This window comes from Leucopleurus acutus, assembly GCF_964270905.1.
Source record: "Leucopleurus acutus genome assembly, chromosome: 1".
Classification (NCBI taxonomy): domain Eukaryota; kingdom Metazoa; phylum Chordata; class Mammalia; order Artiodactyla; family Delphinidae; genus Leucopleurus; species Leucopleurus acutus.
In genome coordinates, this window is record NC_139142.1 from 105,699,636 (window position 1) to 105,843,814 (window position 144,179).

A 144,179-nucleotide genomic window follows, 5' to 3' on the forward strand; every position below is an offset into this window, starting at 1 on the left:
GAAGGCTGCCAAGAGGACTTGAAAGCGGGGCAGAATTGCAGGAAACCGATTTCAGGAGGTAGATTGGAATTGCATGTAAAGCATAGGAAAAGAGGCAGAACGTCCACAATGATGCACTTGGCCAAAAAGTGCATATGCGTTTTTTCCTGAATATATACAGGAAAAAACGCATACGCCCGTTTTGGCCAACCAAGCAAGTTTGCAAAGGAAATCTGCACTACAATGAAGTCTCACTGCCCCCCCGGTCAAAAGGGCTATCTGAAAAAAGTGTAAAATCCAGAAAGGCAGGACAGGCCATGGAGAACTGGGAACCTTGTTATGCTGATGGGCGGGATGTAAATTGCCAACAGCCACTCTGGAGAAGTGTATTGTGTTTCCTGAAACATCTAAAAAACAAAGCAACAGAGCCTACGGCACTTCCACTTATGGTCCTATAGCTTAGGGAAATTAAAATCAAAAAGACACAGCCACCCCAAAGTTTGGGCCGGCTCTGTTTACAAGAACCTCGTTTACGGTACAAGTTCAATATCACAGAAAGCGAAAAATGGATAAGGAAGTTGTGGGAATTACGTACAATGCAATATCACTCAGCAATGAAATCTATGTCATCAGGCCCGTAGCAGCATAATGAGTGGATTCAGGTAGGATGATTCTAAGTGAAATCAGTCACACAGAAAAAGAAACATCATAAGGTATCACTACTACACGGAATGTAAACTTGGCTACACAGGAACTGAATTACAAAACAGAACAGGGTCTCAAATGTAGAAAACCAACTTATGCTTGCTTAAGGGGAAAGGTGAGTTGGGGTGCGGCATAAAACCAGTGATTGAAATTAGCACAGATACCGTTCCATAAGCCAAATATGTAATAGACAAGAGCTACTCCTTGCTCAACGAAGTGGACTCAACACCCCATATTAAACGCCTAACAATATACCTGACTAGTAAGAATCTTAAAACCTATGGATTTATATGTCTCCGAAAGAGAATCTAGCGTGTGTACAGTGGCATAAACGCAGCAGTGATAGGATTGGTGAGGTTCGGTGAGCAAATGCAGACTCTTTGAAGTCATATTGCATGGTACCCATTCCATGGGTCTCAACTCTCCAGGTTTAAGGGATTCTTCCTTCAGCTAAAACATGCATGTGGAACCCAGAGTATGATCCACCGTGTGATCGGGAAACGTTTTCAAATGTGTCTCAGTTTTCGTTCCCTGGTACTCGGGTGCAACATTCCAGACGCTTTACTAACACTCTCCCCACTTGGAGAGTCAGTGCCTTTAACCTCCTGTTTGGCCCAGTTTGCAATTTCTGCGTAAGATGAACAGGAATAGGGAGAACCAATGAGAGACTAGCTGGAGCTGTGAGGACGGGCAAATTTAACTCTCATTTCCCACCAGGAAGAGGAATTAACGAAAGGCTCAGCATGCGATGCCGGAACCAAACTAGGGCCTGAAGCCATCCTGCGGTGTTGCGGCCAGCTCACAAGAAAGCGAGTTGAAGAAAGGAGCTCAGGGGCACTGTAATTCACAATCCTGCAGAGTTATAAATGACAGCTATCGTCCAAAAATATATTGAAGTAAGGCTGCCAAGAGGACATGAAAGCGGGGCAGAATTGCAGAAAACCGATTTCAGGAGGTAGACTGGAATTGCATGTAAAGCATAGGAAAAGAGGCAGAACGTCCACAATGATGCACTTGGCCAAAAAGGGCGTATGCGTTTTTTCCTATTCAGGAAAAAACGCATACGCCCTTTTTGGCCAACCAAGCAAGCTTGCAAAGGAAATCTGCACTACAATGAAGTCTCACTGCCCCCCGGTCAAAAGGGCCATCTGAAAAAAGTGTAAAATCCAGAAAGGCAGGACAGGCCATGGAGAACTGGGAGCCTTGTTATGCTGATGGGCGGGATGTAAATTGCCAACAGCCACTCTGGAGAAGTGTATGGTGTTTCCTGAAACATCTAAAAAACAAAGCAACAGAGCCTAGGGCACTTCCACTTATGGTCCTATAGCTTAGGGAAATTAAAATCAAAAAGACACAGTCACCCCAAAGTTTGGGACGGCTCTGTTTACAAGAACCTCGTTTACGGTACAAGTTCAATATCACAGAAAGCGAAAAATGGATAAAGAAGTTGTGGTACTTACGTACAATGCAATATCACTCAGCAATGAAATCTATGTCATCAGGCCCGTAGCAGCATAATGAGTGGATTCAGGTATGATGATTCTAAGTGAAATAAGTCACACAGGAAAAGAAACACCATAAGATATCACTACTACACGGAAGGTAAACTTGGCTACACAAGAACTGAATTACAAAACAGAACAGGGTCTCAAAAGTAGAAAACCAACTTATGCTTGCTTAAGGGGAAAGGTGAGTTGGGGTGCTGCATGAAACCAGAGATTGAAATTAGCACAGTTACCGTTCCATAAGCCAAATATGCAATAGACAAGAGCTACTCCTTGCTCAACGAAGTGGACTCAACACCCCATATTAAACGCCTAAGAATATACCTGACTAGAAATAATCTTAAAACCTACAGATTTATATGTCTCCGAAAGAGAATCAAGCGTGTGTACAGCGGCATAAACGCAGCAGTGATAGGATTGGTGAGGTTCGGTGAGCAAATGCAGACCCTTTGAAGTCATATTGCATGGTACCCATTCCATGGGTCTCAACTCTCCAGGTTTAAGGGATTCTTCCTTCAGCTAAAACATGCATGTGGAACCCAGAGTATGATCCACCGTGTGATCGGGAAACGTGTTCAAATGTGTCTCGTTTTCGTCCCTGGTACTCGGGTGCAACATTCCAGATGCTTTACTAACACTCTCCCCACTTGGAGAGTCAGTGCCTTTAACCTCCTGTTTGGCCCAGTTTGTAATTTCTGTGGAAAATGAACAGGAATAGGGAGAACGAAAGAGAGACTATCTGGAGGTGTCTGGACGGGCAAATTTAACTCTCATTTCCCACCAGGAAGAGGAATTAACCAAAGGCTCAGCGTGCCGTGCCGGAACTACACTAGGGCCTGAAGCAATCCTGCGGTGTTGCGGCCAGCTCACAAGAAAACGAGTTGAAGAAACGAGCTCAGGGGCACTGTAATTCACAAACCTGCAGAGTTATAAATGACAGCTATCGTCCAAAAATATATTGAAGTAAGGCTGCCAAGAGGACTTGAAAGCGGGGCAGAATTGCAGGAAATCGATTTCAGGGGGTACACTGGAATTGCATGTAAAGCATAGGAAAAGAGGCAGAACGTCCACAATGATGCACTTGGCCAAAAAGGGCGTATGCGTTTCTTCCTGAATATATTCAGGAAAAAACGCATACGCCCTTTTTGGCCAACCAAGCAAGCTTGCAAAGGAAATCTGCACTACAATGAAGTCTCACTGCCCCCCGGTCAAAAGGGCCATCTGAAAAAAGTGTAAAATCCAGAAAGGCAGGACAGGCCATGGAGAACTGGGAGCCTTGTTATGCTGGTGGGCGGGATGTAAATTGCCAACAGCCACTCTGGACAAGTGTATGGTGTTTCCTGAAACATCTAAAAAACAAAGCAACAGAGCCTAGGGCACTTCCACTTATGGTCCTATAGCTTAGGGAAATTAAAATCAAAAAGACACAGCCACCCCAAAGTTTGGGACGGCTCTGTTTACAAGAACCTCGTTTACGGTACAAGTTCAATATCACAGAAAGCGAAAAATGGATAAAGAAGTTGTGGTACTTACGTACAATGCAATATCACTCAGCAATGAAATCTATGTCATCAGGCCCGTAGCAGCATAATGAGTGGATTCAGGTATGATGATTCTAAGTGAAATAAGTCACACAGGAAAAGAAACACCATAAGATATCACTACTACACGGAAGGTAAACTTGGCTACACAAGAACTGAATTACAAAACAGAACAGGGTCTCAAATGTAGAAAACCAACTTATGCTTGCTTAAGGGGAAAGGTGAGTTGGGGTGCTGCATGAAACCAGAGATTGAAATTAGCACAGATACCGTTCCATAAGCCAAATATGTAATAGACAAGAGCTACTCCTTGCTCAACGAAGTGGACTCAACACCCCATATTAAACGCTTAAGAATACACCTGACTAGAAATAATCTTAAAAACTACGGATTTATATGTCTCCGAAAGAGAATCAAGCGTGTGTACAGCGGCATAAACGCAGCAGTGATAGGATTGGTGAGGTTCGGTGAGCAAATGCAGACCCTTTGAAGTCATATTGCATGGTACCCATTCCATGGGTCTAAACTCTCCAGGTTTAAGGGATTCTTCCTTCAGCTAAAACATGCATGTGGAACACAGATTATGATCCACCGTGTGATCAGGAAACGTGTTCAAATGTGTCTCAGTTTTCGTCCCCTGGTACTCGGGTGCAACACTCCAGACGCTTTACTAACACTCTCCCCACTTGGAGAGTCAGTGCCTTTAACCTCCTGTATGGCCCAGTTTGCAATTTCTGCGGAAAATGTACAGGAATAGGGAGAACCAATGAGAAACTAGCTGGAGGTGTCTGGACGGGCAAATTTAACTCTCATTTCCCACCAAGAAGAAGAATTAACCAAAGGCTCAGCATGCCATGCCGGAAGCACACTAGGGCCTGAAGCAATCCTGCGGTGTTGCGGCCAGCTCACAAGAAAGCGAGTTGAAGAAAGGAGCTCAGGGGCACTGTAATTCACAAACCTGCAGAGTTATAAATGACAGCTATCGTCCAAAAATATATTGAAGTAAGGCTGCCAAGAGGACTTGAAAGCGGGGCAGAATTGCAGGAAACCGATTTCAGGAGGTAGACGGGAATTGCATGTAAAGCATAGGAAAAGAGGCAGAACGTCCACAATGATGCACTTGGCCAAAAAGGGCGTATGCGTTTTTTCCTGAATATATTCAGGAAAAAACGCATACGCCCTTTTTGGCCAACCAAGAAAGCTTGCAAAGGAAATCTGCACTACAATGAAGTCTCACTGCCCCCCGGTCAAAAGGGCCATCTGAAAAAAGTGTAAAATCCAGAAAGGCAGGACAGGCCATGGAGAACTGGGAGCCTTGTTATGCTGGTGGGCGGGATGTAAATTGCCAACAGCCACTCTGGAGAAGTGTATGGTGTTTCCTGAAACATCTAAAAAACAAAGCAACAGAGCCTAGGGCACTTCCACTTATGGTCCTATAGCTTAGGGAAATTAAAATCAAAAAGACACAGCCACCCCAAAGTTTGGGACGGCTCTGTTTACAAGAACCTCGTTTACGGTACAAGTTCAATATCACAGAAAGCGAAAAATGGATAAAGAAGTTGTGGTACTTACGTACAATGCAATATCACTCAGCAATGAAATCTATGTCATCAGGCCCGTAGCAGCATAATGAGTGGATTCAGGTATGATGATTCTAAGTGAAATAAGTCAAACAGGAAAAGAAACACCATAAGATATCACTACTACACGGAAGGTAAACTTGGCTACACAAGAACTGAATTACAAAACAGAACAGGGTCTCAAATGTAGAAAACCAACTTATGCTTGCTTAAGGGGAAAGGTGAGTTGGGGTGCTGCATGAAACCAGAGATTGAAATTAGCACAGATACCGTTCCATAAGCCAAATATGTAATAGACAAGAGCTACTCCTTGCTCAACGAAGTGGACTCAACACCCCATATTAAACGCTTAAGAATACACCTGACTAGAAATAATCTTAAAAACTACGGATTTATATGTCTCCGAAAGAGAATCAAGCGTGTGTACAGCGGCATAAACGCAGCAGTGATAGGATTGGTGAGGTTCGGTGAGCAAATGCAGACCCTTTGAAGTCATATTGCATGGTACCCATTCCATGGGTCTCAACTCTCCAGGTTTAAGGGATTCTTCCTTCAGCTAAAACATGCATGTGGAACACAGATTATGATCCACCGTGTGATCAGGAAACGTGTTCAAATGTGTCTCAGTTTTCGTCCCCTGGTACTCGGGTGCAACACTCCAGACGCTTTACTAACACTCTCCCCACTTGGAGAGTCAGTGCCTTTAACCTCCTGTATGGCCCAGTTTGCAATTTCTGCGGAAAATGTACAGGAATAGGGAGAACCAATGAGAAACTAGCTGGAGGTGTCTGGACGGGCAAATTTAACTCTCATTTCCCACCAAGAAGAAGCATTAACCAAAGGCTCAGCATGCCATGCCGGAAGCACACTAGGGCCTGAAGCAATCCTGCGGTGTTGCGGCCAGCTCACAAGAAAGCGAGTTGAAGAAAGGAGCTCAGGGGCACTGTAATTCACAAACCTGCAGAGTTATAAATGACAGCTATCGTCCAAAAATATATTGAAGTAAGGCTGCCAAGAGGACTTGAAAGCGGGGCAGAATTGCAGGAAACCGATTTCAGGAGGTAGACGGGAATTGCATGTAAAGCATAGGAAAAGAGGCAGAACGTCCACAATGATGCACTTGGCCAAAAAGGGCGTATGCGTTTTTTCCTGAATATATTCAGGAAAAAACGCATACGCCCTTTTTGGCCAACCAAGCAAGCTTGCAAAGGAAATCTGCACTACAATGAAGTCTCACTGCCCCCCGGTCAAAAGGGCCATTTGAAAAAAGTGTAAAATCCAGAAAGGCAGGACAGGCCATGGAGAACTGGGAGCCTTGTTATGCTGGTGGGCGGGATGTAAATTGCCAACAGCCACTCTGGAGAAGTGTATGGTGTTTCCTGAAACATCTAAAACACAAAGCAACAGAGCCTAGGGCACTTCCACTTATGGTCCTATAGCTTAGGGAAATTAAAATCAAAAAGACACAGCCACCCCAAAGTTTGGGACGGCTCTGTTTACAAGAACCTCGTTTACGGTACAAGTTCAATATCACAGAAAGCGAAAAATGGATAAAGAAGTTGTGGTACTTACGTACAATGCAATATCACTCAGCAATGAAATCTATGTCATCAGGCCCGTAGCAGCATAATGAGTGGATTCAGGTATGATGATTCTAAGTGAAATAAGTCACACAGAAAAAGAAACACCATAAGATATCACTACTACACGGAAGGTAAACTTGGCTACACAAGAACTGAATTACAAAACAGAACAGGGTCTCAAATGTAGAAAACCAACTTATGCTTGCTTAAGGGGAAAGGTGAGTTGGGGTGCTGCATGAAACCAGAGATTGAAATTAGCACAGATACCGTTCCATAAGCCAAATATGTAATAGACAAGAGCTACTCCTTGCTCAACGAAGTGGACTCAACACCCCATATTAAACGCCTAAGAATATACCTGACTAGAAATAATCTTAAAACCTACGGATTTATATGTCTCCGAAAGAGAATCAAGCGTGTGTACGGCTGCATAAACGCAGCTGTGATAGGATTGGTGAGGTTCGGTGAGCAAATGCAGACCCTTTGAAGTCATACTGCATGGTCCCCATTCCATGGGTCTCAACTCTCCAGGTTTAAGGGATTCTTCCTTCAGCTGAAACATGCATGTGGAACACAGATTATGATCCACCGTGTGATCGGGAAACGTGTTCAAATGTGTCTCAGTTTTGGTCCCCTGGTACTCGGGTGCAACATTCAAGACGCTTTACTAACACTCTCCCCACTTGGAGAGTCAGTGTCTTTAAACTCCTGTTTGGCCCAGTTTGCAATTTCTGCGGAAAATGTACAGGAATAGGGAGAACCAAAGAGAGACTAGCTGGAGGTGTCTGGACGGGCAAATTTAACTCTCATTTCCCACCAGGAAGAGGAATTAACCAAAGGCTCAGCGTGCCATGCCGGAACCACACTAGGGCCTGAAGCAATCCTGCAGTGTTGCGGCCAGCTCACAAGAAAGCGAGTTGAAGAAAGGAGCTCAGGGGCACTGTAATTCACAAACCTGCAGAGTTATAAAGGACAGCTATCGTCCAAAAATATATTGAAGTAAGGCTGCCAAGAGGACTTGAAAGCGGGGCAGAATTGCAGGAAACCGATTTCAGGAGGTAGACGGGAATTGCATGTACAGCATAGGAAAAGAGGCAGAACGTCCACAATGATGCACTTGGCCAAAAAGGGCGTATGCGTTTTTTCCTGAATATATTCAGGAAAAAACGCATACGCCCTTTTTGGCCAACCAAGCAAGCTTGCAAAGGAAATCTGCACTACAATGAAGTCTCACTGCCCCACGGTCAAAAAGGCCATCTGAAAAAAGTGTAAAATCAAGAAAGGCAGGACAGGCCATGGAGAACTGGGAGCCTTGTTATGCCGGTGGGCGGGATGTAAATTGCCAACAGCCACTCTGGAGAAGTGTATGGTGTTTCCTGAAACATTTAAAAAACAAAGCAACAGAGCCTAGGGCACTTCCACTTATGGTCCTATAGCTTAGGGAAATTAAAATCAGAAAGACACAGCCACCCCAAAGTTTGGGCCGGCTCTGTTTACAAGAACCTCGTTTACGGTACAAGTTCAATATCACAGAAAGCGAAAAATGGATAAAGAAGTTGTGGTACTTACGTACAATGCAATATCACTCAGCAATGAAATCTATGTCATCAGGCCCGTCGCAGCATAATGAGTGGATTTAGGTACGATGATTCTAAGTGAAATAAGTCACACAGAAAAAGAAAGATCATAAGATATCACTACTACACGGAATGTAAACTTGGCTACACAGGAACTGAATTACAAAACAGAACAGGGTCTCAAATGTAGAAAACCAACTTATGCTTGCTTAAGGGGAAAGGTGAGTTGGGGTGCTGCATGAAACCAGAGATTGAAATTAGCACAGATACCGTGCCATAAGCCAAATATGTAATAGACAAGAGCTACTCCTTGCTAAACGAAGTGTACTCAACACCCCATATTAAACGCCTAAGAATACACCTGACTAGTAAGAATCTTAAAACCTGTGGATTTATATGTCTCCGAAAGAGAATCAAACGTGTGTACGGCGGCATAAACGCAGCAGTGATAGGATTGGTGAGGTTCGGTGAGCAAATGCAGACCCTTTGAAGTCATATTGCATGGTACCCATTCCATGGGTCTCAACTCTCCAGGTTTAAGGGATTCTTCCTTCAGCTAAAACATGCATGTGGAACCCAGAGTATGATCCACCGTGTGATCGGGAAACGTGTTCAAATGTGTCTCAGTTTTCGTCCCCTGGTAATCGGGTGCAACATTCAAGACGCTTTACTAACACTCTCCCCACTTGGAGAGTCAGTGCCTTTAAACTCCTGTTTGGCCCAGTTTGCAATTTCTGCGGAAAATGTACAGGAATAGGGAGAACCAATGAGAGACTAGCTGGAGGTTTCTGGACGGGCAAATTTAACTCTCATTTCCCACCAGGAAGAGGAATTAACCAAAGGTTCAGCGTGCCGTGCCGGAACCACACTAGGGCCTGAAGCAATCCTGCGGTGTTGCGGCCAGCTCACAAGAAAGCGAGTTGAAGAAAGGAGCTCAGGGGCACTGTAATTCACAAACCTGCAGAGTTATAAATGACAGCTATCGTCCAAAAATATATTGAAGTAAGGCTGCCAAGAGAACTTGAAAGCGGGGCAGAATTGCAGGAAACCGATTTCAGGAGGTAGACGGGAATTGCATGTAAAGCATAGGAAAAGAGGCAGAACGTCCACAATGATGCACTTGGCCAAAAAGGGCGTATGCGTTTTTTCCTGAATATTCAGGAAAAAACGCATACGCCCTTTTTGGCCAACCAAGCAAGCTTGCAAAGGAAATCTGCACTACAATGAAGTCTCACTGCCCCCCGGTCAAAAGGGCCATCTGAAAAAAGTGTAAAATCCAGAAAGGCAGGACAGGCCATGGAGAACTGGGAGTCTTGTTATGCTGGTGGGCGGGATGTAAATTGCCAACAGCCACTCTGGAGAAGTGTATGGTGTTTCCTGAAACATCTAAAAAACTAAGCAACAGAGCCTAGGGCACTTCCACTTATGGTCCTATAGCTTAGGGAAATTAAAATCAAAAAGACAAAGCCACCCCAAAGTTTGGGACGGCTCTGTTTACAAGAACCTCGTTTACGGTACAAGTTCAATATCACAGAAAGCAAAAAATGGATAAAGAAGTTGTGGTACTTACGTACAATGCAATATCACTCAGCAATGAAATCTATGTCATCAGGCCCGTAGCAGATAATGAGTGAATTCAGGTATGATGATTCTAAGTGAAATAAGTCACACAGAAAAAGAAACACCAGAAGATATCACTACTACACGGAAGGTAAACTTGGCTACACAAGAACTGAATTACAAAACAGAACAGGGTCTCAAATGTAGAAAACCAACTTATGCTTGATTGAGGGGAAAGGTGAGTTGGGGTGCTGCATGAAACCAGAGATTGAAATTAGCACAGATACCGTTCCATAAGCCAAATATGTAATAGACAAGAGCTACTCCTTGCTCAACGCAGTGGACTCAACACCCCATATTAAACGCCTAAGAATATACCTGACTAGAAATAATCTTAAAACCTACGGATTTATGTCTCCGAAAGAGAATCAAGCCTGTGTACGGCTGCTTAAACGCAGCAGTGATAGGATTGGTGAGGTTCGGTGAGCAAATGCAGACCCTTTGAAGTCATACTGCATGGTACCCATTCCATGGGTCTCAACTCTCCAGGTTTAAGGGATTCTTCCTTCAGCTGAAACATGCATGTGGAACACAGAGTATGATCCACCGTGTGATCAGGAAACGTGTTCAAATGTGTCTCAGTTTTCGTCCCCTGGTACTCGGGTGCAACATTCAAGACGCTTTACTAACACTCTCCCCACTTGGAGAGTCAGTGCCTTTAAACTCCTGTTTGGCCCAGTTTGCAATTTCTGCGGAAAATGTACAGGAATAGGGAGAACCAATGAGAGACTAGCTGGAGGTGTGTGGACGGGCAAATTTAACTCTCATTTCCCACCAGGAAGAGGAATTAACCAAAGGCTCAGCGTGCCGTGCCAGAACCACACTAGGGCCTGAAGCAATCCTGCGGTGTTGCGGCCAGCTCACAAGAAAGCGAGTTGAAGAAAGGAGCTCAGGGGCACTGTAATTCACAAACCAGCAGAGTTATAAATGACAGCTATCGTCCAAAAATATATTGAAGTAAGGCTGCCAAGAGGACTTGAAAGCGGGGCAGAATTGCAGGAAACCGATTTCAGGAGGTAGACGGGAATTGCATGTAAAGCATAGGAAAAGAGGCAGAACGTCCACAATGATGCACTTGGCCAAAAAGGGCGTATGCGTTTTTTCCTGAATATATTCAGGAAAAAACGCATACGCCCTTTTTGGCCAACCAAGCAAGCTTGCAAAGAAATCTGCACTACAATGAAGTCTCACTGCCCCCCGGTCAAAAGGGCCATCTGAAAAAAGTGTAAAATCCAGAAAGGCAGGACAGGCCATGGAGAACTGGGAGCCTTGTTATGCTGGTGGGCGGGATGTAAACTGCCAACAGCCACTCTGGAGAAGTGTATGGTGTTTCCTGAAACATCTAAAAAACAAAGCAACAGAGCCTAGGGCACTTCCACTTATGGTCCTATAGCTTAGGGAAATTAAAATCTAAAAGACACAGCCACCCCAAAGTTTGGGCCGGCTCTGTTTACAAGAACCTCGTTTACGGTACAAGTTCAATATCACAGAAAGCGAAAAATGGATAAAGAAGTTGTGGTACTTACGTACAATGCAATATCACTCAGCAATGAAATCTATGTCATCAGGCCCGTAGCAGCATAATGAGTGGATGCAGGTACGATGATTCTAAGTGAAATAAGTCACACAGAAAAAGAAACATCATAAGGTATCACTACTACACGGAATGTAAACTTGGCTACACAGGAACTGAATTACAAAACAGAACAGGGTCTCAAATGTAGAAAACCAACTTATGCTTGCTTAAGGGGAAAGGTGAGTTGGGGTGCTGCATAAAACCAGAGATTGAAATTAGCACAGATACCGTTCCATAAGCCAAATATGTAAGAGACAAGAGCTACTCCTTGCTCAACGCAGTGGACTCAACACCCCATATTAAACGCCTAAGAATATACCTGACTAGAAATAATCTTAAAACCTATGGATTTATATGTCTCCGAAAGAGAATCAAGCGTGTGTACGGCGGCATAAACGCAGCAGTGATAGGATTGGTGAGGTTCGGTGAGCAAATGCAGACCCTTTGAAGTCATACTGCATGGTACGCATTCCATGGGTCTCAACTCTCCAGGTTTAAGGGATTCTTCCTTCAGCTGAAACATGCATGTGGAACACAGTGTATGATCCACCGTGTGATCAGGAAACGTGTTCAAATGTGTCTCAGTTTTCGTCCCCTGGTACTCGGGTGCAACATTCAAGACGCTTTACTAACACTCTCCCCACTTGGAGAGTCAGTGCCTTTAAACTCCTGTTTGGCCCAGTTTGCAATTTCTGCGGAAAATGTACAGGAATAGGGAGAACCAATGAGAGACTAGCTGGAGGTGTGTGGACGGGCAAATTTAACTCTCATTTCCCACCAGGAAGAGGAATTAACCAAAGGCTCAGCGTGCCGTGCCAGAACCACACTAGGGCCTGAAGCAATCCTGCGGTGTTGCGGCCAGCTCACAAGAAAGCGAGTTGAAGAAAGGAGCTCAGGGGCACTGTAATTCACAAACCTGCAGAGTTATAAATGACAGCTATCGTCCAAAAATATATTGAAGTAAGGCTGCCAAGAGGACTTGAAAGCGGGGCAGAATTGCAGGAAACCGATTTCAGGAGGTAGACGGGAATTGCATGTAAAGCATAGGAAAAGAGGCAGAACGTCCACAATGATGCACTTGGCCAAAAAGGGCGTATGCGTTTTTTCCTGAATATATTCAGGAAAAAACGCATACGCCCTTTTTGGCCAACCAAGCAAGCTTGCAAAGGAAATCTGCACTACAATGAAGTCTCACTGCCCCCCGGTCAAAAGGGCCATCTGAAAAAAGTGTAAAATCCAGAAAGGCAGGACAGGCCATGGAGAACTGGGAGCCTTGTTATGCTGATGGGCGGGATGTAAATTGCCAACAGCCACTCTGGAGAAGTGTATGGTGTTTCCTGAAACATCTAAAAAACAAGCAACAGAGCCTAGGGCACATCCACTTATGGTCCTATAGCTTAGGGAAATTAAAATCAAAAAGACACAGCCACCCCAAAGTTTGGGACGGCTCTGTTTACAAGAATCTTGTTTACGGTACAAGTTCAATATCACAAAACCGAAAAATGGATAAAGAAGTTGTGGTACTTACGTACAATGCAATATCACTCAGCAATGAAATCTTGTCATCAGGCCCGTCGCAGCATAATGAGTGGATTCAGGTACGATGATTCTAAGTGAAATAAGTCACACAGAAAAAGAAACATCATAAGATATCACTACTACACGGAATATAAACTTGGCTACACAGGAACTGAATTACAAAACAGAACAGGTTCTCAAATGTAGAACACCAACTTATGCTTGCTTAAGGGGAAAGGTGAGTTGGGGTGCTGCATGAAACCAGAGATTGAAAATAGCACAGATACCGTTCCATAAGCCAAATATGCAATAGACAAGAGCTACTCCTTGCTGAACGAAGTGGACTCAACACCCCATATTAAACGCCTAAGAATATACCTGACTAGAAATAATCTTAAAACCTACGGATTTATATGTCTCCGAAAGAGAATCAAGCGTGTGTACGGTGGCATAAACGCAGCAGTGATAGGATTGGTGAGGTTCGGTGAGCAAATGCAGACCCTTTGAAGTCATATTGCATGGTACCCATTCCATGGGTCTCAACTCTCCAGGTTTAAGGGATTCTTCCTTCAGCTGAAACATGCATGTGGAACACAGAGTATGATCCACCGTGTGATCAGGAAACGTGTTCAAATGTGTCTCAGTTTTCGTCCCCTGGTACTCGGGTGCAACATTCAAGACGCTTTACTAACACTCTCCCCACTTGGAGAGTCAGTGCCTTTAAACTCCTGTTTGGCCCAGTTTGCAATTTCTGCGCAAAATGTACAGGAATAGGGAGAACCAATGAGAGACTAGCTGGAGGTGTGTGGACGGGCAAATTTAACTCTCATTTCCCACCAGGAAGAGGAATTAACCAAAGGCTCAGCGTGCCGTGCCGGAACCACACTAGGGCCTGAAGCAATCCTGCGGTGTTGCGGCCAGCTCACAAGAAAGCGAGTTGAAGAAAGGAGCTCAGGGGCACTGTAATTCACAAACCTGCAGAGTTATAAATGACAGCTATCGTCCAAAAATATATTGAAGTAAGGCTGCCAAGAGGACTTGAAAGCGGGGCAGAATTGCAGGAAACCGATTTCAGGAGGTAGACGGGAATTGCATGTAAAGCATAGGAAAAGAGGCAGAACGTCCACAATGATGCACTTGGCCAAAAAGGGCGTATGCGTTTTTCCCTGAATATATTCAGGGAAAAACGCATACGCCCTTTTTGGCCAACCAAGAAAGCTTGCAAAGGAAATCTGCACTACAATGAAGTCTCACTGCCCCCCGTCAAAAGGGCCATCTGAAAAAAGTGTAAAATCCAGAAAGGCAGGACAGGCCAGGGAGAACTGGGAGCTTTGTTATGCTGATGGGCGGGATGTAAATTGCCAACAGCCACTCTGGAGAAGTGTATGGTGTTTCCTGAAACATCTAAAAAACAAAGCAACAGAGCCTAGGGCACTTCCACTTATGGTCCTATAGCTTAGGGAAATTAAAATCAAAAAGACACAGCCACCCCAAAGTTTGGGACGGCTCTGTTTACAAGAACCTCGTTTACGGTACAAGTTCAATATCACAGAAAGCGAAAAATGGATAAAGAAGTTTTGGTACTTACGTACAATGCAATATCACTCAGCAATGAAATCTATGTCATCAGGCCCGTCGCAGCATAATGAGTGGATTTAGGTACGATGATTCTAAGTGAAATAAGTCACACAGAAAAAGAAAGATCATAAGATATCACTACTACACGGAATGTAAACTTGGCTACACAGGAACTGAATTACAAAACAGAACAGGGTCTCAAATGTAGAAAACCAACTTATGCTTGTTTAAGGGGAAAGGTGAGTTGGGGTGCTGCATGAAACCAGAGATTGAAATTAGCACAGATACCGTGCCATAAGCCAAATATGTAATAGACAAGAGCTACTCCTTGCTCAACGAAGTGGACTCAACACCCCATATTAAACGCCTAAGAATACACCTGACTAGTAAGAATCTTAAAACCTGTGGATTTATATGTCTCCGAAAGAGAATCAAGCGTGTGTACAGCGGCATAAACGCAGCAGTGATAGGATTTGTGAGATTCGGTGAGCAAATGCAGACCCTTTGAAGTCATACTGCATGGTACCCATTCCATGGGTCTCAACTCTCCAGGTTTAAGGGATTCTTCCTTCAGCTGAAACATGCATGTGGAACACAGAGTATGATCCACCGTGTGATCAGGAAACGTGTTCAAATGTGTCTCAGTTTTCATCCCCTGGTACTCGGGTGCAACATTCAAGACGCTTTACTAACTCTCTCCCCTCTTGGAGAGTCAGTGTCTTTAAACTCCTGTTTGGCCCAGTTTGCAATTTCTGCGGAAAATGTACAGGAATAGGGAGAACCAATGAGAAACTAGCTGGAGGTGTCTGGACGGGCAAATTTAACTCTCATTTCCCACCAGAAAGAGGAATTAACCAAAGGCTCAGCATGCCGTGCCGGAACCACACTAGGGCCTGAAGCAATCCTGCGGTGTTGCGGCCAGCTCACAAGAAAGCGAGTTGAAGAAAGGACCTCAGGGGCACTGTAATTCACAAACCAGCAGAGTTATAAATGACAGCTATCGTCCAAAAATATATTGAAGTAAGGCTGCCAAGAGGACATGAAAGCGGGGCAGGATTGCAGGAAACCGATTTCAGGAGGTAGACAGGAATTGCATGTAAAGCATAGGAAAAGAGGCAGAACGTCCACAATGATGCACTTGGCCAAAAAGGGCGTATGCGTTTTTTCCTGAATATATTCAGGAAAAAACGCATACGCCCTTTTTGGCCAACCAAGCAAGCTTGCAAAGGAAATCTGCACTACAATGAAGTCTCACTGCCCCACGGTCAAAAGGGCCATCTGAAAAAAGTGTAAAATCCAGAAAGGCAGGACAGGCCATGCAGAACTGGGAGCCTTGATATGCTGATGGGCGGGATGTAAATTGCCAACAGCCACTCTGGGGAAGTGTATGGTGTTTCCTGAAACATCTAAAAAACTAAGCAACAGAGCCTAGGGCACTTCCACTTATGGTCCTATAGCTTAGGGAAATTAAAATCAAAAAGACACAGCCACCCCAAAGTTTGGGACGGCTCTGTTTACAAGAACCTCGTTTACGGTACAAGTTCAATATCACAGAAAGCGAAAAATGGATAAAGAAGTTGTGGTACTTACGTACAATGCAATATCACTCAGCAATGAAATCTATGTCATCAGGCCCGTAGCAGCATAATGAGTGGATTCAGGTATGATGATTCTAAGTGAAATAAGTCACACAGAAAAAGAAACACCATAAGATATCACTACTACAAGGAAGGTAAACTTGGCTACACAAGAACTGAATTACAAAACAGAACAGGGTCTCAAATGTAGAAAACCAACTTATGCTTGCTTGAGGGGAAAGGTGAGTTGGGGTGCTGCATGAAACCAGAGATTGAAATTAGCACAGATACCGTTCCATAAGCCAAATATGTAATAGACAAGAGCTACTCCTTGCTCAACGAAGTGGACTCAACACCCCATATTAAATGCCTAAGAATATACCTGACTAGTAAGAATATTAAAACCTACCGATTTATATGTCTCCGAAAGAGAATCAAGCGTGTGTACGGCGGCATAAACGCAGCAGTGATAGGATTGGTGTAGTTCGGTGAGCAAATGCAGACCCTTTGAAGTCATATTGCATGGTACCCATTCCATGGGTCTCAACTCTCCAGGTTTAAGGGATTCTTCCTTCAGTTGAAACATGCATGTGGAACACAGAGTATGATCCACCGTGTGATCAGGAAACGTGTTCAAATGTGTCTCAGTTTTCATCCCCTGGTACTCGGGTGCAACATTCAAGACGCTTTACTAACTCTCTCCCCACTTGGAGAGTCAGTGTCTTTAAACTCCTGTTTGGCCCAGTTTGAAATTTCTGCGGAAAATATACAGGAATAGGGAGAACCAATGAGAAACTAGCTGGAGGTGTCTGGACGGGCAAATTTAACTCTCATTTCCCACCACGAAGAGGAATTAACCAAAGGCTCAGCGTGCCGTGCCGGAACCACACTAGGGCCTGAAGCAATCCTGCGGTGTTGCGGCCAGCTCACAAGAAAGCGAGTTGAAGAAAGGAGCTCAGGGGCACTGTAATTCACAAACCTGCAGAGTTATAAAGGACAGCTATCGTCCAAAAATATATTGAAGTAAGGCTGCCAAGAGGACTTGAAAGCGGGGCAGAATTGCAGGAAACCGATTTCAGGAGGTAGACGGGAAGTGCATGTACAGCATAGGAAAAGAGGCAGAACGTCCACAATGATGCACTTGGCCAAAAAGGGCGTATGCGTTTTTTCCTGAATATATTCAGGAAAAAACGCATACGCCCTTTTTGGCCAACCAAGCAAGCTTGCAAAGGAAATCTGCACTACAATGAAGTCTCACTGCCCCACGGTCAAAAGGGCCATCTGAAAAAAGTGTAAAATCCAGAAAGGCAGGACAGGCCATGGAGAACTGGGAGCCTTGTTATGCTGGTGGGCGGGATGTAAATTGCCAACAGCCACTCTGGAGAAGTGTACGGTGTTTCCTGAAACATCTAAAAAACAAAGCAACAGAGCCTAGGGCACTTCCACTTATGGTCCTATAGCTTAGGGAAATTAAAATCAGAAAGACACAGCCACCCCAAAGTTTGGGCCGGCTCTGTTGACAAGAACCTCGTTTACGGTACAAGTTCAATATCACAGAAAGCGAAAAATGGATAAAGAAGTTGTGGTACTTACGTACAATGCAATATCACTCAGCAATGAAATCAATGTCATCAGGCCCGTAGCAGCATAATGAGTGGATGCAGGTACGATGATTCTAAGTGAAATAAATCACACAGAAAAAGAAACATCATAAGGTATCACTACTACACGGAATGTAAACTTGGCTACACAGGAACTGAATTACAAAACAGAACAGGGTCTCAAATGTAGAAAACCAACTTATGCTTGCTTAAGGGGAAAGGTGAGTTGGGGTGCTGCCTAAAACCAGAGATTGAAATTAGCACAGATACCGTTCCATAAGCCAAATATGTAATAGACAAGAGCTACTCCTTGCTCAACGCAGTGGACTCAACACCCCATATTAAACGCCTAAGAATATACCTGACTAGAAATAATCTTAAAACCTATGGATTTATATGTCTCCGAAAGAGAATCAAGCGTGTGTACGGCGGCATAAACGCAGCAGTGATAGGATTGGTGAGGTTCGGTGAGCAAATGTAGACCCTTTGAAGTCATACTGCATGGTACCCATTCCATGGGTCTCAACTCTCCAGGTTTAAGGGATTCTTCCTTCAGCTGAAACATGCATGTGGAACACAGAGTATGATCCACCGTGTGATCAGGAAACGTGTTCAAATGTGTCTCAGTTTTCGTCCCCTGGTACTCGGGTGCAACATTCAAGACGCTTTACTAACACTCTCCCCACTTGGAGAGTCAGTGCCTTTAACCTCCTGTTTGGCCCAGTTTGCAATTTCTGCGTAGGATTAACAGGAATAGGGAGAACCAATGAGAGACTAGCTGGAGCTGTGAGGACGGGCAAATTTAACTCTCATTTCCAACCAGGAAGAGGAATTAACCAAAGGCTCAGCATGCAATGCCGGAACTACACTAGGGCCTGAAGCAATCCTGCGGTGTTGCGGCCAGCTCACAAGAAAGCGAGTTGAAGAAAGTAGCTCAGGGGCACTGTAATTCACAATCCTGCAGAGTTATAAATGACAGCTATCTTCCAAAAATATATTGAAGGAAGGCTGCCAAGAGGACTTGAAAGCGGGGCAGAATTGCAGGAAACCGATTTCAGGAGGTAGATTGGAATTGCATGTAAAGCATAGGAAAAGAGGCAGAACGTCCACAATGATGCACTTGGCCAAAAAGTGCATATGCGTTTTTTCCTGAATATATACAGGAAAAAACGCATACGCCCGTTTTGGCCAACCAAGCAAGTTTGCAAAGGAAATCTGCACTACAATGAAGTCTCACTGCCCCCCCGGTCAAAAGGGCTATCTGAAAAAAGTGTAAAATCCAGAAAGGCAGGACAGGCCATGGAGAACTGGGAACCTTGTTATGCTGATGGGCGGGATGTAAATTGCCAACAGCCACTCTGGAGAAGTGTATTGTGTTTCCTGAAACATCTAAAAAACAAAGCAACAGAGCCTACGGCACTTCCACTTATGGTCCTATAGCTTAGGGAAATTAAAATCAAAAAGACACAGCCACCCCAAAGTTTGGGCCGGCTCTGTTTACAAGAACCTCGTTTACGGTACAAGTTCAATATCACAGAAAGCGAAAAATGGATAAGGAAGTTGTGGGAATTACGTACAATGCAATATCACTCAGCAATGAAATCTATGTCATCAGGCCCGTAGCAGCATAATGAGTGGATTCAGGTAGGATGATTCTAAGTGAAATCAGTCACACAGAAAAAGAAACATCATAAGGTATCACTACTACACGGAATGTAAACTTGGCTACACAGGAACTGAATTACAAAACAGAACAGGGTCTCAAATGTAGAAAACCAACTTATGCTTGCTTAAGGGGAAAGGTGAGTTGGGGTGCGGCATAAAACCAGTGATTGAAATTAGCACAGATACCGTTCCATAAGCCAAATATGTAATAGACAAGAGCTACTCCTTGCTCAACGAAGTGGACTCAACACCCCATATTAAACGCCTAACAATATACCTGACTAGTAAGAATCTTAAAACCTATGGATTTATATGTCTCCGAAAGAGAATCTAGCGTGTGTATAGTGGCATAAACGCAGCAGTGATAGGATTGGTGAGGTTCGGTGAGCAAATGCAGACTCTTTGAAGTCATATTGCATGGTACCCATTCCATGGGTCTCAACTCTCCAGGTTTAAGGGATTCTTCCTTCAGCTAAAACATGCATGTGGAACCCAGAGTATGATCCACCGTGTGATCGGGAAACGTTTTCAAATGTGTCTCAGTTTTCGTTCCCTGGTACTCGGGTGCAACATTCCAGACGCTTTACTAACACTCTCCCCACTTGGAGAGTCAGTGCCTTTAACCTCCTGTTTGGCCCAGTTTGCAATTTCTGCGTAAGATGAACAGGAATAGGGAGAACCAATGAGAGACTAGCTGGAGGTTTCTGGACGGGCAAATTTAACTCTCATTTCCCACCAGGAAGAGGAATTAACCAAAGGTTCAGCGTGCCGTGCCGGAACCACACTAGGGCCTGAAGCAATCCTGCGGTGTTGCGGCCAGCTCACAAGAAAGCGAGTTGAAGAAAGGAGCTCAGGGGCACTGTAATTCACAAACCTGCAGAGTTATAAATGACAGCTATCGTCCAAAAATATATTGAAGTAAGGCTGCCAAGAGAACTTGAAAGCGGGGCAGAATTGCAGGAAACCGATTTCAGGAGGTAGACGGGAATTGCATGTAAAGCATAGGAAAAGAGGCAGAACGTCCACAATGATGCACTTGGCCAAAAAGGGCGTATGCGTTTTTTCCTGAATATATTCAGGAAAAAACGCATACGCCCTTTTTGGCCAACCAAGCAAGCTTGCAAAGGAAATCTGCACTACAATGAAGTCTCACTGCCCCCCGGTCAAAAGGGCCATCTGAAAAAAGTGTAAAATCCAGAAAGGCAGGACAGGCCATGGAGAACTGGGAGTCTTGTTATGCTGGTGGGCGGGATGTAAATTGCCAACAGCCACTCTGGAGAAGTGTATGGTGTTTCCTGAAACATCTAAAAAACTAAGCAACAGAGCCTAGGGCACTTCCACTTATGGTCCTATAGCTTAGGGAAATTAAAATCAAAAAGACAAAGCCACCCCAAAGTTTGGGACGGCTCTGTTTACAAGAACCTCGTTTACGGTACAAGTTCAATATCACAGAAAGCAAAAAATGGATAAAGAAGTTGTGGTACTTACGTACAATGCAATATCACTCAGCAATGAAATCTATGTCATCAGGCCCGTAGCAGATAATGAGTGGATTCAGGTATGATGATTCTAAGTGAAATAAGTCACACAGAAAAAGAAACACCAGAAGATATCACTACTACACGGAAGGTAAACTTGGCTACACAAGAACTGAATTACAAAACAGAACAGGGTCTCAAATGTAGAAAACCAACTTATGCTTGATTGAGGGGAAAGGTGAGTTGGGGTGCTGCATGAAACCAGAGATTGAAATTAGCACAGATACCGTTCCATAAGCCAAATATGTAATAGACAAGAGCTACTCCTTGCTCAACGCAGTGGACTCAACACCCCATATTAAACGCCTAAGAATATACCTGACTAGAAATAATCTTAAAACCTACGGATTTATGTCTCCGAAAGAGAATCAAGCCTGTGTACGGCTGCTTAAACGCAGCAGTGATAGGATTGGTGAGGTTCGGGGAGCAAATGCAGACCCTTTGAAGTCATACTGCATGGTACCCATTCCATGGGTCTCAACTCTCCAGGTTTAAGGGATTCTTCCTTCAGCTGAAACATGCATGTGGAACACAGAGTATGATCCACCGTGTGATCAGGAAACGTGTTCAAATGTGTCTCAGTTTTCGTCCCCTGGTACTCGGGTGCAACATTCAAGACGCTTTACTAACACTCTCCCCACTTGGAGAGTCAGTGCCTTTAAACTCCTGTTTGGCCCAGTTTGCAATTTCTGCGGAAAATGTACAGGAATAGGGAGAACCAATGAGAGACTAGCTGGAGGTGTGTGGACGGGCAAATTTAACTCTCATTTCCCACCAGGAAGAGGAATTAACCAAAGGCTCAGCGTGCCGTGCCAGAACCACACTAGGGCCTGAAGCAATCCTGCGGTGTTGCGGCCAGCTCACAAGAAAGCGAGTTGAAGAAAGGAGCTCAGGGGCACTGTAATTCACAAACCTGCAGAGTTATAAATGACAGCTATCGTCCAAAAATATATTGAAGTAAGGCTGCCAAGAGGACTTGAAAGCGGGGCAGAATTGCAGGAAACCGATTTCAGGAGGTAGACGGGAATTGCATGTAAAGCATAGGAAAAGAGACAGAACGTCCACAATGATGCACTTGGCCAAAAAGGGCGTATGCGTTTTTTCCTGAATATATTCAGGAAAAAACGCATACGCCCTTTTTGGCCAACCAAGCAAGCTTGCAAAGGAAATCTGCACTACAATGAAGTCTCACTGCCCCCCGGTCAAAAGGGCCATCTGAAAAAAGTGTAAAATCCAGAAAGGCAGGACAGGCCATGGAGAACTGGGAGCCTTGTTATGCTGGTGGGCGGGATGTAAACTGCCAACAGCCACTCTGGAGAAGTGTATGGTGTTTCCTGAAACATCTAAAAAACAAAGCAACAGAGCCTAGGGCACTTCCACTTATGGTCCTATAGCTTAGGGAAATTAAAATCTAAAAGACACAGCCACCCCAAAGTTTGGGCTGGCTCTGTTTACAAGAACCTCGTTTACGGTACAAGTTCAATATCACAGAAAGCGAAAAATGGATAAAGAAGTTGTGGTACTTACGTACAATGCAATATCACTCAGCAATGAAATCTATGTCATCAGGCGCGTAGCAGCATAATGAGTGGATGCAGGTACGATGATTCTAAGTGAAATAAGTCACACAGAAAAAGAAACATCATAAGGTATCACTACTACACGGAATGTAAACTTGGCTACACAGGAACTGAATTACAAAACAGAACAGGGTCTCAAATGTAGAAAACCAACTTATGCTTGCTTAAGGGGAAAGGTGAGTTGGGGTGCTGCATAAAACCAGAGATTGAAATTAGCACAGATACCGTTCCATAAGCCAAATATGTAAGAGACAAGAGCTACTCCTTGCTCAACGCAGTGGACTCAACACCCCATATTAAACGCCTAAGAATATACCTGACTAGAAATAATCTTAAAACCTATGGATTTATATGTCTCCGAAAGAGAATCAAGCGTGTGTACGGCGGCATAAACGCAGCAGTGATAGGATTGGTGAGGTTCGGTGAGCAAATGCAGACCCTTTGAAGTCATACTGCATGGTACGCATTCCATGGGTCTCAACTCTCCAGGTTTAAGGGATTCTTCCTTCAGCTGAAACATGCATGTGGAACACAGTGTAGGATCCACCGTGTGATCAGGAAACGTGTTCAAATGTGTCTCAGTTTTCGTCCCCTGGTACTCGGGTGCAACATTCAAGACGCTTTACTAACACTCTCCCCACTTGGAGAGTCAGTGCCTTTAAACTCCTGTTTGGCCCAGTTTGCAATTTCTGCGGAAAATGTACAGGAATAGGGAGAACCAATGAGAGACTAGCTGGAGGTGTGTGGACGGGCAAATTTAACTCTCATTTCCCACCAGGAAGAGGAATTAACCAAAGGCTCAGCGTGCCGTGCCAGAACCACACTAGGGCCTGAAGCAATCCTGCGGTGTTGCGGCCAGCTCACAAGAAAGCGAGTTGAAGAAAGGAGCTCAGGGGCACTGTAATTCACAAACCTGCAGAGTTATAAATGACAGCTATCGTCCAAAAATATATTGAAGTAAGGCTGCCAAGAGGACTTGAAAGCGGGGCAGAATTGGAGGAAACCGATTTCAGGAGGTAGACGGGAATTGCATGTAAAGCATAGGAAAAGAGGCAGAACGTCCACAATGATGCACTTGGCCAAAAAGGGCGTATGCGTTTTTTCCTGAATATATTCAGGAAAAAACGCATACGCCCTTTTTGGCCAACCAAGCAAGCTTGCAAAGGAAATCTGCACTACAATGAAGTCTCACTGCCCCCCGGTCAAAAGGGCCATCTGAAAAAAGTGTAAAATCCAGAAAGGCAGGACAGGCCATGGAGAACTGGGAGCCTTGTTATGCTGATGGGCGGGATGTAAATTGCCAACAGCCACTCTGGAGAAGTGTATGGTGTTTCCTGAAACATCTAAAAAACAAGCAACAGAGCCTAGGGCACATCCACTTATGGTCCTATAGCTTAGGGAAATTAAAATCAAAAAGACACAGCCACCCCAAAGTTTGGGACGGCTCTGTTTACAAGAATCTTGTTTACGGTACAAGTTCAATATCACAAAACCGAAAAATGGATAAAGAAGTTGTGGTACTTACGTACAATGCAATATCACTCAGCAATGAAATCTTGTCATCAGGCCCGTCGCAGCATAATGAGTGGATTCAGGTACGATGATTCTAAGTGAAATAAGTCACACAGAAAAAGAAACATCATAAGATATCACTACTACACGGAATATAAACTTGGCTACACAGGAACTGAATTACAAAACAGAACAGGTTCTCAAATGTAGAACACCAACTTATGCTTGCTTAAGGGGAAAGGTGAGTTGGGGTGCTGCATGAAACCAGAGATTGAAAATAGCACAGATACCGTTCCATAAGCCAAATATGCAATAGACAAGAGCTACTCCTTGCTGAACGAAGTGGACTCAACACCCCATATTAAACGCCTAAGAATATACCTGACTAGAAATAATCTTAAAACCTACGGATTTATATGTCTCCGAAAGAGAATCAAGCGTGTGTACGGTGGCATAAACGCAGCAGTGATAGGATTGGTGAGGTTCGGTGAGCAAATGCAGACCCTTTGAAGTCATATTGCATGGTACCCATTCCATGGGTCTCAACTCTCCAGGTTTAAGGGATTCTTCCTTCAGCTGAAACATGCATGTGGAACACAGAGTATGATCCACCGTGTGATCAGGAAACGTGTTCAAATGTGTCTCAGTTTTCGTCCCCTGGTACTCGGGTGCAACATTCAAGACGCTTTACTAACACTCTCCCCACTTGGAGAGTCAGTGCCTTTAAACTCCTGTTTGGCCCAGTTTGCAATTTCTGCGCAAAATGTACAGGAATAGGGAGAACCAATGAGAGACTAGCTGGAGGTGTGTGGACGGGCAAATTTAACTCTCATTTCCCACCAGGAAGAGGAATTAACCAAAGGCTCAGCGTGCCGTGCCGGAACCACACTAGGGCCTGAAGCAATCCTGCGGTGTTGCGGCCAGCTCACAAGAAAGCGAGTTGAAGAAAGGAGCTCAGGGGCACTGTAATTCACAAACCTGCAGAGTTATAAATGACAGCTATCGTCCAAAAATATATTGAAGTAAGGCTGCCAAGAGGACTGGAAAGCGGGGCAGAATTGCAGGAAACCGATTTCAGGAGGTAGACGGGAATTGCATGTAAAGCATAGGAAAAGAGGCAGAACGTCCACAATGATGCACTTGGCCAAAAAGGGCGTATGCGTTTTTCCCTGAATATATTCAGGGAAAAACGCATACGCCCTTTTTGGCCAACCAAGCAAGCTTGCAAAGGAAATCTGCACTACAATGAAGTCTCACTGCCCCCCGGTCAAAAGGGCCATCTGAAAAAAGTGTAAAATCCAGAAAGGCAGGACAGGCCATGCAGAACTGGGAGCCTTGATATGCTGATGGGCGGGATGTAAATTGCCAACAGCCACTCTGGGGAAGTGTATGGTGTTTCCTGAAACATCTAAAAAACTAAGCAACAGAGCCTAGGGCACTTCCACTTATGGTCCTATAGCTTAGGGAAATTAAAATCAAAAAGACACAGCCACCCCAAAGTTTGGGACGGCTCTGTTTACAAGAACCTCGTTTACGGTACAAGTTCAATATCACAGAAAGCGAAAAATGGATAAAGAAGTTGTGGTACTTACGTACAATGCAATATCACTCAGCAATGAAATCTATGTCATCAGGCCCGTAGCAGCATAATGAGTGGATTCAGGTATGATGATTCTAAGTGAAATAAGTCACACAGAAAAAGAAACACCATAAGATATCACTACTACAAGGAAGGTAAACTTGGCTACACAAGAACTGAATTACAAAACAGAACAGGGTCTCAAATGTAGAAAACCAACTTATGCTTGCTTGAGGGGAAAGGTGAGTTGGGGTGCTGCATGAAACCAGAGATTGAAATTAGCACACATACCGTTCCATAAGCCAAATATGTAATAGACAAGAGCTACTCCTTGCTCAACGAAGTGGACTCAACACCCCATATTAAATGCCTAAGAATATACCTGACTAGTAAGAATATTAAAACCTACCGATTTATATGTCTCCGAAAGAGAATCAAGCGTGTGTACGGCGGCATAAACGCAGCAGTGATAGGATTGGTGAAGTTCGGTGAGCAAATGCAGACCCTTTGAAGTCATATTGCATGGTACCCATTCCATGGGTCTCAACTCTCCAGGTTTAAGGGATTCTTCCTTCAGTTGAAACATGCATGTGGAACACAGAGTATGATCCACCGTGTGATCAGGAAACGTGTTCAAATGTGTCTCAGTTTTCATCCCCTGGTACTCGGGTGCAACATTCAAGACGCTTTACTAACTCTCTCCCCACTTGGAGAGTCAGTGTCTTTAAACTCCTGTTTGGCCCAGTTTGAAATTTCTGCGGAAAATATACAGGAATAGGGAGAACCAATGAGAAACTAGCTGGAGGTGTCTGGACGGGCAAATTTAACTCTCATTTCCCACCACGAAGAGGAATTAACCAAAGGCTCAGCGTGCCGTGCCGGAACCACACTAGGGCCTGAAGCAATCCTGCGGTGTTGCGGCCAGCTCACAAGAAAGCGAGTTGAAGAAAGGAGCTCAGGGGCACTGTAATTCACAAACCTGCAGAGTTATAAAGGACAGCTATCGTCCAAAAATATATTGAAGTAAGGCTGCCAAGAGGACTTGAAAGCGGGGCAGAATTGCAGGAAACCGATTTCAGGAGGTAGACGGGAAGTGCATGTACAGCATAGGAAAAGAGGCAGAACGTCCACAATGATGCACTTGGCCAAAAAGGGCGTATGCGTTTTTTCCTGAATATATTCAGGAAAAAACGCATACGCCCTTTTTGGCCAACCAAGCAAGCTTGCAAAGGAAATCTGCACTACAATGAAGTCTCACTGCCCCACGGTCAAAAGGGCCATCTGAAAAAAGTGTAAAATCCAGAAAGGCAGGACAGGCCATGCAGAACTGGGAGCCTTGATATGCTGATGGGCGGGATGTAAATTGCCAACAGCCACTCTGGGGAAGTGTATGGTGTTTCCTGAAACATCTAAAAAACTAAGCAACAGAGCCTAGGGCACTTCCACTTATGGTCCTATAGCTTAGGGAAATTAAAATCAAAAAGACACAGCCACCCCAAAGTTTGGGACGGCTCTGTTTACAAGAACCTCGTTTACGGTACAAGTTCAATATCACAGAAAGCGAAAAATGGATAAAGAAGTTGTGGTACTTACGTACAATGCAATATCACTCAGCAATGAAATCTATGTCATCAGGCCCGTAGCAGCATAATGAGTGGATTCAGGTATGATGATTCTAAGTGAAATAAGTCACACAGAAAAAGAAACACCATAAGATATCACTACTACAAGGAAGGTAAACTTGGCTACACAAGAACTGAATTACAAAACAGAACAGGGTCTCAAATGTAGAAAACCAACTTATGCTTGCTTGAGGGGAAAGGTGAGTTGGGGTGCTGCATGAAACCAGAGATTGAAATTAGCACACATACCGTTCCATAAGCCAAATATGTAATAGACAAGAGCTACTCCTTGCTCAACGAAGTGGACTCAACACCCCATATTAAATGCCTAAGAATATACCTGACTAGTAAGAATATTAAAACCTACCGATTTATATGTCTCCGAAAGAGAATCAAGCGTGTGTACGGCGGCATAAACGCAGCAGTGATAGGATTGGTGAAGTTCGGTGAGCAAATGCAGACCCTTTGAAGTCATATTGCATGGTACCCATTCCATGGGTCTCAACTCTCCAGGTTTAAGGGATTCTTCCTTCAGTTGAAACATGCATGTGGAACACAGAGTATGATCCACCGTGTGATCAGGAAACGTGTTCAAATGTGTCTCAGTTTTCATCCCCTGGTACTCGGGTGCAACATTCAAGACGCTTTACTAACTCTCTCCCCACTTGGAGAGTCAGTGTCTTTAAACTCCTGTTTGGCCCAGTTTGAAATTTCTGCGGAAAATATACAGGAATAGGGAGAACCAATGAGAAACTAGCTGGAGGTGTCTGGACGGGCAAATTTAACTCTCATTTCCCACCACGAAGAGGAATTAACCAAAGGCTCAGCGTGCCGTGCCGGAACCACACTAGGGCCTGAAGCAATCCTGCGGTGTTGCGGCCAGCTCACAAGAAAGCGAGTTGAAGAAAGGAGCTCAGGGGCACTGTAATTCACAAACCTGCAGAGTTATAAAGGACAGCTATCGTCCAAAAATATATTGAAGTAAGGCTGCCAAGAGGACTTGAAAGCGGGGCAGAATTGCAGGAAACCGATTTCAGGAGGTAGACGGGAAGTGCATGTACAGCATAGGAAAAGAGGCAGAACGTCCACAATGATGCACTTGGCCAAAAAGGGCGTATGCGTTTTTTCCTGAATATATTCAGGAAAAAACGCATACGCCCTTTTTGGCCAACCAAGCAAGCTTGCAAAGGAAATCTGCACTACAATGAAGTCTCACTGCCCCACGGTCAAAAGGGCCATCTGAAAAAAGTGTAAAATCCAGAAAGGCAGGACAGGCCATGCAGAACTGGGAGCCTTGATATGCTGATGGGCGGGATGTAAATTGCCAACAGCCACTCTGGGGAAGTGTATGGTGTTTCCTGAAACATCTAAAAAACTAAGCAACAGAGCCTAGGGCACTTCCACTTATGGTCCTATAGCTTAGGGAAATTAAAATCAAAAAGACACAGCCACCCCAAAGTTTGGGACGGCTCTGTTTACAAGAACCTCGTTTACGGTACAAGTTCAATATCACAGAAAGCAAAAAATGGATAAAGAAGTTGTGGTACTTACGTACAATGCAATATCACTCAGCAATGAAATCTATGTCATCAGGCCCGTAGCAGCATAATGAGTGGATTCAGGTATGATGATTCTAAGTGAAATAAGTCACACAGAAAAAGAAACACCATAAGATATCACTACTACAAGGAAGGTAAACTTGGCTACACAAGAACTGAATTACAAAACAGAACAGGGTCTCAAATGTAGAAAACCAACTTATGCTTGCTTGAGGGGAAAGGTGAGTTGGGGTGCTGCATGAAACCAGAGATTGAAATTAGCACAGATACCGTTCCATAAGCCAAATATGTAATAGACAAGAGCTACTCCTTGCTCAACGAAGTGGACTCAACACCCCATATTAAATGCCTAAGAATATACCTGACTAGTAAGAATATTAAAACCTACCGATTTATATGTCTCCGAAAGAGAATCAAGCGTGTGTACGGCGGCATAAACGCAGCAGTGATAGGATTGGTGAAGTTCGGTGAGCAAATGCAGACCCTTTGAAGTCATATTGCATGGTACCCATTCCATGGGTCTCAACTCTCCAGGTTTAAGGGATTCTTCCTTCAGTTGAAACATGCATGTGGAACACAGAGTATGATCCACCGTGTGATCAGGAAACGTGTTCAAATGTGTCTCAGTTTTCATCCCCTGGTACTCGGGTGCAACATTCAAGACGCTTTACTAACTCTCTCCCCACTTGGAGAGTCAGTGTCTTTAAACTCCTGTTTGGCCCAGTTTGAAATTTCTGCGGAAAATATACAGGAATAGGGAGAACCAATGAGAAACTAGCTGGAGGTGTCTGGACGGGCAAATTTAACTCTCATTTCCCACCAGGAAGAGGAATTAACCAAAGGCTCAGCGTGCCGTGCCGGAACCACACTAGGGCCTGAAGCAATCCTGCGGTGTTGCGGCCAGCTCACAAGAAAGCGAGTTGAAGAAAGGAGCTCAGGGGCACTGTAATTCAAAAACCTGCAGAGTTATAAAGGACAGCTATCGTCCAAAAATATATTGAAGTAAGGCTGCCAAGAGGACTTGAAAGCGGGGCAGAATTGCAGGAAACCGATTTCAGGAGGTAGACGGGAATTGCATGTACAGCATAGGAAAAGAGGCAGAACGTCCACAATGATGCACTTGGCCAAAAAGGGCGTATGCGTTTTTTCCTGAATATATTCAGGAAAAAACGCATACGCCCTTTTTGGCCAACCAAGCAAGCTTGCAAAGGAAATCTGCACTACAATGAAGTCTCACTGCCCCACGGTCAAAAGGGCCATCTGAAAAAAGTGTAAAATCCAGAAAGGCAGGACAGGCCATGGAGAACTGGGAGCCTTGTTATGCTGGTGGGCGGGATGTAAATTGCCAACAGCCACTCTGGAGAAGTGTACGGTGTTTCCTGAAACATCTAAAAAACAAAGCAACAGAGCCTAGGGCACTTCCACTTATGGTCCTATAGCTTAGGGAAATTAAAATCAGAAAGACACAGCCACCCCAAAGTTTGGGCCGGCTCTGTTGACAAGAACCTCGTTTACGGTACAAGTTCAATATCACAGAAAGCGAAAAATGGATAAAGAAGTTGTGGTACTTACGTACAATGCAATATCACTCAGCAATGAAATCAATGTCATCAGGCCCGTAGCAGCATAATGAGTGGATGCAGGTACGATGATTCTAAGTGAAATAAATCACACAGAAAAAGAAACATCATAAGGTATCACTACTACACGGAATGTAAACTTGGCTACACAGGAACTGAATTACAAAACAGAACAGGGTCTCAAATGTAGAAAACCAACTTATGCTTGCTTAAGGGGAAAGGTGAGTTGGGGTGCTGCCTAAAACCAGAGATTGAAATTAGCACAGATACCGTTCCATAAGCCAAATATGTAATAGACAAGAGCTACTCCTTGCTCAACGCAGTGGACTCAACACCCCATATTAAACGCCTAAGAATATACCTGACTAGAAATAATCTTAAAACCTATGGATTTATATGTCTCCGAAAGAGAATCAAGCGTGTGTACGGCGGCATAAACGCAGCAGTGATAGGATTGGTGAGGTTCGGTGAGCAAATGTAGACCCTTTGAAGTCATACTGCATGGTACCCATTCCATGGGTCTCAACTCTCCAGGTTTAAGGGATTCTTCCTTCAGCTGAAACATGCATGTGGAACACAGAGTATGATCCACCGTGTGATCAGGAAACGTGTTCAAATGTGTCTCAGTTTTCGTCCCCTGGTACTCGGGTGCAACATTCAAGACGCTTTACTAACACTCTCCCCACTTGGAGAGTCAGTGCCTTTAACCTCCTGTTTGGCCCAGTTTGCAATTTCTGCGTAGGATTAACAGGAATAGGGAGAACCAATGAGAGACTAGCTGGAGCTGTGAGGACGGGCAAATTTAACTCTCATTTCCAACCAGGAAGAGGAATTAACCAAAGGCTCAGCATGCAATGCCGGAACTACACTAGGGCCTGAAGCAATCCTGCGGTGTTGCGGCCAGCTCACAAGAAAGCGAGTTGAAGAAAGTAGCTCAGGGGCACTGTAATTCACAATCCTGCAGAGTTATAAATGACAGCTATCTTCCAAAAATATATTGAAGTAAGGCTGCCAAGAGGACTTGAAAGCGGGGCAGAATTGCAGGAAACCGATTTCAGGAGGTAGATTGGAATTGCATGTAAAGCATAGGAAAAGAGGCAGAACGTCCACAATGATGCACTTGGCCAAAAAGTGCATATGCGTTTTTTCCTGAATATATACAGGAAAAAACGCATACGCCCGTTTTGGCCAACCAAGCAAGTTTGCAAAGGAAATCTGCACTACAATGAAGTCTCACTGCCCCCCCGGTCAAAAGGGCTATCTGAAAAAAGTGTAAAATCCAGAAAGGCAGGACAGGCCATGGAGAACTGGGAACCTTGTTATGCTGATGGGCGGGATGTAAATTGCCAACAGCCACCCTGGAGAAGTGTATTGTGTTTCCTGAAACATCTAAAAAACAAAGCAACAGAGCCTACGGCACTTCCACTTATGGTCCTATAGCTTAGGGAAATTAAAATCTAAAAGACACAGCCACCCCAAAGTTTGGGCCGGCTCTGTTTACAAGAACCTCGTTTACGGTACAAGTTCAATATCACAGAAAGCGAAAAATGGATAAGGAAGTTGTGGGAATTACGTACAATGCAATATCACTCAGCAATGAAATCTATGTCATCAGGCCCGTAGCAGCATAATGAGTGGATTCAGGTAGGATGATTCTAAGTGAAATCAGTCACACAGAAAAAGAAACATCATAAGGTATCACTACTACACGGAATGTAAACTTGGCTACACAGGAACTGAATTACAAAACAGAACAGGGTCTCAAATGTAGAAAACCAACTTATGCTTGCTTAAGGGGAAAGGTGAGTTGGGGTGCGGCATAAAACCAGTGATTGAAATTAGCACAGATACCGTTCCATAAGCCAAATATGTAATAGACAAGAGCTACTCCTTGCTCAACGAAGTGGACTCAACACCCCATATTAAACGCCTAACAATATACCTGACTAGTAAGAATCTTAAAACCTATGGATTTATATGTCTCCGAAAGAGAATCTAGCGTGTGTACAGTGGCATAAACGCAGCAGTGATAGGATTGGTGAGGTTCGGTGAGCAAATGCAGACTCTTTGAAGTCATATTGCATGGTACCCATTCCATGGGTCTCAACTCTCCAGGTTTAAGGGATTCTTCCTTCAGCTAAAACATGCATGTGGAACCCAGAGTATGATCCACCGTGTGATCGGGAAACGTTTTCAAATGTGTCTCAGTTTTCGTTCCCTGGTACTCGGGTGCAACATTCCAGACGCTTTACTAACACTCTCCCCACTTGGAGAGTCAGTGCCTTTAACCTCCTGTTTGGCCCAGTTTGCAATTTCTGCGTAAGATGAACAGGAATAGGGAGAACCAATGAGAGACTAGCTGGAGCTGTGAGGACGGGCAAATTTAACTCTCATTTCCCACCAGGAAGAGGAATTAACGAAAGGCTCAGCATGCGATGCCGGAACCAAACTAGGGCCTGAAGCCATCCTGCGGTGTTGCGGCCAGCTCACAAGAAAGCGAGTTGAAGAAAGGAGCTCAGGGGCACTGTAATTCACAATCCTGCAGAGTTATAAATGACAGCTATCGTCCAAAAATATATTGAAGGAAGGCTACCAAGAGGAGTTGAAAGCGGGGCAGAATTGCAGAAAACCGATTTCAGGAGGTAGACTGGAATTGCATGTAAAGCATAGGAAAAGAGGCAGAACGTCCACAATGATGCACTTGGCCAAAAAGGGCGTATGCGTTTTTTCCTATTCAGGAAAAAACGCATACGCCCTTTTTGGCCAACCAAGCAAGCTTGCAAAGGAAATCTGCACTACAATGAAGTCTCACTGCCCCCCGGTCAAAAGGGCCATCTGAAAAAAGTGTAAAATCCAGAAAGGCAGGACAGGCCATGGAGAACTGGGAGCCTTGTTATGCTGATGGGCGGGATGTAAATTGCCAACAGCCACTCTGGAGAAGTGTATGGTGTTTCCTGAAACATCTAAAAAACAAAGCAACAGAGCCTAGGGCACTTCCACTTATGGTCCTATAGCTTAGGGAAATTAAAATCAAAAAGACACAGTCACCCCAAAGTTTGGGACGGCTCTGTTTACAAGAACCTCGTTTACGGTACAAGTTCAATATCACAGAAAGCGAAAAATGGATAAAGAAGTTGTGGTACTTACGTACAATGCAATATCACTCAGCAATGAAATCTATGTCATCAGGCCCGTAGCAGCATAATGAGTGGATTCAGGTATGATGATTCTAAGTGAAATAAGTCACACAGGAAAAGAAACACCATAAGATATCACTACTACACGGAAGGTAAACTTGGCTACACAAGAACTGAATTACAAAACAGAACAGGGTCTCAAAAGTAGAAAACCAACTTATGCTTGCTTAAGGGGAAAGGTGAGTTGGGGTGCTGCATGAAACCAGAGATTGAAATTAGCACAGATACCGTTCCATAAGCCAAATATGCAATAGACAAGAGCTACTCCTTGCTCAACGAAGTGGACTCAACACCCCATATTAAACGCCTAAGAATATACCTGACTAGAAATAATCTTAAAACCTACAGATTTATATGTCTCCGAAAGAGAATCAAGCGTGTGTACAGCGGCATAAACGCAGCAGTGATAGGATTGGTGAGGTTCGGTGAGCAAATGCAGACCCTTTGAAGTCATATTGCATGGTACCCATTCCATGGGTCTCAACTCTCCAGGTTTAAGGGATTCTTCCTTCAGCTAAAACATGCATGTGGAACCCAGAGTATGATCCACCGTGTGATCGGGAAACGTGTTCAAATGTGTCTCGTTTTCGTCCCTGGTACTCGGGTGCAACATTCCAGATGCTTTACTAACACTCTCCCCACTTGGAGAGTCAGTGCCTTTAACCTCCTGTTTGGCCCAGTTTGTAATTTCTGTGGAAAATGAACAGGAATAGGGAGAACGAAAGAGAGACTATCTGGAGGTGTCTGGACGGGCAAATTTAACTCTCATTTCCCACCAGGAAGAGGAATTAACCAAAGGCTCAGCGTGCCGTGCCGGAACTACACTAGGGCCTGAAGCAATCCTGCGGTGTTGCGGCCAGCTCACAAGAAAACGAGTTGAAGAAACGAGCTCAGGGGCACTGTAATTCACAAACCTGCAGAGTTATAAATGACAGCTATCGTCCAAAAATATATTGAAGTAAGGCTGCCAAGAGGACTTGAAAGCGGGGCAGAATTGCAGGAAATCGATTTCAGGGGGTACACTGGAATTGCATGTAAAGCATAGGAAAAGAGGCAGAACGTCCACAATGATGCACTTGGCCAAAAAGGGCGTATGCGTTTCTTCCTGAATATATTCAGGAAAAAACGCATACGCCCTTTTTGGCCAACCAAGCAAGCTTGCAAAGGAAATCTGCACTACAATGAAGTCTCACTGCCCCCCGGTCAAAAGGGCCATCTGAAAAAAGTGTAAAATCCAGAAAGGCAGGACAGGCCATGGAGAACTGGGAGCCTTGTTATGCTGGTGGGCGGGATGTAAATTGCCAACAGCCACTCTGGACAAGTGTATGGTGTTTCCTGAAACATCTAAAAAACAAAGCAACAGAGCCTAGGGCACTTCCACTTATGGTCCTATAGCTTAGGGAAATTAAAATCAAAAAGACACAGCCACCCCAAAGGTTGGGACGGCTCTGTTTACAAGAACCTCGTTTACGGTACAAGTTCAATATCACAGAAAGCGAAAAATGGATAAAGAAGTTGTGGTACTTACGTACAATGCAATATCACTCAGCAATGAAATCTATGTCATCAGGCCCGTAGCAGCATAATGAGTGGATTCAGGTATGATGATTCTAAGTGAAATAAGTCACACAGGAAAAGAAACACCATAAGATATCACTACTACACGGAAGGTAAACTTGGCTACACAAGAACTGAATTACAAAACAGAACAGGGTGTCAAATGTAGAAAACCAACTTATGCTTGCTTAAGGGGAAAGGTGAGTTGGGGTGCTGCATGAAACCAGAGATTGAAATTAGCACAGATACCGTTCCATAAGCCAAATATGTAATAGACAAGAGCTACTCCTTGCTCAACGAAGTGGACTCAACACCCCATATTAAACGCTTAAGAATACACCTGACTAGAAATAATCTTAAAAACTACGGATTTATATGTCTCCGAAAGAGAATCAAGCGTGTGTACAGCGGCATAAACGCAGTGATAGGATTGGTGAGGTTCGGTGAGCAAATGCAGACCCTTTGAAGTCATATTGCATGGTACCCATTCCATGGGTCTCAACTCTCCAGGTTTAAGGGATTCTTCCTTCAGCTAAAACATGCATGTGGAACACAGATTATGATCCACCGTGTGATCAGGAAACGTGTTCAAATGTGTCTCAGTTTTCGTCCCCTGGTACTCGGGTGCAACACTCCAGACGCTTTACTAACACTCTCCCCACTTGGAGAGTCAGTGCCTTTAACCTCCTGTATGGCCCAGTTTGCAATTTCTGCGGAAAATGTACAGGAATAGGGAGAACCAATGAGAAACTAGCTGGAGGTGTCTGGACGGGCAAATTTAACTCTCATTTCCCACCAAGAAGAACAATTAACCAAAGGCTCAGCATGCCATGCCGGAAGCACACTAGGGCCTGAAGCAATCCTGCGGTGTTGCGGCCAGCTCACAAGAAAGCGAGTTGAAGAAAGGAGCTCAGGGGCACTGTAATTCACAAACCTGCAGAGTTATAAATGACAGCTATCGTCCAAAAATATATTGAAGTAAGGCTGCCAAGAGGACTTGAAAGCGGGGCAGAATTGCAGGAAACCGATTTCAGGAGGTAGACGGGAATTGCATGTAAAGCATAGGAAAAGAGGCAGAACGTCCACAATGATGCACTTGGCCAAAAAGGGCGTATGCGTTTTTTCCTGAATATATTCAGGAAAAAACGCATACGCCCTTTTTGGCCAACCAAGCAAGCTTGCAAAGGAAATCTGCACTACAATGAAGTCTCACTGCCCCCCGGTCAAAAGGGCCATTTGAAAAAAGTGTAAAATCCAGAAAGGCAGGACAGGCCATGGAGAACTGGGAGCCTTGTTATGCTGGTGGGCGGGATGTAAATTGCCAACAGCCACTCTGGAGAAGTGTATGGTGTTTCCTGAAACATCTAAAACACAAAGCAACAGAGCCTAGGGCACTTCCACTTATGGTCCTATAGCTTAGGGAAATTAAAATCAAAAAGACACAGCCACCCCAAAGTTTGGGACGGCTCTGTTTACAAGAACCACGTTTACGGTACAAGTTCAATATCACAGAAAGCGAAAAATGGATAAAGAAGTTGTGGTACTTACGTACAATGCAATATCACTCAGCAATGAAATCTATGTCATCAGGCCCGTAGCAGCATAATGAGTGGATTCAGGTATGATGATTCTAAGTGAAATAAGTCACACAGAAAAAGAAACACCATAAGATATCACTACTACACGGAAGGTAAACTTGGCTACACAAGAACTGAATTACAAAACAGAACAGGGTCTCAAATGTAGAAAACCAACTTATGCTTGCTTGAGGGGAAAGGTGAGTTGGGGTGCTGCATGAAACCAGAGATTGAAATTAGCACAGATACCGTTCCATAAGCCAAATATGTAATAGACAAGAGCTACTCCTTGCTCAACGAAGTGGACTCAACACCCCATATTAAACGCCTAAGAATATACCTGACTAGAAATAATCTTAAAACCTACGGATTTATATGTCTCCGAAAGAGAATCAAGCGTGTGTACGGCTGCATAAACGCAGCAGTGATAGGATTGGTGAGGTTCGGTGAGCAAATGCAGACCCTTTGAAGTCATACTGCATGGTCCCCATTCCATGGGTCTCAACTCTCCAGGTTTAAGGGATTCTTCCTTCAGCTGAAACATGCATGTGGAACACAGATTATGATCCACCGTGTGATCGGGAAACGTGTTCAAATGTGTCTCAGTTTTCGTCCCCTGGTACTCGGGTGCAACATTCAAGACGCTTTACTAACACTCTCCCCACTTGGAGAGTCAGTGTCTTTAAACTCCTGTTTGGCCCAGTTTGCAATTTCTGCGGAAAATGTACAGGAATAGGGAGAACCAAAGAGAGACTAGCTGGAGGTGTCTGGACGGGCAAATTTAACTCTCATTTCCCACCAGGAAGAGGAATTAACCAAAGGCTCAGCGTGCCATGCCGGAACCACACTAGGGCCTGAAACAATCCTGCGGTGTTGCGGCCAGCTCACAAGAAAGCAAGTTGAAGAAAGGAGCTCAGGGGCACTGTAATTCACAAACCTGCAGAGTTATAAAGGACAGCTATCGTCCAAAAATATATTGAAGTAAGGCTGCCAAGAGGACTTGAAAGCGGGGCAGAATTGCAGGAAACCGATTTCAGGAGGTAGACGGGAATTGCATGTACAGCATAGGAAAAGAGGCAGAACGTCCACAATGATGCACTTGGCCAAAAAGGGCGTATGCGTTTTTTCCTGAATATATTCAGGAAAAAACGCATACGCCCTTTTTGGCCAACCAAGCAAGCTTGCAAAGGAAATCTGCACTACAATGAAGTCTCACTGCCCCACGGTCAAAAAGGCCATCTGAAAAAAGTGTAAAATCAAGAAAGGCAGGACAGGCCATGGAGAACTGGGAGCATTGTTATGCCGGTGGGCGGGATGTAAATTGCCAACAGCCACTCTGGAGAAGTGTATGGTGTTTCCTGAAACATCTAAAAAACAAAGCAACAGAGCCTAGGGCACTTCCACTTATGGTCCTATAGCTTAGGGAAATTAAAATCAGAAAGACACAGCCACCCCAAAGTTTGGGCCGGCTCTGTTTACAAGAACCTCGTTTACGGTACAAGTTCAATATCACAGAAAGCGAAAAATGGATAAAGAAGTTGTGGTACTTACGTACAATGCAATATCACTCAGCAATGAAATCTATGTCATCAGGCCTGTCGCAGCATAATGAGTGGATTTAGGTACGATGATTCTAAGTGAAATAAGTCACACAGAAAAAGAAAGATCATAAGATATCACTACTACACGGAATGTAAACTTGGCTACACAGGAACTGAATTACAAAACAGAACAGGGTCTCAAATGTAGAAAACCAACTTATGCTTGCTTAAGGGGAAAGGTGAGTTGGGGTGCTGCATGAAACCAGAGATTGAAATTAGCACAGATACCGTGCCATAAGCCAAATATGTAATAGACAAGAGCTACTCCTTGCTAAACGAAGTGTACTCAACACCCCATATTAAACGCCTAAGAATACACCTGACTAGTAAGAATCTTAAAACCTGTGGATTTATATGTCTCCGAAAGAGAATCAAACGTGTGTACGGCGGCATAAACGCAGCAGTGATAGGATTGGTGAGGTTCGGTGAGCAAATGCAGACCCTTTGAAGTCATATTGCATGGTACCCATTCCATGGGTCTCAACTCTCCAGGTTTAAGGGATTCTTCCTTCAGCTAAAACATGCATGTGGAACCCAGAGTATGATCCACCGTGTGATCGGGAAACGTGTTCAAATGTGTCTCAGTTTTCGTCCCCTGGTAATCGGGTGCAACATTCAAGACGCTTTACTAACACTCTCCCCACTTGGAGAGTCAGTGCCTTTAAACTCCTGTTTGGCCCAGTTTGCAATTTCTGCGGAAAATGTACAGGAATAGGGAGAACCAATGAGAGACTAGCTGGAGGTTTCTGGACGGGCAAATTTAACTCTCATTTCCCACCAGGAAGAGGAATTAACCAAAGGTTCAGCGTGCCGTGCCGGAACCACACTAGGGCCTGAAGCAATCCTGCGGTGTTGCGGCCAGCTCACAAGAAAGCGAGTTGAAGAAAGGAGCTCAGGGGCACTGTAATTCACAAACCTGCAGAGTTATAAATGACAGCTATCGTCCAAAAATATATTGAAGTAAGGCTGCCAAGAGAACTTGAAAGCGGGGCAGAATTGCAGGAAACCGATTTCAGGAGGTAGACGGGAATTGCATGTAAAGCATAGGAAAAGAGGCAGAACGTCCACAATGATGCACTTGGCCAAAAAGGGCGTATGCGTTTTTTCCTGAATATATTCAGGAAAAAACGCATACGCCCTTTTTGGCCAACCAAGCAAGCTTGCAAAGGAAATCTGCACTACAATGAAGTCTCACTGCCCCCCGGTCAAAAGGGCCATCTGAAAAAAGTGTAAAATCCAGAAAGGCAGGACAGGCCATGGAGAACTGGGAGTCTTGTTATGCTGGTGGGCGGGATGTAAATTGCCAACAGCCACTCTGGAGAAGTGTATGGTGTTTCCTGAAACATCTAAAAAACTAAGCAACAGAGCCTAGGGCACTTCCACTTATGGTCCTATAGCTTAGGGAAATTAAAATCAAAAAGACAAAGCCACCCCAAAGTTTGGGACGGCTCTGTTTACAAGAACCTCGTTTACGGTACAAGTTCAATATCACAGAAAGCAAAAAATGGATAAAGAAGTTGTGGTACTTACGTACAATGCAATATCACTCAGCAATGAAATCTATGTCATCAGGCCCGTAGCAGATAATGAGTGGATTCAGGTATGATGATTCTAAGTGAAATAAGTCACACAGAAAAAGAAACACCAGAAGATATCACTACTACACGGAAGGTAAACTTGGCTACACAAGAACTGAATTACAAAACAGAACAGGGTCTCAAATGTAGAAAACCAACTTATGCTTGATTGAGGGGAAAGGTGAGTTGGGGTGCTGCATGAAACCAGAGATTGAAATTAGCACAGATACCGTTCCATAAGCCAAATATGTAATAGACAAGAGCTACTCCTTGCTCAACGCAGTGGACTCAACACCCCATATTAAACGCCTAAGAATATACCTGACTAGAAATAATCTTAAAACCTACGGATTTATGTCTCCGAAAGAGAATCAAGCCTGTGTACGGCTGCTTAAACGCAGCAGTGATAGGATTGGTGAGGTTCGGTGAGCAAATGCAGACCCTTTGAAGTCATACTGCATGGTACCCATTCCATGGGTCTCAACTCTCCAGGTTTAAGGGATTCTTCCTTCAGCTGAAACATGCATGTGGAACACAGAGTATGATCCACCGTGTGATCAGGAAACGTGTTCAAATGTGTCTCAGTTTTCGTCCCCTGGTACTCGGGTGCAACATTCAAGACGCTTTACTAACACTCTCCCCACTTGGAGAGTCAGTGCCTTTAAACTCCTGTTTGGCCCAGTTTGCAATTTCTGCGGAAAATGTACAGGAATAGGGAGAACCAATGAGAGACTAGCTGGAGGTGTGTGGACGGGCAAATTTAACTCTCATTTCCCACCAGGAAGAGGAATTAACCAAAGGCTCAGCGTGCCGTGCCAGAACCACACTAGGGCCTGAAGCAATCCTGCGGTGTTGCGGCCAGCTCACAAGAAAGCGAGTTGAAGAAAGGAGCTCAGGGGCACTGTAATTCACAAACCTGCAGAGTTATAAATGACAGCTATCGTCCAAAAATATATTGAAGTAAGGCTGCCAAGAGGACTTGAAAGCGGGGCAGAATTGCAGGAAACCGATTTCAGGAGGTAGACGGGAATTGCATGTAAAGCATAGGAAAAGAGGCAGAACGTCCACAATGATGCACTTGGCCAAAAAGGGCGTATGCGTTTTTTCCTGAATATATTCAGGAAAAAACGCATACGCCCTTTTTGGCCAACCAAGCAAGCTTGCAAAGGAAATCTGCACTACAATGAAGTCTCACTGCCCCCCGGTCAAAAGGGCCATCTGAAAAAAGTGTAAAATCCAGAAAGGCAGGACAGGCCATGGAGAACTGGGAGCCTTGTTATGCTGGTGGGCGGGATGTAAACTGCCAACAGCCACTCTGGAGAAGTGTATGGTGTTTCCTGAAACATCTAAAAAACAAAGCAACAGAGCCTAGGGCACTTCCACTTATGGTCCTATAGCTTAGGGAAATTAAAATCTAAAAGACACAGCCACCCCAAAGTTTGGGCTGGCTCTGTTTACAAGAACCTCGTTTACGGTACAAGTTCAATATCACAGAAAGCGAAAAATGGATAAAGAAGTTGTGGTACTTACGTACAATGCAATATCACTCAGCAATGAAATCTATGTCATCAGGCCCGTAGCAGCATAATGAGTGGATGCAGGTACGATGATTCTAAGTGAAATAAGTCACACAGAAAAAGAAACATCATAAGGTATCACTACTACACGGAATGTAAACTTGGCTACACAGGAACTGAATTACAAAACAGAACAGGGTCTCAAATGTAGAAAACCAACTTATGCTTGCTTAAGGGGAAAGGTGAGTTGGGGTGCTGCATAAAACCAGAGATTGAAATTAGCACAGATACCGTTCCATAAGCCAAATATGTAAGAGACAAGAGCTACTCCTTGCTCAACGCAGTGGACTCAACACCCCATATTAAACGCCTAAGAATATACCTGACTAGAAATAATCTTAAAACCTATGGATTTATATGTCTCCGAAAGAGAATCAAGCGTGTGTACGGCGGCATAAACGCAGCAGTGATAGGATTGGTGAGGTTCGGTGAGCAAATGCAGACCCTTTGAAGTCATACTGCATGGTACGCATTCCATGGGTCTCAACTCTCCAGGTTTAAGGGATTCTTCCTTCAGCTGAAACATGCATGTGGAACACAGTGTATGATCCACCGTGTGATCAGGAAACGTGTTCAAATGTGTCTCAGTTTTCGTCCCCTGGTACTCGGGTGCAACATTCAAGACGCTTTACTAACACTCTCCCCACTTGGAGAGTCAGTGCCTTTAAACTCCTGTTTGGCCCAGTTTGCAATTTCTGCGGAAAATGTACAGGAATAGGGAGAACCAATGAGAGACTAGCTGGAGGTGTGTGGACGGGCAAATTTAACTCTCATTTCCCACCAGGAAGAGGAATTAACCAAAGGCTCAGCGTGCCGTGCCAGAACCACACTAGGGCCTGAAGCAATCCTGCGGTGTTGCGGCCAGCTCACAAGAAAGCGAGTTGAAGAAAGGAGCTCAGGGGCACTGTAATTCACAAACCTGCAGAGTTATAAATGACAGCTATCGTCCAAAAATATATTGAAGTAAGGCTGCCAAGAGGACTTGAAAGCGGGGCAGAATTGCAGGAAACCGATTTCAGGAGGTAGACGGGAATTGCATGTAAAGCATAGGAAAAGAGGCAGAACGTCCACAATGATGCACTTGGCCAAAAAGGGCGTATGCGTTTTTTCCTGAATATATTCAGGAAAAAACGCATACGCCCTTTTTGGCCAACCAAGCAAGCTTGCAAAGGAAATCTGCACTACAATGAAGTCTCACTGCCCCCCGGTCAAAAGGGCCATCTGAAAAAAGTGTAAAATCCAGAAAGGCAGGACAGGCCATGGAGAACTGGGAGCCTTGTTATGCTGATGGGCGGGATGTAAATTGCCAACAGCCACTCTGGAGAAGTGTATGGTGTTTCCTGAAACATCTAAAAAACAAGCAACAGAGCCTAGGGCACATCCACTTATGGTCCTATAGCTTAGGGAAATTAAAATCAAAAAGACACAGCCACCCCAAAGTTTGGGACGGCTCTGTTTACAAGAATCTTGTTTACGGTACAAGTTCAATATCACAAAACCGAAAAATGGATAAAGAAGTTGTGGTACTTACGTACAATGCAATATCACTCAGCAATGAAATCTTGTCATCAGGCCCGTCGCAGCATAATGAGTGGATTCAGGTACGATGATTCTAAGTGAAATAAGTCACACAGAAAAAGAAACATCATAAGATATCACTACTACACGGAATATAAACTTGGCTACACAGGAATTGAATTACAAAACAGAACAGGTTCTCAAATGTAGAACACCAACTTATGCTTGCTTAAGGGGAAAGGTGAGTTGGGGTGCTGCATGAAACCAGAGATTGAAAATAGCACAGATACCGTTCCATAAGCCAAATATGCAATAGACAAGAGCTACTCCTTGCTGAACGAAGTGGACTCAACACCCCATATTAAACGCCTAAGAATATACCTGACTAGAAATAATCTTAAAACCTACGGATTTATATGTCTCCGAAAGAGAATCAAGCGTGTGTACGGTGGCATAAACGCAGCAGTGATAGGATTGGTGAGGTTCGGTGAGCAAATGCAGACCCTTTGAAGTCATATTGCATGGTACCCATTCCATGGGTCTCAACTCTCCAGGTTTAAGGGATTCTTCCTTCAGCTGAAACATGCATGTGGAACACAGAGTATGATCCACCGTGTGATCAGGAAACGTGTTCAAATGTGTCTCAGTTTTCGTCCCCTGGTACTCGGGTGCAACATTCAAGACGCTTTACTAACACTCTCCCCACTTGGAGAGTCAGTGCCTTTAAACTCCTGTTTGGCCCAGTTTGCAATTTCTGCGCAAAATGTACAGGAATAGGGAGAACCAGTGAGAGACTAGCTGGAGGTGTGTGGACGGGCAAATTTAACTCTCATTTCCCACCAGGAAGAGGAATTAACCAAAGGCTCAGCGTGCCGTGCCGGAACCACACTAGGGCCTGAAGCAATCCTGCGGTGTTGCGGCCAGCTCACAAGAAAGCGAGTTGAAGAAAGGAGCTTAGGGGCACTGTAATTCACAAACCTGCAGAGTTATAAATGACAGCTATCGTCCAAAAATATATTGAAGTAAGGCTGCCAAGAGGACTTGAAAGCGGGGCAGAATTGCAGGAAACCGATTTCAGGAGGTAGACGGGAATTGCATGTAAAGCATAGGAAAAGAGGCAGAACGTCCACAATGATGCACTTGGCCAAAAAGGGCGTATGCGTTTTTCCCTGAATATATTCAGGGAAAAACGCATACGCCCTTTTTGGCCAACCAAGAAAGCTTGCAAAGGAAATCTGCACTACAATGAAGTCTCACTGCCCCACGGTCAAAAGGGCCATCTGAAAAAAGTGTAAAATCCAGAAAGGCAGGACAGGCCAGGGAGAACTGGGAGCTTTGTTATGCTGATGGGCGGGATGTAAATTGCCAACAGCCACTCTGGAGAAGTGTATGGTGTTTCCTGAAACATCTAAAAAACAAAGCAACAGAGCCTAGGGCACTTCCACTTATGGTCCTATAGCTTAGGGAAATTAAAATCAAAAAGACACAGCCACCCCAAAGTTTGGGACGGCTCTGTTTACAAGAACCTCGTTTACGGTACAAGTTCAATATCACAGAAAGCGAAAAATGGATAAAGAAGTTTTGGTACTTACGTACAATGCAATATCACTCAGCAATGAAATCTATGTCATCAGGCCCGTCGCAGCATAATGAGTGGATTTAGGTACGATGATTCTAAGTGAAATAAGTCACACAGAAAAAGAAAGATCATAAGATATCACTACTACACGGAATGTAAACTTGGCTACACAGGAACTGAATTACAAAACAGAACAGGGTCTCAAATGTAGAAAACCAACTTATGCTTGTTTAAGGGGAAAGGTGAGTTGGGGTGCTGCATGAAACCAGAGATTGAAATTAGCACAGATACCGTGCCATAAGCCAAATATGTAATAGACAAGAGCTACTCCTTGCTCAACGAAGTGGACTCAACACCCCATATTAAACGCCTAAGAATACACCTGACTAGTAAGAATCTTAAAACCTGTGGATTTATATGTCTCCGAAAGAGAATCAAGCGTGTGTACAGCGGCATAAACGCAGCAGTGATAGGATTTGTGAGGTTCGGTGAGCAAATGCAGACCCTTTGAAGTCATACTGCATGGTACCCATTCCATGGGTCTCAACTCTCCAGGTTTAAGGGATTCTTCCTTCAGCTGAAACATGCATGTGGAACACAGAGTATGATCCACCGTGTGATCAGGAAACGTGTTCAAATGTGTCTCAGTTTTCATCCCCTGGTACTCGGATGCAACATTCAAGACGCTTTACTAACTCTCTCCCCTCTTGGAGAGTCAGTGTCTTTAAACTCCTGTTTGGCCCAGTTTGCAATTTCTGCGGAAAATGTACAGGAATAGGGAGAACCAATGAGAAACTAGCTGGAGGTGTCTGGACGGGCAAATTTAACTCTCATTTCCCACCAGAAAGAGGAATTAACCAAAGGCTCAGCATGCCGTGCCGGAACCACACTAGGGCCTGAAGCAATCCTGCGGTGTTGCGGCCAGCTCACAAGAAAGCGAGTTGAAGAAAGGAGCTCAGGGGCACTGTAATTCACAAACCAGCAGAGTTATAAATGACAGCTATCGTCCAAAAATATATTGAAGTAAGGCTGCCAAGAGGACATGAAAGCGGGGCAGGATTGCAGGAAACCGATTTCAGGAGGTAGACAGGAATTGCATGTAAAGCATAGGAAAAGAGGCAGAACGTCCACAATGATGCACTTGGCCAAAAAGGGCGTATGCGTTTTTTCCTGAATATATTCAGGAAAAAACGCATACGCCCTTTTTGGCCAACCAAGCAAGCTTGCAAAGGAAATCTGCACTACAATGAAGTCTCACTGCCCCCCGGTCAAAAGGGCCATCTGAAAAAAGTGTAAAATCCAGAAAGGCAGGACAGGCCATGCAGAACTGGGAGCCTTGATATGCTGATGGGCGGGATGTAAATTGCCAACAGCCACTCTGGGGAAGTGTATGGTGTTTCCTGAAACATCTAAAAAACTAAGCAACAGAGCCTAGGGCACTTCCACTTATGGTCCTATAGCTTAGGGAAATTAAAATCAAAAAGACACAGCCACCCCAAAGTTTGGGACGGCTCTGTTTACAAGAACCTCGTTTACGGTACAAGTTCAATATCACAGAAAGCGAAAAATGGATAAAGAAGTTGTGGTACTTACGTACAATGCAATATCACTCAGCAATGAAATCTATGTCATCAGGCCCGTAGCAGCATAATGAGTGGATTCAGGTATGATGATTCTAAGTGAAATAAGTCACACAGAAAAAGAAACACCATAAGATATCACTACTACAAGGAAGGTAAACTTGGCTACACAAGAACTGAATTACAAAACAGAACAGGGTCTCAAATGTAGAAAACCAACTTATGCTTGCTTGAGGGGAAAGGTGAGTTGGGGTGCTGCATGAAACCAGAGATTGAAATTAGCACAGATACCGTTCCATAAGCCAAATATGTAATAGGCAAGAGCTACTCCTTGCTCAACGAAGTGGACTCAACACCCCATATTAAATGCCTAAGAATATACCTGACTAGTAAGAATATTAAAATCTACCGATTTATATGTCTCCGAAAGAGAATCAAGCGTGTGTACGGCGGCATAAACGCAGCAGTGATAGGATTGGTGAAGTTCGGTGAGCAAATGCAGACCCTTTGAAGTCATATTGCATGGTACCCATTCCATGGGTCTCAACTCTCCAGGTTTAAGGGATTCTTCCTTCAGATGAAACATGCATGTGGAACACAGAGTATGATCCACCGTGTGATCAGGAAACGTGTTCAAATGTGTCTCAGTTTTCATCCCCTGGTACTCGGGTGCAACATTCAAGACGCTTTACTAACTCTCTCCCCACTTGGAGAGTCAGTGTCTTTAAACTCCTGTTTGGCCCAGTTTGAAATTTCTGCGGAAAATATACAGGAATAGGGAGAACCAATGAGAAACTAGCTGGAGGTGTCTGGACGGGCAAATTTAACTCTCATTTCCCACCACGAAGAGGAATTAACCAAAGGCTCAGCGTGCCGTGCCGGAACCACACTAGGGCCTGAAGCAATCCTGCGGTGTTGCGGCCAGCTCACAAGAAAGCGAGTTGAAGAAAGGAGCTCAGGGGCACTGTAATTCACAAACCTGCAGAGTTATAAAGGACAGCTATCGTCCAAAAATATATTGAAGTAAGGCTGCCAAGAGGACTTGAAAGCGGGGCAGAATTGCAGGAAACCGATTTCAGGAGGTAGACGGGAAGTGCATGTACAGCATAGGAAAAGAGGCAGAACGTCCACAATGATGCACTTGGCCAAAAAGGGCGTATGCGTTTTTTCCTGAATATATTCAGGAAAAAACGCATACGCCCTTTTTGGCCAACCAAGCAAGCTTGCAAAGGAAATCTGCACTACAATGAAGTCTCACTGCCCCACGGTCAAAAGGGCCATCTGAAAAAAGTGTAAAATCCAGAAAGGCAGGACAGGCCATGCAGAACTGGGAGCCTTGATATGCTGATGGGCGGGATGTAAATTGCCAACAGCCACTCTGGGGAAGTGTATGGTGTTTCCTGAAACATCTAAAAAACTAAGCAACAGAGCCTAGGGCACTTCCACTTATGGTCCTATAGCTTAGGGAAATTAAAATCAAAAAGACACAGCCACCCCAAAGTTTGGGACGGCTCTGTTTACAAGAACCTCGTTTACGGTACAAGTTCAATATCACAGAAAGCAAAAAATGGATAAAGAAGTTGTGGTACTTACGTACAATGCAATATCACTCAGCAATGAAATCTATGTCATCAGGCCCGTAGCAGCATAATGAGTGGATTCAGGTATGATGATTCTAAGTGAAATAAGTCACACAGAAAAAGAAACACCATAAGATATCACTACTACAAGGAAGGTAAACTTGGCTACACAAGAACTGAATTACAAAACAGAACAGGGTCTCAAATGTAGAAAACCAACTTATGCTTGCTTGAGGGGAAAGGTGAGTTGGGGTGCTGCATGAAACCAGAGATTGAAATTAGCACAGATACCGTTCCATAAGCCAAATATGTAATAGACAAGAGCTACTCCTTGCTCAACGAAGTGGACTCAACACCCCATATTAAATGCCTAAGAATATACCTGACTAGTAAGAATATTAAAACCTACCGATTTATATGTCTCCGAAAGAGAATCAAGCGTGTGTACGGCGGCATAAACGCAGCAGTGATAGGATTGGTGAAGTTCGGTGAGCAAATGCAGACCCTTTGAAGTCATATTGCATGGTACCCATTCCATGGGTCTCAACTCTCCAGGTTTAAGGGATTCTTCCTTCAGTTGAAACATGCATGTGGAACACAGAGTATGATCCACCGTGTGATCAGGAAACGTGTTCAAATGTGTCTCAGTTTTCATCCCCTGGTACTCGGGTGCAACATTCAAGACGCTTTACTAACTCTCTCCCCACTTGGAGAGTCAGTGTCTTTAAACTCCTGTTTGGCCCAGTTTGAAATTTCTGCGGAAAATATACAGGAATAGGGAGAACCAATGAGAAACTAGCTGGAGGTGTCTGGACGGGCAAATTTAACTCTCATTTCCCACCAGGAAGAGGAATTAACCAAAGGCTCAGCGTGCCGTGCCGGAACCACACTAGGGCCTGAAGCAATCCTGCGGTGTTGCGGCCAGCTCACAAGAAAGCGAGTTGAAGAAAGGAGCTCAGGGGCACTGTAATTCACAAACCTGCAGAGTTATAAAGGACAGCTATCGTCCAAAAATATATTGAAGTAAGGCTGCCAAGAGGACTTGAAAGCGGGGCAGAATTGCAGGAAACCGATTTCAGGAGGTAGACGGGAATTGCATGTACAGCATAGGAAAAGAGGCAGAACGTCCACAATGATGCACTTGGCCAAAAAGGGCGTATGCGTTTTTTCCTGAATATATTCAGGAAAAAACGCATACGCCCTTTTTGGCCAACCAAGCAAGCTTGCAAAGGAAATCTGCACTACAATGAAGTCTCACTGCCCCACGGTCAAAAGGGCCATCTGAAAAAAGTGTAAAATCCAGAAAGGCAGGACAGGCCATGCAGAACTGGGAGCCTTGTTATGCTGGTGGGCGGGATGTAAATTGCCAACAGCCACTCTGGAGAAGTGTACGGTGTTTCCTGAAACATCTAAAAAACAAAGCAACAGAGCCTAGGGCACTTCCACTTATGGTCCTATAGCTTAGGGAAATTAAAATCAGAAAGACACAGCCACCCCAAAGTTTGGGCCGGCTCTGTTGACAAGAACCTCGTTTACGGTACAAGTTCAATATCACAGAAAGCGAAAAATGGATAAAGAAGTTGTGGTACTTACGTACAATGCAATATCACTCAGCAATGAAATCAATGTCATCAGGCCCGTAGCAGCATAATGAGTGGATGCAGGTACGATGATTCTAAGTGAAATAAATCACACAGAAAAAGAAACATCATAAGGTATCACTACTACACGGAATGTAAACTTGGCTACACAGGAACTGAATTACAAAACAGAACAGGGTCTCAAATGTAGAAAACCAACTTATGCTTGCTTAAGGGGAAAGGTGAGTTGGGGTGCTGCCTAAAACCAGAGATTGAAATTAGCACAGATACCGTTCCATAAGCCAAATATGTAATAGACAAGAGCTACTCCTTGCTCAACGCAGTGGACTCAACACCCCATATTAAACGCCTAAGAATATACCTGACTAGAAATAATCTTAAAACCTATGGATTTATATGTCTCCGAAAGAGAATCAAGCGTGTGTACGGCGGCATAAACGCAGCAGTGATAGGATTGGTGAGGTTCGGTGAGCAAATGTAGACCCTTTGAAGTCATACTGCATGGTACCCATTCCATGGGTCTCAACTCTCCAGGTTTAAGGGATTCTTCCTTCAGCTGAAACATGCATGTGGAACACAGAGTATGATCCACCGTGTGATCAGGAAACGTGTTCAAATGTGTCTCAGTTTTCGTCCCCTGGTACTCGGGTGCAACATTCAAGACGCTTTACTAACACTCTCCCCACTTGGAGAGTCAGTGCCTTTAACCTCCTGTTTGGCCCAGTTTGCAATTTCTGCGTAGGATTAACAGGAATAGGGAGAACCAATGAGAGACTAGCTGGAGCTGTGAGGACGGGCAAATTTAACTCTCATTTCCAACCAGGAAGAGGAATTAACCAAAGGCTCAGCATGCAATGCCGGAACTACACTAGGGCCTGAAGCAATCCTGCGGTGTTGCGGCCAGCTCACAAGAAAGCGAGTTGAAGAAAGTAGCTCAGGGGCACTGTAATTCACAATCCTGCAGAGTTATAAATGACAGCTATCTTCCAAAAATATATTGAAGGAAGGCTGCCAAGAGGACTTGAAAGCGGGGCAGAATTGCAGGATACCGATTTCAGGAGGTAGATTGGAATTGCATGTAAAGCATAGGAAAAGAGGCAGAACGTCCACAATGATGCACTTGGCCAAAAAGTGCATATGCGTTTTTTCCTGAATATATACAGGAAAAAACGCATACGCCCGTTTTGGCCAACCAAGCAAGTTTGCAAAGGAAATCTGCACTACAATGAAGTCTCACTGCCCCCCCCCGGTCAAAAGGGCTATCTGAAAAAAGTGTAAAATCCAGAAAGGCAGGACAGGCCATGGAGAACTGGGAACCTTGTTATGCTGATGGGCGGGATGTAAATTGCCAACAGCCACTCTGGAGAAGTGTATTGTGTTTCCTGAAACATCTAAAAAACAAAGCAACAGAGCCTACGGCACTTCCACTTATGGTCCTATAGCTTAGGGAAATTAAAATCAAAAAGACACAGCCACCCCAAAGTTTGGGCCGGCTCTGTTTACAAGAACCTCGTTTACGGTACAAGTTCAATATCACAGAAAGCGAAAAATGGATAAGGAAGTTGTGGGAATTACGTACAATGCAATATCACTCAGCAATGAAATCTATGTCATCAGGCCCGTAGCAGCATAATGAGTGGATTCAGGTAGGATGATTCTAAGTGAAATCAGTCACACAGAAAAAGAAACATCATAAGGTATCACTACTACACGGAATGTAAACTTGGCTACACAGGAACTGAATTACAAAACAGAACAGGGTCTCAAATGTAGAAAACCAACTTATGCTTGCTTAAGGGGAAAGGTGAGTTGGGGTGCGGCATAAAACCAGTGATTGAAATTAGCACAGATACCGTTCCATAAGCCAAATGTGTAATAGACAAGAGCTACTCCTTGCTCAACGAAGTGGACTCAACACCCCATATTAAACGCCTAACAATATACCTGACTAGTAAGAATCTTAAAACCTATGGATTTATATGTCTCCGAAAGAGAATCTAGCGTGTGTACAGTGGCATAAACGCAGCAGTGATAGGATTGGTGAGGTTCGGTGAGCAAATGCAGACTCTTTGAAGTCATATTGCATGGTACCCATTCCATGGGTCTCAACTCTCCAGGTTTAAGGGATTCTTCCTTCAGCTAAAACATGCATGTGGAACCCAGAGTATGATCCACCGTGTGATCGGGAAACGTTTTCAAATGTGTCTCAGTTTTCGTTCCCTGGTACTCGGGTGCAACATTCCAGACGCTTTACTAACACTCTCCCCACTTGGAGAGTCAGTGCCTTTAACCTCCTGTTTGGCCCAGTTTGCAATTTCTGCGTAAGATGAACAGGAATAGGGAGAACCAATGAGAGACTAGCTGGAGCTGTGAGGACGGGCAAATTTAACTCTCATTTCCCACCAGGAAGAGGAATTAACGAAAGGCTCAGCATGCGATGCCGGAACCAAACTAGGGCCTGAAGCCATCCTGCGGTGTTGCGGCCAGCTCACAAGAAAGCGAGTTGAAGAAAGGAGCTCAGGGGCACTGTAATTCACAATCCTGCAGAGTTATAAATGACAGCTATCGTCCAAAAATATATTGAAGGAAGGCTGCCAAGAGGAGTTGAAAGCGGGGCAGAATTGCAGAAAACCGATTTCAGGAGGTAGACTGGAATTGCATGTAAAGCATAGGAAAAGAGGCAGAACGTCCACAATGATGCACTTGGCCAAAAAGGGCGTATGCGTTTTTTCCTATTCAGGAAAAAACGCATACGCCCTTTTTGGCCAACCAAGCAAGCTTGCAAAGGAAATCTGCACTACAATGAAGTCTCACTGCCCCCCGGTCAAAAGGGCCATCTGAAAAAAGTGTAAAATCCAGAAAGGCAGGACAGGCCATGGAGAACTGGGAGCCTTGTTATGCTGATGGGCGGGATGTAAATTGCCAACAGCCACTCTGGAGAAGTGTATGGTGTTTCCTGAAACATCTAAAAAACAAAGCAACAGAGCCTAGGGCACTTCCACTTATGGTCCTATAGCTTAGGGAAATTAAAATCAAAAAGACACAGTCACACCAAAGTTTGGGACGGCTCTGATTACAAGAACCTCGTTTACGGTACAAGTTCAATATCACAGAAAGCGAAAAATGGATAAAGAAGTTGTGGTACTTACGTACAATGCAATATCACTCAGCAATGAAATCTATGTCATCAGGCCCGTAGCAGCATAATGAGTGGATTCAGGTATGATGATTCTAAGTGAAATAAGTCACACAGGAAAAGAAACACCATAAGATATCACTACTACACGGAAGGTAAACTTGGCTACACAAGAACTGAATTACAAAACAGAACAGGGTGTCAAATGTAGAAAACCAACTTATGCTTGCTTAAGGGGAAAGGTGAGTTGGGGTGCTGCATGAAACCAGAGATTGAAATTAGCACAGATACCGATCCATAAGCCAAATATGCAATAGACAAGAGCTACTCCTTGCTAAACGAAGTGGACTCAACACCCCATATTAAACGCCTAAGAATATACCTGACTAGAAATAATCTTAAAACCTACGGATTTATATGTCTCCGAAAGAGAATCAAGCGTGTGTACAGCGGCATAAACGCAGCAGAGATAGGATTGGTGAGGTTCGGTGAGCAAATGCAGACCCTTTGAAGTCATATTGCATGGTACCCATTCCATGGGTCTCAACTCTCCAGGTTTAAGGGATTCTTCCTTCAGCTAAAACATGCATGTGGAACCCAGAGTATGATCCACCGTGTGATCGGGAAACGTGTTCAAATGTGTCTCGTTTTCGTCCCTGGTACTCGGGTGCAACATTCCAGATGCTTTACTAACACTCTCCCCACTTGGAGAGTCAGTGCCTTTAACCTCCTGTTTGGCCCAGTTTGTAATTTCTGTGAAAAATGAACAGGAATAGGGAGAACGAAAGAGAGACTATCTGGAGGTGTCTGGACGGGCAAATTTAACTCTCATTTCCCACCAGGAAGAGGAATTAACCAAAGGCTCAGCGTGCCGTGCCGGAACTACACTAGGGCCTGAAGCAATCCTGCGGTGTTGCGGCCAGCTCACAAGAAAGCGAGTTGAAGAAACGAGCTCAGGGGCACTGTAATTCACAAACCTGCAGAGTTATAAATGACAGCTATCGTCCAAAAATATATTGAAGGAAGGCTGCCAAGAGGACTTGAAAGCGGGGCAGAATTGCAGGAAATCGATTTCAGGGGGTACACTGGAATTGCATGTAAAGCATAGGAAAAGAGGCAGAACGTCCACAATGATGCACTTGGCCAAAAAGGGCGTATGCGTTTTTTCCTGAATATATTCAGGAAAAAACGCATACGCCCTTTTTGGCCAACCAAGCAAGCTTGCAAAGGAAATCTGCACTACAATGAAGTCTCACTGCCCCCCGGTCAAAAGGGCCATTTGAAAAAAGTGTAAAATCCAGAAAGGCAGGACAGGCCATGGAGAACTGGGAGCCTTGTTATGCTGGTGGGCGGGATGTAAATTGCCAACAGCCACTCTGGAGAAGTGTATGGTGTTTCCTGAAACATCTAAAAAACAAAGCAACAGAGCCTAGGGCACTTCCACTTATGGTCCTATAGCTTAGGGAAATTAAAATCAAAAAGACACAGTCACACCAAAGTTTGGGACGGCTCTGATTACAAGAACCTCGTTTACGGTACAAGTTCAATATCACAGAAAGCGAAAAATGGATAAAGAAGTTGTGGTACTTACGTACAATGCAATATCACTCAGCAATGAAATCTATGTCATCAGGCCCGTAGCAGCATAATGAGTGGATTCAGGTATGATGATTCTAAGTGAAATAAGTCACACAGGAAAAGAAACACCATAAGATATCACTACTACACGGAAGGTAAACTTGGCTACACAAGAACTGAATTACAAAACAGAACAGGGTGTCAAATGTAGAAAACCAACTTATGCTTGCTTAAGGGGAAAGGTGAGTTGGGGTGCTGCATGAAACCAGAGATTGAAATTAGCACAGATACCGATCCATAAGCCAAATATGCAATAGACAAGAGCTACTCCTTGCTAAACGAAGTGGACTCAACACCCCATATTAAACGCCTAAGAATATACCTGACTAGAAATAATCTTAAAACCTACGGATTTATATGTCTCCGAAAGAGAATCAAGCGTGTGTACAGCGGCATAAACGCAGCAGAGATAGGATTGGTGAGGTTCGGTGAGCAAATGCAGACCCTTTGAAGTCATATTGCATGGTACCCATTCCATGGGTCTCAACTCTCCAGGTTTAAGGGATTCTTCCTTCAGCTAAAACATGCATGTGGAACCCAGAGTATGATCCACCGTGTGATCGGGAAACGTGTTCAAATGTGTCTCGTTTTCGTCCCTGGTACTCGGGTGCAACATTCCAGATGCTTTACTAACACTCTCCCCACTTGGAGAGTCAGTGCCTTTAACCTCCTGTTTGGCCCAGTTTGTAATTTCTGTGAAAAATGAACAGGAATAGGGAGAACGAAAGAGAGACTATCTGGAGGTGTCTGGACGGGCAAATTTAACTCTCATTTCCCACCAGGAAGAGGAATTAACCAAAGGCTCAGCGTGCCGTGCCGGAACTACACTAGGGCCTGAAGCAATCCTGCGGTGTTGCGGCCAGCTCACAAGAAAGCGAGTTGAAGAAACGAGCTCAGGGGCACTGTAATTCACAAACCTGCAGAGTTATAAATGACAGCTATCGTCCAAAAATATATTGAAGGAAGGCTGCCAAGAGGACTTGAAAGCGGGGCAGAATTGCAGGAAATCGATTTCAGGGGGTACACTGGAATTGCATGTAAAGCATAGGAAAAGAGGCAGAACGTCCACAATGATGCACTTGGCCAAAAAGGGCGTATGCGTTTTTTCCTGAATATATTCAGGAAAAAACGCATACGCCCTTTTTGGCCAACCAAGCAAGCTTGCAAAGGAAATCTGCACTACAATGAAGTCTCACTGCCCCCCGGTCAAAAGGGCCATTTGAAAAAAGTGTAAAATCCAGAAAGGCAGGACAGGCCATGGAGAACTGGGAGCCTTGTTATGCTGGTGGGCGGGATGTAAATTGCCAACAGCCACTCTGGAGAAGTGTATGGTGTTTCCTGAAACATCTAAAAAACAAAGCAACAGAGCCTAGGGCACTTCCACTTATGGTCCTATAGCTTAGGGAAATTAAAATCAAAAAGACACAGCCACCCCAAAGTTTGGGACGGCTCTGTTTACAAGAACCTCGTTTACGGTACAAGTTCAATATCACAGAAAGCGAAAAATGGATAAAGAAGTTGTGGTACTTACGTACAATGCAATATCACTCAGCAATGAAATCTATGTCATCAGGCCCGTAGCAGCATAATGAGTGGATTCAGGTATGATGATTCTAAGTGAAATAAGTCACACAGGAAAAGAAACACCATAAGATATCACTACTACACGGAAGGTAAACTTGGCTACACAAGAACTGAATTACAAAACAGAACAGGGTCTCAAATGTAGAAAACCAACTTATGCTTGCTTAAGGGGAAAGGTGAGTTGGGGTGCTGCATGAAACCAGAGATTGAAATTAGCACAGATACCGTTCCATAAGCCAAATATGTAATAGACAAGAGCTACTCCTTGCTCAACGAAGTGGACTCAACACCCCATATTAAACGCTTAAGAATACACCTGACTAGAAATAATCTTAAAAACTACGGATTTATATGTCTCCGAAAGAGAATCAAGCGTGTGTACAGCGGCATAAACGCAGCAGTGATAGGATTGGTGAGGTTCGGTGAGCAAATGCAGACCCTTTGAAGTCATATTGCATGGTACCCATTCCATGGGTCTCAACTCTCCAGGTTTAAGGGATTCTTCCTTCAGCTAAAACATGCATGTGGAACACAGATTATGATCCACCGAGTGATCAGGAAACGTGTTCAAATGTGTCTCAGTTTTCGTCCCCTGGTACTCGGGTACAACACTCCAGACGCTTTACTAACACTCTCCCCACTTGGAGAGTCAGTGCCTTTAACCTCCTGTATGGCCCAGTTTGCAATTTCTGCGGAAAATGTACAGGAATAGGGAGAACCAATGAGAAACTAGCTGGAGGTGTCTGGACGGGCAAATTTAACTCTCATTTCCCACCAAGAAGAAGAATTAACCAAAGGCTCAGCATGCCATGCCGGAACCACACTAGGGCCTGAAATAATCCTGCGGTGTTGCGGCCAGCTCACAAGAAAGCAAGTTGAAGAAAGGAGCTCAGGGGCACTGTAATTCACAAACCTGCAGAGTTATAAAGGACAGCTATCGTCCAAAAATATATTGAAGTAAGGCTGCCAAGAGGACTTGAAAGCGGGGCAGAATTGCAGGAAACCGATTTCAGGAGGTAGACGGGAATTGCATGTACAGCATAGGAAAAGAGGCAGAACGTCCACAATGATGCACTTGGCCAAAAAGGGCGTATGCGTTTTTTCCTGAATATATTCAGGAAAAAACGCATACGCCCTTTTTGGCCAACCAAGCAAGCTTGCAAAGGAAATCTGCACTACAATGAAGTCTCACTGCCCCACGGTCAAAAAGGCCATCTGAAAAAAGTGTAAAATCAAGAAAGGCAGGACAGGCCATGGAGAACTGGGAGCCTTGTTATGCCGGTGGGCGGGATGTAAATTGCCAACAGCCACTCTGGAGAAGTGTATGGTGTTTCCTGAAACATCTAAAAAACAAAGCAACAGAGCCTAGGGCACTTCCACTTATGGTCCTATAGCTTAGGGAAATTAAAATCAGAAAGACACAGCCACCCCAAAGTTTGGGCCAGCTCTGTTTACAAGAACCTCGTTTACGGTACAAGTTCAATATCACAGAAAGCGAAAAATGGATAAAGAAGTTGTGGTACTTACGTACAATGCAATATCACTCAGCAATGAAATCTATGTCATCAGGCCCGTCGCAGCATAATGAGTGGATTTAGGTACGATGATTCTAAGTGAAATAAGTCACACAGAAAAAGAAAGATCATAAGATATCACTACTACACGGAATGTAAACTTGGCTACACAGGAACTGAATTACAAAACAGAACAGGGTCTCAAATGTAGAAAACCAACTTATGCTTGCTTAAGGGGAAAGGTGAGTTGGGGTGCTGCATGAAACCAGAGATTGAAATTAGCACAGATACCGTTCCATAAGCCAAATATGTAATAGACAAGAGCTACTCCTTGCTAAACGAAGTGTACTCAACACCCCATATTAAACGCCTAAGAATACACCTGACTAGTAAGAATCTTAAAACCTGTGGATTTATATGTCTCCGAAAGAGAATCAAACGTGTGTACGGCGGCATAAACGCAGCAGTGATAGGATTGGTGAGGTTCGGTGAGCAAATGCAGACCCTTTGAAGTCATATTGCATGGTACCCATTCCATGGGTCTCAACTCTCCAGGTTTAAGGGATTCTTCCTTCAGCTAAAACATGCATGTGGAACCCAGAGTATGATCCACCGTGTGATCGGGAAACCTGTTCAAATGTGTCTCAGTTTTCGTCCCCTGGTACTCGGGTGCAACATTCAAGACGCTTTACTAACACTCTCCCCACTTGGAGAGTCAGTGCCTTTAAACTCCTGTTTGGCCCCGTTTGCAATTTCTGCGGAAAATGTACAGGAATAGGGAGAACCAATGAGAGACTAGCTGGAGGTTTCTGGACGGGCAAATTTAACTCTCATTTCCCACCAGGAAGAGGAATTAACCAAAGGTTCAGCGTGCCGTGCCGGAACCACACTAGGGCCTGAAGCAATCCTGCGGTGTTGCGGCCAGCTCACAAGAAAGCGAGTTGAAGAAAGGAGCTCAGGGGCACTGTAATTCACAAACCTGCAGAGTTATAAATGACAGCTATCGTCCAAAAATATATTGAAGTAAGGCTGCCAAGAGAACTTGAAAGCGGGGCAGAATTGCAGGAAACCGATTTCAGGAGGTAGACGGGAATTGCATGTAAAGCATAGGAAAAGAGGCAGAACGTCCACAATGATGCACTTGGCCAAAAAGGGCGTATGCGTTTTTTCCTGAATATATTCAGGAAAAAACGCATACGCCCTTTTTGGCCAACCAAGCAAGCTTGCAAAGGAAATCTGCACTACAATGAAGTCTCACTGCCCCCCGGTCAAAAGGGCCATCTGAAAAAAGTGTAAAATCCAGAAAGGCAGGACAGGCCATGGAGAACTGGGAGTCTTGTTATGCTGGTGGGCGGGATGTAAATTGCCAACAGCCACTCTGGAGAAGTGTATGGTGTTTCCTGAAACATCTAAAAAACTAAGCAACAGAGCCTAGGGCACTTCCACTTATGGTCCTATAGCTTAGGGAAATTAAAATCAAAAAGACAAAGCCACCCCAAAGTTTGGGACGGCTCTGTTTACAAGAACCTCGTTTACGGTACAAGTTCAATATCACAGAAAGCAAAAAATGGATAAAGAAGTTGTGGTACTTACGTACAATGCAATATCACTCAGCAATGAAATCTATGTCATCAGGCCCGTAGCAGATAATGAGTGAATTCAGGTATGATGATTCTAAGTGAAATAAGTCACACAGAAAAAGAAACACCAGAAGATATCACTACTACACGGAAGGTAAACTTGGCTACACAAGAACTGAATTACAAAACAGAACAGGGTCTCAAATGTAGAAAACCAACTTATGCTTGATTGAGGGGAAAGGTGAGTTGGGGTGCTGCATGAAACCAGAGATTGAAATTAGCACAGATACCGTTCCATAAGCCAAATATGTAATAGACAAGAGCTACTCCTTGCTCAACGCAGTGGACTCAACACCCCATATTAAACGCCTAAGAATATACCTGACTAGAAATAATCTTAAAACCTACGGATTTATGTCTCCGAAAGAGAATCAAGCCTGTGTACGGCTGCTTAAACGCAGCAGTGATAGGATTGGTGAGGTTCGGTGAGCAAATGCAGACCCTTTGAAGTCATACTGCATGGTACCCATTCCATGGGTCTCAACTCTCCAGGTTTAAGGGATTCTTCCTTCAGCTGAAACATGCATGTGGAACACAGAGTATGATCCACCGTGTGATCAGGAAACGTGTTCAAATGTGTCTCAGTTTTCGTCCCCTGGTACTCGGGTGCAACATTCAAGACGCTTTACTAACACTCTCCCCAATTGGAGAGTCAGTGCCTTTAAACTCCTGTTTGGCCCAGTTTGCAATTTCTGCGGAAAATGTACAGGAATAGGGAGAACCAATGAGAGACTAGCTGGAGGTGTGTGGACGGGCAAATTTAACTCTCATTTCCCACCAGGAAGAGGAATTAACCAAAGGCTCAGCGTGCCGTGCCAGAACCACACTAGGGCCTGAAGCAATCCTGCGGTGTTGCGGCCAGCTCACAAGAAAGCGAGTTGAAGAAAGGAGCTCAGGGGCACTGTAATTCACAAACCTGCAGAGTTATAAATGACAGCTATCGTCCAAAAATATATTGAAGTAAGGCTGCCAAGAGGACTTGAAAGCGGGGCAGAATTGCAGGAAACCGATTTCAGGAGGTAGACGGGAATTGCATGTAAAGCATAGGAAAAGAGGCAGAACGTCCACAATGATGCACTTGGCCAAAAAGGGCGTATGCGTTTTTTCCTGAATATATTCAGGAAAAAACGCATACGCCCTTTTTGGCCAACCAAGCAAGCTTGCAAAGGAAATCTGCACTACAATGAAGTCTCACTGCCCCCCGGTCAAAAGGGCCATCTGAAAAAAGTGTAAAATCCAGAAAGGCAGGACAGGCCATGGAGAACTGGGAGCCTTGTTATGCTGGTGGGCGGGATGTAAATTGCCAACAGCCACTCTGGAGAAGTGTATGGTGTTTCCTGAAACATCTAAAAAACAAAGCAACAGAGCCTAGGGCACTTCCACTTATGGTCCTATAGCTTAGGCAAATGAAAATCAAAAAGACACAGCCACCCCAAAGTTTGGGACGGCTCTGTTTACAAGAACCTCGTTTACGGTACAAGTTCAATATCACAGAAAGCGAAAAATGGATAAAGAAGTTGTGGTACTTACGTACAATGCAATATCACTCAGCAATGAAATCTATGTCATCAGGCCCGTAGCAGCATAATGAGTGGATTCAGGTATGATGATTCTAAGTGAAATAAGTCACACAGAAAAAGAAACATCATAAGATATCACTACTACACGGAATGTAAACTTGGCTACACAGGAACTGAATTTCAAAACAGAACAGGGTCTCAAATGTAGAAAACCAACTTACGCTAGCTTAAGGGGAAAGGTGAGTTGGGGTGCTGCATAAAACCAGAGATTGAAATTAGCACAGATACCGTTCCATAAGCCAAATATGTAATAGACAAGAGCTACTCCTTGCTCAACGAAGTGGACTCAACACCCCATATTAAACGCCTAAGAATATACCTGACTAGAAATAATCTTAAAACCTACGGATTTATATGTCTCCGAAAGACAATCAAGCGTGTGTACAGCGGCATAAACGCAGCAGTGATAGGATTGGTGAGGTTCGGTGAGCAAATGCAGACCCTTTGAAGTCATATTGCATGGTACCCATTCCATGGGTCTCAACTCTCCAGGTTTAAGGGATTCTTCCTTCAGCTAAAACATGCATGTGGAACCCAGAGTATGATCCACCGTGTGATCGGGAAACGTGTTCAAATGTGTCTCGTTTTCGTCCCTGGTACTCGGGTGCAACATTCCAGATGCTTTACTAACACTCTCCCCACTTGGAGAGTCAGTGCCTTTAACCTCCTGTTTGGCCCAGTTTGTAATTTCTGTGAAAAATGAACAGGAATAGGGAGAACGAAAGAGAGACTATCTGGAGGTGTCTGGACGGGCAAATTTAACTCTCATTTCCCACCAGGAAGAGGAATTAACCAAAGGCTCAGCGTGCCGTGCCGGAACTACACTAGGGCCTGAAGCAATCCTGCGGTGTTGCGGCCAGCTCACAAGAAAACGAGTTGAAGAAACGAGCTCAGGGGCACTGTAATTCACAAACCTGCAGAGTTATAAATGACAGCTATCGTCCAAAAATATATTGAAGGAAGGCTGCCAAGAGGACTTGAAAGCGGGGCAGAATTGCAGGAAATCGATTTCAGGGGGTACACTGAAATTGCATGTAAAGCATAGGAAAAGAGGCAGAACGTCCACAATGATGCACTTGGCCAAAAAGGGCGTATGCGTTTTTTCCTGAATATATTCAGGAAAAAACGCATACGCCCTTTTTGCCCAACCAAGCAAGCTTGCAAAGGAAATCTGCACTACAATGAAGTCTCACTGCCCCCCGGTCAAAAGGGCCATCTGAAAAAAGTGTAAAATCCAGAAAGGCAGGACAGGCCATGGAGAACTGGGAGCCTTGTTATGCTGGTGGGCGGGATGTAAATTGCCAACAGCCACTCTGGAGAAGTGTATGGTGTTTCCTGAAACATCTAAAAAACAAAGCAACAGAGCCTAGGGCACTTCCACTTATGGTCCTATAGCTTAGGGAAATTAATATCAAAAAGACACAGCCACCCCAAAGGTTGGGACGGCTCTGTTTACAAGAACCTCGTTTACGGTACAAGTTCAATATCACAGAAAGCAAAAAATGGATAAAGAAGTTGTGGTACTTACGTACAATGCAATATCACTCAGCAATGAAATCTATGTCATCAGGCCCGTAGCAGCATAATGAGTGGATTCAGGTACGATGATTCTAAGTGAAATAAGTCACACAGAAAAAGAAACATCATAAGATATCACTACTACACGGAATGTAAACTTGGCTACACAGGAACTGAATTACAAAACAGAACAGGGTGTCAAATGTAGAAAACCAACTTATGCTTGCTTAAGGGGAAAGGTGAGTTGGGGTGCTGCATGAAACCAGAGATTGAAATTAGCACAGATACCGTTCCATAAGCCAAATATGCAATAGACAAGAGCTACTCCTTGCTCAACGAAGTGGACTCAACACCCCATATTAAACGCCTAAGAATATACCTGACTAGAAATAATCTTAAAACCTACGGATTTATATGTCTCCGAAAGAGAATCAAGCGTGTGTACAGCGGCATAAACGCAGCAGTGATAGGATTGGTGAGGTTCGGTGAGCAAATGCAGACCCTTTGAAGTCATATTGCATGGTACCCATTCCATGGGTCTCAACTCTCCAGGTTTAAGGGATTCTTCCTTCAGCTAAAACATGCATGTGGAACCCAGAGTATGATCCACCGTGTGATCGGGAAACGTGTTCAAATGTATCTCGTTTTCGTCCCTGGTACTCGGGTGCAACATTCCAGATGCTTTACTAACACTCTCCCCACTTGGAGAGTCAGTGCCTTTAACCTCCTGTTTCGCCCAGTTTGTAATTTCTGTGGAAAATGAACAGGAATAGGGAGAACGAAAGAGAGACTAGCTGGAGGTGTCTGGACGGGCAAATTTAACTCTCATTTCCCACCAGGAAGAGGAATTAACCAAAGGCTCAGCGTGCCGTGCCGGAACTACACTAGGGCCTGAAGCAATCCTGCGGTGTTGCGGACAGCTCACAAGAAAGCGAGTTGAAGAAACGAGCTCAGGGGCACTGTAATTCACAAACCTGCAGAGTTATAAATGACAGCTATCGTCCAAAAATATATTGAAGTAAGGCTGCCAAGAGGACTTGAAAGCGGGGCAGAATTGCAGGAAATCGATTTCAGGAGGTACACTGGAATTGCAAGTAAAGCATAGGAAAAGAGGCAGAACGTCCACAATGATGCACTTGGCCAAAAAGGGCGTATGCGTTTTTTCCTGAATATATTCAGGAAAAAACGCATACGCCCTTTTTGGCCAACCAAGCAAGCTTGCAAAGGATATCTGCACTACAATGAAGTCTCACTGCCCCCCGGTCAAAAGGGCCATCTGAAAAAAGTGTAAAATCCAGAAAGGCAGGACAGGCCATGGAGAACTGGGAGCCTTGTTATGCTGATGGGCGGGATGTAAATTGCCAACAGCCACTCTGGAGAAGTGTATGGTGTTTCCTGAAACATCTAAAAAACAAAGCAACAGAGCCTAGGGCACTTCCACTTATGGTCCTATAGCTTAGGGAAATTAAAATCAAAAAGACACAGCCACCCCAAAGGTTGGGACGGCTCTGTTTACAAGAACCTCGTTTACGGTACAAGTTCAATATCACAGAAAGCAAAAAATGGATAAAGAAGTTGTGGTACTTACGTACAATGCAATATCACTCAGCACTGAAATCTATGTCATCAGGCCCGTAGCAGCATAATGAGTGGATTCAGGTACGATGATTCTAAGTGAAATAAGTCACACAGAAAAAGAAACATCATAAGATATCACTACTACACGGAATGTAAACTTGGCTACACAGGAACTGAATTACAAAACAGAACAGGGTGTCAAATGTAGAAAACCAACTTATGCTTGCTTAAGGGGAAAGGTGAGTTGGGGTGCTGCATGAAACCAGAGATTGAAATTAGCACAGATACCGATCCATAAGCCAAATATGCAATAGACAAGAGCTACTCCTTGCTCAACGAAGTGGACTCAACACCCCATATTAAACGCCTAAGAATATACCTGACTAGAAATAATCTTAAAACCTACGGATTTATATGTCTCCGAAAGAGAATCAAGCGTGTGTACAGCGGCATAAACGCAGCAGTGATAGGATTGGTGAGGTTCGGTGAGCAAATGCAGACCCTTTGAAGTCATATTGCATGGTACCCATTCCATGGGTCTCAACTCTCCAGGTTTAAGGGATTCTTCCTTCAGCTAAAACATGCATGTGGAACCCAGAGTATGATCCACTGTGTGATCGGGAAACGTGTTCAAATGTGTCTCGTTTTCGTCCCTGGTACTCGGGTGCAACATTCCAGATGCTTTACTAACACTCTCCCCACTTGGAGAGTCAGTGCCTTTAACCTCCTGTTTGGCCCAGTTTGTAATTTCTGTGAAAAATGAACAGGAATAGGGAGAACGAAAGAGAGACTATCTGGAGGTGTCTGGACGGGCAAATTTAACTCTCATTTCCCACCAGGAAGAGGAATTAACCAAAGGCTCAGCGTGCCGTGCCGGAACTACACTAGGGCCTGAAGCAATCCTGCGGTGTTGCGGCCAGCTCACAAGAAAGCGAGTTGAAGAAACGAGCTCAGGGGCACTGTAATTCACAAACCTGCAGAGTTATAAATGACAGCTATCGTCCAAAAATATATTGAAGGAAGGCTGCCAAGAGGACTTGAAAGCGGGGCAGAATTGCAGGAAATCGATTTCAGGGGGTACACTGGAATTGCATGTAAAGCATAGGAAAAGAGGCAGAACGTCCACAATGATGCACTTGGCCAAAAAGGGCGTATGCGTTTTTTCCTGAATATATTCAGGAAAAAACGCATACGCCCTTTCTGGCCAACCAAGCAAGCTTGCAAAGGAAATCTGCACTACAATGAAGTCTCACTGCCCCCCGGTCAAAAGGGCCATTTGAACAAAGTGTAAAATCCAGAAAGGCAGGACAGGCCATGGAGAACTGGGAGCCTTGTTATGCTGGTGGGCGGGATGTAAATTGCCAACAGCCACTCTGGAGAAGTGTATGGTGTTTCCTGAAACATCTAAAAAACAAAGCAACAGAGCCTAGGGCACTTCCACTTATGGTCCTATAGCTTAGGGAAATTAAAATCAAAAAGACACAGCCACCCCAAAGTTTGGGACGGCTCTGTTTACAAGAACCTCGTTTACGGTACAAGTTCAATATCACAGAAAGCGAAAAATGGATAAAGAAGTTGTGGTACTTACGTACAATGCAATATCACTCAGCAATGAAATCTATGTCATCAGGCCTGTAGCAGCATAATGAGTGGATTCAGGTATGATGATTCTAAGTGAAATAAGTCACACACGAAAAGAAACACCATAAGATATCACTACTACACGGAAGGTAAACTTGGCTACACAAGAACTGAATTACAAAACAGAACAGGGTCTCATATGTAGAAAACCAACTTATGCTTGCTTAAGGGGAAAGGTGAGTTGGGGTGCTGCATGAAACCAGAGATTGAAATTAGCACAGATACCGTTCCATAAGCCAAATATGTAATAGACAAGAGCTACTCCTTGCTCAACGAAGTGGACTCAACACCCCATATTAAACGCTTAAGAATACACCTGACTAGAAATAATCTTAAAAACTACGGATTTATATGTCTCCGAAAGAGAATCAAGCGTGTGTACAGCGGCATAAACGCAGCAGTGATAGGATTGGTGAGGTTCGGTGAGCAAATGCAGACCCTTTGAAGTCATATTGCATGGTACCCATTCCATGGGTCTCAACTCTCCAGGTTTAAGGGATTCTTCCTTCAGCTAAAACATGCATGTGGAACACAGATTATGATCCACCGTGTGATCAGGAAACGTGTTCAAATGTGTCTCAGTTTTCGTCCCCTGGTACTCGGGTGCAACACTCCAGACGCTTTACTAACACTCTCCCCACTTGGAGAGTCAGTGCCTTTAACCTCCTGTTTGGCCCAGTTTGTAATTTCTGTGGAAAATGAACAGGAATAGGGAGAACGAAAGAGAGACTAGCTGGAGGTGTCTGGACGGGCAAATTTAACTCTCATTTCCCACCAGGAAGAGGAATTAACCAAAGGCTCAGCGTGCCGTGCCGGAACTACACTAGGGCCTGAAGCAATCCTGCGGTGTTGCGGCCAGCTCACAAGAAAGCGAGTTGAAGAAACGAGCTCAGGGGCACTGTAATTCACAAACCTGCAGAGTTATAAATGACAGCTATCGTCCAAAAATATATTGAAGTAAGGCTGCCAAGAGGACTTGAAAGCGGGGCAGAATTGCAGGAAATCGATTTCAGGAGGTAGACTGGAATTGCATGTAAAGCATAGGAAAAGAGGCAGAACGTCCACAATGATGCACTTGGCCAAAAAGGGCGTATGCGTTTTTTCCTGAATATATTCAGGAAAAAACGCATACGCCCTTTTTGGCCAACCAAGCAAGCTTGCAAAGGATATCTGCACTACAATGAAGTCTCACTGCCCCCCGGTCAAAAGGGCCATCTGAAAAAAGTGTAAAATCCAGAAAGGCAGGACAGGCCATGGAGAACTGGGAGCCTTGTTATGCTGGTGGGCGGGATGTAAATTGCCAACAGCCACTCTGGAGAAGTGTATGGTGTTTCCTGAAACATCTAAAAAACAAAGCAACAGAGCCTAGGGCACTTCCACTTATGGTCCTATAGCTTAGGGAAATTAAAATCAAAAAGACACAGCCACCCCAAAGTTTGGGACGGCTCTGTTTACAAGAACCTCGTTTACGGTACAAGTTCAATATCACAGAAAGCGAAAAATGGATAAAGAAGTTGTGGTACTTACGTACAATGCAATATCACTCAGCAATGAAATCTATGTCATCAGGCCCGTAGCAGCATAATGAGTGGATTCAGGTATGATGATTCTAAGTGAAATAAGTCACACAGGAAAAGAAACACCATAAGATATCACTACTACACGGAAGGTAAACTTGGCTACACAAGAACTGAATTACAAAACAGAACAGGGTCTCAAATGTAGAAAACCAACTTATGCTTGCTTAAGGGGAAAGGTGAGTTGGGGTGCTGCATGAAACCAGAGATTGAAATTAGCACAGATACCGTTCCATAAGCCAAATATGTAATAGACAAGAGCTACTCCTTGCTCAACGAAGTGGACTCAACACCCCATATTAAACGCTTAAGAATACACCTGACTAGAAATAATCTTAAAAACTACGGATTTATATGTCTCCGAAAGAGAATCAAGCGTGTGTACAGCGGCATAAACGCAGCAGTGATAGGATTGGTGAGGTTCGGTGAGCAAATGCAGACCCTTTGAAGTCATATTGCATGGTACCCATTCCATGGGTCTCAACTCTCCAGGTTTAAGGGATTCTTCCTTCAGCTAAAACATGCATGTGGAACACAGATTATGATCCACCGTGTGATCAGGAAACGTGTTCAAATGTGTCTCAGTTTTCGTCCCCTGGTACTCGGGTGCAACACTCCAGACGCTTTACTAACACTCTCCCCACTTGGAGAGTCAGTGCCTTTAACCTCCTGTTTGGCCCAGTTTGTAATTTCTGTGGAAAATGAACAGGAATAGGGAGAACGAAAGAGAGACTAGCTGGAGGTGTCTGGACGGGCAAATTTAACTCTCATTTCCCACCAGGAAGAGGAATTAACCAAAGGCTCAGCGTGCCGTGCCGGAACTACACTAGGGCCTGAAGCAATCCTGCGGTGTTGCGGCCAGCTCACAAGAAAACGAGTTGAAGAAACGAGCTCAGGGGCACTGTAATTCACAAACCTGCAGAGTTATAAATGACAGCTATCGTCCAAAAATATATTGAAGTAAGGCTGCCAAGAGGACTTGAAAGCGGGGCAGAATTGCAGGAAATCGATTTCAGGGGGTACACTGAAATTGCATGTAAAGCATAGGAAAAGAGGCAGAACGTCCACAATGATGCACTTGGCCAAAAAGGGCGTATGCGTTTTTTCCTGAATATATTCAGGAAAAAACGCATACGCCCTTTTTGCCCAACCAAGCAAGCTTGCAAAGGAAATCTGCACTACAATGAAGTCTCACTGCCCCCCGGTCAAAAGGGCCATCTGAAAAAAGTGTAAAATCCAGAAAGGCAGGACAGGCCATGGAGAACTGGGAGCCTTGTTATGCTGGTGGGCGGGATGTAAATTGCCAACAGCCACTCTGGAGAAGTGTATGGTGTTTCCTGAAACATCTAAAAAACAAAGCAACACAGCCTAGGGCACTTCCACTTATGGTCCTATAGCTTAGGGAAATTAAAATCAAAAAGACACAGCCACCCCAAAGGTTGGGAAGGCTCTGTTTACAAGAACCTCGTTTACGGTACAAGTTCAATATCACAGAAAGCAAAAAATGGATAAAGAAGTTGTGGTACTTACGTACAATGCAATATCACTCAGCAATGAAATCTATGTCATCAGGCCCGTAGCAGCATAATGAGTGGATTCAGGTACGATGATTCTAAGTGAAATAAGTCACACAGAAAAAGAAACATCGTAAGATATCACTACTACACGGAATGTAAACTTGGCTACACAGGAACTGAATTACAAAACAGAACAGAGTGTCAAATGTAGAAAACCAACTTATGCTTGCTTAAGGGGAAAGGTGAGTTGGGGTGCTGCATGAAACCAGAGATTGAAATTAGCACAGATACCGTTCCATAAGCCAAATATGCAATAGACAAGAGCTACTCCTTGCTCAACGAAGTGGACTCAACACCCCATATTAAACGCCTAAGAATATACCTGACTAGAAATAATCTTAAAACCTACGGATTTATATGTCTCCGAAAGAGAATCAAGCGTGTGTACAGCGGCATAAACGCAGCAGTGATAGGATTGGTGAGGTTCGGTGAGCAAATGCAGACCCTTTGAAGTCATATTGCATGGTACCCATTCCATGGGTCTCAACTCTCCAGGTTTAAGGGATTCTTCCTTCAGCTAAAACATGCATGTGGAACCCAGAGTATGATCCACCGTGTGATCGGGAAACGTGTTCAAATGTATCTCGTTTTCGTCCCTGGTACTCGGGTGCAACATTCCAGATGCTTTACTAACACTCTCCCCACTTGGAGAGTCAGTGCCTTTAACCTCCTGTTTCGCCCAGTTTGTAATTTCTGTGGAAAATGAACAGGAATAGGGAGAACGAAAGAGAGACTAGCTGGAGGTGTCTGGACGGGCAAATTTAACTCTCATTTCCCACCAGGAAGAGGAATTAACCAAAGGCTCAGCGTGCCGTGCCGGAACTACACTAGGGCCTGAAGCAATCCTGCGGTGTTGCGGACAGCTCACAAGAAAGCGAGTTGAAGAAACGAGCTCAGGGGCACTGTAATTCACAAACCTGCAGAGTTATAAATGACAGCTATCGTCCAAAAATATATTGAAGTAAGGCTGCCAAGAGGACTTGAAAGCGGGGCAGAATTGCAGGAAATCGATTTCAGGGGGTACACTGGAATTGCATGTAAAGCATAGGAAAAGAGGCAGAACGTCCACAATGATGCACTTGGCCAAAAAGGGCGTATGCGTTTCTTCCTGAATATATTCAGGAAAAAACGCATACGCCCTTTTTGGCCAACCAAGCAAGCTTGCAAAGGAAATCTGCACTACAATGAAGTCTCACTGCCCCCCGGTCAAAAGGGCCATCTGAAAAAAGTGTAAAATCCAGAAAGGCAGGACAGGCCATGGAGAACTGGGAGCCTTGTTATGCTGGTGGGCGGGATGTAAATTGCCAACAGCCACTCTGGACAAGTGTATGGTGTTTCCTGAAACATCTAAAAAACAAAGCAACAGAGCCTAGGGCACTTCCACTTATGGTCCTATAGCTTAGGGAAATTAAAATCAAAAAGACACAGCCACCCCAAAGGTTGGGACGGCTCTGTTTACAAGAACCTCGTTTACGGTACAAGTTCAATATCACAGAAAGCGAAAAATGGATAAAGAAGTTGTGGTACTTACGTACAATGCAATATCACTCAGCAATGAAATCTATGTCATCAGGCCCGTAGCAGCATAATGAGTGGATTCAGGTATGATGATTCTAAGTGAAATAAGTCACACAGGAAAAGAAACACCATAAGATATCACTACTACACGGAAGGTAAACTTGGCTACACAAGAACTGAATTACAAAACAGAACAGGGTGTCAAATGTAGAAAACCAACTTATGCTTGCTTAAGGGGAAAGGTGAGTTGGGGTGCTGCATGAAACCAGAGATTGAAATTAGCACAGATACCGTTCCATAAGCCAAATATGTAATAGACAAGAGCTACTCCTTGCTCAACGAAGTGGACTCAACACCCCATATTAAACGCTTAAGAATACACCTGACTAGAAATAATCTTAAAAACTACGGATTTATATGTCTCCGAAAGAGAATCAAGCGTGTGTACAGCGGCATAAACGCAGTGATAGGATTGGTGAGGTTCGGTGAGCAAATGCAGACCCTTTGAAGTCATATTGCATGGTACCCATTCCATGGGTCTCAACTCTCCAGGTTTAAGGGATTCTTCCTTCAGCTAAAACATGCATGTGGAACACAGATTATGATCCACCGTGTGATCAGGAAACGTGTTCAAATGTGTCTCAGTTTTCGTCCCCTGGTACTCGGGTGCAACACTCCAGACGCTTTACTAACACTCTCCCCACTTGGAGAGTCAGTGCCTTTAACCTCCTGTATGGCCCAGTTTGCAATTTCTGCGGAAAATGTACAGGAATAGGGAGAACCAATGAGAAACTAGCTGGAGGTGTCTGGACGGGCAAATTTAACTCTCATTTCCCACCAAGAAGAACAATTAACCAAAGGCTCAGCATGCCATGCCGGAAGCACACTAGGGCCTGAAGCAATCCTGCGGTGTTGCGGCCAGCTCACAAGAAAGCGAGTTGAAGAAAGGAGCTCAGGGGCACTGTAATTCACAAACCTGCAGAGTTATAAATGACAGCTATCGTCCAAAAATATATTGAAGTAAGGCTGCCAAGAGGACTTGAAAGCGGGGCAGAATTGCAGGAAACCGATTTCAGGAGGTAGACGGGAATTGCATGTAAAGCATAGGAAAAGAGGCAGAACGTCCACAATGATGCACTTGGCCAAAAAGGGCGTATGCGTTTTTTCCTGAATATATTCAGGAAAAAACGCATACGCCCTTTTTGGCCAACCAAGCAAGCTTGCAAAGGAAATCTGCACTACAATGAAGTCTCACTGCCCCCCGGTCAAAAGGGCCATTTGAAAAAAGTGTAAAATCCAGAAAGGCAGGACAGGCCATGGAGAACTGGGAGCCTTGTTATGCTGGTGGGCGGGATGTAAATTGCCAACAGCCACTCTGGAGAAGTGTATGGTGTTTCCTGAAACATCTAAAACACAAAGCAACAGAGCCTAGGGCACTTCCACTTATGGTCCTATAGCTTAGGGAAATTAAAATCAAAAAGACACAGCCACCCCAAAGTTTGGGACGGCTCTGTTTACAAGAACCACGTTTACGGTACAAGTTCAATATCACAGAAAGCGAAAAATGGATAAAGAAGTTGTGGTACTTACGTACAATGCAATATCACTCAGCAATGAAATCTATGTCATCAGGCCCGTAGCAGCATAATGAGTGGATTCAGGTATGATGATTCTAAGTGAAATAAGTCACACAGAAAAAGAAACACCATAAGATATCACTACTACACGGAAGGTAAACTTGGCTACACAAGAACTGAATTACAAAACAGAACAGGGTCTCAAATGTAGAAAACCAACTTATGCTTGCTTGAGGGGAAAGGTGAGTTGGGGTGCTGCATGAAACCAGAGATTGAAATTAGCACAGATACCGTTCCATAAGCCAAATATGTAATAGACAAGAGCTACTCCTTGCTCAACGAAGTGGACTCAACACCCCATATTAAACGCCTAAGAATATACCTGACTAGAAATAATCTTAAAACCTACGGATTTATATGTCTCCGAAAGAGAATCAAGCGTGTGTACGGCTGCATAAACGCAGCAGTGATAGGATTGGTGAGGTTCGGTGAGCAAATGCAGACCCTTTGAAGTCATACTGCATGGTCCCCATTCCATGGGTCTCAACTCTCCAGGTTTAAGGGATTCTTCCTTCAGCTGAAACATGCATGTGGAACACAGATTATGATCCACCGTGTGATCGGGAAACGTGTTCAAATGTGTCTCAGTTTTCGTCCCCTGGTACTCGGGTGCAACATTCAAGACGCTTTACTAACACTCTCCCCACTTGGAGAGTCAGTGTCTTTAAACTCCTGTTTGGCCCAGTTTGCAATTTCTGCGGAAAATGTACAGGAATAGGGAGAACCAAAGAGAGACTAGCTGGAGGTGTCTGGACGGGCAAATTTAACTCTCATTTCCCACCAGGAAGAGGAATTAACCAAAGGCTCAGCGTGCCATGCCGGAACCACACTAGGGCCTGAAACAATCCTGCGGTGTTGCGGCCAGCTCACAAGAAAGCAAGTTGAAGAAAGGAGCTCAGGGGCACTGTAATTCACAAACCTGCAGAGTTATAAAGGACAGCTATCGTCCAAAAATATATTGAAGTAAGGCTGCCAAGAGGACTTGAAAGCGGGGCAGAATTGCAGGAAACCGATTTCAGGAGGTAGACGGGAATTGCATGTACAGCATAGGAAAAGAGGCAGAACGTCCACAATGATGCACTTGGCCAAAAAGGGTGTATGCGTTTTTTCCTGAATATATTCAGGAAAAAACGCATACGCCCTTTTTGGCCAACCAAGCAAGCTTGCAAAGGAAATCTGCACTACAATGAAGTCTCACTGCCCCACGGTCAAAAAGGCCATCTGAAAAAAGTGTAAAATCAAGAAAGGCAGGACAGGCCATGGAGAACTGGGAGCATTGTTATGCCGGTGGGCGGGATGTAAATTGCCAACAGCCACTCTGGAGAAGTGTATGGTGTTTCCTGAAACATCTAAAAAACAAAGCAACAGAGCCTAGGGCACTTCCACTTATGGTCCTATAGCTTAGGGAAATTAAAATCAGAAAGACACAGCCACCCCAAAGTTTGGGCCGGCTCTGTTTACAAGAACCTCGTTTACGGTACAAGTTCAATATCACAGAAAGCGAAAAATGGATAAAGAAGTTGTGGTACTTACGTACAATGCAATATCACTCAGCAATGAAATCTATGTCATCAGGCCCGTCGCAGCATAATGAGTGGATTTAGGTACGATGATTCTAAGTGAAATAAGTCACACAGAAAAAGAAAGATCATAAGATATCACTACTACACGGAATGTAAACTTGGCTACACAGGAACTGAATTACAAAACAGAACAGGGTCTCAAATGTAGAAAACCAACTTATGCTTGCTTAAGGGGAAAGGTGAGTTGGGGTGCTGCATGAAACCAGAGATTGAAATTAGCACAGATACCGTGCCATAAGCCAAATATGTAATAGACAAGAGCTACTCCTTGCTAAACGAAGTGTACTCAACACCCCATATTAAACGCCTAAGAATACACCTGACTAGTAAGAATCTTAAAACCTGTGGATTTATATGTCTCCGAAAGAGAATCAAACGTGTGTACGGCGGCATAAACGCAGCAGTGATAGGATTGGTGAGGTTCGGTGAGCAAATGCAGACCCTTTGAAGTCATATTGCATGGTACCCATTCCATGGGTCTCAACTCTCCAGGTTTAAGGGATTCTTCCTTCAGCTAAAACATGCATGTGGAACCCAGAGTATGATCCACCGTGTGATCGGGAAACGTGTTCAAATGTGTCTCAGTTTTCGTCCCCTGGTAATCGGGTGCAACATTCAAGACGCTTTACTAACACTCTCCCCACTTGGAGAGTCAGTGCCTTTAAACTCCTGTTTGGCCCAGTTTGCAATTTCTGCGGAAAATGTACAGGAATAGGGAGAACCAATGAGAGACTAGCTGGAGGTTTCTGGACGGGCAAATTTAACTCTCATTTCCCACCAGGAAGAGGAATTAACCAAAGGTTCAGCGTGCCGTGCCGGAACCACACTAGGGCCTGAAGCAATCCTGCGGTGTTGCGGCCAGCTCACAAGAAAGCGAGTTGAAGAAAGGAGCTCAGGGGCACTGTAATTCACAAACCTGCAGAGTTATAAATGACAGCTATCGTCCAAAAATATATTGAAGTAAGGCTGCCAAGAGAACTTGAAAGCGGGGCAGAATTGCAGGAAACCGATTTCAGGAGGTAGACGGGAATTGCATGTAAAGCATAGGAAAAGAGGCAGAACGTCCACAATGATGCACTTGGCCAAAAAGGGCGTATGCGTTTTTTCCTGAATATATTCAGGAAAAAACGCATACGCCCTTTTTGGCCAACCAAGCAAGCTTGCAAAGGAAATCTGCACTACAATGAAGTCTCACTGCCCCCCGGTCAAAAGGGCCATCTGAAAAAAGTGTAAAATCCAGAAAGGCAGGACAGGCCATGGAGAACTGGGAGTCTTGTTATGCTGGTGGGCGGGATGTAAATTGCCAACAGCCACTCTGGAGAAGTGTATGGTGTTTCCTGAAACATCTAAAAAACTAAGCAACAGAGCCTAGGGCACTTCCACTTATGGTCCTATAGCTTAGGGAAATTAAAATCAAAAAGACAAAGCCACCCCAAAGTTTGGGACGGCTCTGTTTACAAGAACCTCGTTTACGGTACAAGTTCAATATCACAGAAAGCAAAAAATGGATAAAGAAGTTGTGGTACTTACGTACAATGCAATATCACTCAGCAATGAAATCTATGTCATCAGGCCCGTAGCAGATAATGAGTGGATTCAGGTATGATGATTCTAAGTGAAATAAGTCACACAGAAAAAGAAACACCAGAAGATATCACTACTACACGGAAGGTAAACTTGGCTACACAAGAACTGAATTACAAAACAGAACAGGGTCTCAAATGTAGAAAACCAACTTATGCTTGATTGAGGGGAAAGGTGAGTTGGGGTGCTGCATGAAACCAGAGATTGAAATTAGCACAGATACCGTTCCATAAGCCAAATATGTAATAGACAAGAGCTACTCCTTGCTCAACGCAGTGGACTCAACACCCCATATTAAACGCCTAAGAATATACCTGACTAGAAATAATCTTAAAACCTACGGATTTATGTCTCCGAAAGAGAATCAAGCCTGTGTACGGCTGCTTAAACGCAGCAGTGATAGGATTGGTGAGGTTCGGTGAGCAAATGCAGACCCTTTGAAGTCATACTGCATGGTACCCATTCCATGGGTCTCAACTCTCCAGGTTTAAGGGATTCTTCCTTCAGCTGAAACATGCATGTGGAACACAGAGTATGATCCACCGTGTGATCAGGAAACGTGTTCAAATGTGTCTCAGTTTTCGTCCCCTGGTACTCGGGTGCAACATTCAAGACGCTTTACTAACACTCTCCCCACTTGGAGAGTCAGTGCCTTTAAACTCCTGTTTGGCCCAGTTTGCAATTTCTGCGGAAAATGTACAGGAATAGGGAGAACCAATGAGAGACTAGCTGGAGGTGTGTGGACGGGCAAATTTAACTCTCATTTCCCACCAGGAAGAGGAATTAACCAAAGGCTCAGCGTGCCGTGCCAGAACCACACTAGGGCCTGAAGCAATCCTGCGGTGTTGCGGCCAGCTCACAAGAAAGCGAGTTGAAGAAAGGAGCTCAGGGGCACTGTAATTCACAAACCTGCAGAGTTATAAATGACAGCTATCGTCCAAAAATATATTGAAGTAAGGCTGCCAAGAGGACTTGAAAGCGGGGCAGAATTGCAGGAAACCGATTTCAGGAGGTAGACGGGAATTGCATGTAAAGCATAGGAAAAGAGGCAGAACGTCCACAATGATGCACTTGGCCAAAAAGGGCGTATGCGTTTTTTCCTGAATATATTCAGGAAAAAACGCATACGCCCTTTTTGGCCAACCAAGCAAGCTTGCAAAGGAAATCTGCACTACAATGAAGTCTCACTGCCCCCCGGTCAAAAGGGCCATCTGAAAAAAGTGTAAAATCCAGAAAGGCAGGACAGGCCATGGAGAACTGGGAGCCTTGTTATGCTGGTGGGCGGGATGTAAACTGCCAACAGCCACTCTGGAGAAGTGTATGGTGTTTCCTGAAACATCTAAAAAACAAAGCAACAGAGCCTAGGGCACTTCCACTTATGGTCCTATAGCTTAGGGAAATTAAAATCTAAAAGACACAGCCACCCCAAAGTTTGGGCTGGCTCTGTTTACAAGAACCTCGTTTACGGTACAAGTTCAATATCACAGAAAGCGAAAAATGGATAAAGAAGTTGTGGTACTTACGTACAATGCAATATCACTCAGCAATGAAATCTATGTCATCAGGCCCGTAGCAGCATAATGAGTGGATGCAGGTACGATGATTCTAAGTGAAATAAGTCACACAGAAAAAGAAACATCATAAGGTATCACTACTACACGGAATGTAAACTTGGCTACACAGGAACTGAATTACAAAACAGAACAGGGTCTCAAATGTAGAAAACCAACTTATGCTTGCTTAAGGGGAAAGGTGAGTTGGGGTGCTGCATAAAACCAGAGATTGAAATTAGCACAGATACCGTTCCATAAGCCAAATATGTAAGAGACAAGAGCTACTCCTTGCTCAACGCAGTGGACTCAACACCCCATATTAAACGCCTAAGAATATACCTGACTAGAAATAATCTTAAAACCTATGGATTTATATGTCTCCGAAAGAGAATCAAGCGTGTGTACGGCGGCATAAACGCAGCAGTGATAGGATTGGTGAGGTTCGGTGAGCAAATGCAGACCCTTTGAAGTCATACTGCATGGTACGCATTCCATGGGTCTCAACTCTCCAGGTTTAAGGGATTCTTCCTTCAGCTGAAACATGCATGTGGAACACAGTGTATGATCCACCGTGTGATCAGGAAACGTGTTCAAATGTGTCTCAGTTTTCGTCCCCTGGTACTCGGGTGCAACATTCAAGACGCTTTACTAACACTCTCCCCACTTGGAGAGTCAGTGCCTTTAAACTCCTGTTTGGCCCAGTTTGCAATTTCTGCGGAAAATGTACAGGAATAGGGAGAACCAATGAGAGACTAGCTGGAGGTGTGTGGACGGGCAAATTTAACTCTCATTTCCCACCAGGAAGAGGAATTAACCAAAGGCTCAGCGTGCCGTGCCAGAACCACACTAGGGCCTGAAGCAATCCTGCGGTGTTGCGGCCAGCTCACAAGAAAGCGAGTTGAAGAAAGGAGCTCAGGGGCACTGTAATTCACAAACCTGCAGAGTTATAAATGACAGCTATCGTCCAAAAATATATTGAAGTAAGGCTGCCAAGAGGACTTGAAAGCGGGGCAGAATTGCAGGAAACCGATTTCAGGAGGTAGACGGGAATTGCATGTAAAGCATAGGAAAAGAGGCAGAACGTCCACAATGATGCACTTGGCCAAAAAGGGCGTATGCGTTTTTTCCTGAATATATTCAGGAAAAAACGCATACGCCCTTTTTGGCCAACCAAGCAAGCTTGCAAAGGAAATCTGCACTACAATGAAGTCTCACTGCCCCCCGGTCAAAAGGGCCATCTGAAAAAAGTGTAAAATCCAGAAAGGCAGGACAGGCCATGGAGAACTGGGAGCCTTGTTATGCTGATGGGCGGGATGTAAATTGCCAACAGCCACTCTGGAGAAGTGTATGGTGTTTCCTGAAACATCTAAAAAACAAGCAACAGAGCCTAGGGCACATCCACTTATGGTCCTATAGCTTAGGGAAATTAAAATCAAAAAGACACAGCCACCCCAAAGTTTGGGACGGCTCTGTTTACAAGAATCTTGTTTACGGTACAAGTTCAATATCACAAAACCGAAAAATGGATAAAGAAGTTGTGGTACTTACGTACAATGCAATATCACTCAGCAATGAAATCTTGTCATCAGGCCCGTCGCAGCATAATGAGTGGATTCAGGTACGATGATTCTAAGTGAAATAAGTCACACAGAAAAAGAAACATCATAAGATATCACTACTACACGGAATATAAACTTGGCTACACAGGAATTGAATTACAAAACAGAACAGGTTCTCAAATGTAGAACACCAACTTATGCTTGCTTAAGGGGAAAGGTGAGTTGGGGTGCTGCATGAAACCAGAGATTGAAAATAGCACAGATACCGTTCCATAAGCCAAATATGCAATAGACAAGAGCTACTCCTTGCTGAACGAAGTGGACTCAACACCCCATATTAAACGCCTAAGAATATACCTGACTAGAAATAATCTTAAAACCTACGGATTTATATGTCTCCGAAAGAGAATCAACCGTGTGTACGGTGGCATAAACGCAGCAGTGATAGGATTGGTGAGGTTCGGTGAGCAAATGCAGACCCTTTGAAGTCATATTGCATGGTACCCATTCCATGGGTCTCAACTCTCCAGGTTTAAGGGATTCTTCCTTCAGCTGAAACATGCATGTGGAACACAGAGTATGATCCACCGTGTGATCAGGAAACGTGTTCAAATGTGTCTCAGTTTTCGTCCCCTGGTACTCGGGTGCAACATTCAAGACGCTTTACTAACACTCTCCCCACTTGGAGAGTCAGTGCCTTTAAACTCCTGTTTGGCCCAGTTTGCAATTTCTGCGCAAAATGTACAGGAATAGGGAGAACCAGTGAGAGACTAGCTGGAGGTGTGTGGACGGGCAAATTTAACTCTCATTTCCCACCAGGAAGAGGAATTAACCAAAGGCTCAGCGTGCCGTGCCGGAACCACACTAGGGCCTGAAGCAATCCTGCGGTGTTGCGGCCAGCTCACAAGAAAGCGAGTTGAAGAAAGGAGCTTAGGGGCACTGTAATTCACAAACCTGCAGAGTTATAAATGACAGCTATCGTCCAAAAATATATTGAAGTAAGGCTGCCAAGAGGACTTGAAAGCGGGGCAGAATTGCAGGAAACCGATTTCAGGAGGTAGACGGGAATTGCATGTAAAGCATAGGAAAAGAGGCAGAACGTCCACAATGATGCACTTGGCCAAAAAGGGCGTATGCGTTTTTCCCTGAATATATTCAGGGAAAAACGCATACGCCCTTTTTGGCCAACCAAGAAAGCTTGCAAAGGAAATCTGCACTACAATGAAGTCTCACTGCCCCACGGTCAAAAGGGCCATCTGAAAAAAGTGTAAAATCCAGAAAGGCAGGACAGGCCAGGGAGAACTGGGAGCTTTGTTATGCTGATGGGCGGGATGTAAATTGCCAACAGCCACTCTGGAGAAGTGTATGGTGTTTCCTGAAACATCTAAAAAACAAAGCAACAGAGCCTAGGGCACTTCCACTTATGGTCCTATAGCTTAGGGAAATTAAAATCAAAAAGACACAACCACCCCAAAGTTTGGGACGGCTCTGTTTACAAGAACCTCGTTTACGGTACAAGTTCAATATCACAGAAAGCGAAAAATGGATAAAGAAGTTTTGGTACTTACGTACAATGCAATATCACTCAGCAATGAAATCTATGTCATCAGGCCCGTCGCAGCATAATGAGTGGATTTAGGTACGATGATTCTAAGTGAAATAAGTCACACAGAAAAAGAAAGATCATAAGATATCACTACTACACGGAATGTAAACTTGGCTACACAGGAACTGAATTACAAAACAGAACAGGGTCTCAAATGTAGAAAACCAACTTATGCTTGTTTAAGGGGAAAGGTGAGTTGGGGTGCTGCATGAAACCAGAGATTGAAATTAGCACAGATACCGTGCCATAAGCCAAATATGTAATAGACAAGAGCTACTCCTTGCTCAACGAAGTGGACTCAACACCCCATATTAAACGCCTAAGAATACACCTGACTAGTAAGAATCTTAAAACCTGTGGATTTATATGTCTCCGAAAGAGAATCAAGCGTGTGTACAGCGGCATAAACGCAGCAGTGATAGGATTTGTGAGGTTCGGTGAGCAAATGCAGACCCTTTGAAGTCATACTGCATGGTACCCATTCCATGGGTCTCAACTCTCCAGGTTTAAGGGATTCTTCCTTCAGCTGAAACATGCATGTGGAACACAGAGTATGATCCACCGTGTGATCAGGAAACGTGTTCAAATGTGTCTCAGTTTTCATCCCCTGGTACTCGGATGCAACATTCAAGACGCTTTACTAACTCTCTCCCCTCTTGGAGAGTCAGTGTCTTTAAACTCCTGTTTGGCCCAGTTTGCAATTTCTGCGGAAAATGTACAGGAATAGGGAGAACCAATGAGAAACTAGCTGGAGGTGTCTGGACGGGCAAATTTAACTCTCATTTCCCACCAGAAAGAGGAATTAACCAAAGGCTCAGCATGCCGTGCCGGAACCACACTAGGGCCTGAAGCAATCCTGCGGTGTTGCGGCCAGCTCACAAGAAAGCGAGTTGAAGAAAGGAGCTCAGGGGCACTGTAATTCACAAACCAGCAGAGTTATAAATGACAGCTATCGTCCAAAAATATATTGAAGTAAGGCTGCCAAGAGGACATGAAAGCGGGGCAGGATTGCAGGAAACCGATTTCAGGAGGTAGACAGGAATTGCATGTAAAGCATAGGAAAAGAGGCAGAACGTCCACAATGATGCACTTGGCCAAAAAGGGCGTATGCGTTTTTTCCTGAATATATTCAGGAAAAAACGCATACGCCCTTTTTGGCCAACCAAGCAAGCTTGCAAAGGAAATCTGCACTACAATGAAGTCTCACTGCCCCCCGGTCAAAAGGGCCATCTGAAAAAAGTGTAAAATCCAGAAAGGCAGGACAGGCCATGCAGAACTGGGAGCCTTGATATGCTGATGGGCGGGATGTAAATTGCCAACAGCCACTCTGGGGAAGTGTATGGTGTTTCCTGAAACATCTAAAAAACTAAGCAACAGAGCCTAGGGCACTTCCACTTATGGTCCTATAGCTTAGGGAAATTAAAATCAAAAAGACACAGCCACCCCAAAGTTTGGGACGGCTCTGTTTACAAGAACCTCGTTTACGGTAAAAGTTCAATATCACAGAAAGCGAAAAATGGATAAAGAAGTTGTGGTACTTACGTACAATGCAATATCACTCAGCAATGAAATCTATGTCATCAGGCCCGTAGCAGCATAATGAGTGGATTCAGGTATGATGATTCTAAGTGAAATAAGTCACACAGAAAAAGAAACACCATAAGATATCACTACTACAAGGAAGGTAAACTTGGCTACACAAGAACTGAATTACAAAACAGAACAGGGTCTCAAATGTAGAAAACCAACTTATGCTTGCTTGAGGGGAAAGGTGAGTTGGGGTGCTGCATGAAACCAGAGATTGAAATTAGCACAGATACCGTTCCATAAGCCAAATATGTAATAGGCAAGAGCTACTCCTTGCTCAACGAAGTGGACTCAACACCCCATATTAAATGCCTAAGAATATACCTGACTAGTAAGAATATTAAAATCTACCGATTTATATGTCTCCGAAAGAGAATCAAGCGTGTGTACGGCGGCATAAACGCAGCAGTGATAGGATTGGTGAAGTTCGGTGAGCAAATGCAGACCCTTTGAAGTCATATTGCATGGTACCCATTCCATGGGTCTCAACTCTCCAGGTTTAAGGGATTCTTCCTTCAGATGAAACATGCATGTGGAACACAGAGTATGATCCACCGTGTGATCAGGAAACGTGTTCAAATGTGTCTCAGTTTTCATCCCCTGGTACTCGGGTGCAACATTCAAGACGCTTTACTAACTCTCTCCCCACTTGGAGAGTCAGTGTCTTTAAACTCCTGTTTGGCCCAGTTTGAAATTTCTGCGGAAAATATACAGGAATAGGGAGAACCAATGAGAAACTAGCTGGAGGTGTCTGGACGGGCAAATTTAACTCTCATTTCCCACCACGAAGAGGAATTAACCAAAGGCTCAGCGTGCCGTGCCGGAACCACACTAGGGCCTGAAGCAATCCTGCGGTGTTGCGGCCAGCTCACAAGAAAGCGAGTTGAAGAAAGGAGCTCAGGGGCACTGTAATTCACAAACCTGCAGAGTTATAAAGGACAGCTATCGTCCAAAAATATATTGAAGTAAGGCTGCCAAGAGGACTTGAAAGCGGGGCAGAATTGCAGGAAACCGATTTCAGGAGGTAGACGGGAAGTGCATGTACAGCATAGGAAAAGAGGCAGAACGTCCACAATGATGCACTTGGCCAAAAAGGGCGTATGCGTTTTTTCCTGAATATATTCAGGAAAAAACGCATACGCCCTTTTTGGCCAACCAAGCAAGCTTGCAAAGGAAATCTGCACTACAATGAAGTCTCACTGCCCCACGGTCAAAAGGGCCATCTGAAAAAAGTGTAAAATCCAGAAAGGCAGGACAGGCCATGCAGAACTGGGAGCCTTGATATGCTGATGGGCGGGATGTAAATTGCCAACAGCCACTCTGGGGAAGTGTATGGTGTTTCCTGAAACATCTAAAAAACTAAGCAACAGAGCCTAGGGCACTTCCACTTATGGTCCTATAGCTTAGGGAAATTAAAATCAAAAAGACACAGCCACCCCAAAGTTTGGGACGGCTCTGTTTACAAGAACCTCGTTTACGGTACAAGTTCAATATCACAGAAAGCAAAAAATGGATAAAGAAGTTGTGGTACTTACGTACAATGCAATATCACTCAGCAATGAAATCTATGTCATCAGGCCCGTAGCAGCATAATGAGTGGATTCAGGTATGATGATTCTAAGTGAAATAAGTCACACAGAAAAAGAAACACCATAAGATATCACTACTACAAGGAAGGTAAACTTGGCTACACAAGAACTGAATTACAAAACAGAACAGGGTCTCAAATGTAGAAAACCAACTTATGCTTGCTTGAGGGGAAAGGTGAGTTGGGGTGCTGCATGAAACCAGAGATTGAAATTAGCACAGATACCGTTCCATAAGCCAAATATGTAATAGACAAGAGCTACTCCTTGCTCAACGAAGTGGACTCAACACCCCATATTAAATGCCTAAGAATATACCTGACTAGTAAGAATATTAAAACCTACCGATTTATATGTCTCCGAAAGAGAATCAAGCGTGTGTACGGCGGCATAAACGCAGCAGTGATAGGATTGGTGAAGTTCGGTGAGCAAATGCAGACCCTTTGAAGTCATATTGCATGGTACCCATTCCATGGGTCTCAACTCTCCAGGTTTAAGGGATTCTTCCTTCAGTTGAAACATGCATGTGGAACACAGAGTATGATCCACCGTGTGATCAGGAAACGTGTTCAAATGTGTCTCAGTTTTCATCCCCTGGTACTCGGGTGCAACATTCAAGACGCTTTACTAACTCTCTCCCCACTTGGAGAGTCAGTGTCTTTAAACTCCTGTTTGGCCCAGTTTGAAATTTCTGCGGAAAATATACAGGAATAGGGAGAACCAATGAGAAACTAGCTGGAGGTGTCTGGACGGGCAAATTTAACTCTCATTTCCCACCAGGAAGAGGAATTAACCAAAGGCTCAGCGTGCCGTGCCGGAACCACACTAGGGCCTGAAGCAATCCTGCGGTGTTGCGGCCAGCTCACAAGAAAGCGAGTTGAAGAAAGGAGCTCAGGGGCACTGTAATTCACAAACCTGCAGAGTTATAAAGGACAGCTATCGTCCAAAAATATATTGAAGTAAGGCTGCCAAGAGGACTTGAAAGCGGGGCAGAATTGCAGGAAACCGATTTCAGGAGGTAGACGGGAATTGCATGTACAGCATAGGAAAAGAGGCAGAACGTCCACAATGATGCACTTGGCCAAAAAGGGCGTATGCGTTTTTTCCTGAATATATTCAGGAAAAAACGCATACGCCCTTTTTGGCCAACCAAGCAAGCTTGCAAAGGAAATCTGCACTACAATGAAGTCTCACTGCCCCACGGTCAAAAGGGCCATCTGAAAAAAGTGTAAAATCCAGAAAGGCAGGACAGGCCATGCAGAACTGGGAGCCTTGTTATGCTGGTGGGCGGGATGTAAATTGCCAACAGCCACTCTGGAGAAGTGTACGGTGTTTCCTGAAACATCTAAAAAACAAAGCAACAGAGCCTAGGGCACTTCCACTTATGGTCCTATAGCTTAGGGAAATTAAAATCAGAAAGACACAGCCACCCCAAAGTTTGGGCCGGCTCTGTTGACAAGAACCTCGTTTACGGTACAAGTTCAATATCACAGAAAGCGAAAAATGGATAAAGAAGTTGTGGTACTTACGTACAATGCAATATCACTCAGCAATGAAATCAATGTCATCAGGCCCGTAGCAGCATAATGAGTGGATGCAGGTACGATGATTCTAAGTGAAATAAATCACACAGAAAAAGAAACATCATAAGGTATCACTACTACACGGAATGTAAACTTGGCTACACAGGAACTGAATTACAAAACAGAACAGGGTCTCAAATGTAGAAAACCAACTTATGCTTGCTTAAGGGGAAAGGTGAGTTGGGGTGCTGCCTAAAACCAGAGATTGAAATTAGCACAGATACCGTTCCATAAGCCAAATATGTAATAGACAAGAGCTACTCCTTGCTCAACGCAGTGGACTCAACACCCCATATTAAACGCCTAAGAATATACCTGACTAGAAATAATCTTAAAACCTATGGATTTATATGTCTCCGAAAGAGAATCAAGCGTGTGTACGGCGGCATAAACGCAGCAGTGATAGGATTGGTGAGGTTCGGTGAGCAAATGTAGACCCTTTGAAGTCATACTGCATGGTACCCATTCCATGGGTCTCAACTCTCCAGGTTTAAGGGATTCTTCCTTCAGCTGAAACATGCATGTGGAACACAGAGTATGATCCACCGTGTGATCAGGAAACGTGTTCAAATGTGTCTCAGTTTTCGTCCCCTGGTACTCGGGTGCAACATTCAAGACGCTTTACTAACACTCTCCCCACTTGGAGAGTCAGTGCCTTTAACCTCCTGTTTGGCCCAGTTTGCAATTTCTGCGTAGGATTAACAGGAATAGGGAGAACCAATGAGAGACTAGCTGGAGCTGTGAGGACGGGCAAATTTAACTCTCATTTCCAACCAGGAAGAGGAATTAACCAAAGGCTCAGCATGCAATGCCGGAACTACACTAGGGCCTGAAGCAATCCTGCGGTGTTGCGGCCAGCTCACAAGAAAGCGAGTTGAAGAAAGTAGCTCAGGGGCACTGTAATTCACAATCCTGCAGAGTTATAAATGACAGCTATCTTCCAAAAATATATTGAAGGAAGGCTGCCAAGAGGACTTGAAAGCGGGGCAGAATTGCAGGATACCGATTTCAGGAGGTAGATTGGAATTGCATGTAAAGCATAGGAAAAGAGGCAGAACGTCCACAATGATGCACTTGGCCAAAAAGTGCATATGCGTTTTTTCCTGAATATATACAGGAAAAAACGCATACGCCCGTTTTGGCCAACCAAGCAAGTTTGCAAAGGAAATCTGCACTACAATGAAGTCTCACTGCCCCCCCCCGGTCAAAAGGGCTATCTGAAAAAAGTGTAAAATCCAGAAAGGCAGGACAGGCCATGGAGAACTGGGAACCTTGTTATGCTGATGGGCGGGATGTAAATTGCCAACAGCCACTCTGGAGAAGTGTATTGTGTTTCCTGAAACATCTAAAAAACAAAGCAACAGAGCCTACGGCACTTCCACTTATGGTCCTATAGCTTAGGGAAATTAAAATCAAAAAGACACAGCCACCCCAAAGTTTGGGCCGGCTCTGTTTACAAGAACCTCGTTTACGGTACAAGTTCAATATCACAGAAAGCGAAAAATGGATAAGGAAGTTGTGGGAATTACGTACAATGCAATATCACTCAGCAATGAAATCTATGTCATCAGGCCCGTAGCAGCATAATGAGTGGATTCAGGTAGGATGATTCTAAGTGAAATCAGTCACACAGAAAAAGAAACATCATAAGGTATCACTACTACACGGAATGTAAACTTGGCTACACAGGAACTGAATTACAAAACAGAACAGGGTCTCAAATGTAGAAAACCAACTTATGCTTGCTTAAGGGGAAAGGTGAGTTGGGGTGCGGCATAAAACCAGTGATTGAAATTAGCACAGATACCGTTCCATAAGCCAAATGTGTAATAGACAAGAGCTACTCCTTGCTCAACGAAGTGGACTCAACACCCCATATTAAACGCCTAACAATATACCTGACTAGTAAGAATCTTAAAACCTATGGATTTATATGTCTCCGAAAGAGAATCTAGCGTGTGTACAGTGGCATAAACGCAGCAGTGATAGGATTGGTGAGGTTCGGTGAGCAAATGCAGACTCTTTGAAGTCATATTGCATGGTACCCATTCCATGGGTCTCAACTCTCCAGGTTTAAGGGATTCTTCCTTCAGCTAAAACATGCATGTGGAACCCAGAGTATGATCCACCGTGTGATCGGGAAACGTTTTCAAATGTGTCTCAGTTTTCGTTCCCTGGTACTCGGGTGCAACATTCCAGACGCTTTACTAACACTCTCCCCACTTGGAGAGTCAGTGCCTTTAACCTCCTGTTTGGCCCAGTTTGCAATTTCTGCGTAAGATGAACAGGAATAGGGAGAACCAATGAGAGACTAGCTGGAGCTGTGAGGACGGGCAAATTTAACTCTCATTTCCCACCAGGAAGAGGAATTAACGAAAGGCTCAGCATGCGATGCCGGAACCAAACTAGGGCCTGAAGCCATCCTGCGGTGTTGCGGCCAGCTCACAAGAAAGCGAGTTGAAGAAAGGAGCTCAGGGGCACTGTAATTCACAATCCTGCAGAGTTATAAATGACAGCTATTGTCCAAAAATATATTGAAGGAAGGCTGCCAAGAGGAGTTGAAAGCGGGGCAGAATTGCAGAAAACCGATTTCAGGAGGTAGACTGGAATTGCATGTAAAGCATAGGAAAAGAGGCAGAACGTCCACAATGATGCACTTGGCCAAAAAGGGCGTATGCGTTTTTTCCTATTCAGGAAAAAACGCATACGCCCTTTTTGGCCAACCAAGCAAGCTTGCAAAGGAAATCTGCACTACAATGAAGTCTCACTGCCCCCCGGTCAAAAGGGCCATCTGAAAAAAGTGTAAAATCCAGAAAGGCAGGACAGGCCATGGAGAACTGGGAGCCTTGTTATGCTGATGGGCGGGATGTAAATTGCCAACAGCCACTCTGGAGAAGTGTATGGTGTTTCCTGAAACATCTAAAAAACAAAGCAACAGAGCCTAGGGCACTTCCACTTATGGTCCTATAGCTTAGGGAAATTAAAATCAAAAAGACACAGTCACACCAAAGTTTGGGACGGCTCTGATTACAAGAACCTCGTTTACGGTACAAGTTCAATATCACAGAAAGCGAAAAATGGATAAAGAAGTTGTGGTACTTACGTACAATGCAATATCACTCAGCAATGAAATCTATGTCATCAGGCCCGTAGCAGCATAATGAGTGGATTCAGGTATGATGATTCTAAGTGAAATAAGTCACACAGGAAAAGAAACACCATAAGATATCACTACTACACGGAAGGTAAACTTGGCTACACAAGAACTGAATTACAAAACAGAACAGGGTGTCAAATGTAGAAAACCAACTTATGCTTGCTTAAGGGGAAAGGTGAGTTGGGGTGCTGCATGAAACCAGAGATTGAAATTAGCACAGATACCGATCCATAAGCCAAATATGCAATAGACAAGAGCTACTCCTTGCTAAACGAAGTGGACTCAACACCCCATATTAAACGCCTAAGAATATACCTGACTAGAAATAATCTTAAAACCTACGGATTTATATGTCTCCGAAAGAGAATCAAGCGTGTGTACAGCGGCATAAACGCAGCAGAGATAGGATTGGTGAGGTTCGGTGAGCAAATGCAGACCCTTTGAAGTCATATTGCATGGTACCCATTCCATGGGTCTCAACTCTCCAGGTTTAAGGGATTCTTCCTTCAGCTAAAACATGCATGTGGAACCCAGAGTATGATCCACCGTGTGATCGGGAAACGTGTTCAAATGTGTCTCGTTTTCGTCCCTGGTACTCGGGTGCAACATTCCAGATGCTTTACTAACACTCTCCCCACTTGGAGAGTCAGTGCCTTTAACCTCCTGTTTGGCCCAGTTTGTAATTTCTGTGAAAAATGAACAGGAATAGGGAGAACGAAAGAGAGACTATCTGGAGGTGTCTGGACGGGCAAATTTAACTCTCATTTCCCACCAGGAAGAGGAATTAACCAAAGGCTCAGCGTGCCGTGCCGGAACTACACTAGGGCCTGAAGCAATCCTGCGGTGTTGCGGCCAGCTCACAAGAAAGCGAGTTGAAGAAACGAGCTCAGGGGCACTGTAATTCACAAACCTGCAGAGTTATAAATGACAGCTATCGTCCAAAAATATATTGAAGGAAGGCTGCCAAGAGGACTTGAAAGCGGGGCAGAATTGCAGGAAATCGATTTCAGGGGGTACACTGGAATTGCATGTAAAGCATAGGAAAAGAGGCAGAACGTCCACAATGATGCACTTGGCCAAAAAGGGCGTATGCGTTTTTTCCTGAATATATTCAGGAAAAAACGCATACGCCCTTTTTGGCCAACCAAGCAAGCTTGCAAAGGAAATCTGCACTACAATGAAGTCTCACTGCCCCCCGGTCAAAAGGGCCATTTGAAAAAAGTGTAAAATCCAGAAAGGCAGGACAGGCCATGGAGAACTGGGAGCCTTGTTATGCTGGTGGGCGGGATGTAAATTGCCAACAGCCACTCTGGAGAAGTGTATGGTGTTTCCTGAAACATCTAAAAAACAAAGCAACAGAGCCTAGGGCACTTCCACTTATGGTCCTATAGCTTAGGGAAATTAAAATCAAAAAGACACAGCCACCCCAAAGTTTGGGACGGCTCTGTTTACAAGAACCTCGTTTACGGTACAAGTTCAATATCACAGAAAGCGAAAAATGGATAAAGAAGTTGTGGTACTTACGTACAATGCAATATCACTCAGCAATGAAATCTATGTCATCAGGCCCGTAGCAGCATAATGAGTGGATTCAGGTATGATGATTCTAAGTGAAATAAGTCACACAGGAAAAGAAACACCATAAGATATCACTACTACACGGAAGGTAAACTTGGCTACACAAGAACTGAATTACAAAACAGAACAGGGTCTCAAATGTAGAAAACCAACTTATGCTTGCTTAAGGGGAAAGGTGAGTTGGGGTGCTGCATGAAACCAGAGATTGAAATTAGCACAGATACCGTTCCATAAGCCAAATATGTAATAGACAAGAGCTACTCCTTGCTCAACGAAGTGGACTCAACACCCCATATTAAACGCTTAAGAATACACCTGACTAGAAATAATCTTAAAAACTACGGATTTATATGTCTCCGAAAGAGAATCAAGCGTGTGTACAGCGGCATAAACGCAGCAGTGATAGGATTGGTGAGGTTCGGTGAGCAAATGCAGACCCTTTGAAGTCATATTGCATGGTACCCATTCCATGGGTCTCAACTCTCCAGGTTTAAGGGATTCTTCCTTCAGCTAAAACATGCATGTGGAACACAGATTATGATCCACCGAGTGATCAGGAAACGTGTTCAAATGTGTCTCAGTTTTCGTCCCCTGGTACTCGGGTACAACACTCCAGACGCTTTACTAACACTCTCCCCACTTGGAGAGTCAGTGCCTTTAACCTCCTGTATGGCCCAGTTTGCAATTTCTGCGGAAAATGTACAGGAATAGGGAGAACCAATGAGAAACTAGCTGGAGGTGTCTGGACGGGCAAATTTAACTCTCATTTCCCACCAAGAAGAAGAATTAACCAAAGGCTCAGCATGCCATGCCGGAACCACACTAGGGCCTGAAATAATCCTGCGGTGTTGCGGCCAGCTCACAAGAAAGCAAGTTGAAGAAAGGAGCTCAGGGGCACTGTAATTCACAAACCTGCAGAGTTATAAAGGACAGCTATCGTCCAAAAATATATTGAAGTAAGGCTGCCAAGAGGACTTGAAAGCGGGGCAGAATTGCAGGAAACCGATTTCAGGAGGTAGACGGGAATTGCATGTACAGCATAGGAAAAGAGGCAGAACGTCCACAATGATGCACTTGGCCAAAAAGGGCGTATGCGTTTTTTCCTGAATATATTCAGGAAAAAACGCATACGCCCTTTTTGGCCAACCAAGCAAGCTTGCAAAGGAAATCTGCACTACAATGAAGTCTCACTGCCCCACGGTCAAAAAGGCCATCTGAAAAAAGTGTAAAATCAAGAAAGGCAGGACAGGCCATGGAGAACTGGGAGCCTTGTTATGCCGGTGGGCGGGATGTAAATTGCCAACAGCCACTCTGGAGAAGTGTATGGTGTTTCCTGAAACATCTAAAAAACAAAGCAACAGAGCCTAGGGCACTTCCACTTATGGTCCTATAGCTTAGGGAAATTAAAATCAGAAAGACACAGCCACCCCAAAGTTTGGGCCAGCTCTGTTTACAAGAACCTCGTTTACGGTACAAGTTCAATATCACAGAAAGCGAAAAATGGATAAAGAAGTTGTGGTACTTACGTACAATGCAATATCACTCAGCAATGAAATCTATGTCATCAGGCCCGTCGCAGCATAATGAGTGGATTTAGGTACGATGATTCTAAGTGAAATAAGTCACACAGAAAAAGAAAGATCATAAGATATCACTACTACACGGAATGTAAACTTGGCTACACAGGAACTGAATTACAAAACAGAACAGGGTCTCAAATGTAGAAAACCAACTTATGCTTGCTTAAGGGGAAAGGTGAGTTGGGGTGCTGCATGAAACCAGAGATTGAAATTAGCACAGATACCGTTCCATAAGCCAAATATGTAATAGACAAGAGCTACTCCTTGCTAAACGAAGTGTACTCAACACCCCATATTAAACGCCTAAGAATACACCTGACTAGTAAGAATCTTAAAACCTGTGGATTTATATGTCTCCGAAAGAGAATCAAACGTGTGTACGGCGGCATAAACGCAGCAGTGATAGGATTGGTGAGGTTCGGTGAGCAAATGCAGACCCTTTGAAGTCATATTGCATGGTACCCATTCCATGGGTCTCAACTCTCCAGGTTTAAGGGATTCTTCCTTCAGCTAAAACATGCATGTGGAACCCAGAGTATGATCCACCGTGTGATCGGGAAACCTGTTCAAATGTGTCTCAGTTTTCGTCCCCTGGTACTCGGGTGCAACATTCAAGACGCTTTACTAACACTCTCCCCACTTGGAGAGTCAGTGCCTTTAAACTCCTGTTTGGCCCAGTTTGCAATTTCTGCGGAAAATGTACAGGAATAGGGAGAACCAATGAGAGACTAGCTGGAGGTTTCTGGACGGGCAAATTTAACTCTCATTTCCCACCAGGAAGAGGAATTAACCAAAGGTTCAGCGTGCCGTGCCGGAACCACACTAGGGCCTGAAGCAATCCTGCGGTGTTGCGGCCAGCTCACAAGAAAGCGAGTTGAAGAAAGGAGCTCAGGGGCACTGTAATTCACAAACCTGCAGAGTTATAAATGACAGCTATCGTCCAAAAATATATTGAAGTAAGGCTGCCAAGAGAACTTGAAAGCGGGGCAGAATTGCAGGAAACCGATTTCAGGAGGTAGACGGGAATTGCATGTAAAGCATAGGAAAAGAGGCAGAACGTCCACAATGATGCACTTGGCCAAAAAGGGCGTATGCGTTTTTTCCTGAATATATTCAGGAAAAAACGCATACGCCCTTTTTGGCCAACCAAGCAAGCTTGCAAAGGAAATCTGCACTACAATGAAGTCTCACTGCCCCCCGGTCAAAAGGGCCATCTGAAAAAAGTGTAAAATCCAGAAAGGCAGGACAGGCCATGGAGAACTGGGAGTCTTGTTATGCTGGTGGGCGGGATGTAAATTGCCAACAGCCACTCTGGAGAAGTGTATGGTGTTTCCTGAAACATCTAAAAAACTAAGCAACAGAGCCTAGGGCACTTCCACTTATGGTCCTATAGCTTAGGGAAATTAAAATCAAAAAGACAAAGCCACCCCAAAGTTTGGGACGGCTCTGTTTACAAGAACCTCGTTTACGGTACAAGTTCAATATCACAGAAAGCAAAAAATGGATAAAGAAGTTGTGGTACTTACGTACAATGCAATATCACTCAGCAATGAAATCTATGTCATCAGGCCCGTAGCAGATAATGAGTGAATTCAGGTATGATGATTCTAAGTGAAATAAGTCACACAGAAAAAGAAACACCAGAAGATATCACTACTACACGGAAGGTAAACTTGGCTACACAAGAACTGAATTACAAAACAGAACAGGGTCTCAAATGTAGAAAACCAACTTATGCTTGATTGAGGGGAAAGGTGAGTTGGGGTGCTGCATGAAACCAGAGATTGAAATTAGCACAGATACCGTTCCATAAGCCAAATATGTAATAGACAAGAGCTACTCCTTGCTCAACGCAGTGGACTCAACACCCCATATTAAACGCCTAAGAATATACCTGACTAGAAATAATCTTAAAACCTACGGATTTATGTCTCCGAAAGAGAATCAAGCCTGTGTACGGCTGCTTAAACGCAGCAGTGATAGGATTGGTGAGGTTCGGTGAGCAAATGCAGACCCTTTGAAGTCATACTGCATGGTACCCATTCCATGGGTCTCAACTCTCCAGGTTTAAGGGATTCTTCCTTCAGCTGAAACATGCATGTGGAACACAGAGTATGATCCACCGTGTGATCAGGAAACGTGTTCAAATGTGTCTCAGTTTTCGTCCCCTGGTACTCGGGTGCAACATTCAAGACGCTTTACTAACACTCTCCCCAATTGGAGAGTCAGTGCCTTTAAACTCCTGTTTGGCCCAGTTTGCAATTTCTGCGGAAAATGTACAGGAATAGGGAGAACCAATGAGAGACTAGCTGGAGGTGTGTGGACGGGCAAATTTAACTCTCATTTCCCACCAGGAAGAGGAATTAACCAAAGGCTCAGCGTGCCGTGCCAGAACCACACTAGGGCCTGAAGCAATCCTGCGGTGTTGCGGCCAGCTCACAAGAAAGCGAGTTGAAGAAAGGAGCTCAGGGGCACTGTAATTCACAAACCTGCAGAGTTATAAATGACAGCTATCGTCCAAAAATATATTGAAGTAAGGCTGCCAAGAGGACTTGAAAGCGGGGCAGAATTGCAGGAAACCGATTTCAGGAGGTAGACGGGAATTGCATGTAAAGCATAGGAAAAGAGGCAGAACGTCCACAATGATGCACTTGGCCAAAAAGGGCGTATGCGTTTTTTCCTGAATATATTCAGGAAAAAACGCATACGCCCTTTTTGGCCAACCAAGCAAGCTTGCAAAGGAAATCTGCACTACAATGAAGTCTCACTGCCCCCCGGTCAAAAGGGCCATCTGAAAAAAGTGTAAAATCCAGAAAGGCAGGACAGGCCATGGAGAACTGGGAGCCTTGTTATGCTGGTGGGCGGGATGTAAATTGCCAACAGCCACTCTGGAGAAGTGTATGGTGTTTCCTGAAACATCTAAAAAACAAAGCAACAGAGCCTAGGGCACTTCCACTTATGGTCCTATAGCTTAGGCAAATGAAAATCAAAAAGACACAGCCACCCCAAAGTTTGGGACGGCTCTGTTTACAAGAACCTCGTTTACGGTACAAGTTCAATATCACAGAAAGCGAAAAATGGATAAAGAAGTTGTGGTACTTACGTACAATGCAATATCACTCAGCAATGAAATCTATGTCATCAGGCCCGTAGCAGCATAATGAGTGGATTCAGGTATGATGATTCTAAGTGAAATAAGTCACACAGAAAAAGAAACATCATAAGATATCACTACTACACGGAATGTAAACTTGGCTACACAGGAACTGAATTTCAAAACAGAACAGGGTCTCAAATGTAGAAAACCAACTTACGCTAGCTTAAGGGGAAAGGTGAGTTGGGGTGCTGCATAAAACCAGAGATTGAAATTAGCACAGATACCGTTCCATAAGCCAAATATGTAATAGACAAGAGCTACTCCTTGCTCAACGAAGTGGACTCAACACCCCATATTAAACGCCTAAGAATATACCTGACTAGAAATAATCTTAAAACCTACGGATTTATATGTCTCCGAAAGACAATCAAGCGTGTGTACAGCGGCATAAACGCAGCAGTGATAGGATTGGTGAGGTTCGGTGAGCAAATGCAGACCCTTTGAAGTCATATTGCATGGTACCCATTCCATGGGTCTCAACTCTCCAGGTTTAAGGGATTCTTCCTTCAGCTAAAACATGCATGTGGAACCCAGAGTATGATCCACCGTGTGATCGGGAAACGTGTTCAAATGTGTCTCGTTTTCGTCCCTGGTACTCGGGTGCAACATTCCAGATGCTTTACTAACACTCTCCCCACTTGGAGAGTCAGTGCCTTTAACCTCCTGTTTGGCCCAGTTTGTAATTTCTGTGAAAAATGAACAGGAATAGGGAGAACGAAAGAGAGACTATCTGGAGGTGTCTGGACGGGCAAATTTAACTCTCATTTCCCACCAGGAAGAGGAATTAACCAAAGGCTCAGCGTGCCGTGCCGGAACTACACTAGGGCCTGAAGCAATCCTGCGGTGTTGCGGCCAGCTCACAAGAAAACGAGTTGAAGAAACGAGCTCAGGGGCACTGTAATTCACAAACCTGCAGAGTTATAAATGACAGCTATCGTCCAAAAATATATTGAAGGAAGGCTGCCAAGAGGACTTGAAAGCGGGGCAGAATTGCAGGAAATCGATTTCAGGGGGTACACTGAAATTGCATGTAAAGCATAGGAAAAGAGGCAGAACGTCCACAATGATGCACTTGGCCAAAAAGGGCGTATGCGTTTTTTCCTGAATATATTCAGGAAAAAACGCATACGCCCTTTTTGCCCAACCAAGCAAGCTTGCAAAGGAAATCTGCACTACAATGAAGTCTCACTGCCCCCCGGTCAAAAGGGCCATCTGAAAAAAGTGTAAAATCCAGAAAGGCAGGACAGGCCATGGAGAACTGGGAGCCTTGTTATGCTGGTGGGCGGGATGTAAATTGCCAACAGCCACTCTGGAGAAGTGTATGGTGTTTCCTGAAACATCTAAAAAACAAAGCAACAGAGCCTAGGGCACTTCCACTTATGGTCCTATAGCTTAGGGAAATTAATATCAAAAAGACACAGCCACCCCAAAGGTTGGGACGGCTCTGTTTACAAGAACCTCGTTTACGGTACAAGTTCAATATCACAGAAAGCAAAAAATGGATAAAGAAGTTGTGGTACTTACGTACAATGCAATATCACTCAGCAATGAAATCTATGTCATCAGGCCCGTAGCAGCATAATGAGTGGATTCAGGTACGATGATTCTAAGTGAAATAAGTCACACAGAAAAAGAAACATCATAAGATATCACTACTACACGGAATGTAAACTTGGCTACACAGGAACTGAATTACAAAACAGAACAGGGTGTCAAATGTAGAAAACCAACTTATGCTTGCTTAAGGGGAAAGGTGAGTTGGGGTGCTGCATGAAACCAGAGATTGAAATTAGCACAGATACCGTTCCATAAGCCAAATATGCAATAGACAAGAGCTACTCCTTGCTCAACGAAGTGGACTCAACACCCCATATTAAACGCCTAAGAATATACCTGACTAGAAATAATCTTAAAACCTACGGATTTATATGTCTCCGAAAGAGAATCAAGCGTGTGTACAGCGGCATAAACGCAGCAGTGATAGGATTGGTGAGGTTCGGTGAGCAAATGCAGACCCTTTGAAGTCATATTGCATGGTACCCATTCCATGGGTCTCAACTCTCCAGGTTTAAGGGATTCTTCCTTCAGCTAAAACATGCATGTGGAACCCAGAGTATGATCCACCGTGTGATCGGGAAACGTGTTCAAATGTATCTCGTTTTCGTCCCTGGTACTCGGGTGCAACATTCCAGATGCTTTACTAACACTCTCCCCACTTGGAGAGTCAGTGCCTTTAACCTCCTGTTTCGCCCAGTTTGTAATTTCTGTGGAAAATGAACAGGAATAGGGAGAACGAAAGAGAGACTAGCTGGAGGTGTCTGGACGGGCAAATTTAACTCTCATTTCCCACCAGGAAGAGGAATTAACCAAAGGCTCAGCGTGCCGTGCCGGAACTACACTAGGGCCTGAAGCAATCCTGCGGTGTTGCGGACAGCTCACAAGAAAGCGAGTTGAAGAAACGAGCTCAGGGGCACTGTAATTCACAAACCTGCAGAGTTATAAATGACAGCTATCGTCCAAAAATATATTGAAGTAAGGCTGCCAAGAGGACTTGAAAGCGGGGCAGAATTGCAGGAAATCGATTTCAGGAGGTACACTGGAATTGCAAGTAAAGCATAGGAAAAGAGGCAGAACGTCCACAATGATGCACTTGGCCAAAAAGGGCGTATGCGTTTTTTCCTGAATATATTCAGGAAAAAACGCATACGCCCTTTTTGGCCAACCAAGCAAGCTTGCAAAGGATATCTGCACTACAATGAAGTCTCACTGCCCCCCGGTCAAAAGGGCCATCTGAAAAAAGTGTAAAATCCAGAAAGGCAGGACAGGCCATGGAGAACTGGGAGCCTTGTTATGCTGATGGGCGGGATGTAAATTGCCAACAGCCACTCTGGAGAAGTGTATGGTGTTTCCTGAAACATCTAAAAAACAAAGCAACAGAGCCTAGGGCACTTCCACTTATGGTCCTATAGCTTAGGGAAATTAAAATCAGAAAGACACAGCCACCCCAAAGTTTGGGACGGCTCTGTTTACAAGAACCTCGTTTACGGTACAAGTTCAATATCACAGAAAGCGAAAAATGGATAAGGAAGTTGTGGGAATTACGTACAATGCAATATCACTCAGCAATGAAATCTATGTCATCAGGCCCGTAGCAGCATAATGAGTGGATTCAGGTAGGATGATTCTAAGTGAAATCAGTCACACAGAAAAAGAAACATCATAAGGTATCACTACTACACGGAATGTAAACTTGGCTACACAGGAACTGAATTACAAAACAGAACAGGGTCTCAAATGTAGAAAACCAACTTATGCTTGCTTAAGGGGAAAGGTGAGTTGGGGTGCGGCATAAAACCAGTGATTGAAATTAGCACAGATACCGTTCCATAAGCCAAATGTGTAATAGACAAGAGCTACTCCTTGCTCAACGAAGTGGACTCAACACCCCATATTAAACGCCTAACAATATACCTGACTAGTAAGAATCTTAAAACCTATGGATTTATATGTCTCCGAAAGAGAATCTAGCGTGTGTACAGTGGCATAAACGCAGCAGTGATAGGATTGGTGAGGTTCGGTGAGCAAATGCAGACTCTTTGAAGTCATATTGCATGGTACCCATTCCATGGGTCTCAACTCTCCAGGTTTAAGGGATTCTTCCTTCAGCTAAAACATGCATGTGGAACCCAGAGTATGATCCACCGTGTGATCGGGAAACGTTTTCAAATGTGTCTCAGTTTTCGTTCCCTGGTACTCGGGTGCAACATTCCAGACGCTTTACTAACACTCTCCCCACTTGGAGAGTCAGTGCCTTTAACCTCCTGTTTGGCCCAGTTTGCAATTTCTGCGTAAGATGAACAGGAATAGGGAGAACCAATGAGAGACTAGCTGGAGCTGTGAGGACGGGCAAATTTAACTCTCATTTCCCACCAGGAAGAGGAATTAACGAAAGGCTCAGCATGCGATGCCGGAACCAAACTAGGGCCTGAAGCCATCCTGCGGTGTTGCGGCCAGCTCACAAGAAAGCGAGTTGAAGAAAGGAGCTCAGGGGCACTGTAATTCACAATCCTGCAGAGTTATAAATGACAGCTATTGTCCAAAAATATATTGAAGGAAGGCTGCCAAGAGGAGTTGAAAGCGGGGCAGAATTGCAGAAAACCGATTTCAGGAGGTAGACTGGAATTGCATGTAAAGCATAGGAAAAGAGGCAGAACGTCCACAATGATGCACTTGGCCAAAAAGGGCGTATGCGTTTTTTCCTATTCAGGAAAAAACGCATACGCCCTTTTTGGCCAACCAAGCAAGCTTGCAAAGGAAATCTGCACTACAATGAAGTCTCACTGCCCCCCGGTCAAAAGGGCCATCTGAAAAAAGTGTAAAATCCAGAAAGGCAGGACAGGCCATGGAGAACTGGGAGCCTTGTTATGCTGATGGGCGGGATGTAAATTGCCAACAGCCACTCTGGAGAAGTGTATGGTGTTTCCTGAAACATCTAAAAAACAAAGCAACAGAGCCTAGGGCACTTCCACTTATGGTCCTATAGCTTAGGGAAATTAAAATCAAAAAGACACAGTCACACCAAAGTTTGGGACGGCTCTGATTACAAGAACCTCGTTTACGGTACAAGTTCAATATCACAGAAAGCGAAAAATGGATAAAGAAGTTGTGGTACTTACGTACAATGCAATATCACTCAGCAATGAAATCTATGTCATCAGGCCCGTAGCAGCATAATGAGTGGATTCAGGTATGATGATTCTAAGTGAAATAAGTCACACAGGAAAAGAAACACCATAAGATATCACTACTACACGGAAGGTAAACTTGGCTACACAAGAACTGAATTACAAAACAGAACAGGGTGTCAAATGTAGAAAACCAACTTATGCTTGCTTAAGGGGAAAGGTGAGTTGGGGTGCTGCATGAAACCAGAGATTGAAATTAGCACAGATACCGATCCATAAGCCAAATATGCAATAGACAAGAGCTACTCCTTGCTAAACGAAGTGGACTCAACACCCCATATTAAACGCCTAAGAATATACCTGACTAGAAATAATCTTAAAACCTACGGATTTATATGTCTCCGAAAGAGAATCAAGCGTGTGTACAGCGGCATAAACGCAGCAGAGATAGGATTGGTGAGGTTCGGTGAGCAAATGCAGACCCTTTGAAGTCATATTGCATGGTACCCATTCCATGGGTCTCAACTCTCCAGGTTTAAGGGATTCTTCCTTCAGCTAAAACATGCATGTGGAACCCAGAGTATGATCCACCGTGTGATCGGGAAACGTGTTCAAATGTGTCTCGTTTTCGTCCCTGGTACTCGGGTGCAACATTCCAGATGCTTTACTAACACTCTCCCCACTTGGAGAGTCAGTGCCTTTAACCTCCTGTTTGGCCCAGTTTGTAATTTCTGTGAAAAATGAACAGGAATAGGGAGAACGAAAGAGAGACTATCTGGAGGTGTCTGGACGGGCAAATTTAACTCTCATTTCCCACCAGGAAGAGGAATTAACCAAAGGCTCAGCGTGCCGTGCCGGAACTACACTAGGGCCTGAAGCAATCCTGCGGTGTTGCGGCCAGCTCACAAGAAAGCGAGTTGAAGAAACGAGCTCAGGGGCACTGTAATTCACAAACCTGCAGAGTTATAAATGACAGCTATCGTCCAAAAATATATTGAAGGAAGGCTGCCAAGAGGACTTGAAAGCGGGGCAGAATTGCAGGAAATCGATTTCAGGGGGTACACTGGAATTGCATGTAAAGCATAGGAAAAGAGGCAGAACGTCCACAATGATGCACTTGGCCAAAAAGGGCGTATGCGTTTTTTCCTGAATATATTCAGGAAAAAACGCATACGCCCTTTTTGGCCAACCAAGCAAGCTTGCAAAGGAAATCTGCACTACAATGAAGTCTCACTGCCCCCCGGTCAAAAGGGCCATTTGAAAAAAGTGTAAAATCCAGAAAGGCAGGACAGGCCATGGAGAACTGGGAGCCTTGTTATGCTGGTGGGCGGGATGTAAATTGCCAACAGCCACTCTGGAGAAGTGTATGGTGTTTCCTGAAACATCTAAAAAACAAAGCAACAGAGCCTAGGGCACTTCCACTTATGGTCCTATAGCTTAGGGAAATTAAAATCAAAAAGACACAGCCACCCCAAAGTTTGGGACGGCTCTGTTTACAAGAACCTCGTTTACGGTACAAGTTCAATATCACAGAAAGCGAAAAATGGATAAAGAAGTTGTGGTACTTACGTACAATGCAATATCACTCAGCAATGAAATCTATGTCATCAGGCCCGTAGCAGCATAATGAGTGGATTCAGGTATGATGATTCTAAGTGAAATAAGTCACACAGGAAAAGAAACACCATAAGATATCACTACTACACGGAAGGTAAACTTGGCTACACAAGAACTGAATTACAAAACAGAACAGGGTCTCAAATGTAGAAAACCAACTTATGCTTGCTTAAGGGGAAAGGTGAGTTGGGGTGCTGCATGAAACCAGAGATTGAAATTAGCACAGATACCGTTCCATAAGCCAAATATGTAATAGACAAGAGCTACTCCTTGCTCAACGAAGTGGACTCAACACCCCATATTAAACGCTTAAGAATACACCTGACTAGAAATAATCTTAAAAACTACGGATTTATATGTCTCCGAAAGAGAATCAAGCGTGTGTACAGCGGCATAAACGCAGCAGTGATAGGATTGGTGAGGTTCGGTGAGCAAATGCAGACCCTTTGAAGTCATATTGCATGGTACCCATTCCATGGGTCTCAACTCTCCAGGTTTAAGGGATTCTTCCTTCAGCTAAAACATGCATGTGGAACACAGATTATGATCCACCGAGTGATCAGGAAACGTGTTCAAATGTGTCTCAGTTTTCGTCCCCTGGTACTCGGGTACAACACTCCAGACGCTTTACTAACACTCTCCCCACTTGGAGAGTCAGTGCCTTTAACCTCCTGTATGGCCCAGTTTGCAATTTCTGCGGAAAATGTACAGGAATAGGGAGAACCAATGAGAAACTAGCTGGAGGTGTCTGGACGGGCAAATTTAACTCTCATTTCCCACCAAGAAGAAGAATTAACCAAAGGCTCAGCATGCCATGCCGGAACCACACTAGGGCCTGAAATAATCCTGCGGTGTTGCGGCCAGCTCACAAGAAAGCAAGTTGAAGAAAGGAGCTCAGGGGCACTGTAATTCACAAACCTGCAGAGTTATAAAGGACAGCTATCGTCCAAAAATATATTGAAGTAAGGCTGCCAAGAGGACTTGAAAGCGGGGCAGAATTGCAGGAAACCGATTTCAGGAGGTAGACGGGAATTGCATGTACAGCATAGGAAAAGAGGCAGAACGTCCACAATGATGCACTTGGCCAAAAAGGGCGTATGCGTTTTTTCCTGAATATATTCAGGAAAAAACGCATACGCCCTTTTTGGCCAACCAAGCAAGCTTGCAAAGGAAATCTGCACTACAATGAAGTCTCACTGCCCCACGGTCAAAAAGGCCATCTGAAAAAAGTGTAAAATCAAGAAAGGCAGGACAGGCCATGGAGAACTGGGAGCCTTGTTATGCCGGTGGGCGGGATGTAAATTGCCAACAGCCACTCTGGAGAAGTGTATGGTGTTTCCTGAAACATCTAAAAAACAAAGCAACAGAGCCTAGGGCACTTCCACTTATGGTCCTATAGCTTAGGGAAATTAAAATCAGAAAGACACAGCCACCCCAAAGTTTGGGCCAGCTCTGTTTACAAGAACCTCGTTTACGGTACAAGTTCAATATCACAGAAAGCGAAAAATGGATAAAGAAGTTGTGGTACTTACGTACAATGCAATATCACTCAGCAATGAAATCTATGTCATCAGGCCCGTCGCAGCATAATGAGTGGATTTAGGTACGATGATTCTAAGTGAAATAAGTCACACAGAAAAAGAAAGATCATAAGATATCACTACTACACGGAATGTAAACTTGGCTACACAGGAACTGAATTACAAAACAGAACAGGGTCTCAAATGTAGAAAACCAACTTATGCTTGCTTAAGGGGAAAGGTGAGTTGGGGTGCTGCATGAAACCAGAGATTGAAATTAGCACAGATACCGTTCCATAAGCCAAATATGTAATAGACAAGAGCTACTCCTTGCTAAACGAAGTGTACTCAACACCCCATATTAAACGCCTAAGAATACACCTGACTAGTAAGAATCTTAAAACCTGTGGATTTATATGTCTCCGAAAGAGAATCAAACGTGTGTACGGCGGCATAAACGCAGCAGTGATAGGATTGGTGAGGTTCGGTGAGCAAATGCAGACCCTTTGAAGTCATATTGCATGGTACCCATTCCATGGGTCTCAACTCTCCAGGTTTAAGGGATTCTTCCTTCAGCTAAAACATGCATGTGGAACCCAGAGTATGATCCACCGTGTGATCGGGAAACCTGTTCAAATGTGTCTCAGTTTTCGTCCCCTGGTACTCGGGTGCAACATTCAAGACGCTTTACTAACACTCTCCCCACTTGGAGAGTCAGTGCCTTTAAACTCCTGTTTGGCCCAGTTTGCAATTTCTGCGGAAAATGTACAGGAATAGGGAGAACCAATGAGAGACTAGCTGGAGGTTTCTGGACGGGCAAATTTAACTCTCATTTCCCACCAGGAAGAGGAATTAACCAAAGGTTCAGCGTGCCGTGCCGGAACCACACTAGGGCCTGAAGCAATCCTGCGGTGTTGCGGCCAGCTCACAAGAAAGCGAGTTGAAGAAAGGAGCTCAGGGGCACTGTAATTCACAAACCTGCAGAGTTATAAATGACAGCTATCGTCCAAAAATATATTGAAGTAAGGCTGCCAAGAGAACTTGAAAGCGGGGCAGAATTGCAGGAAACCGATTTCAGGAGGTAGACGGGAATTGCATGTAAAGCATAGGAAAAGAGGCAGAACGTCCACAATGATGCACTTGGCCAAAAAGGGCGTATGCGTTTTTTCCTGAATATATTCAGGAAAAAACGCATACGCCCTTTTTGGCCAACCAAGCAAGCTTGCAAAGGAAATCTGCACTACAATGAAGTCTCACTGCCCCCCGGTCAAAAGGGCCATCTGAAAAAAGTGTAAAATCCAGAAAGGCAGGACAGGCCATGGAGAACTGGGAGTCTTGTTATGCTGGTGGGCGGGATGTAAATTGCCAACAGCCACTCTGGAGAAGTGTATGGTGTTTCCTGAAACATCTAAAAAACTAAGCAACAGAGCCTAGGGCACTTCCACTTATGGTCCTATAGCTTAGGGAAATTAAAATCAAAAAGACAAAGCCACCCCAAAGTTTGGGACGGCTCTGTTTACAAGAACCTCGTTTACGGTACAAGTTCAATATCACAGAAAGCAAAAAATGGATAAAGAAGTTGTGGTACTTACGTACAATGCAATATCACTCAGCAATGAAATCTATGTCATCAGGCCCGTAGCAGATAATGAGTGAATTCAGGTATGATGATTCTAAGTGAAATAAGTCACACAGAAAAAGAAACACCAGAAGATATCACTACTACACGGAAGGTAAACTTGGCTACACAAGAACTGAATTACAAAACAGAACAGGGTCTCAAATGTAGAAAACCAACTTATGCTTGATTGAGGGGAAAGGTGAGTTGGGGTGCTGCATGAAACCAGAGATTGAAATTAGCACAGATACCGTTCCATAAGCCAAATATGTAATAGACAAGAGCTACTCCTTGCTCAACGCAGTGGACTCAACACCCCATATTAAACGCCTAAGAATATACCTGACTAGAAATAATCTTAAAACCTACGGATTTATGTCTCCGAAAGAGAATCAAGCCTGTGTACGGCTGCTTAAACGCAGCAGTGATAGGATTGGTGAGGTTCGGTGAGCAAATGCAGACCCTTTGAAGTCATACTGCATGGTACCCATTCCATGGGTCTCAACTCTCCAGGTTTAAGGGATTCTTCCTTCAGCTGAAACATGCATGTGGAACACAGAGTATGATCCACCGTGTGATCAGGAAACGTGTTCAAATGTGTCTCAGTTTTCGTCCCCTGGTACTCGGGTGCAACATTCAAGACGCTTTACTAACACTCTCCCCAATTGGAGAGTCAGTGCCTTTAAACTCCTGTTTGGCCCAGTTTGCAATTTCTGCGGAAAATGTACAGGAATAGGGAGAACCAATGAGAGACTAGCTGGAGGTGTGTGGACGGGCAAATTTAACTCTCATTTCCCACCAGGAAGAGGAATTAACCAAAGGCTCAGCGTGCCGTGCCAGAACCACACTAGGGCCTGAAGCAATCCTGCGGTGTTGCGGCCAGCTCACAAGAAAGCGAGTTGAAGAAAGGAGCTCAGGGGCACTGTAATTCACAAACCTGCAGAGTTATAAATGACAGCTATCGTCCAAAAATATATTGAAGTAAGGCTGCCAAGAGGACTTGAAAGCGGGGCAGAATTGCAGGAAACCGATTTCAGGAGGTAGACGGGAATTGCATGTAAAGCATAGGAAAAGAGGCAGAACGTCCACAATGATGCACTTGGCCAAAAAGGGCGTATGCGTTTTTTCCTGAATATATTCAGGAAAAAACGCATACGCCCTTTTTGGCCAACCAAGCAAGCTTGCAAAGGAAATCTGCACTACAATGAAGTCTCACTGCCCCCCGGTCAAAAGGGCCATCTGAAAAAAGTGTAAAATCCAGAAAGGCAGGACAGGCCATGGAGAACTGGGAGCCTTGTTATGCTGGTGGGCGGGATGTAAATTGCCAACAGCCACTCTGGAGAAGTGTATGGTGTTTCCTGAAACATCTAAAAAACAAAGCAACAGAGCCTAGGGCACTTCCACTTATGGTCCTATAGCTTAGGCAAATGAAAATCAAAAAGACACAGCCACCCCAAAGTTTGGGACGGCTCTGTTTACAAGAACCTCGTTTACGGTACAAGTTCAATATCACAGAAAGCGAAAAATGGATAAAGAAGTTGTGGTACTTACGTACAATGCAATATCACTCAGCAATGAAATCTATGTCATCAGGCCCGTAGCAGCATAATGAGTGGATTCAGGTATGATGATTCTAAGTGAAATAAGTCACACAGAAAAAGAAACATCATAAGATATCACTACTACACGGAATGTAAACTTGGCTACACAGGAACTGAATTTCAAAACAGAACAGGGTCTCAAATGTAGAAAACCAACTTACGCTAGCTTAAGGGGAAAGGTGAGTTGGGGTGCTGCATAAAACCAGAGATTGAAATTAGCACAGATACCGTTCCATAAGCCAAATATGTAATAGACAAGAGCTACTCCTTGCTCAACGAAGTGGACTCAACACCCCATATTAAACGCCTAAGAATATACCTGACTAGAAATAATCTTAAAACCTACGGATTTATATGTCTCCGAAAGACAATCAAGCGTGTGTACAGCGGCATAAACGCAGCAGTGATAGGATTGGTGAGGTTCGGTGAGCAAATGCAGACCCTTTGAAGTCATATTGCATGGTACCCATTCCATGGGTCTCAACTCTCCAGGTTTAAGGGATTCTTCCTTCAGCTAAAACATGCATGTGGAACCCAGAGTATGATCCACCGTGTGATCGGGAAACGTGTTCAAATGTGTCTCGTTTTCGTCCCTGGTACTCGGGTGCAACATTCCAGATGCTTTACTAACACTCTCCCCACTTGGAGAGTCAGTGCCTTTAACCTCCTGTTTGGCCCAGTTTGTAATTTCTGTGAAAAATGAACAGGAATAGGGAGAACGAAAGAGAGACTATCTGGAGGTGTCTGGACGGGCAAATTTAACTCTCATTTCCCACCAGGAAGAGGAATTAACCAAAGGCTCAGCGTGCCGTGCCGGAACTACACTAGGGCCTGAAGCAATCCTGCGGTGTTGCGGCCAGCTCACAAGAAAACGAGTTGAAGAAACGAGCTCAGGGGCACTGTAATTCACAAACCTGCAGAGTTATAAATGACAGCTATCGTCCAAAAATATATTGAAGGAAGGCTGCCAAGAGGACTTGAAAGCGGGGCAGAATTGCAGGAAATCGATTTCAGGGGGTACACTGAAATTGCATGTAAAGCATAGGAAAAGAGGCAGAACGTCCACAATGATGCACTTGGCCAAAAAGGGCGTATGCGTTTTTTCCTGAATATATTCAGGAAAAAACGCATACGCCCTTTTTGCCCAACCAAGCAAGCTTGCAAAGGAAATCTGCACTACAATGAAGTCTCACTGCCCCCCGGTCAAAAGGGCCATCTGAAAAAAGTGTAAAATCCAGAAAGGCAGGACAGGCCATGGAGAACTGGGAGCCTTGTTATGCTGGTGGGCGGGATGTAAATTGCCAACAGCCACTCTGGAGAAGTGTATGGTGTTTCCTGAAACATCTAAAAAACAAAGCAACAGAGCCTAGGGCACTTCCACTTATGGTCCTATAGCTTAGGGAAATTAATATCAAAAAGACACAGCCACCCCAAAGGTTGGGACGGCTCTGTTTACAAGAACCTCGTTTACGGTACAAGTTCAATATCACAGAAAGCAAAAAATGGATAAAGAAGTTGTGGTACTTACGTACAATGCAATATCACTCAGCAATGAAATCTATGTCATCAGGCCCGTAGCAGCATAATGAGTGGATTCAGGTACGATGATTCTAAGTGAAATAAGTCACACAGAAAAAGAAACATCATAAGATATCACTACTACACGGAATGTAAACTTGGCTACACAGGAACTGAATTACAAAACAGAACAGGGTGTCAAATGTAGAAAACCAACTTATGCTTGCTTAAGGGGAAAGGTGAGTTGGGGTGCTGCATGAAACCAGAGATTGAAATTAGCACAGATACCGTTCCATAAGCCAAATATGCAATAGACAAGAGCTACTCCTTGCTCAACGAAGTGGACTCAACACCCCATATTAAACGCCTAAGAATATACCTGACTAGAAATAATCTTAAAACCTACGGATTTATATGTCTCCGAAAGAGAATCAAGCGTGTGTACAGCGGCATAAACGCAGCAGTGATAGGATTGGTGAGGTTCGGTGAGCAAATGCAGACCCTTTGAAGTCATATTGCATGGTACCCATTCCATGGGTCTCAACTCTCCAGGTTTAAGGGATTCTTCCTTCAGCTAAAACATGCATGTGGAACCCAGAGTATGATCCACCGTGTGATCGGGAAACGTGTTCAAATGTATCTCGTTTTCGTCCCTGGTACTCGGGTGCAACATTCCAGATGCTTTACTAACACTCTCCCCACTTGGAGAGTCAGTGCCTTTAACCTCCTGTTTCGCCCAGTTTGTAATTTCTGTGGAAAATGAACAGGAATAGGGAGAACGAAAGAGAGACTAGCTGGAGGTGTCTGGACGGGCAAATTTAACTCTCATTTCCCACCAGGAAGAGGAATTAACCAAAGGCTCAGCGTGCCGTGCCGGAACTACACTAGGGCCTGAAGCAATCCTGCGGTGTTGCGGACAGCTCACAAGAAAGCGAGTTGAAGAAACGAGCTCAGGGGCACTGTAATTCACAAACCTGCAGAGTTATAAATGACAGCTATCGTCCAAAAATATATTGAAGTAAGGCTGCCAAGAGGACTTGAAAGCGGGGCAGAATTGCAGGAAATCGATTTCAGGAGGTACACTGGAATTGCAAGTAAAGCATAGGAAAAGAGGCAGAACGTCCACAATGATGCACTTGGCCAAAAAGGGCGTATGCGTTTTTTCCTGAATATATTCAGGAAAAAACGCATACGCCCTTTTTGGCCAACCAAGCAAGCTTGCAAAGGATATCTGCACTACAATGAAGTCTCACTGCCCCCCGGTCAAAAGGGCCATCTGAAAAAAGTGTAAAATCCAGAAAGGCAGGACAGGCCATGGAGAACTGGGAGCCTTGTTATGCTGATGGGCGGGATGTAAATTGCCAACAGCCACTCTGGAGAAGTGTATGGTGTTTCCTGAAACATCTAAAAAACAAAGCAACAGAGCCTAGGGCACTTCCACTTATGGTCCTATAGCTTAGGGAAATTAAAATCAAAAAGACACAGCCACCCCAAAGGTTGGGACGGCTCTGTTTACAAGAACCTCGTTTACGGTACAAGTTCAATATCACAGAAAGCAAAAAATGGATAAAGAAGTTGTGGTACTTACGTACAATGCAATATCACTCAGCACTGAAATCTATGTCATCAGGCCCGTAGCAGCATAATGAGTGGATTCAGGTACGATGATTCTAAGTGAAATAAGTCACACAGAAAAAGAAACATCATAAGATATCACTACTACACGGAATGTAAACTTGGCTACACAGGAACTGAATTACAAAACAGAACAGGGTGTCAAATGTAGAAAACCAACTTATGCTTGCTTAAGGGGAAAGGTGAGTTGGGGTGCTGCATGAAACCAGAGATTGAAATTAGCACAGATACCGATCCATAAGCCAAATATGCAATAGACAAGAGCTACTCCTTGCTCAACGAAGTGGACTCAACACCCCATATTAAACGCCTAAGAATATACCTGACTAGAAATAATCTTAAAACCTACGGATTTATATGTCTCCGAAAGAGAATCAAGCGTGTGTACAGCGGCATAAACGCAGCAGTGATAGGATTGGTGAGGTTCGGTGAGCAAATGCAGACCCTTTGAAGTCATATTGCATGGTACCCATTCCATGGGTCTCAACTCTCCAGGTTTAAGGGATTCTTCCTTCAGCTAAAACATGCATGTGGAACCCAGAGTATGATCCACTGTGTGATCGGGAAACGTGTTCAAATGTGTCTCGTTTTCGTCCCTGGTACTCGGGTGCAACATTCCAGATGCTTTACTAACACTCTCCCCACTTGGAGAGTCAGTGCCTTTAACCTCCTGTTTGGCCCAGTTTGTAATTTCTGTGAAAAATGAACAGGAATAGGGAGAACGAAAGAGAGACTATCTGGAGGTGTCTGGACGGGCAAATTTAACTCTCATTTCCCACCAGGAAGAGGAATTAACCAAAGGCTCAGCGTGCCGTGCCGGAACTACACTAGGGCCTGAAGCAATCCTGCGGTGTTGCGGCCAGCTCACAAGAAAGCGAGTTGAAGAAACGAGCTCAGGGGCACTGTAATTCACAAACCTGCAGAGTTATAAATGACAGCTATCGTCCAAAAATATATTGAAGGAAGGCTGCCAAGAGGACTTGAAAGCGGGGCAGAATTGCAGGAAATCGATTTCAGGGGGTACACTGGAATTGCATGTAAAGCATAGGAAAAGAGGCAGAACGTCCACAATGATGCACTTGGCCAAAAAGGGCGTATGCGTTTTTTCCTGAATATATTCAGGAAAAAACGCATACGCCCTTTCTGGCCAACCAAGCAAGCTTGCAAAGGAAATCTGCACTACAATGAAGTCTCACTGCCCCCCGGTCAAAAGGGCCATTTGAACAAAGTGTAAAATCCAGAAAGGCAGGACAGGCCATGGAGAACTGGGAGCCTTGTTATGCTGGTGGGCGGGATGTAAATTGCCAACAGCCACTCTGGAGAAGTGTATGGTGTTTCCTGAAACATCTAAAAAACAAAGCAACAGAGCCTAGGGCACTTCCACTTATGGTCCTATAGCTTAGGGAAATTAAAATCAAAAAGACACAGCCACCCCAAAGTTTGGGACGGCTCTGTTTACAAGAACCTCGTTTACGGTACAAGTTCAATATCACAGAAAGCGAAAAATGGATAAAGAAGTTGTGGTACTTACGTACAATGCAATATCACTCAGCAATGAAATCTATGTCATCAGGCCTGTAGCAGCATAATGAGTGGATTCAGGTATGATGATTCTAAGTGAAATAAGTCACACACGAAAAGAAACACCATAAGATATCACTACTACACGGAAGGTAAACTTGGCTACACAAGAACTGAATTACAAAACAGAACAGGGTCTCATATGTAGAAAACCAACTTATGCTTGCTTAAGGGGAAAGGTGAGTTGGGGTGCTGCATGAAACCAGAGATTGAAATTAGCACAGATACCGTTCCATAAGCCAAATATGTAATAGACAAGAGCTACTCCTTGCTCAACGAAGTGGACTCAACACCCCATATTAAACGCTTAAGAATACACCTGACTAGAAATAATCTTAAAAACTACGGATTTATATGTCTCCGAAAGAGAATCAAGCGTGTGTACAGCGGCATAAACGCAGCAGTGATAGGATTGGTGAGGTTCGGTGAGCAAATGCAGACCCTTTGAAGTCATATTGCATGGTACCCATTCCATGGGTCTCAACTCTCCAGGTTTAAGGGATTCTTCCTTCAGCTAAAACATGCATGTGGAACACAGATTATGATCCACCGTGTGATCAGGAAACGTGTTCAAATGTGTCTCAGTTTTCGTCCCCTGGTACTCGGGTGCAACACTCCAGACGCTTTACTAACACTCTCCCCACTTGGAGAGTCAGTGCCTTTAACCTCCTGTTTGGCCCAGTTTGTAATTTCTGTGGAAAATGAACAGGAATAGGGAGAACGAAAGAGAGACTAGCTGGAGGTGTCTGGACGGGCAAATTTAACTCTCATTTCCCACCAGGAAGAGGAATTAACCAAAGGCTCAGCGTGCCGTGCCGGAACTACACTAGGGCCTGAAGCAATCCTGCGGTGTTGCGGCCAGCTCACAAGAAAGCGAGTTGAAGAAACGAGCTCAGGGGCACTGTAATTCACAAACCTGCAGAGTTATAAATGACAGCTATCGTCCAAAAATATATTGAAGTAAGGCTGCCAAGAGGACTTGAAAGCGGGGCAGAATTGCAGGAAATCGATTTCAGGAGGTAGACTGGAATTGCATGTAAAGCATAGGAAAAGAGGCAGAACGTCCACAATGATGCACTTGGCCAAAAAGGGCGTATGCGTTTTTTCCTGAATATATTCAGGAAAAAACGCATACGCCCTTTTTGGCCAACCAAGCAAGCTTGCAAAGGATATCTGCACTACAATGAAGTCTCACTGCCCCCCGGTCAAAAGGGCCATCTGAAAAAAGTGTAAAATCCAGAAAGGCAGGACAGGCCATGGAGAACTGGGAGCCTTGTTATGCTGGTGGGCGGGATGTAAATTGCCAACAGCCACTCTGGAGAAGTGTATGGTGTTTCCTGAAACATCTAAAAAACAAAGCAACAGAGCCTAGGGCACTTCCACTTATGGTCCTATAGCTTAGGGAAATTAAAATCAAAAAGACACAGCCACCCCAAAGTTTGGGACGGCTCTGTTTACAAGAACCTCGTTTACGGTACAAGTTCAATATCACAGAAAGCGAAAAATGGATAAAGAAGTTGTGGTACTTACGTACAATGCAATATCACTCAGCAATGAAATCTATGTCATCAGGCCCGTAGCAGCATAATGAGTGGATTCAGGTATGATGATTCTAAGTGAAATAAGTCACACAGGAAAAGAAACACCATAAGATATCACTACTACACGGAAGGTAAACTTGGCTACACAAGAACTGAATTACAAAACAGAACAGGGTCTCAAATGTAGAAAACCAACTTATGCTTGCTTAAGGGGAAAGGTGAGTTGGGGTGCTGCATGAAACCAGAGATTGAAATTAGCACAGATACCGTTCCATAAGCCAAATATGTAATAGACAAGAGCTACTCCTTGCTCAACGAAGTGGACTCAACACCCCATATTAAACGCTTAAGAATACACCTGACTAGAAATAATCTTAAAAACTACGGATTTATATGTCTCCGAAAGAGAATCAAGCGTGTGTACAGCGGCATAAACGCAGCAGTGATAGGATTGGTGAGGTTCGGTGAGCAAATGCAGACCCTTTGAAGTCATATTGCATGGTACCCATTCCATGGGTCTCAACTCTCCAGGTTTAAGGGATTCTTCCTTCAGCTAAAACATGCATGTGGAACACAGATTATGATCCACCGTGTGATCAGGAAACGTGTTCAAATGTGTCTCAGTTTTCGTCCCCTGGTACTCGGGTGCAACACTCCAGACGCTTTACTAACACTCTCCCCACTTGGAGAGTCAGTGCCTTTAACCTCCTGTTTGGCCCAGTTTGTAATTTCTGTGGAAAATGAACAGGAATAGGGAGAACGAAAGAGAGACTAGCTGGAGGTGTCTGGACGGGCAAATTTAACTCTCATTTCCCACCAGGAAGAGGAATTAACCAAAGGCTCAGCGTGCCGTGCCGGAACTACACTAGGGCCTGAAGCAATCCTGCGGTGTTGCGGCCAGCTCACAAGAAAACGAGTTGAAGAAACGAGCTCAGGGGCACTGTAATTCACAAACCTGCAGAGTTATAAATGACAGCTATCGTCCAAAAATATATTGAAGTAAGGCTGCCAAGAGGACTTGAAAGCGGGGCAGAATTGCAGGAAATCGATTTCAGGGGGTACACTGAAATTGCATGTAAAGCATAGGAAAAGAGGCAGAACGTCCACAATGATGCACTTGGCCAAAAAGGGCGTATGCGTTTTTTCCTGAATATATTCAGGAAAAAACGCATACGCCCTTTTTGCCCAACCAAGCAAGCTTGCAAAGGAAATCTGCACTACAATGAAGTCTCACTGCCCCCCGGTCAAAAGGGCCATCTGAAAAAAGTGTAAAATCCAGAAAGGCAGGACAGGCCATGGAGAACTGGGAGCCTTGTTATGCTGGTGGGCGGGATGTAAATTGCCAACAGCCACTCTGGAGAAGTGTATGGTGTTTCCTGAAACATCTAAAAAACAAAGCAACACAGCCTAGGGCACTTCCACTTATGGTCCTATAGCTTAGGGAAATTAAAATCAAAAAGACACAGCCACCCGAAAGGTTGGGAAGGCTCTGTTTACAAGAACCTCGTTTACGGTACAAGTTCAATATCACAGAAAGCAAAAAATGGATAAAGAAGTTGTGGTACTTACGTACAATGCAATATCACTCAGCAATGAAATCTATGTCATCAGGCCCGTAGCAGCATAATGAGTGGATTCAGGTACGATGATTCTAAGTGAAATAAGTCACACAGAAAAAGAAACATCGTAAGATATCACTACTACACGGAATGTAAACTTGGCTACACAGGAACTGAATTACAAAACAGAACAGAGTGTCAAATGTAGAAAACCAACTTATGCTTGCTTAAGGGGAAAGGTGAGTTGGGGTGCTGCATGAAACCAGAGATTGAAATTAGCACAGATACCGTTCCATAAGCCAAATATGCAATAGACAAGAGCTACTCCTTGCTCAACGAAGTGGACTCAACACCCCATATTAAACGCCTAAGAATATACCTGACTAGAAATAATCTTAAAACCTACGGATTTATATGTCTCCGAAAGAGAATCAAGCGTGTGTACAGCGGCATAAACGCAGCAGTGATAGGATTGGTGAGGTTCGGTGAGCAAATGCAGACCCTTTGAAGTCATATTGCATGGTACCCATTCCATGGGTCTCAACTCTCCAGGTTTAAGGGATTCTTCCTTCAGCTAAAACATGCATGTGGAACCCAGAGTATGATCCACCGTGTGATCGGGAAACGTGTTCAAATGTATCTCGTTTTCGTCCCTGGTACTCGGGTGCAACATTCCAGATGCTTTACTAACACTCTCCCCACTTGGAGAGTCAGTGCCTTTAACCTCCTGTTTCGCCCAGTTTGTAATTTCTGTGGAAAATGAACAGGAATAGGGAGAACGAAAGAGAGACTAGCTGGAGGTGTCTGGACGGGCAAATTTAACTCTCATTTCCCACCAGGAAGAGGAATTAACCAAAGGCTCAGCGTGCCGTGCCGGAACTACACTAGGGCCTGAAGCAATCCTGCGGTGTTGCGGACAGCTCACAAGAAAGCGAGTTGAAGAAACGAGCTCAGGGGCACTGTAATTCACAAACCTGCAGAGTTATAAATGACAGCTATCGTCCAAAAATATATTGAAGTAAGGCTGCCAAGAGGACTTGAAAGCGGGGCAGAATTGCAGGAAATCGATTTCAGGGGGTACACTGGAATTGCATGTAAAGCATAGGAAAAGAGGCAGAACGTCCACAATGATGCACTTGGCCAAAAAGGGCGTATGCGTTTCTTCCTGAATATATTCAGGAAAAAACGCATACGCCCTTTTTGGCCAACCAAGCAAGCTTGCAAAGGAAATCTGCACTACAATGAAGTCTCACTGCCCCCCGGTCAAAAGGGCCATCTGAAAAAAGTGTAAAATCCAGAAAGGCAGGACAGGCCATGGAGAACTGGGAGCCTTGTTATGCTGGTGGGCGGGATGTAAATTGCCAACAGCCACTCTGGACAAGTGTATGGTGTTTCCTGAAACATCTAAAAAACAAAGCAACAGAGCCTAGGGCACTTCCACTTATGGTCCTATAGCTTAGGGAAATTAAAATCAAAAAGACACAGCCACCCCAAAGGTTGGGACGGCTCTGTTTACAAGAACCTCGTTTACGGTACAAGTTCAATATCACAGAAAGCGAAAAATGGATAAAGAAGTTGTGGTACTTACGTACAATGCAATATCACTCAGCAATGAAATCTATGTCATCAGGCCCGTAGCAGCATAATGAGTGGATTCAGGTATGATGATTCTAAGTGAAATAAGTCACACAGGAAAAGAAACACCATAAGATATCACTACTACACGGAAGGTAAACTTGGCTACACAAGAACTGAATTACAAAACAGAACAGGGTGTCAAATGTAGAAAACCAACTTATGCTTGCTTAAGGGGAAAGGTGAGTTGGGGTGCTGCATGAAACCAGAGATTGAAATTAGCACAGATACCGTTCCATAAGCCAAATATGTAATAGACAAGAGCTACTCCTTGCTCAACGAAGTGGACTCAACACCCCATATTAAACGCTTAAGAATACACCTGACTAGAAATAATCTTAAAAACTACGGATTTATATGTCTCCGAAAGAGAATCAAGCGTGTGTACAGCGGCATAAACGCAGTGATAGGATTGGTGAGGTTCGGTGAGCAAATGCAGACCCTTTGAAGTCATATTGCATGGTACCCATTCCATGGGTCTCAACTCTCCAGGTTTAAGGGATTCTTCCTTCAGCTAAAACATGCATGTGGAACACAGATTATGATCCACCGTGTGATCAGGAAACGTGTTCAAATGTGTCTCAGTTTTCGTCCCCTGGTACTCGGGTGCAACACTCCAGACGCTTTACTAACACTCTCCCCACTTGGAGAGTCAGTGCCTTTAACCTCCTGTATGGCCCAGTTTGCAATTTCTGCGGAAAATGTACAGGAATAGGGAGAACCAATGAGAAACTAGCTGGAGGTGTCTGGACGGGCAAATTTAACTCTCATTTCCCACCAAGAAGAACAATTAACCAAAGGCTCAGCATGCCATGCCGGAAGCACACTAGGGCCTGAAGCAATCCTGCGGTGTTGCGGCCAGCTCACAAGAAAGCGAGTTGAAGAAAGGAGCTCAGGGGCACTGTAATTCACAAACCTGCAGAGTTATAAATGACAGCTATCGTCCAAAAATATATTGAAGTAAGGCTGCCAAGAGGACTTGAAAGCGGGGCAGAATTGCAGGAAACCGATTTCAGGAGGTAGACGGGAATTGCATGTAAAGCATAGGAAAAGAGGCAGAACGTCCACAATGATGCACTTGGCCAAAAAGGGCGTATGCGTTTTTTCCTGAATATATTCAGGAAAAAACGCATACGCCCTTTTTGGCCAACCAAGCAAGCTTGCAAAGGAAATCTGCACTACAATGAAGTCTCACTGCCCCCCGGTCAAAAGGGCCATTTGAAAAAAGTGTAAAATCCAGAAAGGCAGGACAGGCCATGGAGAACTGGGAGCCTTGTTATGCTGGTGGGCGGGATGTAAATTGCCAACAGCCACTCTGGAGAAGTGTATGGTGTTTCCTGAAACATCTAAAACACAAAGCAACAGAGCCTAGGGCACTTCCACTTATGGTCCTATAGCTTAGGGAAATTAAAATCAAAAAGACACAGCCACCCCAAAGTTTGGGACGGCTCTGTTTACAAGAACCACGTTTACGGTACAAGTTCAATATCACAGAAAGCGAAAAATGGATAAAGAAGTTGTGGTACTTACGTACAATGCAATATCACTCAGCAATGAAATCTATGTCATCAGGCCCGTAGCAGCATAATGAGTGGATTCAGGTATGATGATTCTAAGTGAAATAAGTCACACAGAAAAAGAAACACCATAAGATATCACTACTACACGGAAGGTAAACTTGGCTACACAAGAACTGAATTACAAAACAGAACAGGGTCTCAAATGTAGAAAACCAACTTATGCTTGCTTGAGGGGAAAGGTGAGTTGGGGTGCTGCATGAAACCAGAGATTGAAATTAGCACAGATACCGTTCCATAAGCCAAATATGTAATAGACAAGAGCTACTCCTTGCTCAACGAAGTGGACTCAACACCCCATATTAAACGCCTAAGAATATACCTGACTAGAAATAATCTTAAAACCTACGGATTTATATGTCTCCGAAAGAGAATCAAGCGTGTGTACGGCTGCATAAACGCAGCAGTGATAGGATTGGTGAGGTTCGGTGAGCAAATGCAGACCCTTTGAAGTCATACTGCATGGTCCCCATTCCATGGGTCTCAACTCTCCAGGTTTAAGGGATTCTTCCTTCAGCTGAAACATGCATGTGGAACACAGATTATGATCCACCGTGTGATCGGGAAACGTGTTCAAATGTGTCTCAGTTTTCGTCCCCTGGTACTCGGGTGCAACATTCAAGACGCTTTACTAACACTCTCCCCACTTGGAGAGTCAGTGTCTTTAAACTCCTGTTTGGCCCAGTTTGCAATTTCTGCGGAAAATGTACAGGAATAGGGAGAACCAAAGAGAGACTAGCTGGAGGTGTCTGGACGGGCAAATTTAACTCTCATTTCCCACCAGGAAGAGGAATTAACCAAAGGCTCAGCGTGCCATGCCGGAACCACACTAGGGCCTGAAACAATCCTGCGGTGTTGCGGCCAGCTCACAAGAAAGCAAGTTGAAGAAAGGAGCTCAGGGGCACTGTAATTCACAAACCTGCAGAGTTATAAAGGACAGCTATCGTCCAAAAATATATTGAAGTAAGGCTGCCAAGAGGACTTGAAAGCGGGGCAGAATTGCAGGAAACCGATTTCAGGAGGTAGACGGGAATTGCATGTACAGCATAGGAAAAGAGGCAGAACGTCCACAATGATGCACTTGGCCAAAAAGGGTGTATGCGTTTTTTCCTGAATATATTCAGGAAAAAACGCATACGCCCTTTTTGGCCAACCAAGCAAGCTTGCAAAGGAAATCTGCACTACAATGAAGTCTCACTGCCCCACGGTCAAAAAGGCCATCTGAAAAAAGTGTAAAATCAAGAAAGGCAGGACAGGCCATGGAGAACTGGGAGCATTGTTATGCCGGTGGGCGGGATGTAAATTGCCAACAGCCACTCTGGAGAAGTGTATGGTGTTTCCTGAAACATCTAAAAAACAAAGCAACAGAGCCTAGGGCACTTCCACTTATGGTCCTATAGCTTAGGGAAATTAAAATCAGAAAGACACAGCCACCCCAAAGTTTGGGCCGGCTCTGTTTACAAGAACCTCGTTTACGGTACAAGTTCAATATCACAGAAAGCGAAAAATGGATAAAGAAGTTGTGGTACTTACGTACAATGCAATATCACTCAGCAATGAAATCTATGTCATCAGGCCCGTCGCAGCATAATGAGTGGATTTAGGTACGATGATTCTAAGTGAAATAAGTCACACAGAAAAAGAAAGATCATAAGATATCACTACTACACGGAATGTAAACTTGGCTACACAGGAACTGAATTACAAAACAGAACAGGGTCTCAAATGTAGAAAACCAACTTATGCTTGCTTAAGGGGAAAGGTGAGTTGGGGTGCTGCATGAAACCAGAGATTGAAATTAGCACAGATACCGTGCCATAAGCCAAATATGTAATAGACAAGAGCTACTCCTTGCTAAACGAAGTGTACTCAACACCCCATATTAAACGCCTAAGAATACACCTGACTAGTAAGAATCTTAAAACCTGTGGATTTATATGTCTCCGAAAGAGAATCAAACGTGTGTACGGCGGCATAAACGCAGCAGTGATAGGATTGGTGAGGTTCGGTGAGCAAATGCAGACCCTTTGAAGTCATATTGCATGGTACCCATTCCATGGGTCTCAACTCTCCAGGTTTAAGGGATTCTTCCTTCAGCTAAAACATGCATGTGGAACCCAGAGTATGATCCACCGTGTGATCGGGAAACGTGTTCAAATGTGTCTCAGTTTTCGTCCCCTGGTAATCGGGTGCAACATTCAAGACGCTTTACTAACACTCTCCCCACTTGGAGAGTCAGTGCCTTTAAACTCCTGTTTGGCCCAGTTTGCAATTTCTGCGGAAAATGTACAGGAATAGGGAGAACCAATGAGAGACTAGCTGGAGGTTTCTGGACGGGCAAATTTAACTCTCATTTCCCACCAGGAAGAGGAATTAACCAAAGGTTCAGCGTGCCGTGCCGGAACCACACTAGGGCCTGAAGCAATCCTGCGGTGTTGCGGCCAGCTCACAAGAAAGCGAGTTGAAGAAAGGAGCTCAGGGGCACTGTAATTCACAAACCTGCAGAGTTATAAATGACAGCTATCGTCCAAAAATATATTGAAGTAAGGCTGCCAAGAGAACTTGAAAGCGGGGCAGAATTGCAGGAAACCGATTTCAGGAGGTAGACGGGAATTGCATGTAAAGCATAGGAAAAGAGGCAGAACGTCCACAATGATGCACTTGGCCAAAAAGGGCGTATGCGTTTTTTCCTGAATATATTCAGGAAAAAACGCATACGCCCTTTTTGGCCAACCAAGCAAGCTTGCAAAGGAAATCTGCACTACAATGAAGTCTCACTGCCCCCCGGTCAAAAGGGCCATCTGAAAAAAGTGTAAAATCCAGAAAGGCAGGACAGGCCATGGAGAACTGGGAGTCTTGTTATGCTGGTGGGCGGGATGTAAATTGCCAACAGCCACTCTGGAGAAGTGTATGGTGTTTCCTGAAACATCTAAAAAACTAAGCAACAGAGCCTAGGGCACTTCCACTTATGGTCCTATAGCTTAGGGAAATTAAAATCAAAAAGACAAAGCCACCCCAAAGTTTGGGACGGCTCTGTTTACAAGAACCTCGTTTACGGTACAAGTTCAATATCACAGAAAGCAAAAAATGGATAAAGAAGTTGTGGTACTTACGTACAATGCAATATCACTCAGCAATGAAATCTATGTCATCAGGCCCGTAGCAGATAATGAGTGGATTCAGGTATGATGATTCTAAGTGAAATAAGTCACACAGAAAAAGAAACACCAGAAGATATCACTACTACACGGAAGGTAAACTTGGCTACACAAGAACTGAATTACAAAACAGAACAGGGTCTCAAATGTAGAAAACCAACTTATGCTTGATTGAGGGGAAAGGTGAGTTGGGGTGCTGCATGAAACCAGAGATTGAAATTAGCACAGATACCGTTCCATAAGCCAAATATGTAATAGACAAGAGCTACTCCTTGCTCAACGCAGTGGACTCAACACCCCATATTAAACGCCTAAGAATATACCTGACTAGAAATAATCTTAAAACCTACGGATTTATGTCTCCGAAAGAGAATCAAGCCTGTGTACGGCTGCTTAAACGCAGCAGTGATAGGATTGGTGAGGTTCGGTGAGCAAATGCAGACCCTTTGAAGTCATACTGCATGGTACCCATTCCATGGGTCTCAACTCTCCAGGTTTAAGGGATTCTTCCTTCAGCTGAAACATGCATGTGGAACACAGAGTATGATCCACCGTGTGATCAGGAAACGTGTTCAAATGTGTCTCAGTTTTCGTCCCCTGGTACTCGGGTGCAACATTCAAGACGCTTTACTAACACTCTCCCCACTTGGAGAGTCAGTGCCTTTAAACTCCTGTTTGGCCCAGTTTGCAATTTCTGCGGAAAATGTACAGGAATAGGGAGAACCAATGAGAGACTAGCTGGAGGTGTGTGGACGGGCAAATTTAACTCTCATTTCCCACCAGGAAGAGGAATTAACCAAAGGCTCAGCGTGCCGTGCCAGAACCACACTAGGGCCTGAAGCAATCCTGCGGTGTTGCGGCCAGCTCACAAGAAAGCGAGTTGAAGAAAGGAGCTCAGGGGCACTGTAATTCACAAACCTGCAGAGTTATAAATGACAGCTATCGTCCAAAAATATATTGAAGTAAGGCTGCCAAGAGGACTTGAAAGCGGGGCAGAATTGCAGGAAACCGATTTCAGGAGGTAGACGGGAATTGCATGTAAAGCATAGGAAAAGAGGCAGAACGTCCACAATGATGCACTTGGCCAAAAAGGGCGTATGCGTTTTTTCCTGAATATATTCAGGAAAAAACGCATACGCCCTTTTTGGCCAACCAAGCAAGCTTGCAAAGGAAATCTGCACTACAATGAAGTCTCACTGCCCCCCGGTCAAAAGGGCCATCTGAAAAAAGTGTAAAATCCAGAAAGGCAGGACAGGCCATGGAGAACTGGGAGCCTTGTTATGCTGGTGGGCGGGATGTAAACTGCCAACAGCCACTCTGGAGAAGTGTATGGTGTTTCCTGAAACATCTAAAAAACAAAGCAACAGAGCCTAGGGCACTTCCACTTATGGTCCTATAGCTTAGGGAAATTAAAATCTAAAAGACACAGCCACCCCAAAGTTTGGGCTGGCTCTGTTTACAAGAACCTCGTTTACGGTACAAGTTCAATATCACAGAAAGCGAAAAATGGATAAAGAAGTTGTGGTACTTACGTACAATGCAATATCACTCAGCAATGAAATCTATGTCATCAGGCCCGTAGCAGCATAATGAGTGGATGCAGGTACGATGATTCTAAGTGAAATAAGTCACACAGAAAAAGAAACATCATAAGGTATCACTACTACACGGAATGTAAACTTGGCTACACAGGAACTGAATTACAAAACAGAACAGGGTCTCAAATGTAGAAAACCAACTTATGCTTGCTTAAGGGGAAAGGTGAGTTGGGGTGCTGCATAAAACCAGAGATTGAAATTAGCACAGATACCGTTCCATAAGCCAAATATGTAAGAGACAAGAGCTACTCCTTGCTCAACGCAGTGGACTCAACACCCCATATTAAACGCCTAAGAATATACCTGACTAGAAATAATCTTAAAACCTATGGATTTATATGTCTCCGAAAGAGAATCAAGCGTGTGTACGGCGGCATAAACGCAGCAGTGATAGGATTGGTGAGGTTCGGTGAGCAAATGCAGACCCTTTGAAGTCATACTGCATGGTACGCATTCCATGGGTCTCAACTCTCCAGGTTTAAGGGATTCTTCCTTCAGCTGAAACATGCATGTGGAACACAGTGTATGATCCACCGTGTGATCAGGAAACGTGTTCAAATGTGTCTCAGTTTTCGTCCCCTGGTACTCGGGTGCAACATTCAAGACGCTTTACTAACACTCTCCCCACTTGGAGAGTCAGTGCCTTTAAACTCCTGTTTGGCCCAGTTTGCAATTTCTGCGGAAAATGTACAGGAATAGGGAGAACCAATGAGAGACTAGCTGGAGGTGTGTGGACGGGCAAATTTAACTCTCATTTCCCACCAGGAAGAGGAATTAACCAAAGGCTCAGCGTGCCGTGCCAGAACCACACTAGGGCCTGAAGCAATCCTGCGGTGTTGCGGCCAGCTCACAAGAAAGCGAGTTGAAGAAAGGAGCTCAGGGGCACTGTAATTCACAAACCTGCAGAGTTATAAATGACAGCTATCGTCCAAAAATATATTGAAGTAAGGCTGCCAAGAGGACTTGAAAGCGGGGCAGAATTGCAGGAAACCGATTTCAGGAGGTAGACGGGAATTGCATGTAAAGCATAGGAAAAGAGGCAGAACGTCCACAATGATGCACTTGGCCAAAAAGGGCGTATGCGTTTTTTCCTGAATATATTCAGGAAAAAACGCATACGCCCTTTTTGGCCAACCAAGCAAGCTTGCAAAGGAAATCTGCACTACAATGAAGTCTCACTGCCCCCCGGTCAAAAGGGCCATCTGAAAAAAGTGTAAAATCCAGAAAGGCAGGACAGGCCATGGAGAACTGGGAGCCTTGTTATGCTGATGGGCGGGATGTAAATTGCCAACAGCCACTCTGGAGAAGTGTATGGTGTTTCCTGAAACATCTAAAAAACAAGCAACAGAGCCTAGGGCACATCCACTTATGGTCCTATAGCTTAGGGAAATTAAAATCAAAAAGACACAGCCACCCCAAAGTTTGGGACGGCTCTGTTTACAAGAATCTTGTTTACGGTACAAGTTCAATATCACAAAACCGAAAAATGGATAAAGAAGTTGTGGTACTTACGTACAATGCAATATCACTCAGCAATGAAATCTTGTCATCAGGCCCGTCGCAGCATAATGAGTGGATTCAGGTACGATGATTCTAAGTGAAATAAGTCACACAGAAAAAGAAACATCATAAGATATCACTACTACACGGAATATAAACTTGGCTACACAGGAATTGAATTACAAAACAGAACAGGTTCTCAAATGTAGAACACCAACTTATGCTTGCTTAAGGGGAAAGGTGAGTTGGGGTGCTGCATGAAACCAGAGATTGAAAATAGCACAGATACCGTTCCATAAGCCAAATATGCAATAGACAAGAGCTACTCCTTGCTGAACGAAGTGGACTCAACACCCCATATTAAACGCCTAAGAATATACCTGACTAGAAATAATCTTAAAACCTACGGATTTATATGTCTCCGAAAGAGAATCAACCGTGTGTACGGTGGCATAAACGCAGCAGTGATAGGATTGGTGAGGTTCGGTGAGCAAATGCAGACCCTTTGAAGTCATATTGCATGGTACCCATTCCATGGGTCTCAACTCTCCAGGTTTAAGGGATTCTTCCTTCAGCTGAAACATGCATGTGGAACACAGAGTATGATCCACCGTGTGATCAGGAAACGTGTTCAAATGTGTCTCAGTTTTCGTCCCCTGGTACTCGGGTGCAACATTCAAGACGCTTTACTAACACTCTCCCCACTTGGAGAGTCAGTGCCTTTAAACTCCTGTTTGGCCCAGTTTGCAATTTCTGCGCAAAATGTACAGGAATAGGGAGAACCAGTGAGAGACTAGCTGGAGGTGTGTGGACGGGCAAATTTAACTCTCATTTCCCACCAGGAAGAGGAATTAACCAAAGGCTCAGCGTGCCGTGCCGGAACCACACTAGGGCCTGAAGCAATCCTGCGGTGTTGCGGCCAGCTCACAAGAAAGCGAGTTGAAGAAAGGAGCTTAGGGGCACTGTAATTCACAAACCTGCAGAGTTATAAATGACAGCTATCGTCCAAAAATATATTGAAGTAAGGCTGCCAAGAGGACTTGAAAGCGGGGCAGAATTGCAGGAAACCGATTTCAGGAGGTAGACGGGAATTGCATGTAAAGCATAGGAAAAGAGGCAGAACGTCCACAATGATGCACTTGGCCAAAAAGGGCGTATGCGTTTTTCCCTGAATATATTCAGGGAAAAACGCATACGCCCTTTTTGGCCAACCAAGAAAGCTTGCAAAGGAAATCTGCACTACAATGAAGTCTCACTGCCCCACGGTCAAAAGGGCCATCTGAAAAAAGTGTAAAATCCAGAAAGGCAGGACAGGCCAGGGAGAACTGGGAGCTTTGTTATGCTGATGGGCGGGATGTAAATTGCCAACAGCCACTCTGGAGAAGTGTATGGTGTTTCCTGAAACATCTAAAAAACAAAGCAACAGAGCCTAGGGCACTTCCACTTATGGTCCTATAGCTTAGGGAAATTAAAATCAAAAAGACACAACCACCCCAAAGTTTGGGACGGCTCTGTTTACAAGAACCTCGTTTACGGTACAAGTTCAATATCACAGAAAGCGAAAAATGGATAAAGAAGTTTTGGTACTTACGTACAATGCAATATCACTCAGCAATGAAATCTATGTCATCAGGCCCGTCGCAGCATAATGAGTGGATTTAGGTACGATGATTCTAAGTGAAATAAGTCACACAGAAAAAGAAAGATCATAAGATATCACTACTACACGGAATGTAAACTTGGCTACACAGGAACTGAATTACAAAACAGAACAGGGTCTCAAATGTAGAAAACCAACTTATGCTTGTTTAAGGGGAAAGGTGAGTTGGGGTGCTGCATGAAACCAGAGATTGAAATTAGCACAGATACCGTGCCATAAGCCAAATATGTAATAGACAAGAGCTACTCCTTGCTCAACGAAGTGGACTCAACACCCCATATTAAACGCCTAAGAATACACCTGACTAGTAAGAATCTTAAAACCTGTGGATTTATATGTCTCCGAAAGAGAATCAAGCGTGTGTACAGCGGCATAAACGCAGCAGTGATAGGATTTGTGAGGTTCGGTGAGCAAATGCAGACCCTTTGAAGTCATACTGCATGGTACCCATTCCATGGGTCTCAACTCTCCAGGTTTAAGGGATTCTTCCTTCAGCTGAAACATGCATGTGGAACACAGAGTATGATCCACCGTGTGATCAGGAAACGTGTTCAAATGTGTCTCAGTTTTCATCCCCTGGTACTCGGATGCAACATTCAAGACGCTTTACTAACTCTCTCCCCTCTTGGAGAGTCAGTGTCTTTAAACTCCTGTTTGGCCCAGTTTGCAATTTCTGCGGAAAATGTACAGGAATAGGGAGAACCAATGAGAAACTAGCTGGAGGTGTCTGGACGGGCAAATTTAACTCTCATTTCCCACCAGAAAGAGGAATTAACCAAAGGCTCAGCATGCCGTGCCGGAACCACACTAGGGCCTGAAGCAATCCTGCGGTGTTGCGGCCAGCTCACAAGAAAGCGAGTTGAAGAAAGGAGCTCAGGGGCACTGTAATTCACAAACCTGCAGAGTTATAAATGACAGCTATCGTCCAAAAATATATTGAAGTAAGGCTGCCAAGAGGACATGAAAGCGGGGCAGGATTGCAGGAAACCGATTTCAGGAGGTAGACAGGAATTGCATGTAAAGCATAGGAAAAGAGGCAGAACGTCCACAATGATGCACTTGGCCAAAAAGGGCGTATGCGTTTTTTCCTGAATATATTCAGGAAAAAACGCATACGCCCTTTTTGGCCAACCAAGCAAGCTTGCAAAGGAAATCTGCACTACAATGAAGTCTCACTGCCCCCCGGTCAAAAGGGCCATCTGAAAAAAGTGTAAAATCCAGAAAGGCAGGACAGGCCATGCAGAACTGGGAGCCTTGATATGCTGATGGGCGGGATGTAAATTGCCAACAGCCACTCTGGGGAAGTGTATGGTGTTTCCTGAAACATCTAAAAAACTAAGCAACAGAGCCTAGGGCACTTCCACTTATGGTCCTATAGCTTAGGGAAATTAAAATCAAAAAGACACAGCCACCCCAAAGTTTGGGACGGCTCTGTTTACAAGAACCTCGTTTACGGTAAAAGTTCAATATCACAGAAAGCGAAAAATGGATAAAGAAGTTGTGGTACTTACGTACAATGCAATATCACTCAGCAATGAAATCTATGTCATCAGGCCCGTAGCAGCATAATGAGTGGATTCAGGTATGATGATTCTAAGTGAAATAAGTCACACAGAAAAAGAAACACCATAAGATATCACTACTACAAGGAAGGTAAACTTGGCTACACAAGAACTGAATTACAAAACAGAACAGGGTCTCAAATGTAGAAAACCAACTTATGCTTGCTTGAGGGGAAAGGTGAGTTGGGGTGCTGCATGAAACCAGAGATTGAAATTAGCACAGATACCGTTCCATAAGCCAAATATGTAATAGGCAAGAGCTACTCCTTGCTCAACGAAGTGGACTCAACACCCCATATTAAATGCCTAAGAATATACCTGACTAGTAAGAATATTAAAATCTACCGATTTATATGTCTCCGAAAGAGAATCAAGCGTGTGTACGGCGGCATAAACGCAGCAGTGATAGGATTGGTGAAGTTCGGTGAGCAAATGCAGACCCTTTGAAGTCATATTGCATGGTACCCATTCCATGGGTCTCAACTCTCCAGGTTTAAGGGATTCTTCCTTCAGATGAAACATGCATGTGGAACACAGAGTATGATCCACCGTGTGATCAGGAAACGTGTTCAAATGTGTCTCAGTTTTCATCCCCTGGTACTCGGGTGCAACATTCAAGACGCTTTACTAACTCTCTCCCCACTTGGAGAGTCAGTGTCTTTAAACTCCTGTTTGGCCCAGTTTGAAATTTCTGCGGAAAATATACAGGAATAGGGAGAACCAATGAGAAACTAGCTGGAGGTGTCTGGACGGGCAAATTTAACTCTCATTTCCCACCACGAAGAGGAATTAACCAAAGGCTCAGCGTGCCGTGCCGGAACCACACTAGGGCCTGAAGCAATCCTGCGGTGTTGCGGCCAGCTCACAAGAAAGCGAGTTGAAGAAAGGAGCTCAGGGGCACTGTAATTCACAAACCTGCAGAGTTATAAAGGACAGCTATCGTCCAAAAATATATTGAAGTAAGGCTGCCAAGAGGACTTGAAAGCGGGGCAGAATTGCAGGAAACCGATTTCAGGAGGTAGACGGGAAGTGCATGTACAGCATAGGAAAAGAGGCAGAACGTCCACAATGATGCACTTGGCCAAAAAGGGCGTATGCGTTTTTTCCTGAATATATTCAGGAAAAAACGCATACGCCCTTTTTGGCCAACCAAGCAAGCTTGCAAAGGAAATCTGCACTACAATGAAGTCTCACTGCCCCACGGTCAAAAGGGCCATCTGAAAAAAGTGTAAAATCCAGAAAGGCAGGACAGGCCATGCAGAACTGGGAGCCTTGATATGCTGATGGGCGGGATGTAAATTGCCAACAGCCACTCTGGGGAAGTGTATGGTGTTTCCTGAAACATCTAAAAAACTAAGCAACAGAGCCTAGGGCACTTCCACTTATGGTCCTATAGCTTAGGGAAATTAAAATCAAAAAGACACAGCCACCCCAAAGTTTGGGACGGCTCTGTTTACAAGAACCTCGTTTACGGTACAAGTTCAATATCACAGAAAGCAAAAAATGGATAAAGAAGTTGTGGTACTTACGTACAATGCAATATCACTCAGCAATGAAATCTATGTCATCAGGCCCGTAGCAGCATAATGAGTGGATTCAGGTATGATGATTCTAAGTGAAATAAGTCACACAGAAAAAGAAACACCATAAGATATCACTACTACAAGGAAGGTAAACTTGGCTACACAAGAACTGAATTACAAAACAGAACAGGGTCTCAAATGTAGAAAACCAACTTATGCTTGCTTGAGGGGAAAGGTGAGTTGGGGTGCTGCATGAAACCAGAGATTGAAATTAGCACAGATACCGTTCCATAAGCCAAATATGTAATAGACAAGAGCTACTCCTTGCTCAACGAAGTGGACTCAACACCCCATATTAAATGCCTAAGAATATACCTGACTAGTAAGAATATTAAAACCTACCGATTTATATGTCTCCGAAAGAGAATCAAGCGTGTGTACGGCGGCATAAACGCAGCAGTGATAGGATTGGTGAAGTTCGGTGAGCAAATGCAGACCCTTTGAAGTCATATTGCATGGTACCCATTCCATGGGTCTCAACTCTCCAGGTTTAAGGGATTCTTCCTTCAGTTGAAACATGCATGTGGAACACAGAGTATGATCCACCGTGTGATCAGGAAACGTGTTCAAATGTGTCTCAGTTTTCATCCCCTGGTACTCGGGTGCAACATTCAAGACGCTTTACTAACTCTCTCCCCACTTGGAGAGTCAGTGTCTTTAAACTCCTGTTTGGCCCAGTTTGAAATTTCTGCGGAAAATATACAGGAATAGGGAGAACCAATGAGAAACTAGCTGGAGGTGTCTGGACGGGCAAATTTAACTCTCATTTCCCACCAGGAAGAGGAATTAACCAAAGGCTCAGCGTGCCGTGCCGGAACCACACTAGGGCCTGAAGCAATCCTGCGGTGTTGCGGCCAGCTCACAAGAAAGCGAGTTGAAGAAAGGAGCTCAGGGGCACTGTAATTCACAAACCTGCAGAGTTATAAAGGACAGCTATCGTCCAAAAATATATTGAAGTAAGGCTGCCAAGAGGACTTGAAAGCGGGGCAGAATTGCAGGAAACCGATTTCAGGAGGTAGACGGGAATTGCATGTACAGCATAGGAAAAGAGGCAGAACGTCCACAATGATGCACTTGGCCAAAAAGGGCGTATGCGTTTTTTCCTGAATATATTCAGGAAAAAACGCATACGCCCTTTTTGGCCAACCAAGCAAGCTTGCAAAGGAAATCTGCACTACAATGAAGTCTCACTGCCCCACGGTCAAAAGGGCCATCTGAAAAAAGTGTAAAATCCAGAAAGGCAGGACAGGCCATGCAGAACTGGGAGCCTTGTTATGCTGGTGGGCGGGATGTAAATTGCCAACAGCCACTCTGGAGAAGTGTACGGTGTTTCCTGAAACATCTAAAAAACAAAGCAACAGAGCCTAGGGCACTTCCACTTATGGTCCTATAGCTTAGGGAAATTAAAATCAGAAAGACACAGCCACCCCAAAGTTTGGGCCGGCTCTGTTGACAAGAACCTCGTTTACGGTACAAGTTCAATATCACAGAAAGCGAAAAATGGATAAAGAAGTTGTGGTACTTACGTACAATGCAATATCACTCAGCAATGAAATCAATGTCATCAGGCCCGTAGCAGCATAATGAGTGGATGCAGGTACGATGATTCTAAGTGAAATAAATCACACAGAAAAAGAAACATCATAAGGTATCACTACTACACGGAATGTAAACTTGGCTACACAGGAACTGAATTACAAAACAGAACAGGGTCTCAAATGTAGAAAACCAACTTATGCTTGCTTAAGGGGAAAGGTGAGTTGGGGTGCTGCCTAAAACCAGAGATTGAAATTAGCACAGATACCGTTCCATAAGCCAAATATGTAATAGACAAGAGCTACTCCTTGCTCAACGCAGTGGACTCAACACCCCATATTAAACGCCTAAGAATATACCTGACTAGAAATAATCTTAAAACCTATGGATTTATATGTCTCCGAAAGAGAATCAAGCGTGTGTACGGCGGCATAAACGCAGCAGTGATAGGATTGGTGAGGTTCGGTGAGCAAATGTAGACCCTTTGAAGTCATACTGCATGGTACCCATTCCATGGGTCTCAACTCTCCAGGTTTAAGGGATTCTTCCTTCAGCTGAAACATGCATGTGGAACACAGAGTATGATCCACCGTGTGATCAGGAAACGTGTTCAAATGTGTCTCAGTTTTCGTCCCCTGGTACTCGGGTGCAACATTCAAGACGCTTTACTAACACTCTCCCCACTTGGAGAGTCAGTGCCTTTAACCTCCTGTTTGGCCCAGTTTGCAATTTCTGCGTAGGATTAACAGGAATAGGGAGAACCAATGAGAGACTAGCTGGAGCTGTGAGGACGGGCAAATTTAACTCTCATTTCCAACCAGGAAGAGGAATTAACCAAAGGCTCAGCATGCAATGCCGGAACTACACTAGGGCCTGAAGCAATCCTGCGGTGTTGCGGCCAGCTCACAAGAAAGCGAGTTGAAGAAAGTAGCTCAGGGGCACTGTAATTCACAATCCTGCAGAGTTATAAATGACAGCTATCTTCCAAAAATATATTGAAGGAAGGCTGCCAAGAGGACTTGAAAGCGGGGCAGAATTGCAGGATACCGATTTCAGGAGGTAGATTGGAATTGCATGTAAAGCATAGGAAAAGAGGCAGAACGTCCACAATGATGCACTTGGCCAAAAAGTGCATATGCGTTTTTTCCTGAATATATACAGGAAAAAACGCATACGCCCGTTTTGGCCAACCAAGCAAGTTTGCAAAGGAAATCTGCACTACAATGAAGTCTCACTGCCCCCCCCCCGGTCAAAAGGGCTATCTGAAAAAAGTGTAAAATCCAGAAAGGCAGGACAGGCCATGGAGAACTGGGAACCTTGTTATGCTGATGGGCGGGATGTAAATTGCCAACAGCCACTCTGGAGAAGTGTATTGTGTTTCCTGAAACATCTAAAAAACAAAGCAACAGAGCCTACGGCACTTCCACTTATGGTCCTATAGCTTAGGGAAATTAAAATCAAAAAGACACAGCCACCCCAAAGTTTGGGCCGGCTCTGTTTACAAGAACCTCGTTTACGGTACAAGTTCAATATCACAGAAAGCGAAAAATGGATAAGGAAGTTGTGGGAATTACGTACAATGCAATATCACTCAGCAATGAAATCTATGTCATCAGGCCCGTAGCAGCATAATGAGTGGATTCAGGTAGGATGATTCTAAGTGAAATCAGTCACACAGAAAAAGAAACATCATAAGGTATCACTACTACACGGAATGTAAACTTGGCTACACAGGAACTGAATTACAAAACAGAACAGGGTCTCAAATGTAGAAAACCAACTTATGCTTGCTTAAGGGGAAAGGTGAGTTGGGGTGCGGCATAAAACCAGTGATTGAAATTAGCACAGATACCGTTCCATAAGCCAAATGTGTAATAGACAAGAGCTACTCCTTGCTCAACGAAGTGGACTCAACACCCCATATTAAACGCCTAACAATATACCTGACTAGTAAGAATCTTAAAACCTATGGATTTATATGTCTCCGAAAGAGAATCTAGCGTGTGTACAGTGGCATAAACGCAGCAGTGATAGGATTGGTGAGGTTCGGTGAGCAAATGCAGACTCTTTGAAGTCATATTGCATGGTACCCATTCCATGGGTCTCAACTCTCCAGGTTTAAGGGATTCTTCCTTCAGCTAAAACATGCATCTGGAACCCAGAGTATGATCCACCGTGTGATCGGGAAACGTTTTCAAATGTGTCTCAGTTTTCGTTCCCTGGTACTCGGGTGCAACATTCCAGACGCTTTACTAACACTCTCCCCACTTGGAGAGTCAGTGCCTTTAACCTCCTGTTTGGCCCAGTTTGCAATTTCTGCGTAAGATGAACAGGAATAGGGAGAACCAATGAGAGACTAGCTGGAGCTGTGAGGACGGGCAAATTTAACTCTCATTTCCCACCAGGAAGAGGAATTAACGAAAGGCTCAGCATGCGATGCCGGAACCAAACTAGGGCCTGAAGCCATCCTGCGGTGTTGCGGCCAGCTCACAAGAAAGCGAGTTGAAGAAAGGAGCTCAGGGGCACTGTAATTCACAATCCTGCAGAGTTATAAATGACAGCTATCGTCCAAAAATATATTGAAGGAAGGCTGCCAAGAGGAGTTGAAAGCGGGGCAGAATTGCAGAAAACCGATTTCAGGAGGTAGACTGGAATTGCATGTAAAGCATAGGAAAAGAGGCAGAACGTCCACAATGATGCACTTGGCCAAAAAGGGCGTATGCGTTTTTTCCTATTCAGGAAAAAACGCATACGCCCTTTTTGGCCAACCAAGCAAGCTTGCAAAGGAAATCTGCACTACAATGAAGTCTCACTGCCCCCCGGTCAAAAGGGCCATCTGAAAAAAGTGTAAAATCCAGAAAGGCAGGACAGGCCATGGAGAACTGGGAGCCTTGTTATGCTGATGGGCGGGATGTAAATTGCCAACAGCCACTCTGGAGAAGTGTATGGTGTTTCCTGAAACATCTAAAAAACAAAGCAACAGAGCCTAGGGCACTTCCACTTATGGTCCTATAGCTTAGGGAAATTAAAATCAAAAAGACACAGTCACACCAAAGTTTGGGACGGCTCTGATTACAAGAACCTCGTTTACGGTACAAGTTCAATATCACAGAAAGCGAAAAATGGATAAAGAAGTTGTGGTACTTACGTACAATGCAATATCACTCAGCAATGAAATCTATGTCATCAGGCCCGTAGCAGCATAATGAGTGGATTCAGGTATGATGATTCTAAGTGAAATAAGTCACACAGGAAAAGAAACACCATAAGATATCACTACTACACGGAAGGTAAACTTGGCTACACAAGAACTGAATTACAAAACAGAACAGGGTGTCAAATGTAGAAAACCAACTTATGCTTGCTTAAGGGGAAAGGTGAGTTGGGGTGCTGCATGAAACCAGAGATTGAAATTAGCACAGATACCGATCCATAAGCCAAATATGCAATAGACAAGAGCTACTCCTTGCTAAACGAAGTGGACTCAACACCCCATATTAAACGCCTAAGAATATACCTGACTAGAAATAATCTTAAAACCTACGGATTTATATGTCTCCGAAAGAGAATCAAGCGTGTGTACAGCGGCATAAACGCAGCAGAGATAGGATTGGTGAGGTTCGGTGAGCAAATGCAGACCCTTTGAAGTCATATTGCATGGTACCCATTCCATGGGTCTCAACTCTCCAGGTTTAAGGGATTCTTCCTTCAGCTAAAACATGCATGTGGAACCCAGAGTATGATCCACCGTGTGATCGGGAAACGTGTTCAAATGTGTCTCGTTTTCGTCCCTGGTACTCGGGTGCAACATTCCAGATGCTTTACTAACACTCTCCCCACTTGGAGAGTCAGTGCCTTTAACCTCCTGTTTGGCCCAGTTTGTAATTTCTGTGAAAAATGAACAGGAATAGGGAGAACGAAAGAGAGACTATCTGGAGGTGTCTGGACGGGCAAATTTAACTCTCATTTCCCACCAGGAAGAGGAATTAACCAAAGGCTCAGCGTGCCGTGCCGGAACTACACTAGGGCCTGAAGCAATCCTGCGGTGTTGCGGCCAGCTCACAAGAAAGCGAGTTGAAGAAACGAGCTCAGGGGCACTGTAATTCACAAACCTGCAGAGTTATAAATGACAGCTATCGTCCAAAAATATATTGAAGGAAGGCTGCCAAGAGGACTTGAAAGCGGGGCAGAATTGCAGGAAATCGATTTCAGGGGGTACACTGGAATTGCATGTAAAGCATAGGAAAAGAGGCAGAACGTCCACAATGATGCACTTGGCCAAAAAGGGCGTATGCGTTTTTTCCTGAATATATTCAGGAAAAAACGCATACGCCCTTTTTGGCCAACCAAGCAAGCTTGCAAAGGAAATCTGCACTACAATGAAGTCTCACTGCCCCCCGGTCAAAAGGGCCATTTGAAAAAAGTGTAAAATCCAGAAAGGCAGGACAGGCCATGGAGAACTGGGAGCCTTGTTATGCTGGTGGGCGGGATGTAAATTGCCAACAGCCACTCTGGAGAAGTGTATGGTGTTTCCTGAAACATCTAAAAAACAAAGCAACAGAGCCTAGGGCACTTCCACTTATGGTCCTATAGCTTAGGGAAATTAAAATCAAAAAGACACAGCCACCCCAAAGTTTGGGACGGCTCTGTTTACAAGAACCTCGTTTACGGTACAAGTTCAATATCACAGAAAGCGAAAAATGGATAAAGAAGTTGTGGTACTTACGTACAATGCAATATCACTCAGCAATGAAATCTATGTCATCAGGCCCGTAGCAGCATAATGAGTGGATTCAGGTATGATGATTCTAAGTGAAATAAGTCACACAGGAAAAGAAACACCATAAGATATCACTACTACACGGAAGGTAAACTTGGCTACACAAGAACTGAATTACAAAACAGAACAGGGTCTCAAATGTAGAAAACCAACTTATGCTTGCTTAAGGGGAAAGGTGAGTTGGGGTGCTGCATGAAACCAGAGATTGAAATTAGCACAGATACCGTTCCATAAGCCAAATATGTAATAGACAAGAGCTACTCCTTGCTCAACGAAGTGGACTCAACACCCCATATTAAACGCTTAAGAATACACCTGACTAGAAATAATCTTAAAAACTACGGATTTATATGTCTCCGAAAGAGAATCAAGCGTGTGTACAGCGGCATAAACGCAGCAGTGATAGGATTGGTGAGGTTCGGTGAGCAAATGCAGACCCTTTGAAGTCATATTGCATGGTACCCATTCCATGGGTCTCAACTCTCCAGGTTTAAGGGATTCTTCCTTCAGCTAAAACATGCATGTGGAACACAGATTATGATCCACCGAGTGATCAGGAAACGTGTTCAAATGTGTCTCAGTTTTCGTCCCCTGGTACTCGGGTACAACACTCCAGACGCTTTACTAACACTCTCCCCACTTGGAGAGTCAGTGCCTTTAACCTCCTGTATGGCCCAGTTTGCAATTTCTGCGGAAAATGTACAGGAATAGGGAGAACCAATGAGAAACTAGCTGGAGGTGTCTGGACGGGCAAATTTAACTCTCATTTCCCACCAAGAAGAAGAATTAACCAAAGGCTCAGCATGCCATGCCGGAACCACACTAGGGCCTGAAATAATCCTGCGGTGTTGCGGCCAGCTCACAAGAAAGCAAGTTGAAGAAAGGAGCTCAGGGGCACTGTAATTCACAAACCTGCAGAGTTATAAAGGACAGCTATCGTCCAAAAATATATTGAAGTAAGGCTGCCAAGAGGACTTGAAAGCGGGGCAGAATTGCAGGAAACCGATTTCAGGAGGTAGACGGGAATTGCATGTACAGCATAGGAAAAGAGGCAGAACGTCCACAATGATGCACTTGGCCAAAAAGGGCGTATGCGTTTTTTCCTGAATATATTCAGGAAAAAACGCATACGCCCTTTTTGGCCAACCAAGCAAGCTTGCAAAGGAAATCTGCACTACAATGAAGTCTCACTGCCCCACGGTCAAAAAGGCCATCTGAAAAAAGTGTAAAATCAAGAAAGGCAGGACAGGCCATGGAGAACTGGGAGCCTTGTTATGCCGGTGGGCGGGATGTAAATTGCCAACAGCCACTCTGGAGAAGTGTATGGTGTTTCCTGAAACATCTAAAAAACAAAGCAACAGAGCCTAGGGCACTTCCACTTATGGTCCTATAGCTTAGGGAAATTAAAATCAGAAAGACACAGCCACCCCAAAGTTTGGGCCAGCTCTGTTTACAAGAACCTCGTTTACGGTACAAGTTCAATATCACAGAAAGCGAAAAATGGATAAAGAAGTTGTGGTACTTACGTACAATGCAATATCACTCAGCAATGAAATCTATGTCATCAGGCCCGTCGCAGCATAATGAGTGGATTTAGGTACGATGATTCTAAGTGAAATAAGTCACACAGAAAAAGAAAGATCATAAGATATCACTACTACACGGAATGTAAACTTGGCTACACAGGAACTGAATTACAAAACAGAACAGGGTCTCAAATGTAGAAAACCAACTTATGCTTGCTTAAGGGGAAAGGTGAGTTGGGGTGCTGCATGAAACCAGAGATTGAAATTAGCACAGATACCGTTCCATAAGCCAAATATGTAATAGACAAGAGCTACTCCTTGCTAAACGAAGTGTACTCAACACCCCATATTAAACGCCTAAGAATACACCTGACTAGTAAGAATCTTAAAACCTGTGGATTTATATGTCTCCGAAAGAGAATCAAACGTGTGTACGGCGGCATAAACGCAGCAGTGATAGGATTGGTGAGGTTCGGTGAGCAAATGCAGACCCTTTGAAGTCATATTGCATGGTACCCATTCCATGGGTCTCAACTCTCCAGGTTTAAGGGATTCTTCCTTCAGCTAAAACATGCATGTGGAACCCAGAGTATGATCCACCGTGTGATCGGGAAACCTGTTCAAATGTGTCTCAGTTTTCGTCCCCTGGTACTCGGGTGCAACATTCAAGACGCTTTACTAACACTCTCCCCACTTGGAGAGTCAGTGCCTTTAAACTCCTGTTTGGCCCAGTTTGCAATTTCTGCGGAAAATGTACAGGAATAGGGAGAACCAATGAGAGACTAGCTGGAGGTTTCTGGACGGGCAAATTTAACTCTCATTTCCCACCAGGAAGAGGAATTAACCAAAGGTTCAGCGTGCCGTGCCGGAACCACACTAGGGCCTGAAGCAATCCTGCGGTGTTGCGGCCAGCTCACAAGAAAGCGAGTTGAAGAAAGGAGCTCAGGGGCACTGTAATTCACAAACCTGCAGAGTTATAAATGACAGCTATCGTCCAAAAATATATTGAAGTAAGGCTGCCAAGAGAACTTGAAAGCGGGGCAGAATTGCAGGAAACCGATTTCAGGAGGTAGACGGGAATTGCATGTAAAGCATAGGAAAAGAGGCAGAACGTCCACAATGATGCACTTGGCCAAAAAGGGCGTATGCGTTTTTTCCTGAATATATTCAGGAAAAAACGCATACGCCCTTTTTGGCCAACCAAGCAAGCTTGCAAAGGAAATCTGCACTACAATGAAGTCTCACTGCCCCCCGGTCAAAAGGGCCATCTGAAAAAAGTGTAAAATCCAGAAAGGCAGGACAGGCCATGGAGAACTGGGAGTCTTGTTATGCTGGTGGGCGGGATGTAAATTGCCAACAGCCACTCTGGAGAAGTGTATGGTGTTTCCTGAAACATCTAAAAAACTAAGCAACAGAGCCTAGGGCACTTCCACTTATGGTCCTATAGCTTAGGGAAATTAAAATCAAAAAGACAAAGCCACCCCAAAGTTTGGGACGGCTCTGTTTACAAGAACCTCGTTTACGGTACAAGTTCAATATCACAGAAAGCAAAAAATGGATAAAGAAGTTGTGGTACTTACGTACAATGCAATATCACTCAGCAATGAAATCTATGTCATCAGGCCCGTAGCAGATAATGAGTGAATTCAGGTATGATGATTCTAAGTGAAATAAGTCACACAGAAAAAGAAACACCAGAAGATATCACTACTACACGGAAGGTAAACTTGGCTACACAAGAACTGAATTACAAAACAGAACAGGGTCTCAAATGTAGAAAACCAACTTATGCTTGATTGAGGGGAAAGGTGAGTTGGGGTGCTGCATGAAACCAGAGATTGAAATTAGCACAGATACCGTTCCATAAGCCAAATATGTAATAGACAAGAGCTACTCCTTGCTCAACGCAGTGGACTCAACACCCCATATTAAACGCCTAAGAATATACCTGACTAGAAATAATCTTAAAACCTACGGATTTATGTCTCCGAAAGAGAATCAAGCCTGTGTACGGCTGCTTAAACGCAGCAGTGATAGGATTGGTGAGGTTCGGTGAGCAAATGCAGACCCTTTGAAGTCATACTGCATGGTACCCATTCCATGGGTCTCAACTCTCCAGGTTTAAGGGATTCTTCCTTCAGCTGAAACATGCATGTGGAACACAGAGTATGATCCACCGTGTGATCAGGAAACGTGTTCAAATGTGTCTCAGTTTTCGTCCCCTGGTACTCGGGTGCAACATTCAAGACGCTTTACTAACACTCTCCCCAATTGGAGAGTCAGTGCCTTTAAACTCCTGTTTGGCCCAGTTTGCAATTTCTGCGGAAAATGTACAGGAATAGGGAGAACCAATGAGAGACTAGCTGGAGGTGTGTGGACGGGCAAATTTAACTCTCATTTCCCACCAGGAAGAGGAATTAACCAAAGGCTCAGCGTGCCGTGCCAGAACCACACTAGGGCCTGAAGCAATCCTGCGGTGTTGCGGCCAGCTCACAAGAAAGCGAGTTGAAGAAAGGAGCTCAGGGGCACTGTAATTCACAAACCTGCAGAGTTATAAATGACAGCTATCGTCCAAAAATATATTGAAGTAAGGCTGCCAAGAGGACTTGAAAGCGGGGCAGAATTGCAGGAAACCGATTTCAGGAGGTAGACGGGAATTGCATGTAAAGCATAGGAAAAGAGGCAGAACGTCCACAATGATGCACTTGGCCAAAAAGGGCGTATGCGTTTTTTCCTGAATATATTCAGGAAAAAACGCATACGCCCTTTTTGGCCAACCAAGCAAGCTTGCAAAGGAAATCTGCACTACAATGAAGTCTCACTGCCCCCCGGTCAAAAGGGCCATCTGAAAAAAGTGTAAAATCCAGAAAGGCAGGACAGGCCATGGAGAACTGGGAGCCTTGTTATGCTGGTGGGCGGGATGTAAATTGCCAACAGCCACTCTGGAGAAGTGTATGGTGTTTCCTGAAACATCTAAAAAACAAAGCAACAGAGCCTAGGGCACTTCCACTTATGGTCCTATAGCTTAGGCAAATGAAAATCAAAAAGACACAGCCACCCCAAAGTTTGGGACGGCTCTGTTTACAAGAACCTCGTTTACGGTACAAGTTCAATATCACAGAAAGCGAAAAATGGATAAAGAAGTTGTGGTACTTACGTACAATGCAATATCACTCAGCAATGAAATCTATGTCATCAGGCCCGTAGCAGCATAATGAGTGGATTCAGGTATGATGATTCTAAGTGAAATAAGTCACACAGAAAAAGAAACATCATAAGATATCACTACTACACGGAATGTAAACTTGGCTACACAGGAACTGAATTTCAAAACAGAACAGGGTCTCAAATGTAGAAAACCAACTTACGCTAGCTTAAGGGGAAAGGTGAGTTGGGGTGCTGCATAAAACCAGAGATTGAAATTAGCACAGATACCGTTCCATAAGCCAAATATGTAATAGACAAGAGCTACTCCTTGCTCAACGAAGTGGACTCAACACCCCATATTAAACGCCTAAGAATATACCTGACTAGAAATAATCTTAAAACCTACGGATTTATATGTCTCCGAAAGACAATCAAGCGTGTGTACAGCGGCATAAACGCAGCAGTGATAGGATTGGTGAGGTTCGGTGAGCAAATGCAGACCCTTTGAAGTCATATTGCATGGTACCCATTCCATGGGTCTCAACTCTCCAGGTTTAAGGGATTCTTCCTTCAGCTAAAACATGCATGTGGAACCCAGAGTATGATCCACCGTGTGATCGGGAAACGTGTTCAAATGTGTCTCGTTTTCGTCCCTGGTACTCGGGTGCAACATTCCAGATGCTTTACTAACACTCTCCCCACTTGGAGAGTCAGTGCCTTTAACCTCCTGTTTGGCCCAGTTTGTAATTTCTGTGAAAAATGAACAGGAATAGGGAGAACGAAAGAGAGACTATCTGGAGGTGTCTGGACGGGCAAATTTAACTCTCATTTCCCACCAGGAAGAGGAATTAACCAAAGGCTCAGCGTGCCGTGCCGGAACTACACTAGGGCCTGAAGCAATCCTGCGGTGTTGCGGCCAGCTCACAAGAAAACGAGTTGAAGAAACGAGCTCAGGGGCACTGTAATTCACAAACCTGCAGAGTTATAAATGACAGCTATCGTCCAAAAATATATTGAAGGAAGGCTGCCAAGAGGACTTGAAAGCGGGGCAGAATTGCAGGAAATCGATTTCAGGGGGTACACTGAAATTGCATGTAAAGCATAGGAAAAGAGGCAGAACGTCCACAATGATGCACTTGGCCAAAAAGGGCGTATGCGTTTTTTCCTGAATATATTCAGGAAAAAACGCATACGCCCTTTTTGCCCAACCAAGCAAGCTTGCAAAGGAAATCTGCACTACAATGAAGTCTCACTGCCCCCCGGTCAAAAGGGCCATCTGAAAAAAGTGTAAAATCCAGAAAGGCAGGACAGGCCATGGAGAACTGGGAGCCTTGTTATGCTGGTGGGCGGGATGTAAATTGCCAACAGCCACTCTGGAGAAGTGTATGGTGTTTCCTGAAACATCTAAAAAACAAAGCAACAGAGCCTAGGGCACTTCCACTTATGGTCCTATAGCTTAGGGAAATTAATATCAAAAAGACACAGCCACCCCAAAGGTTGGGACGGCTCTGTTTACAAGAACCTCGTTTACGGTACAAGTTCAATATCACAGAAAGCAAAAAATGGATAAAGAAGTTGTGGTACTTACGTACAATGCAATATCACTCAGCAATGAAATCTATGTCATCAGGCCCGTAGCAGCATAATGAGTGGATTCAGGTACGATGATTCTAAGTGAAATAAGTCACACAGAAAAAGAAACATCATAAGATATCACTACTACACGGAATGTAAACTTGGCTACACAGGAACTGAATTACAAAACAGAACAGGGTGTCAAATGTAGAAAACCAACTTATGCTTGCTTAAGGGGAAAGGTGAGTTGGGGTGCTGCATGAAACCAGAGATTGAAATTAGCACAGATACCGTTCCATAAGCCAAATATGCAATAGACAAGAGCTACTCCTTGCTCAACGAAGTGGACTCAACACCCCATATTAAACGCCTAAGAATATACCTGACTAGAAATAATCTTAAAACCTACGGATTTATATGTCTCCGAAAGAGAATCAAGCGTGTGTACAGCGGCATAAACGCAGCAGTGATAGGATTGGTGAGGTTCGGTGAGCAAATGCAGACCCTTTGAAGTCATATTGCATGGTACCCATTCCATGGGTCTCAACTCTCCAGGTTTAAGGGATTCTTCCTTCAGCTAAAACATGCATGTGGAACCCAGAGTATGATCCACCGTGTGATCGGGAAACGTGTTCAAATGTATCTCGTTTTCGTCCCTGGTACTCGGGTGCAACATTCCAGATGCTTTACTAACACTCTCCCCACTTGGAGAGTCAGTGCCTTTAACCTCCTGTTTCGCCCAGTTTGTAATTTCTGTGGAAAATGAACAGGAATAGGGAGAACGAAAGAGAGACTAGCTGGAGGTGTCTGGACGGGCAAATTTAACTCTCATTTCCCACCAGGAAGAGGAATTAACCAAAGGCTCAGCGTGCCGTGCCGGAACTACACTAGGGCCTGAAGCAATCCTGCGGTGTTGCGGACAGCTCACAAGAAAGCGAGTTGAAGAAACGAGCTCAGGGGCACTGTAATTCACAAACCTGCAGAGTTATAAATGACAGCTATCGTCCAAAAATATATTGAAGTAAGGCTGCCAAGAGGACTTGAAAGCGGGGCAGAATTGCAGGAAATCGATTTCAGGAGGTACACTGGAATTGCAAGTAAAGCATAGGAAAAGAGGCAGAACGTCCACAATGATGCACTTGGCCAAAAAGGGCGTATGCGTTTTTTCCTGAATATATTCAGGAAAAAACGCATACGCCCTTTTTGGCCAACCAAGCAAGCTTGCAAAGGATATCTGCACTACAATGAAGTCTCACTGCCCCCCGGTCAAAAGGGCCATCTGAAAAAAGTGTAAAATCCAGAAAGGCAGGACAGGCCATGGAGAACTGGGAGCCTTGTTATGCTGATGGGCGGGATGTAAATTGCCAACAGCCACTCTGGAGAAGTGTATGGTGTTTCCTGAAACATCTAAAAAACAAAGCAACAGAGCCTAGGGCACTTCCACTTATGGTCCTATAGCTTAGGGAAATTAAAATCAAAAAGACACAGCCACCCCAAAGGTTGGGACGGCTCTGTTTACAAGAACCTCGTTTACGGTACAAGTTCAATATCACAGAAAGCAAAAAATGGATAAAGAAGTTGTGGTACTTACGTACAATGCAATATCACTCAGCACTGAAATCTATGTCATCAGGCCCGTAGCAGCATAATGAGTGGATTCAGGTACGATGATTCTAAGTGAAATAAGTCACACAGAAAAAGAAACATCATAAGATATCACTACTACACGGAATGTAAACTTGGCTACACAGGAACTGAATTACAAAACAGAACAGGGTGTCAAATGTAGAAAACCAACTTATGCTTGCTTAAGGGGAAAGGTGAGTTGGGGTGCTGCATGAAACCAGAGATTGAAATTAGCACAGATACCGATCCATAAGCCAAATATGCAATAGACAAGAGCTACTCCTTGCTCAACGAAGTGGACTCAACACCCCATATTAAACGCCTAAGAATATACCTGACTAGAAATAATCTTAAAACCTACGGATTTATATGTCTCCGAAAGAGAATCAAGCGTGTGTACAGCGGCATAAACGCAGCAGTGATAGGATTGGTGAGGTTCGGTGAGCAAATGCAGACCCTTTGAAGTCATATTGCATGGTACCCATTCCATGGGTCTCAACTCTCCAGGTTTAAGGGATTCTTCCTTCAGCTAAAACATGCATGTGGAACCCAGAGTATGATCCACTGTGTGATCGGGAAACGTGTTCAAATGTGTCTCGTTTTCGTCCCTGGTACTCGGGTGCAACATTCCAGATGCTTTACTAACACTCTCCCCACTTGGAGAGTCAGTGCCTTTAACCTCCTGTTTGGCCCAGTTTGTAATTTCTGTGAAAAATGAACAGGAATAGGGAGAACGAAAGAGAGACTATCTGGAGGTGTCTGGACGGGCAAATTTAACTCTCATTTCCCACCAGGAAGAGGAATTAACCAAAGGCTCAGCGTGCCGTGCCGGAACTACACTAGGGCCTGAAGCAATCCTGCGGTGTTGCGGCCAGCTCACAAGAAAGCGAGTTGAAGAAACGAGCTCAGGGGCACTGTAATTCACAAACCTGCAGAGTTATAAATGACAGCTATCGTCCAAAAATATATTGAAGGAAGGCTGCCAAGAGGACTTGAAAGCGGGGCAGAATTGCAGGAAATCGATTTCAGGGGGTACACTGGAATTGCATGTAAAGCATAGGAAAAGAGGCAGAACGTCCACAATGATGCACTTGGCCAAAAAGGGCGTATGCGTTTTTTCCTGAATATATTCAGGAAAAAACGCATACGCCCTTTCTGGCCAACCAAGCAAGCTTGCAAAGGAAATCTGCACTACAATGAAGTCTCACTGCCCCCCGGTCAAAAGGGCCATTTGAACAAAGTGTAAAATCCAGAAAGGCAGGACAGGCCATGGAGAACTGGGAGCCTTGTTATGCTGGTGGGCGGGATGTAAATTGCCAACAGCCACTCTGGAGAAGTGTATGGTGTTTCCTGAAACATCTAAAAAACAAAGCAACAGAGCCTAGGGCACTTCCACTTATGGTCCTATAGCTTAGGGAAATTAAAATCAAAAAGACACAGCCACCCCAAAGTTTGGGACGGCTCTGTTTACAAGAACCTCGTTTACGGTACAAGTTCAATATCACAGAAAGCGAAAAATGGATAAAGAAGTTGTGGTACTTACGTACAATGCAATATCACTCAGCAATGAAATCTATGTCATCAGGCCTGTAGCAGCATAATGAGTGGATTCAGGTATGATGATTCTAAGTGAAATAAGTCACACACGAAAAGAAACACCATAAGATATCACTACTACACGGAAGGTAAACTTGGCTACACAAGAACTGAATTACAAAACAGAACAGGGTCTCATATGTAGAAAACCAACTTATGCTTGCTTAAGGGGAAAGGTGAGTTGGGGTGCTGCATGAAACCAGAGATTGAAATTAGCACAGATACCGTTCCATAAGCCAAATATGTAATAGACAAGAGCTACTCCTTGCTCAACGAAGTGGACTCAACACCCCATATTAAACGCTTAAGAATACACCTGACTAGAAATAATCTTAAAAACTACGGATTTATATGTCTCCGAAAGAGAATCAAGCGTGTGTACAGCGGCATAAACGCAGCAGTGATAGGATTGGTGAGGTTCGGTGAGCAAATGCAGACCCTTTGAAGTCATATTGCATGGTACCCATTCCATGGGTCTCAACTCTCCAGGTTTAAGGGATTCTTCCTTCAGCTAAAACATGCATGTGGAACACAGATTATGATCCACCGTGTGATCAGGAAACGTGTTCAAATGTGTCTCAGTTTTCGTCCCCTGGTACTCGGGTGCAACACTCCAGACGCTTTACTAACACTCTCCCCACTTGGAGAGTCAGTGCCTTTAACCTCCTGTTTGGCCCAGTTTGTAATTTCTGTGGAAAATGAACAGGAATAGGGAGAACGAAAGAGAGACTAGCTGGAGGTGTCTGGACGGGCAAATTTAACTCTCATTTCCCACCAGGAAGAGGAATTAACCAAAGGCTCAGCGTGCCGTGCCGGAACTACACTAGGGCCTGAAGCAATCCTGCGGTGTTGCGGCCAGCTCACAAGAAAGCGAGTTGAAGAAACGAGCTCAGGGGCACTGTAATTCACAAACCTGCAGAGTTATAAATGACAGCTATCGTCCAAAAATATATTGAAGTAAGGCTGCCAAGAGGACTTGAAAGCGGGGCAGAATTGCAGGAAATCGATTTCAGGAGGTAGACTGGAATTGCATGTAAAGCATAGGAAAAGAGGCAGAACGTCCACAATGATGCACTTGGCCAAAAAGGGCGTATGCGTTTTTTCCTGAATATATTCAGGAAAAAACGCATACGCCCTTTTTGGCCAACCAAGCAAGCTTGCAAAGGATATCTGCACTACAATGAAGTCTCACTGCCCCCCGGTCAAAAGGGCCATCTGAAAAAAGTGTAAAATCCAGAAAGGCAGGACAGGCCATGGAGAACTGGGAGCCTTGTTATGCTGGTGGGCGGGATGTAAATTGCCAACAGCCACTCTGGAGAAGTGTATGGTGTTTCCTGAAACATCTAAAAAACAAAGCAACAGAGCCTAGGGCACTTCCACTTATGGTCCTATAGCTTAGGGAAATTAAAATCAAAAAGACACAGCCACCCCAAAGTTTGGGACGGCTCTGTTTACAAGAACCTCGTTTACGGTAC